The sequence below is a fragment of the Nycticebus coucang genome, chromosome 2 (genome assembly GCF_027406575.1).
Source record: "Nycticebus coucang isolate mNycCou1 chromosome 2, mNycCou1.pri, whole genome shotgun sequence".
Taxonomy (NCBI): domain Eukaryota; kingdom Metazoa; phylum Chordata; class Mammalia; order Primates; family Lorisidae; genus Nycticebus; species Nycticebus coucang.
In genome coordinates this window covers 96,337,292-96,481,470 of record NC_069781.1, presented here as the reverse complement: position 1 = coordinate 96,481,470, position 144,179 = coordinate 96,337,292, and the positions used below count along the sequence as shown (strand labels likewise).

Sequence of the window (144,179 nt, the reverse complement as noted above, 5' to 3'; positions counted from 1 at the left end):
CCAGTATTCCTCTCCCCCACCTTCCCCTCCTGGGAGGGTAAGGAGGGTGTGGAGTGTCCTTTCCGGAGAAAGGAATGTCCCTCCCATGGAGGGGTGGGGGGCTCAGGTTTCCAGCTCTTCCGCGTCCTCCCCGCGTCCCGGGTTTCTACTTCCTATCCCTATCCTGTTCTTTCACTACGGCCTCCACCACCATCTGAACCACCAACACCTCTCACTTGGAAAGCTGCAGTGGCCACTTCAGGGGTAGAAATAATATGTATCAGTAATTATGCATGTTCTGCCTACTCTTAGTCACCACGAAGGTGATGTGACAACACCTATCCCAAGGTCTGGGGCCTTCTAGGTGCTCAAAAAATGTCATCTCACTATAAAAAGGAAATAATACCACGGACTTGTTAAATTGTGGTATTAATAAATGAAATACAAATAAAAGAAAAAGTGGAAAAATGCAAACTAAAAAAGAAAGAAATGCAACAGCCTCCCAAATAATCTGTCCTCACACCTTCTGCTCTGCCTGTAATTCACTTCCTGCACATCAGCCAGAATCAGATTTCTCAAAACACAAACCTGGCTCATGTCTGCCTAACCCATATATTCAAGCAAGTGGATTAGCAGCAACACAGACACGCCCACCCTCGTATGAAGGAGGCAAGGAACAAGCTCCCTGTAGGACCCCTGAGGCTTCTTCCATAGTGGCCCTGTGTGCAGCCATTGGTTAGAGGATTCTTGTTGCATGGTACATAAAGTGAGCCAGATCCCACCCCTAGACCTTGAAGGCACCTGTGCCTCTGAGCCTTTCATGCAGGGGGTGATTGAAGAGCCTACAAGGCCAGAAAGCTGGGGGTTCACAAGCTCACCAATAAAGTTATATAAACTGATTTGTGCCTGTTTGCTAATAAATGATGGCTTAATACATGTCTATTGGGGGCAAAATTTGCTCTGAGCCCATGTAATATTTTCCCATCACTAAGCATCCACCCCCCAAAGACTCTAATTCCTATATGGGACCACATAAAAGGCCACATTTGCAACAGGAGGTGGGAGGAGAAAGATGTCTGCCAGAGGGCAGTGGAGGGTCTCCGAGAAAACCCAGCTCCTGCAAACCTATGGTTCTTTAGGAAATTTCTACCCAGAAAGAAGCATCCAAGTTGTTACATTTTTAAAGATTGTAAGTTTGCAACTCCAGTAGCAATCAATAGTATCTTACCTGCACTTCGGAACTTTTAAAATCTCTCCTGGGAGTGCAGCTTGCGGAGATGATGCCTTTTCTCCTCTGCCTGCCTCTCTGGTTCATTCATTCATCATATGCACTGTGAGTCCTTCATCCAAAGAACTGAGAATTAAACAGGCCAAATTTCTGCCCTTGGGGAGCTTCTGCAGGGTTAGTCCCAATTATATTACACTTTTAACTGAATTCTACTCCTGTGCAATTATGATTAGAGCAAAGGTTGGTCAATATCTACAGTGGGAAATATTGGTGAAATACCCGGACCACTTCAGACCCTTTTTACCACTTCTGTGCTCCCCACCTTCCCCCAGGGAAACCATTAATCAATGACTGCTGGATGTGGGTATATTAAAGCCTATCCCCCTTGTCTGAGGTTGCACCTTTCTGAGGTATAACTTGGACTTCAGCGCTCCCCGGAGGGAGCAGACTGATGCCACCACCAGCCAGACTTGACGTTGCTCCCTTACTTAGATTCCTCAACTCTCTTGGGTTCTCAGCCGCTCACTGGCCTTCCTGAGAACACTTCCTTAATACATCACTTGCATAGAAATTCTTATCTCTGTTCTGTTTCTAAGAGCCAACTTAAGACTGCATCACTTAGAAATCCATCCTTGCCTATAGCAAATGCATTCATTTCATCAACCCAGCAGCATTCCCGAGTGCCTACCCAGTGACATTAGCATTGTGCTGAGTGCGGGCAATGCCAATATGAATATGAGCTAGTCTCAGACGTGAAGACTTCCCCTGAAGTTTAGCGTAATGCAGGCTATGTTTAAAGAAGTGTTTTCGCAGGAGTGGTGACCAGCAGCGGCTGGGGCTGGGGGACCATAGGGGATGAGGGATTAACTCTGCCTAGAGCATCAGAGGAAACCTTCATACTTGTAATAGACATAGCACAAAGAAACGGATGCAGAACCCCTCCTTCCTCCAACCCTCAACCGCATATGCCTTTTATCCTCTCCCAGTGAAATACTTCAACGTGCTTATCTGTTGCCCTGCTTGCTCACTTAATTACCCCATCTCCCCCTCATCTTCACCTTCAAATCCCTGCTTCTAAACTAGACTTAGACCAGGTGTGATGGTGTGCATTTGTAGTCCCAGCTACTTGGAGGTCGAGGCAGGATGACTGCTTGAGCCCAGAAGCTTGAGGATGCAGGGAGCTATGGTGACACCACTGCACTCCAGCCTGGGTGACAGAGTGAGACCCTATCCCTGAAAATGCATATCAAAAAAAAAAAATTATAATAAGCTAGTCTCAAAGCACCCTGACAAGTTTTCAGGAAAGATATATTTCTTCCCAAAGGAGGAAAGCAGGAAGCCTTCATGTAGGAAGAAGCATGTTGGACCTTGAAGGTTGGACGGGGTTGGGTTTTTATGTAGACTCACAGGGAAAAGAAAGTTCCAGCAGGCAAAAGCCCGAGAAGTGGGAAAGAAAAGATGAGCAGAGTCAATGGCTTGGGGTCAGCTGGCCGTAGGACTGTGTTGTGAACAGGGAGGAAAGACTTGGAGCTGGAAGGTGGGCCAGAGTGCACGAGGCCTGGCATGCCAGCTCCATCAGTGGGCAGGACAAGGAAGGGACGCAGGAATGCATGTGGGAGAGATGTTTCGGGAAAAAGGCTCTAGGGTTAGAGGCTGTTTCCTTCTGAGAAGGGAAATAGGCTCAAAGATATCAAAGGGGGATTGAGGTGCCACCTCAGAGGCAGACCTGGGAGTGATCGGGCATACCAGGTGGCTCGCTGTGTGGCCTCGGGCTTGCTACCTCTGCACTGCACGGTTCAGCTTTTCCTCAGAACAATGGAAATCACAATACAAGTGAGCATCCCTAATCCAAAAACCCACAATTCTCCAAACTCTAAAACTTTTTGACATCCCAAGTGGAAAATTCCACACCTGACTTTGTATGACAGATAAATGGTCAAAACGCAGTCAAAACTTTCTTTAAGGTACAAAATTATTTAAAATACTGCATAAAGTGGCGGCGCCTGTGGCTCAAAGGAGTAGGGCACTGGCCCCATATGCCAGAGGTGGCGGGTTCAAACCCAGCCCCGGCCAAAAACTGCAAAAAAAAAAAAAAAAAAAAATACTGTATAAAGGGCAGTGCCTGTGGTTCAAGGAGTAGGGCGCCGGTCCCATATGCCGGAGGTGGCAGGTTCAAACCCAGCCCCGGCCAAAAAAAAACCCACAAAAATAAAATAAAATACTGTATAAAATTGCCTGCAGGCTATGTGTACAAGCAGTATATGGAACAAATAAATTTCTTCTTTTTTTTTTTTAATAAAGACAGAGTCTTACTTTGTCACCCTCGATAGAGTTCTGTGGCATCAGAACTCCCAGCAACCTCCAGTTCTTGGGCTTAGGTGATTCTCTTGCCTCAGCCTCCCAAGTAGCTGGAACTACAGGCACCCACCACAACGCCCAGCTATTTTTTTGTTGCAGTTTGGCAGGGGCCAGGTTTGACTCCCCACCTTCGGTATATGGGACCAGCGCCCTACTCACTGAGCCACAGGTGCTGCCCAAGAACAAATAAATTTCTTATTTACACTTGGGTCCCATTCCCAAGATATCTCATTATGTATATTCCAAATTTAAAAAAATAAAAAATAAAAATCTGGACCATTTCTGGTCCCAAGCATTTTGGATTACTTATACTCTACCTGTGGTGTATATTTTGATGATTAATTTTACAAGTCAACTTGCCTGAGCTACATTATTCTGGGTGTTTCTGTGAGGGTGTTTCTGGATGAGATTAACATTTAACTAGGTAGATTGAGCAAAGCAGATTGTTCTGTTTAATACAGGCGGGCCTCATCTGCGTCTGTCAGCCTTCCCAGCTTTCAAGCCTGCCAGCCTATTCAGCAGATTTGGATTTGCCAATCTCTATAATCACTTGAGTCCATGCCTTACAATAAATAAATATATATGTATTTATACAAATAAATATTTATATTCATACAAATGCACACACATATCTTATTGGCTCTGTTTCCCTGGAGAAACGTGACTAATACGTATGCCTCATGGTGATATATAAAGTAAGTAAAATTACACATGCAAAGCATTTAGTATATAATAAATACATGTATTAACCCAAGGAGTATAGATATGGGTAAATTTAGATTGTTCTTCATTTGGAAGAGTGGTCATCATTTGAAGTCCCCTAATCAGGCATCCACACTCCAAGGCTATTCGATCTGTAGTCATCAGAAGAATGGTAATCATAAATCCTCATTCCTCTAAAAGAAAAACAGTGTGCCAAGCTTATGGAAGGCAGAGACATGATTGCTTCATGTTCTGGGGCCTGCGAGAGCATTTCCCAAGAAGGCTGCCTAACCCTTCTCTGATGCCCCCCACATAGGGTCACCAATAATCCACTAGAAAATTGCAGGTAGGTTTTAGCCCTATAAGGTTAGGAGTTAACCTACAGAAATTGACACATTGTTTGGACTTGGTGACCTGATGGGAAAATCAAACCCCCAAACTGTGTCCTGGTTTCCCTGCACTGCAGCAAGTTAAAAGTCATATCTCTAACCTGGCGACCCCATGGAACAATAATTTCACAGACTACACAAATCCTTCTCCTTCAAATGCTCTCTGAGCCAGTGCTTTCCTCTCCCTGCTGGTTCCCTCATTAAAGAATTAAATCAAACCTTGACACCTGGTTACTATCTATTTGCAGGAAAATTATGTTGCTAACACTCCAGAGGGAGCCATGTCGAGAATTTCAAATGCTAGCATCTAAATCTGCACCGGGAGCTTCATGATCTCATGTAGAGATGTTGAAATAATGTGTTTATGGATGAAAGAACATTGCTCAAGAAATGTGACTGGGACGGGGTTTCTCAACCCTTTTTTGACATTATTGCCCCCCTTAAGGAAACTTTTTAGACTTTTCCCTCACCAATCATCCTCCTCCCTATGAAATTTTAATACAACAGATATAATGTAATATCTGTTTATACAGAGGGCCACAGACCATTGCCACAGCTAATACACCTTCACATCCCATTCAAAATCCCATGTGGTCTCCGTGGGGCAATATTGCCCCCAAGGTCAGGGCTGGTTAAGCTCCACCCTACCACCCATTTGACTTTTCGTCTCTTAAGGTCGTTGTGGGGTACGGGAGTGGGGGGTGATGGAGGCATAAGGATTATTCTTTCTCATTGTATTTCTCTGGCAGAATACAATCAGCCCTCCATATCCATGGGGAATTGGTTCCAGCATCCTTGCAGACACCAAATTCCAAGAATGTTCAAGTCCCTTATATAAAATGGCATTGTATTTGCATATAACCCACCCACATCCTGGCATATACGGTAAATCATTTCTAGATTCCTTATATTACCTAATACAATGTAAATACTATGTAAACAGTGGATATACTATATTGCTTTTTATTTGCATTATGTTTTACTATGGCATTGGTATTTTTATTAGATTTTTAAAATATTTTTAATCTCAGGTTGGTGGAACTTAGGATGCAGAATTCACAGATGCAGAGAGCTGACTACGACTGGACTCTAATAACAGCCACACTCACACCCTACCCCACCCTCACACGCCACTTATTCTGATTTAGAATTTTTTAATTTTTGGCCCTTTAAGTCAAAACGTTTTAAAACAAATTTAATTCCTTTTTAATAAAAAATATTGCTAACTATAAATTGTTCATTTCGATTTTTTTGTTTTTGTTTTTGTTTTTGAGGAAGAGTCTTACCTTAGCCCTGGGTAGAGTGCAGTAGTGTCATAGCTCTCAGCAACTTCAAACTCTTAGGTTTCAAGAGATCCCCTTGCTGCAGCCAATTCATTTCAGTTTAATGCTATGTGCCTTACAAATGTGAAGTACTGATAGAGGACGCCAATCTGAGCCTCCAGGTACCCAGCTTCTGTGCATATGCTCTCCTTTGACTCTCTCTGAACGCATCCATTTATCAGGAGCCCATTCCTAAGATAACTAACCCACTCCCACAACAATGGCTTAATCCATTCATAAGGGCAGAGGTCTCGTGGCCTAACTACCTCTTAAAGGCGTTACCTCTGAGTACTGTTACAATAGGATTAAGGCTCTAACACATGCAGTTTGGAGGACCCATTCAAATCACAGCACCCACAAATTTGATAACCTAAATAAAATGGACTAATTCCTTGAAAGACACAATTTGCCAAGAATCACACAAGAAAATATAGACTATCTGAATAAACCTTTATCTATTTATAATAAGTTAATAATTTATTAATAACCTTCCATTTATAATAAATTAATAATTTTTTAATAACCTTCCAATAATTAATAACCCTCCAAAACAAAAAACATAAGGCCCAGATGGGTCTACTGGTGAATTCTATTAAATATTATAATCTATTTTAGAAATTAAAAGGAAAAGGAATACTTCCTAACTCATTCATGAAGCCAACATTACTCAGTACCAAAACCAAAGATGTCACAAAGAAAATTTCAGAACAATATATCTCATGAACATAGGTGCAAAAATTCCAAACTGTAAAATTCAACTGTAAGTAAAAAGAATTATACACACAAACATGTGGGATCTATTCCAGGTGTACAAAACTGGTTCAAAGTTTGAAAATCTACTAATGTAGCTGGGTACAATGACACATGACAGGTGCAGTGGTGCTACTCGAGAGGCTCAGGCAAGAGGATTGTTCAAGCCTGAGAATCACAGCACTCTCCTCAAGGCAATAGAGACTATCTCAAAAAAAAAAAAAAAATCTACTAATGAAATCTATCACACCAATAGGCTAAACAAGAAAAACTTTATGACCATATCAATAGATGCAGAAAAAGCATTTGATAAAATACAATACCTATTCATAATAAAAAAAATCTCAGTAAACTCTCAGTAATAAAGGTGAACTATGTTAGCTTGACAAAGAATATCTACAAAAAACCTACATTTTTTTTTTCAGTAAACCATGCTGTAAACAGATGCGCTGTCACCAGGTATTGTTGCTCCATTTATAGAGCACACTCAGAGTAGATCTAGCATAATTCCTAAAGGTCCTAGGATTTTTGTTTTGTTTTATTTTGATTTTTTGACTTTTTTTTATTTTTTCAAATTAAAATGAGGGTACAATTTTTAGGTTACATTGTTCTCACTTCCAGGGTAAGGTTCCATTTGCAGAAGAGCCCCTCACCCAGGGAGTGTGTGATACACCCTCACAATGTGCACATTAGTTGAGATCACTAAGGTGACCTCATGCCCTCCCCCTTCCGGCATACGTACTTCCCCCTCACCTCTCCTGCCTCCCTCTAACTCCAAACTGGACTATATTAGTGTTTTATTGTTCTTATGAGCATGTAATTATTTATATATTGGTTTCATATTAGAATGGAGTACAGTGAATATTTATTTTTCCATTCTTGTGATACTTTACTAAGAAGAATGTATTTCAACTCCATCCAGATAAATGTAAAAGATATAAAGTCTCCATCTGTTTTAATGGCTGAATAATACTCCATGGTATACATATACCACAGTTTGTTGATCCATTCATGAGTTGATGGGTTCTTACGTTGCTTCCAAGACTTGGCAATTATGAACTGAGCCACAATAAACATTCTAGTGTAAATGTCTTTGTAGTAAAATGATTTTTGTTCTTCTGGGTAGATGGGAAGAATAATTACTAGATTACAGAACAATTACTAGATGGGTACCTGGTAATGGGATTGCAGGGTCAAGTGGAAGGTCTACTTTTAGATCTTTGAGCATTCTCCATACTTCTCTCCAAAAAGGCTATACTAGTGGAGCAATGTGAAGAAGAGGAGGCGAGAACAACCCCCAGACCCACCAAAGCTCGCGTGTCACTGCATCCCTGCGTACAGCGCCTATGTCCCGCCGCCGTTGCCACCATGCCCAAGAGAAAGGCTGAAGGGGATGCTAAGGAGATAAAGCCAAGGCAAAGGACAAACCACAGAGAAGATCCGCAAGGGTGTCTGCTAAACCTGCTCCTCCAAAGCCAGAGCCCAAGCCTAAAAAGGCCCCTGCGAAGAAGGGAGAGAAGGTACCCAAAGGGAAGAAGGGAAAAGCTGACGCTGGCAAGGAGGGGAATAACCCTGCAGAAAACGGAGATGCCAACACAGACCAGGCACAGAGTCTGGAGATGCCAAGTGAAGTGTGTGCATTTTTGATAACTGTGTACTTCTGGGGACTGTACAGTTTGAAATACTATTTTTTATCAAGTTTTATAAAAATGCAGAATTTTGTTTTACTTTTTTTTTTTTTTAAGCTATGTTGTTAGCACACAGAACACTTCATTGTTTTGGGGGGAAGGGGCATATGTCACTAATAGAATGTCTCCAAAGCTAGACTGATATGAGGGAAAATGTTTTTTCCCTCTAGTTTTGAGAGACTTCCTCTTGGCTCCCAAGAGGAGGGATTCCCTGATGTTGACACACAGCTACCTTGGCACAAATGCCTTGTGGTATGGAAACACTAATTTGTTTTTATGTCCTGTTCTCCCTCTGTCTTCATCATAGTCTTAACTCCCTTAAACCCAGTCACCTCTTGTGACCTGACCCCAAATAACTGGTTACCAGTATATCAAGGAATCTGGACTTTTTCAATAATACCACTGAGATGGCATCCCTCAAAAGAGCAGTGGTTCCATTTGTAGATTGTTGGATCTTCAGATAAATTCTGCCATTTTCATTTCATTTCCTGAAAGTTAGGGTCAGCTTGTGAAAAGTTGTTAAACAACATGCTAAATGTGAAATGTCAACCCTCACTCTAAACTTCCCTGTTCAGAGCATCAAATGAAGACTTCACTGGGTTTTATAGTGGCTTTCTGATTTTTAGTAGAACATTGAAGAAGGGAGTTTGAAAGTTGTTGTATACTGTTAACGATCGTCTGCCCATGTCCTGCCTGAAATACAATGATTGTTTATGAAAAGTATCTTTAATAAAGCTGGATACAGTTTGGCTTGGGGAAAAATAAAAAAAGGCTATACTAGTTTGTACCCACCTACAATGTACAAGTGGTCTCTTCTCTCCACATCCACACCAGCATCTGGTGTTTTGGGACTTTGTGATGTGAGCTAATCTTGCTGGGGTTAGGTAATATCTTAGAGTGGTTTTGATTTGCATTTCTCTCATGATTAAAATCGAGCTTTTTTTCATTTGTTTGTTGGTCATTCATCTGTTATCCTCAGAGAAGTTTCTGTTCAAATCTCTTGCCCACTGGGTGGCGCCTGTGACACAAAGTGGTAGGGCACTGGCCCCATATGCCAGAGGTGGCGGGTTCAACACCCAACCCTGGCCAAAAACTGCAAAAAAAAAACTCTCGCCCACTTATAGAGAGGGTTGTTTATATTTTTCTTATTGCAAAAAACCTACAATTAACATCATACTTAATGGAAAGAAACTTGAAGTTTTCCCACTAAGATTAAAAACAACAAAAGGATGTATGTCCCTTCTCATCGCTTCTTTTCAGCATTGTAATGGAAGGAAAGGAAATATACTATTTACATTGGCATTCCCCCAAAATGAAATACTTAGGTATGAATCTAACAAAATACGCACAAGGTCTATGTGAGGAAAACTACAAAACTGATGAAAGAAATCAAAGACCGAAGTAAATGTAAAGACACTTCATATTCATGGATGAGAAAACTCAGTATTGTCAAGATGGCGGTTCTTCCCAATTTGATTTATAGATTCAATGCATCCCAATTAAAATTGCAGCATTTTGTTTCCCTCAGCAAGTGAATACCATAAACTGATTCCATGGTGTGTATGGAGAGGCAAAAGACCCAGAATAGTCAACATAACATTAAAAACAAGAACAAGGTGGCGCCTGAGTCTCAGTGAGTAGGGCATTGGCCCCATATGCCGAGGGTGGCAGGTTCGAACCCAGCCCCAGCCAAACTGCAACAAAAAATAGCCAGGCATTGTGGCCGGTGCCTGTGGTCTCAGCTATTCGGGAGGCTGAGGCAAGAGAATCACCTAAGCCCAAGAGCTGGAGGTTGCTGTGAGCTGTGATGCCATGGCACTCTACCTAGGGCAACAAAGTGAGACTCTGTCTCTAAAAAAAAAATTAAAAATAAAAAAATAAAATAAGGCGGCGCCGTTCCGGAGCAAGATGGCAGCCGAGTAACAGCTTCCTTGCATCTGGGCACCGTGAGTCTGGGGAGATAGGACTCCAGGCATCTCTGGCTGGTGGGAACTGCCTATCATCACTCCTATGAGGATACAGGGAGTCAGCGAGAGACTTCTGGACCCCAAGAGGAGGACTAAAACAGTGGAAAACCGGCAAGTGGTCGCGTGTGTTCAATCCGTCTAAACCCGCCCACAACTGTAAGTTCAGTAGCAGCGAGACTGCAAACCAGAAAGGCCTTACCTGTGAACTGTTTTGATGTCCTTGGACTTGGCACTGAGTTGAACTGCCTTGGGGAAGGCCTGAGTGGGAGTGCTGAGAACTTTGCCGTTGTCTAGGACCCCAGTCTGAGCCGCTGAGCCAGACGGAGCTAATAGTGTTTGGCAGTGGGTCACAGGGATCCATTGTCAGTGATCTGCCCCAGCAAGCTCCGCCCTCAGGGTAGCAGAGCTAGAAACGGGTGGGAGCTGGTAACCCAGCAACCAAGTAGCCTAAGGGTGGGGTCTGAGCTGCCTTGCAGCCCTAACCCTCAGGGACAGAGTGAGACCGGTTTTGGCACACTGGGTGGCCACTTCAGCAGTGATTCCAGCGAGAAAGCTGGGAAAGCTTCTGCTCAGCAAGTTTACAAGTTCAAAGTGCCTTTTAAGTAGGCTGAAGAGAGATTCAGGGTGTCTACCTGCTGGGGTTTGAGAAATCAGCAGCCTCCAGTCGTATCAGAACTGTGACTAACATTTCATACCCCAGAAGACCACGTGTTGCCCAGACAATATTCAATAACATATACAAACTGCTTTGTTTTTCATTGTGTATTTTTTCCTTTTTTTTGTTTCGTTGTTTTTTTGGTTTGTTTATTTTGACGTTGCTGATGTTCTTTTGTTTTTTTAATTTCAATCTTTTCCATACAGATCCCTTTTTCTTTCTCAATTTTCCTAGTTTAATTATAATTTCCCATTGCTGCCTTTTTTAATAACTACAACTTCATTTTTGCTAGTGTTTCTACCGATATCATTTGGTTTTTCACCCAATTTTATCCCCGTAAAGTTTTCTGTTTGCTTGTTTCGGTTTGATTTATAGCATTTTTGTCTTTCCTCTATACTTGGTGGAGGTGGGGTACTGTGTCTGATCAGGTTAGCAAAGAGCTGCTGACCTCAAGGGAACCACGCAACTGGGCACCCCCAGAAGGTGGGTTTTTTTAAGGTTGTGTCAAAGTACCATACTGTACACCTATATTGCCCTGTCTCCCTCTTTCTGTGCCTCTCTTCTTTTTGTCAATATTCCTTATACCCACCCCCTCTCCTTTCTCTATCTTTCTTTTTTTCTTATCACTCGGTCCTCCTTTCTTTCATCCCCTTTTTTTGCTCTTCAACCTTCTCACCCTTCTGGTCCTGTAACCCTTAGTCCACAGGCACAAGAACTTAAAGAGCAAGAGGAAGTGAAAGGAAAATTAGGGCAAGGAAACAGATAAAAGAAATCACTCATGAGGAAGAATCAGCAGAAAACTCCAGGCAACATGAAGAACCAGTCTAGAACAACCCCACCAAGGGACCATGAGGCAGCTAATGCAGATGATTCCACCAGTATAGAAATTTTAGGAATGACAGAAAGGGAATTTAGAATACACATGTTGAAAACAATGAAAGAAATGATGGAAACAATGAAGGAAATTGCTAATAAAGTGGAAAATAACCAAAAGGAAATCCAAAAACATAATCAAATAAGAGATGAACGATATGAAGAATATAAAAAGGATATAGCAGACCTGAAGGAACTGAAACAGTCAATTAGGGAACTTAAAGATGCAATGGAAAGTATCAGCAACAGGTTAGACCATGCAGAAGCAAGAATTTCAGAGGTAGAAGACAAAGTTCTTGAGATAACTCAGACAGTAAAAGAGGCAGAAAAGAAGAGAGAGAAAGCAGAACGTTCACTGTCAGAATTATGGGACTTTATGAAGCGTTCCAACATACGAGTTACAGGAATTCCAGAAGGGGAAGAAGAATGCCCCAGAGGAATGGAAGCCATATTAGAGAATATTATAAAAGAAAATTTCCCAAATATCACCAAAGATTCTGACACACTGCTTTCAGAGCGATATCGGACCCCGGGTCGCCTCAACTCTAACCGAGCTTCTCCAAGACACATTGTGATGAACCTGTCCAAAGTCAAGACAAAAGAAAAGATTCTGCAAGCTGCCAGGAGTAAGCGTTGACCTACAGGGGCAAATCCATCAGAGTGACCGCAGACTTCTCTAATGAAACTTTCCAAGCAAGAAGACAATGGTCATCTACCTTTAATCTACTTAAACAGAACAATTTTCAGCCCAGAATTCTGTACCCTGCTAAGCTAACCTTCAAAATTGACGGAGAAATCAAATCATTGACGGATATACAAACATTGAGGAAATTTGCCACAACAAGACCAGCTCTACAGGAAATACTTCAACCTGTTCTGCACACTGACCACCACAATGGATCAGCAGCAAAGTAAGAACTCAGAAATCAAAGGACAGAGCCTAACCTCCACACTGATGCAAAAGATAAAACTAAGCAATGGACTCTCACCAAATAAGACGAATAGAATACTACCACACTTATCAATTATCTCAATAAATGTTAATGGCTTGAATTCCCCACTGAAGAGACATAGATTGGCTGACTGGATTCAAAAACACAAGCCATCCATTTGCTGTCTGCAAGAAACACACCTGGCTTCAAAAGACAAATTAAAGCTCCGAGTCAAGGGTTGGAAGACAATTTTTCAGGCAAATGGAATCCAGAAGAAAAGAGGAGTTGCATCTTATTTTCAGATACATGTGGATTTAAAGCAACTAAAGTCAAAAAAGACAAAGATGGTCACTTTATATTGGTCAAGGGAAAACTACAACAAGAAGACATTTCAATTCTAAATATTTATGCACCCAATTTAAATGCTCCCAGATTCTTGAAGCAGACCTTACTCAGTCTGAGCAATATGATATCTGGAAGACAATTTTTCAGGCAAATGGAATTCAGAAGAAAAGAGGAGTTGCAATCTTATTTTCAGATACATGTGGATTTAAAGCAACTAAAGTCAAAAAAGACAAAGATGGTCACTTTATATTGGTCAAGGGAAAACTACAACAAGAAGACATTTCAATTCTAAATATTTATGCACCCAATTTAAATGCTCCCAGATTCTTGAAGCAGACCTTACTCAGTCTGAGCAATATGATATCTGATAATACCATCATAACAGGGGACTTTAACACACCTCTTACAGAGCTGGACAGATCCTCTAAACAGAAATTAAACAAAGATGTAAGAGATTTAAATGAGACCCTAGAACAACTATGCTTGATAGACGCATATAGAACACTCCACCCCAAAGATAAAGAATATACATTCTTCTCATCACCCCATGGAACATTCTCCAAAATTGATCATATCCTGGGACACAAAACGAATATCAACAGAATCAAAAGAATTGAAATTTTACCTTGTATCTTTTCAGACCATAAGGCACTAAAGGTGGAACTCAACTCTAACAAAAATGCTCAACCCCACCCAAAGGCATGGAAATTAAACAATCTTCTGTTGAATAACAGATGGGTGCAGGAAGAAATAAAACAGGAAATAATTAACTTCCTTGAGCATAACAACAATGAAGACACAAGCTACCAAAACCTGTGGGATACTGCAAAAGCAGTTTTGAGAGGAAAATTCATCGCGTTAGATGCCTACATTCGAAAAACAGAAAGAGAGCACATCAACAATCTCACAAGAGATCTTATGGAATTGGAAAAAGAAGAACAATCTAAGCCTAAACTCAGTAGAAGAAAAGAAATATCCAAAATCAAATCAGAGATCAATGAAATTGAAAACAAAAGAATCATTCAGAAAATTAATGAAACAAGGAGTTGGTTTTTTGAAAAAATAAATAAAATAGATAAACCATTGGCCAGATTAACTAGAAATAGAAAAGTAAAATCTCTAATAACCTCAATCAGAAACGATAAAGGGGAAATAACAACTGATCCCACAGAGATTCAAGAGATCATCTCTGAATACTACGAGAAACTCTATGCCCAGAAATTTGACAATGTGAAGGAAATGGATCAATATTTGGAATCACACCCTCTCCCTAGACTTAGCCAGGAAGAAATAGACTTCCTGAACAGACCAATTTCAAGCACTGAGATCAAAGAAACAATAAAAAAGCTTCCAACTAAAAAATGCCCTGGTCCAGATGGCTTCACTCCAGAATTTTATCAAACCTTCAAGGAAGAGCTTATTCCTGTACTGCAGAAATTATTCCAAAAAACTGAGGAAGAAGAAATCTTCCCCAACACATTCTATGAAGCAAACATCACCCTGATACCAAAACCAGGAAAAGACCCAAACAAAAAGGAGAATTTCAGACCAATCTCACTCATGAATATAGATGGAAAAATTCTCAACAAAATCCTAGCCAATAGATTACAGCTTATCATCAAAAAAGTCATTCATCATGATCAAGTAGGCTTCATCCCAGGGATGCAAGGCTGGTTTAACATACGCAAGTCCATAAACGTTATCCACCATATTAACAGAGGCAAAAATAAAGATCACATGATCCTCTCAATAGATGCAGAAAAAGCATTTGATAAAATCCAGCATCGTTTTCTAATTAGAACACTGAAGAGTATAGGCATAGGTGGCACATTTCTAAAACTGATTGAAGCTATCTATGACAATCCCACAGCCAATATTTTACTGAATGGAGTAAAACTGAAAGCTATTCCTCTTAGAACTGGAACCAGACAAGGTTGTCCTCTGTCACCTTTACTATTCAACATAGTGCTGGAAGTTCTAGCCAATACAATTAGGCAAGACAAGGAAATAAAGGGAATCCAAATGGGAGCAGAGGAGGTCAAACTCTCCCTCTTTGCTGATGACATGATCTTATACTTAGAGAACCCCAAAGACTCAACCACAAGACTCCTAGAAGTCATCAAAAAATACAGTAATGTTTCAGGATATAAAATCAATGTCCACAAGTCAGTAGCCTTTGTATACACCAATAACAGTCAAGATGAGAAGCTAATTAAGGACACAACTCCCTTCACCATAGTTTCAAAGAAAATGAAATACCTAGGAATATACCTAATGAAGGAGGTGAAGGACCTCTATAAAGAAAACTATGAACTCCTCAGAAAGGAAATAGCAGAGGATATTAACAAATGGAAGAACATACCATGCTCATGGATGGGAAGGATCAACATTGTTAAAATGTCTATACTTCCCAAAGCAATCTACCTATTCAATGCCATTCCTATCAAAGTACCTACATCGTACTTTCAAGATTTGGAAAAGATGATTCTGCGTTTTGTATGGAACTGGAAAAAACCCTGTATAGATAAGGCAGTTCTTAGTAACAAAAATAAAGCTGGGGGCATCAGCATACCAGATTTTAGTCTGTACTACAAAGCCATAGTGCTCAAGACAGCATGGTACTGGCACAAAAACAGAGACATAGACACTTGGAATCGAATTGAACACCAAGAAATGAAACTAACATCTTACAACCACCTAATCTTTGATAAACCAAACAAGAACTTACCTTGGGGGAAAGACTCCTTATTCAATAAATGGTGTTGGGAGAACTGGATGTCTACATGTAAAAGACTGAAACTGGACCCACACCTTTCCCCACTCACAAAAATTGATTCAAGATGGATAAAGGACTTAAATTTAAGGCATGAAACAATAAAAATCCTCCAAGAAAGCATAGGAAAAACACTGGAAGATATTGGCCTGGGGGAAGACTTCATGAAGAAGACTGCCATGGCAATTGCAACAACAACAAAAATAAACAAATGGGACTTCATTAAACTGAAAAGCTTCTATACAGCTAAGGAGACAATAACCAAAGCAAAGAGACAACCTACACAATGGGAAAGGATATTTGCATATTTTCAATCAGACAAAAGCTTGATAACTAGGATCTATAGAGAACTCAAATTAATCCACATGAAAAAAGCCAACAATCCCTTATATCAATGGGCAAGAGACATGAATAGAACTTTCTCTAAAGACGACAGACGAATGGCTAACAAACACATGAAAAAATGTTCATCATCTCTATATATTAGAGAAATGCAAATCAAAACAACCCTGAGATATCATCTAACCCCAGTGAGAATGGCCCACATCACAAAATCTCAAAACTGCAGATGCTGGCGTGGATGTGGAGAGAAGGGAACACTTTTACACTGCTGGTGGGACTGCAAACTAGTACAACCTTTCTGGAAGGAAGTATGGAGAAACCTCAAAGCACTCAACCTAGACCTCCCATTCGATCCTGCAATCCCATTACTGGGCATCTACCCAGAAGGAAAAAAATCCTTTTATCATAAGGACACTTGTACTAGACTGTTTATTGCAGCTCAATTTACCATTGCCAAAATGTGGAAACAGCCTAAATGCCCACCAACCCAGGAATGGATTAACAAGCTGTGGTATATGTATACCATGGAATACTATTCAGCCATTAAAAAAAATGGAGACTTTACATCCTTCGTATTAACCTGGATGGAAGTGGAAGACATTATTCTTAGTAAAGCATCACAAGAATGGAGAAGCATGAATCCTATGTACTCAATTTTGATATGAGGACAATTAATGACAATTAAGGTTATGGGGGGGGAAGCAGAAAGAGGGATGGAGGGAGGAGGGTGGGGCCTTAGTGTGTGTCACACTTTATGGGAGCAAGACATGATTGCAATTGTTTACCTAACAATTGCAATCAGTGTAACTGGCTTATTGTACCCTCAATGAATCCCCAACAATAAAAAAAAAAAATAATAAGGCAGCGCCGGTGGCTCAATGAGTAGGGCATTGGCCCCATATGCCGAGGGTGTTGGGTTCAAACCTGGCCCCGGCCAAACTGCAACAACAACAAAAAATAAATAAATAAATAGCCAGGCATTGTGACAGGCACCTGTAGTCCCAGCTACTTGGGAGGCTGAGGCAAGAGACTTGCCTAAGCCCAGGAGTTGGAGATTACTGTGAGCTGTGACGCCATGGCACTCTACTGAGGGCGACAAATGAGACTCTGTCTCTTAAAATTATAATAATAATAATAAATAATAAAATAAAAACAAGAACAAAATCAGAGGACTGATATGATTTAACTTCAAGACTTACTATAAAATTTCAAGCTGTCTCCACTGCATTGGTTCCACAATAGAACTCACATTTGAAAAATAACATGAATTTTTGACTTATCCATGATTTCACAAAAATTGCTTTTAAAAAAGTTGAAAGATAATCTTGAGCCAAAATGTACATTTGAAAGAACAAGGATGTACTTTTACAATAAAAAAAAAGTGTCAAACTGAAATGTCAGAAATATCAGCTGTCAAAGTTAGTACCTAAAGAAATCAGACATTTCATACTTACTAACCTAATACAAAGCTCTAGTAATCAATAAATCAATGAAATATAATAAAAAGCCCAGAAACAGATTCAAATACATACAGCCAACTAATCTTTGACAAGGAGAAAAAGCTATATAATGTAGAAAAATAGTCTTCCCAGGAAGAGGTGCTAAAACAATGGTACATCCACATACAAAAAAGAAAATATCCAGAAGCAGATCTTACAACTTTCACAATAATTGGGGCGGCACCTGTGGCTCAAAGAGTAGGGTGCCAGCCCCATATACCAGGGGTGGCAGGTTCAAACCCAGCCCCAGCCAAAAACTACAAAAAAAAAAAAAAAAAAACTTGGCCTGGCGTGGTGGCTCATGCCTGTAGTCCCAGCACTGCAGGAGGCCGAGGCGGGTGGATTGTCTGAGCTCAGAAGTTCAAAACCCATATGAGCAGCAGTCAGCCAGAGTAAGACCCCGTCTCTACCAACAACATCAAAAACAGCCAGCACCGCAGGAGAAAGAAGAAAATCAACAAAAAAGGAGTATTTCAAAAAACAAAGAAGAATGATCAAGCACACTGAAATTAAAAATAAAAAATAAATAAATAAAACTTTCACAATAATTGACTTAAAACTGATCACAGAAAAAAAAAAAAAAAAACTGATCACAGAGTGGCACCTGTAGCTCAGTGGGTAAAGCGCTGGCCACAGAGGCTGGAGGGTTTAGACCCGGCCCAGGTCAGCTAAACAACAATAAAAGCTGCAACAAAAAAAATAACCAGGCATTGTGGTGGGTGCCTGGAGTCCCAGCTACTCAGGAGGCTGAGGCAAGAGGATCGCTTAAGCCCAAGAGTCTGAAGTTGCTGTGCGCTGTAACATCACAGCACTCTACAGCTTGAAACTGTCTCAAAAATAAATAAATAAATAATCACAGACCTATGTGTAAAGTGCAAAACTGTAAAACTCCTACAAGAAAACATAGGAGAAAGTCTATATGACCTTGGGGTTTGGCGATGAATTTTTTAGATGCAATACCAAAGGCACAATCCCTGAAAGAAAGAATTGATACTCTGGATGTCATTAAAATTAAAAATTTCTTTGCTGTGAAAAACACTGTCAAGAGAGTGAAAAGACAAGACACCGACTGGGAGAAAATATTTGCCAAAGACACATTTGATAAAGGACTATCCAAAATATATAATGAACTCTTAAAACTCAACAATGAGGAAACAAACAACTGATTTTAAAATGGGCCACATGGAGATGGATGGAGAAGAGCAGAGGGCAGGCTTGAGCCTCCGGGAAGGCTTAGTTGGCAGCTTCTTGCAGAGGTCAAGGTGCGAGAGTAAAATCTGAGGTGGTGGGATGAAAAAAGTAAAGGATATATACATGGGAGATGAAATGAAGAGGTAAACTGGACAAGTCTGGGGACTCAGAGTTCGCCTGAATTCCTGTCATTCCTTCACAGCCCACATCAGCTCTGACTGCAGGCCTCACCTGCTCTACCACAAAGCAGCCAGCTTCCCTACATGGTCCAGCGCCCAGGCTCTAGGACTGTTACAATAGTCTTACATTCCTCTGGTTTCCAAGATGAATCCATTCTCTACAGAGCAGCCAGAATATCATTAAGAAATGCAAATCGGGGCGGCGCCTGTGGCTCAGTGGGTAGGGCGCCGGCCCCATATACTGAGGGTGGCGGGTTCCAATCCAACCCCGGCCAAACAGCAACAAAAAAACAGCAGGCATTGTGGCAGGCGCCTGTAGTCCCAGCTACTTGGGAGGCTGAGGCAAGAGAATTGCCTAAGCCCAGGAGCTGGAGGTTGCTGTAAGCTGTGACACCACGGCACTCTACCAAGGGTGACAAAATGAAACCCTGTCTCAAAAAAAAGAAAAAATAAATGCAAATCATACCACATCTACTCCCTACTTTAAAATACTCTAGCATCTTCCCATCACAGTGGGCTTTCAGAGGAAATCAGAGTTCCCCTCCCTCTCGGTGCCCAGCCTTTCTGTGTTCCCCCAGCTAAACTCAGACCCATCAAAAAGTATCCAAAACTAGCTCTTTCCTAAGCCTAGATGTTTCTCCTGCCATCCCATCTCCCATCTCTCTCCCCTTACTCATCCTCCTCCCCACCTCTCTCCAACCCCCTCCTTATTTTCCAGCAAAGTGGTGGTGCAAGAAACAATTCCATGCTATTTCGAGAAGCTGAACACTCACATCAATTTCTGCCCTATTTGTATACCCTAAGAATTCTTATCTATGTACACCAAAGGCATATTCAAGAATGTTTTGTGCCCCCTTGTATGTGATATAAAGAACTGGAACAATTCAAATGTTCGTGAATAGAAAACTAAGTGAAGAATGGGATATGGATACAATGGAAAACAACAACAAAAAAAGTGAACAATAGCTATAAGCTTCAGTATGGATGAATTGAATCTTAGGAAATAATATTGAGGGGGAAAAATGAACATGTTTCAGAAGAATATACACAGTATGATTCCAGTTTAAGTTCAAAAACAAGCAAAACACGAGAGTATATTGGTACTTCCATATGTGTCAATCTATAGGAGATAACTTTCTAACAAATTTAGGACAGAGATTACCTTAGGAATAAGGCAAAGGTAACTTAAGTTTGTGTGTGATGCAAACCTCCCCCTCCCCCACCCTATCCTCACCCCACCCACCATCCCTGCCCCCTCCAGACTTCAGCTGATCCTACGTGATTAGAAAATCCCCCCAGATCAGGTTTTAGTAATGCCCAGCACAGCTTGACACTGGATTAACAAAGTCTATCATCTCTAGACGACATATCTGTTGCCGTGTCGGTGTTAGCAGCATTTTAATCTATAAATGAGGGTTTGGACGTCAACCCCAGGAGAATAGCAGCAAAGAACTCTGTTTTGAATCAGATGGAAAAGAACCCCGAGGTACCTCAGAAGAGTTTCCTTCTTCCCTTGCCACAGGACTTAGCTTCACAACCAATCGGAAATGGGAGTTTTTCTTGGCCAACTTTTGCTTTCCATTGATTTCTCTCAATTCTTATTAAAATGGCCTTTGTTGGGGGATATGAATAACCTGGGAAGTTCTAGGTGGGAGTGTTATGAATTCCAAGTACAATTCACTCTGTCACACAGTCATTGCACCCCTACTACCTGTAAGGGACTGTGCCAGGAGCGATGGAGAACATAAAGACAAATATGACCTTTGTCTTATTTTTCAATAAATTTATATTCCCAAGGAGGGAACAGACAGGTAAACAAATAACAGTCAAAGTCATAATACCACCAGGACCATAATACCACACAGGGGTTAGGAGCTTAGCCTGTAGTCATTCTGCATATGACCTAGTTTTTCTGAGCCTCACTTTTCTCATCTAGAAAATGGAATTAAAACCACACTTATCTCATATTTTAATAAGAGGAATAAATGAAACGCACGTGTAAAGAGTATGCTACAGCAGCGGCCCCCCACCTTTTTGGCACCAGGGATCAGTTTCATGGAGGACAATTTTTCCACAGACCAGCAAAGGGGGAGGGTGGTTTGGAGGATGATTCAAACCCATTACATTATCGCATTTATTGTGCACTTTATTTCTATTATATTACATTGTTATTATACAGCTCAACACAATGCAGAATCAGTGGGAGCCCTGAAAACAAGCCCTACTTGTTTTCCTGCAAGTAGACAGTCTCACCTGGGGGCATGGGAGACAGTGACAGAAGCTTTGCTCACATGCCCTCCGCTCACCTCCTGCTGTGGGGCCCAAGCTTCCAAGGCCATCCACGATGCCCGTCAGGACCGGGCATTGGGGTCTGCAGTGTTATAGGATCTTCATACTTAGTAAGGAAACCGTGGTAATCATTACAAAGTACTCTGGGAATACACTGAATTCGGTACATCTTGTACCTTCAAGAACAAACAGGTTTTACAAAATTGTAGAGGCATCAATTTAGACACAGTACAGAGGTGAGTTAAGGGAATTCCAAAGGGCTTGAAGGGTTTGCTGCCTTCCGTGATCACTCTGCAAAAGTCTTTTTGTAGACTGTAGAGGACCAGAGAAGACCAGGAAGGTCGTGGTTAGGAATCCAGCTGTGATTCCACAGAAGAGGGCTTAGCTCCCAGATCCAGCCAGAGAGCTCGGCACCCGGTCCATTCTGAGAGAAGGTGTTCATCCTCCTTTTGTAACATAATCTCTTCCCTTGAATACTTCATCCTATGTATTTGAAATCAGAGCAGCCTTCAGGACTCTCCCAGTCACCACGCCACCCTCAGGCATATGTGGTTAACCTGATTCTGATGAGAAGACCATTTACCATCTTCACCTTTTATTTCAATTAATACTAATCTCCTCCAGGCTGACATAATACATGAATCGCTGCCACCTTGTTCTTCCAGCCACGTGATTTCTGTTTTACTTTCTCTTTGAATGACAGATGTTAAGAAAATACAATAAAATTATGCCTTAACTATGCTGTCAGGATGTCGTTTTTCTACAATGTTTATCAAGCATACAGGGCTGCAAGAGAATGAACATGGAGGAAGGCCACATGGTCAAAGATTTAAAGATGCATAAAATTCTTTTTTTTTTTGTAGTTTTTGACCGGGGCTGGGTTTGAAACCCCCACCTCCAACATATGGGGCTGGCGCCCTACTCCTTTGAGCCACAGGCGCCGCCCTATAAAATTCATTTTTCATAAGAAACAGATGTACTGTTAATTAGGAGGAAACATTTTCTGAAAACGACAAGCTCTAACTTTAAACCTCCAAGAATGCCAAGTTTAAACCTGGGGCAACCTGGGCAAAAATATAGACAAATGAGGGTTGCTAGGGGAATATAAGCAGGCCAGACAGGGCCATTATTTAGAATTCATTAGGTTTGAAGGTGGCCTTGGAATGGTATCTACTGAGAAGAGATGGGTTCAGTTCATCTACCCTCAGGACAGCACCCAGAGAGATGCTTTTAAAACGTATATCCCATCACGTCCACCCCTGGGGACCTCACCAGTCCATCTTTGCCTTTTTCTTTTGAGACAGATCACACTATATTGCCTAGGCTGGACTCAAACTCCTGGGGTCAAGCAATCCTTCAGCCTCAGCTTCCTGAGTAGCTGGGACTACAGGTGCCATCACGCCTGGCTCCTCTTCCTTCTGTCCCCCTCACCCTGTTCTGGTTCTATAGTTCCTCTATCCTGAGCCAGCCAGTAGTTCTTCTGACACAACTTTGCACTCTAAGCCCAAGAGTTTGAGGTTGCTGTGAGCTGTGACACCATTGTACTCTACAGAGGGTGACATAGTGAGGCTCTGTCTTAAAAAAATGAAAAAGAGGGTGGCGCCTGTGGCTCAAGGAGTAGGGCGCTGGTCCCATATGCCGGAGGTGGTGGGTTCAAACCTAGCCCCGGCCAAAATAAAAAAAAAAAAAAAAAAAATGAAAAAGAAATATCATCACTGTGTATAATAAATCCCTAGAAGAGGTCCTCAAACCTTTTAAACAGGGAGTTCACTGTCCCTCAGACTGTTGGAGGGCCGGACCATAGTTTAAAAAAAAAAAAAAAAACTATGAACAAATTCCTATGCACACTGCACATATCTTATTTTGAAGTAAAAAAACAAAATGGGAACAAATACAATCATACCGCCTCATGTGGCCCACGGGCCTCAGTTTGAGGACCCGTGCCCTAGAGAGATTACCAACAACGCAGATCCTTGGTGCCTTCCCATAGACATTTCATTGTCTTCTTTTTTTAATGGGTTTATTATTTACTTAGACTAGGTCTCATTTTGTCATCTAGGCTGCAGGCAGTGGTACCATCATAGCTCACTGTAGCATCAAACTCCTATTTTCTCAGCCTCCTAAGTAGTGGGACTATAGGTGAGTGACACCTCGCCCAGCTAATTTTTTTTATTTATTTATTGTTTTTTTTTTTTTTGCAGTTTTTGGCTAGGGCTGAGTTTGAACCTGCCACCTCCAGCATATGGGGCCGGCGGCCTACTCCTTGAGCCACAGGCGCCACCCCATAATTTTTTAAATTTTTTTAGAGACAGGGTCTCGCTGATTTGCTCAGTCTGGTCTCGAAGTCCTGGTCTCAATTGAGCCTCTCCCTCAATCTTCCAAACTGCTAGGCAATTTTTTGTCTTGACTTTTGACTCCTCTCCTGATTCCTTTCCTAACTCCCTGCCTCTGCCTTCTCGGTCTCCCGAACTGCTCCACTTTTGCTCAACCTTCTAATGGCAGAATATCTCAGAGATCAGTCCTAGGAACCCTTGTTCTTCTTTATCTACATACTGGTAGTTCTCATTGTGCTCTACATGACCCATGAACTTTGATGAACAAAACTATTCTGTTTTTCTAATCTCTAACTGAAAGTTAGTATTTCTTTCATTCACTGTGATATCAGCATAAAGCACCTGGCATCACAGTACCTGTGGCTTTGTCACCTATAGAAATCAAACATTTTTATATTATAGTACAGTTATTCTAGATACCTAAAAATATCCTTTACCTCTTTATCACTTTGCAATTGTGGTAGTTATTAGGCATACCAGATCTGTTATTTAATGTATTAATACAGGACCGTATTATATTACTGTCTCACAATTTGTAAATACCTACTATTTTATTTATTTATTTATTTATTTTTATTACTTTTGTCATAGGACCTCACTGTATCACCCATGCTGGAGCTCACTGTAACCTCTAACTCCTGGGCTCATGTGACCATCCTGCCTTAGCCTCTGGGGTAGCTAAAACTACAAGGCCAAGGCCACCAAGCCTAGTTAATTTCCTACTTACATGTTAATGTAACTTTCTCTATAATCGTGTGCATTTTATGTTATATATTTAAAAGTATCATTCTGAGAAGGGGGCTGTAGGCTGCACCAGGCTGCTGAAGAGGTTCACAACATAAAAAAATTTAATCACCCTTGATTTGAATGACAATAATGTAAGGTAGCAGTGGACTTGATCAAGTCACAAAGTTGGATGTAGAGCAATAGCTAAAAGTTTATTTGGCGCCTCTGTGAGGCCAGCTGAGCCTTAATAGGCATCAGCCCTGAAGAACCAGAGTGCTTGTCTTTTAAAGGTTTTGGGTAGGTTAGGAGAGGAGAGTTATTTTGGTGTGCTAGCAACTATGGCCAGCTATGGTTCCTGCTGGCTTCCCACTGAGACTGTTCTGTTCGTTTGCATAGCTTCATAGCTTCTCCAGGATCCAGGAATGAGTTTCTCATTCCTCCTGGCCAGGTCCCAGAGCAGGGTGGTTTCAGCAGAGGTCACTGAACGGCCAAGATTGAGTGCCTTTTGCTCAAAATGCAGTGGCCTGCGCTTGCTCTGTTTTTGGAGTTCCTCCAACCAACCTATCAAATAAGTCCCAAATTTCTATCTTCTTTGCTTTTTTTTATTTCAGAATATTACAGGGGGTACAAATGTTTTGGTTACATAAATTGCTTTTGCACAGTTTGAGTCAAAAGTATAATTGTGCATATCACCCAAACAAATTTCCATCTTCATCTCTGACTTTGCTCTAGCTCCAGCCTCATAAATTCAGCTGCCTTTTTGACATTTTTGCTTGGGTGTCCTATAGCATCTAAGTATTAGCAACACAAAAACATCCCTGGGGCTCTCCCTTGAAAGTGAGTCTCTCGGAGGCTGAAGTAGGTGTATTATCTGAGCTCAAGAGTTCAAGACCAGCCTGAGCAAGAGTGAGACTCCCATCTCTACTGAAAATAGAAAAACTGAACCAAGATCACTGGAGCCCAGGAGTCTGAGGGTGCTGTGATCTATGCTGCCAGGGCACTCTACCCCTGGGTGACAAAGTAAACTCTGTTTCAAAAAAAAAAAAACAAAAAGTGAGTCTTAAATCAGCCTGCCATTGTTCAAGCCCCAACTCTAGGACCAACTTACTGTATTCAGTCAACAAGCTTCAGTAACACAAAAAATACCCATAACCCAGGTCTTCTTCAGAAAAGCCATTTTGATTCTTTTCATTGAAATAAGGGGTACAATAGGACTAAAACAGCTAAGATGCGCCTCTTCAGCAAATTTGCCAACCAGAAACTTCCTAACAGTTCATAAGATTAATCCTTTTTTTTTTCCTATAGCTAAGAACTCAGAAGTTCTTACTGCCTTTTAGGGTCTGCTCTAGCATGGCACGGGTAAGGGTAGAGTGGGCAGAGCGAGGGATGGAAATGAACATATGGATTTATCCACACCCAGGCAGTGGGACTCACGGGCGTTCCCACAGGGTATAAAGTATTCTTGCTGGGGAGCGGGCATCTGACCCTCCACCCGACAAGCCAAAGAGGAGGCACAGGAGAACGCAGAGATCATCTGTGGCTCCAACAGTGAGTACAGACAACAGTGGCAATCAAGCATGTGATGACTTGTATTCTGAAACAGCCCCGTAGCCTCATTTGCATGTTTATTGGTAAAGATCAGTCTGATTCATGATTAATTGTTGACAAGCAGCCTACTTAACAAGTGTTTTGGCAGTGCTTGGCTGCTCACACCTGTAACCCCAGCCCTTTGAGAGGTTAAGGAGGATCACTTGAGTCCAGGAGCTCCAGGAGCGCTAGACTAGTCTGAACAACATAGAAAGGCTCTGTCTCCACACAAAATTTAAAGATTAGCTGGACTTGATTATTTGCGCCTGTAATCCCAGCTACTCAGGAGGCTGAGGCAGGAGGGTCACTTGAGCCCATGAGTTCAAGGTTGCATTGAGCTATGATGGTGCCACTGCACTCTAGTCCGGGCAACAGAGCAAGACTCTGACACACACACACAAAAGTATTTCTTGAGGGGAAAGAAATGAACATTTATAGAGTGTGTTGGCATTTTAAACGTCTTGTCTCATTTAATCCTTATAATGAAATGTTGGAGCTCCTGGGATTATCCCTGAACCTTTCCTCCTGCTCACTCTACACGTCTAATTTCCTGTCCACTCATATTTCTATCTCCAGCTCAGCTTCTGAGGGCCACGTTAGAGCTAATTCAAACTTCATTCTCAACTCCTCTGCTTGGATGCTCTTGGATAACCTCAAATGTTTCCAGGACGCTCCATGCCCTGCCCAGCCCCCGCCACCCAAACTAATATGGAAGATCACTTACCCCAGTAAATGCAGCCAGGCTGTCTTCAAAGGCCCATCTCTGCATCTGTCCCTGTCTTTCCATGCTGCCTTTACTGCCGGCCTGGCCACTAAAATAGCTGGCCTGCACTGGCAGCACCCTTCCAACTGGCTTCTATTCTGGCCCCTTGGCTACATCCATTCTCTGCTCAACTTCCCAGTGTCTTCCTGAAGTTCTTAAACTAGAATGCAGACGCCTTCAGGGGACACCTCTAGCACTGTTGCTTTATTTTCTGCTGAGGGGCCCCATCTCAGCAGGCCTGCGGGGCAGACTCGCCTAGACTCGTTCAGCTACTTGGTTGCCACTTCCATGTTTATTTCTCTGATTTCATTCCTTTTTAGATTTTGTTTACTTTTTATGGCACACTTCACAAATTTGATTGTCATCCCTGTGCAAGGGCCATTCTAATCTTCCCCTCATTGTTCCAATTTTAGGATATATGCTAGCTGTGTTTGAGTGGATGGGTTGAGAGGAGAGCACTATGTTGGGATGGACTGTGGTTTAGATTCCAGAGTCCGGCTGCTCAGCTTGTGGCTTCACCACTTCCAGCTAAGAAACATGGCCGGTTACATGACACCCCTGGGCCTTTGTTTCTTTATCTGAAGGGGGGGGAGGTGGGACAAGTAAATGCCTCAGGGTTGTCCTGAAGATTAACTGAGGTAATGCTTGTGGTGAGCTTAGGGCAGATAATGATCTTCATGGAATGAATGAACACTCAAGGGAAGGCAGGGACCAGTGAGAGGCTGAGAGCACATTCTCCACCTGCGGGCTTCTTCCTCTCCTTATGATGTCTCTACAAACCCTGTGCCTTAGAGCCTTAGCAGAACTTCTTTTATCAGGACTATAAGATTTCTATGCAGTTATAAAGTCCCACTAATTGAAGAATTTATAGATATTATTCGTTATAAAAACAGTGACAGCTAACCCTACAACAATCACTCTTACTATGTGTTGAGTGCTGGACTAAATTCTTCTCTTTTAAACTCATTCTATCCTTAACAACAGAGGAGCAAAGAGGTTGGCCGAATCATTGCCCAAGTTCTCACAGTTAGTAAGTGGTGGAGCTGGGAATGGAAGCCAGGCAATCCACTCTTAACCACTACTACCTCAATTTAATCTGCATATTAAGGATATAAGAAGCAAGCAACCCTGTCCCCACCAGCCAAAAATGACAATGAACATCTGACCAACTTGCCTCGGTCATTTCTTTTTCTTTTTTTTGAGACAGAGTCTCACTATGTCACCCTGGGTAGAGTGCTGTGGTGTCACAGCTCACAGCAACCTCTTGGGCTTAAGCAATTCTCTTGCCTCAGCCTCCCAAGTAGCTGGAACTACAGGCACCCACCACAACGCCTGGCTATTTTGTTGTTGTTGTTGTCATTGTTGTTTAGCAGGCCTGGGCCAGTTTGGAATCTGCCAGCCCTGGTATATGTGGCCAGCGCCCTAACCACTGAGCTACGAGCGCCAAACCTTCAGTCATTTCTTCTTAAAGAATTAAAATAGGGCAGCACCTGTGGTTCAAAGAAGTAGGGCACCAGCCCCATATACTGGAGGTGGTGGGTTCAAATCTGCCCCTGGCCATAAATGGCCAAAAAAAAAAAAAGAATTAAAATAGTGCACACAGGTAAACAATCTTGGCCATTTGGCCACTGACCTAAAAGAGACAATCACTAGCACAAATTGAATTCATATTCTTCGGTCTGATTTATAACATGTTTTACTTTTTTTTTTTTTTTGAGACAGTCTCAAGCTGTTACCCTGGGTAGAGTACCATGGTGTCACAGCTCACAGCAACCTCAAACTCTTGGGCTTAAGCGATTCTCTTGCCTCAGCCTCCCAAGCAGCTGGAACTACAGGCGCCTGCCACAACGCCCAGCTATTTTTTGGTTGTAGTTGTCATTATTTGGCAGGCCCGGGCTGGATTCAAACCCGCCAGCTCCGGTGTATGTGGCTGATTTACATATGAAACATGTAACCAGCCACAGGATATCTACAGTATCATGGGTACTTACAGGTAAAACAGTCCCCTTTATTGCTACCTGACCGTTTACCCATGTTCTATTTCAGGGAAACGAGAGTGCCACCTCCCTTTCCCCCCTAAAAAAAATTCTGTGCTCATTTACTATGCTTAAAATCCCATTCCTTGAAGCACAGATTGAGATAAAGGTGCAGGCCTAAACAGGACGTAATGCTGAGGCAGGACTGTGGGCTTATAACCAAGGGGAACAGAAAAAGCCAGGGCTGCTTCTGCAAATGTGTATAGGACTTCCCCTCTCCACTCTCAAAGCTTCCCCACCTGCAGACTCCCCCACCCCAAGTGAGGGCAACTCCGTCCAGGAGCTCTGGGCAAAATTCTTGGCGTGATCTTTGGCTCTCTCTCACTCACATTCCTCATCCCACCTTCAGAGCAGAGACCTTCGTTTTGCTGACTTGTGACTTCCAGGTGCCTACAATAGTGCTCGGTTCCCAAAACCCTCAATACATATTTGTTTAGGAGCTGGAGACTTTGAAGGCAGGAACAGCGGGGTGGGTGGAGAAAGTCTTCAAGACAAATGGCCTTCAGTCTCCATGTCTTGCTCCAACGAGTTCTGGCTGTGTGGATCACCACAGGGTGGTTAACTTCTGAGCCCCAAGGGCTGTTTAGGGCCTGGACAGGGGAGATGCCCAGCCCTGATCTCTGACTGTGCCTCCCACTGAGCACGAGCATCCTTATTACTGGCAGCGCTACATAGGGCACGCCCCCATTTGTCACTAAGCAGTGTCCACTCTGACCCCTTTCCCACCCCACTGGAGGACTTGAGGTTCTAGCCTTAGTTGGTTCCTTTGTGATTGGCCATGCCCATTCAGAGTCAACAAAGAGAGTTTGGAAGGAGATTCCTTCTGACTTCCTGTAATTAACACAAGAAGAGGGAGTGTCAGGGGAAACCCCAACCTTGCTGTGCAGGTGACACATTGCTCGTACTTTCCACCTTCTCAACAGAGCTCTCAACAGCTGTGCCATTTCGTTGACTTGAAACAGCTTAGAATGGAGACAAATGAATATAGCCATTGTACAGGCTGTGGAGCTAACCCCTATAATTTCGCTTGTTATCAAGGTTATGGAATCAAGTTTAGAACAAATTCACATTCAGTAAACAATTAGAAATCAAAATCCAGGCATGATTTTTGAACAATTAAACTGATATTTATCAAACATCTCAAGTGCACCTGGCATCAATGAACAAAACAAAGATCCCTGCCTTTGGGGCTGAAAGTCTAGCCAGGGAGACATGTGTCCCAATAGGGCAGGTGTGTGCACTGTGTGCTCTTACAAGGAAATAAGGGCTATGGAATCTTCATTCGGGAAGAATTGTGGTACAAAAAATTAAAAGGGTAAAACATTCACTAAACAAATATTTGTTCAATAAATCGGGGAAGGAGGATCAAGGAGATCTGTTTCATTTTGATAAATTTAAGAAAATAGGGTCAGTGTGTTGCCTGCTGAGTGGGGGGGACCACATTTTATTTGCAAGCATTGTGTCCGGGCTGAATGATACCTTCCACCCAGGTGAGTGTCACCATTCTTCCCCATGTGCCGTACATTTGACTCCCTGCCCACTGCTCTCCCAGACTCACAATCAGGAAGCTTAAGGATGATCAGAGCCCTTAAGAGACATACTCAGGCCCTACGGTTGGTTAATGATGGGAGGAGAGCCTAGAACCTGGGTCTTGATGGCTCAATGACTGTCAAATTGTCCCAGAGGTTATCCTGGGGCATGCGGGGTACGGGGAGAGCTCTATAGATATAGATGGTTTTTATAACTACAGAATGCATTTATCCAGGAGGCACTAATAACAGAGCATTTACAATAGTAATAGCTAATTTACTGAGTGTTGTAAGTACCAGGCCCCATCCCAGCAATTGTACAAGTATTGTCATTAGAGCTTCACAGAACCTAAAAGCATCTGAGCGGTTGCATAGGATTCCAACCTAGAAATAGAGGAGTTAGGATCAGAAGAAAAGCAGGCTGATTTCAGAGCTCTTATGGAAAAGAAAGCAAGTAATATATATGTGTATAAAAACAGAAAAGGATAGTATGTATTTCACATGGCCTCACATCAGAAAGAAGCTCACAGCCTCTGGTGGCCACACAGTGAATCGCCCATTTGGATGATAACGTGTTTATTACACTCTTTCACCTGTCCCCTGGTGCCAGTCATCTGCCCGCCATGGCTTTGCTCTGTGCAATGTCCAGCACCCCACCAACAATTCAACCAATGGTGTCATTCCAATCGGTAACCCTGGCTCCAGGGATCCCAATGGCATGTTTCTCAAATTGTCATTTTTATATTTGCTGCTGGCATGGTTCTATAAAGCATACGGCTTTCTCTCATCGACTGAGGCTATTTGGTTACCCTGAAATGCAATTCCTCATGGAAAATATAAATGCTGGGTGGCGCCTGTGGCTCAGTGAGTAGGGCGCCGGCCCCATATACCGAGGGTGGCGGGTTCAAACCCAGCCCCGGCCAAACTGCAACAAAAAAAATAGCCGGGTGTTGTGGCGGGCGCCTGTAGTCCCAGCTACTCAGGAGGCTGAGGCAAGAGAATCATGTAAGCCCAAGAGCTGGACGTTGCTGTGAGCCGTGTGATGCCACGGCACTCTACCGAGGGCAGAAAAGTGAGACTCTGTCTCTACAAAAAAAAAATATATATATATATATAAATGCTTTTCCCCTTTTTAGGTTTTTTTTTTTCTGGATTTCACTTCCTTAAAAATCATAGACTCATGAATTTTTGTAGGTTTTATGTGTTTCGATCTATTATAAACATTGTTCTTTCCAAGATTACGCTTATTTCTTTGGCTACAAGCTCAGGCAAGTTTAAAAACTTCGTTTCTAGCACAGGAAAGTTCTGTACTCCAAAAGGTACCCTGTTGGGTTCCTTGTAGGGGATGGGATTTAGGGCCCTGGGCATTGAGAGCTCTTACCTACCTGCTCTCTCTGTGCAGCCTCCAGAGCGCACAAAACTGTGTCCTCAACTACAGGTGGGCTGGCAAGAGGATTGAATGGTCTAGGACAGCCCTGCTGAGGCAGCAAGGGACCAGGGGTTCAGTCCTGGAACCAGTCCAAGTTCAGGTGACAATGCCCTGAGGCCAGAACAGAGTCCAGAGGGTTTGGAAGATTTGCAAGCAAGGAAAAGGGAGAACAGAGAACGAGAGCAGAGAGCCAGGCATTCTGCCACTGCCACGTTTTGCACCCCAAGAGAACAATGACCCTAGTATTTTGGTATGCACAGCCGTCATGGGAGGAACCTGAGAAATAAGACTTTTTGTCTTTTCAGTAGTCACAACCTGTATTGAGTGAATTAATGGAAGTTACTGAGAATGACTGGTTTTGGTAAGTTTTGAGTCAGACTAAGCTTGATGGCTAAGAAAGCAAGTCACAGACTAAAGATAACAGAAAAACACATACACTGAGATTGTCTTTGTGGGTTGACATAGTAGTTGGTATTTGTGATTGTGATTGCGAGATAGCATATGGGCATGATCCTGTCCTGCTCATAAATTATTTCCAGTGCAGTAGATGGGATCAAATTAAGTATCAATATTTCCCAGGGTTCCCAAATAACACTTCGACTTTCAGATGCTCCACCACATGGTTAAAGAGCTAAGAAGCCACCACTTCAAGGTTCTGCCAATATATGAGGTGACCGGGTAGACGGAGGTGAATGAAGCTGAAAATATGTTAGTTCTAAATGTGGTTTGAAACATTCACTTTTAGACTTATAGAACATTTTAAGGACAACATATACTTGGAGTATATTCCTTAGTTCTTTTTTTTTTGGAGACAGAGTCTCACTTTCTGGCCCTCGGTAGAGTGTCATGGCCTCACACAGCTCACAGCAACCTCCAGCTCCTGGGCTTAAGCGATTCTGTTGCCTCTGCCTCCCAAGTAGCTGGCACCCGCCACAATGCCCATCTATTTTTTGGTTGCAGTTTGGCCAGGGCCGGGTTTGAACCCGCCACCCTCGGTATATGGGGCCGGCGCCTTACCGACTGAGCCACAGGCGCCGCCCTATTCCTTAGTTCTTTACATTTAATAATATAAATAATAATTACTAGTCACTAATCATTACTCAGCATTTTTACAATTCTGACCCATATGGCTTGACCTAATAATGACAAATCTTACCGTTATGCAAATACATGACGTAAGAAGAAACTCCTGTACTAAAAATCTTCATCCCCATCAATAGCAGAATTTTGTGCATTGTTTTTTTTATTTTGTTTTGTTTTTGTAGAGACAGAGTTTCACTTTATTGCCCTCGGTAGAGTGCCGTGGCGTCACACGGCTCACAGCAACCTCCAACTCCTGGGCTTAGGCGATTCTCCTGCCTCAGCCTCCCAAGTAGCTGGGACTACAGGCGCCCGCCACAACGCCCGGCTATTTTTTGGTTGCAGTTTGGCGGGGACTGGGTTTGAACCTGCTGCCCTCAGCATATGGGGCCGGCGCCCTACTCACTGAGCCACAGGCGCCACCCAATTTTGTGCATTGTTAAGTAAACCCATCACCACTCTGAACTGAAATAATGAAATGTTATGGAATCTGTACTTAACTATGTGGGGAAAATACGTGGGGAAATGTACAGTCTCAAACTCTACATTTCCCCACATATTAACCATTTCACTGTCCACATACAGAACTTATACAAATGTTGAATGCAAATATTTGCATATATGACTAATTCAGAAAACATCTGTTGTAACTTCTTGTTCTGAGATAATTTAAATTTATAGCAAAGTTCCGAGAGTAATACAAAAACTCTGATAACACCACCTTCACCATTAATACAGGACCTTATTTCTTTTATTTGCTCTGTCCCCTACTCATACACACTTCCATGGGGTTTCCCCGAACCGTTTTGGTGTAAATCATATCCCTTTATTTCTAAATACTCCAATGTGTTATTTCGTAAGGACATTCTCTTACAGAAACACAGTACGATTACAAAGATCAACAAATTTCATATCGATACATTACTATTACAAAAGTCAAATTTGGTCGATGGCCTCTTCACTGTCTTTTATAACAAACAAACATCCTTGGTCCAGAGGATGGACTGTGTTTGTCATATCTCTTTAGTGTCCTGTAATCTGGAAGGGTCTCTTTGCCTTTTTTGTCTTTCGTGACTTTAGTACTTATGAAGAACACAGCCAATTATTTTGTAAAATATTTCTTAATGGGGTCTCTTTAGATTCAGCCGTGCATTTGGGGCACAGATGACAAGGTGATGATTCATCTCAGGAGGTGCTGATGTCCCTTTGGCCCAACTTGGGTGATCCTTCAGTTAAAGTGGTGTCTTCCAGGTGTCCCCATTATGAAGTTTCTGTTATTCCTTTTTCTTCATTAATCTGTAACTCGTACGGAGACACTTTGAGTCTACGCAAATGTCCTTGCTAAATTTATTCAGCCACTCGTTTTAGCATTCATTCATAATTCTTGCCCTGGTGGCTACAAAATGTTACCCAAAAAATTTTGAGTCTTCTCTTTTCCAAAGATGGGAATTTTTTTTTCACAGCAGCAAACTAAATTACCCACCATCTCCTCGTAAACTATGTACTATTTTCTCATCCATGAAAAGAGACAAAAAGTGTTTCCCACACAGAATGATCAGCACTGTGGTGTCAGGAAATGAAGCCTAATGTGTTCAAACTTTGGTTTAGGTCTATGAATCTTCAAATTACACAAGATCAACTTCATCTGGGACACCAGAGGAAATGGCTGGGACTATTACAAACCATTGCCATAGATAATTAAGGAAAATTTATACACAGATCCAACCTAGTGTGAACTGTTTTCTATTCACTAAATATAGTCTTTTTCTTTGAACATTGCAGGCAAATACTAGAAGGTAAAAAATGTTAGAGTAAGCTAAGGTTAACTTATTATTGAAGAAAGAAAAATATTTGTATTTTTTCTTTTTTTTTTTTTTTTGGAAATATATATATATTGCAGTTTTTGGCCAGGGCTGGGTTTGAACCCGCCACCTCTGGCATATGGGGCCAGCACTCTACCCCTTTGAGCCACAGGCACTGCCCAGAAAAATATTTTTAAATAAATATTAGTATTGCCTAGATGTACAGTGTTTATATAAAGCCCACAATAGTGTCTGGCCTTCACATTCATTCATCACTCATTCACTGACTCCCCCAGAGCAACTTCCAATTCTATAAGTTGCAAGGTAAATGCCCGATACAGGTGTACCATTTTTATTTTTTATACCATATTGTACCTATTCTGTGCTTAGATACACAAATATTTACCATTGTGTTAAACTGCCTACAATATTCAGCAGTAACATGCTGTACAAGCCTGTAGCCTTGAAACAACAGGCTAAACCATCATATAGCCTGGGTTCACAGTAGGCTCTGCCATCTAGGTTTGTGTATGGACATTCTGTGATGTTAGCACAATGACGATTGTCTAACAACTCATTTCTCAGAATGTATCCCCATTGTTAACTGGCACGTGGCTGTGCTATTAAAAAAGAAGGCATTTATCTCTGGAAATCTTCCAAACTCAAGAATGGGCTTCCTGGAAGATTTTTGCTTATCTGTATTTTGTGCTGCCATTCACATAACCCACGTTAATGTTTACTCTGTGCTCTCTCAGTTAGTCTTATTCAACTACATATTGTGGTAACATATTTATCCTAATAGATTCTGACTGAGCCTAAGGGGTCAACACAGGGTTATCAAAAGGCTGGCCACGGACAGCTTTCCCCTGGAGCCTTGAGTACATGGATGCTGTCTTGGTCCATTTTCTGCTTCTGTAATTTATAAAGAATAGAAGTTTGACTCACAGTTCTGGAGGATGGAAAGTCCAAAAGCACGGTGCTAGAGGGGGCCGTCATGCTGTATCATGACATGATGGAAGAGCAAGGGAGCATATGAGAGAGAGAACTTAGAGCCAAACTCATCCTTTTTTTTTTTTTTTTTTTTGTAGAAACAGAGTCTCACTTTACTGCCCTCAGTAGAGTGCCGTGGCGTCACACGGCTCACAGCAACCTCCAGCTCTTGGGCTTATGTGATTCTCTTGCCTCAGCCTCCCGAGCAGCTGGGATTACAGGCACCCGACACAGCGCCCAGCTATTTTTTTGTTGTTGCAGTTTGGCCGGGGCTGGGTTTGAACCCATCACCCTCAGCATATGGGGCCGGCGCCCTACTCACTGAGCCACAGGCGCCACCCAACTCATCCTTTTTATCAGAAACTCATCCCTGGGATAACTAACTTACTCCCTTGATAATGGCATTGATCCTTTCATGATAGCAGAGACTGCATGACCTAATCAACTCTTAACGATTCCATACATTAATACTGTTAAGTTTCTAAAACACGGACTTTAGGGAACATAGCCAAACCATAGCAGATGTTTACTATATGGTGCTGGGCATTTAACATGTTGGCACTTCATTTTATCCTCAGGGCCCAACCCATAAGATAGATGCAAATATTAACCTCCTTTTATAGGTAACAACAGGTGATTACAGAGTTTACTGGTAAGTAACTAGGTACAACAGGCTAAACCATTATATAGCCTAGGCACATATAATAAATTTTTAAAAATTTTATTCTTTTTGGAAATACAGTCACCAAAAGGGTGACTTCATTATAGAACTATAAGACATAAGCCAAGAAAAATAATCTATTCCTATGTATTTAAGTTATGTTTTTTTTTACTTCCAAACCTAGCCTGTGGTCCCAGCTAATTTGTACATAGGTAAAGCCTGGATTGGAAGTTGATCTGAGTTTAGAGCCTACAATCTAATTGCTGTGTTAAACTCACCTAAATAAACCCTTAGATTGTTTTTTTTGTTTGTTTTTTTTTGTAGAGACAGAGTCTCACTTTATTGCCCTCGGTAGAGTGCCATGGCATCACACGGCTCACAGCAACCTCCAGCTCTTGGGCTTACATGATTCTCTTGCCTCAGCCTCCCGACCCTTAGATTGTTTTGTACTTAATCTATAGTTAATCTGTACTATATGAAATGTTCTTCAGGGAATATGTAGAAGAGGTAGGTAAAAATCATGTTATATAATACATCATGCTCTACGTAGGACAAGTATTATCTGCAATTATAAAAAATTTATTTTACTCTTTTTGGAAATACAGTCACCAAAAGAGTGACCTCACTCTAGAACTATAAGACATAAGGCAAGAAAAATAATCTATTCCCATGTATTTAAGTTTTTTAACAAATATGAAGGATTTGGGGTTTTGCTTTTCTTCACTGAGCTTGTTCAAAAACGGTCCATGGATTCTTAGTCTTTTTAAGCCACCTTCTAGGAAATAGAATAGGATATAGGAATCATTTGATGAAAAAGCCCAGTGGTTTGATTGCTACACCATGGTTTCAAATTTTAAAATTGACTTTGAGGAAGACTACAATGAAAATAGCTCAGAAGACATAGTTTCCTAGTTCTTAGCACCAGCTATTCCTCACAAATAATGACTCTGTATGACTAGAGAATGATTTAAAAAGTACTCTTGTAAAGTTGAAAAGGGCTTTGACCCCATTTTCTGATCACAATTTCCATTTCCAACTTGGGCAACATGAGCTGTATCTTTTACCAAGTTACAATCATGTTAAATGATGGCTCTGTAACTTAGACCAATGCTGGTGCTACAAGGAAGGAGTCTGAATTCATTCATTTTAAAAGTTCTTTAAACATGGACTTCAGATGAATACTATTTTAAGTTCAAACTTCTCTGGATGTGGCCATTGTTTTGGCATTTAGCATCATGGTTGAATATGCGATTTATGCTAATTAGGTATAATTTTGCCTTTTAGCTAGTATAGTTGAAAAGTGAGGGGGAGGTCACCGTACCTTTTAATCAACACTGTCCAGGGTTCTCACTTGCACAATGAAGTGCTTTCTAAATATTCTTATACTGTTTTCTTTCTATTGTGTGTAGCCAGGGGCAAGAAAACATTTTAAAAGTTTCCTACAAGGTATCTACAAGAATGTCAGGCATTTGAGTCAAGTTTCTGCAACTACAACTATAAATGGTAAAATGAAGATTGTTTATCTTTTCCTCCAGAAAGTCAGGATCATCTATAACCTTTAACTGGGTTGAGGCTTGAGTTCCTGGAGGTTATGCAATCAGATTGCAACAACTGGTTTCTTCTACCAATTTATCAATGAAAGTTTCCCATATATCTGCTTTCTCTTTATCTGGACCTCTGTCCCCCACTTACATTCAGCCTCTTTGCCTTTGGCAGCACAATGACTGCTAATTATGGCATATTGCAATTATGGAGAATATTAATGAAATTTCCCAAGCTTCATCAATCTAAAGCAATAAAGAGCTAACACATAAAGTTTAGGTGGGGCCAGGCACTATTCCATGTGTGTGTAAGCATGTTAACTCATTTTGTCATCTCAGCCATCTTTTTAAATGGGCACTAGTATCTCCATTTTATAGATAAAGAATTGGAGGCACAGCGAACCCACTTACTTAACCAAATTCACTTGGCTAGTAGGTCAGAGACCATTATATTTTCTAAAAACGATTAAGTAGTGAATATCTTAAGTCTTTGAGCCATTTGGCATTTGTCACTACTACTCAACGTGCCCTTATGGGCTGATACCAGACAGACAATGCAGACACGAATGGACATGTGTGTTCCAACAAACCTCTATTTATGGACACTGAAATATGAATTTTGTAATTTTCATGTGTCATAAAATATTCTTCCTTTTGATTTTTTTCAACCATTTAAACATCTAAAACCCATTCTTAGCTCTTGGGCCATATAAAAACAGGCAGCAAGCTAGACTTGGCTCTCAAGCTGTAGTGATGAAGAAGAGCCAGCATTTAAACCCAGATAGTAGGTTGCTGAAAGCCCTTACCCATTATATATACACTGTATGGTATATCATGATAATGAGAAGAGAATCATAGCTCAGAGCAGTCTGACCTGTGTGAGGTATGCAAAATTTGTCAGGTTCAGAGAGAACTGAGTAGGAGACTTCATACCCATGGGACACTCCCCAACCCAAGCCCAAGAACACTTGTTTGAAGTCACTTTGTTCCTGACTAGCTGCCTTATTTATCAAGTTAATGTTCCTTGGATTTGTAATACAAAGAACTTGTATGTATACCCAATCATCAGTTTATGTCATCTTAATGTAAACTGCTACTAATCAAGTATATTCAGACCAATTTGAATCTATGCTCTCCGCTAGCAATCCTCAAGCTTGGTCCAAATAAACTACTCGTATAGTTGGCCTCAGTTTCTTCTTTTAGGTTGACAACAATAAAAGTAAATTATAGGCTTGGCGCTCATAGCTCAGCAGTTAGGGCAACGGCCACATGCACTGGGTCTGGGGGGTTCAAACCCAGCCGGAGCCTACAAAACAAACAAATAAAACAAACAAAAAAAAGATAGCCAGGCATCATGGCGGGCACCTGTAGTCTCAGCTACAAGGGAGGCCGAAGAAAGAAAATCGCTTGAGCCCAAGAGTTTGAGGTTGCTGTGAGCTGTGATGCCACTGCACTCTACTGAGGGCGACATAGTGAGACTTTGTCTCAAAAAAAAAAGTACATTATATATTTTTTGCAGTCCATAATATTTCTTGATTATTAATATGAGGGTACAAATTTTTAGGTTACATTGTTTTCGATCCTAAGGTAAAAGTCAAGTTGTAGTTGAGTCCTTCACCCAGGGTACGTACTGAACACCCTCACATTGTGCACATTAGGTAAGATCCCACCAATTAATTACCCTCTCTCCTCCGGCCAATGGACTGCCTCCTACCTCCTCCTTTCTCCCTCCTCTTTGTTCCCTCTTGCTAGTATTGGTGTGAGGGTATAGTCATTTATATATTGGTTTCATATTAGTTGATTACATTGGTTACATTGGATTTTTTTCCCCTATCTAAAGATACTTTACTAAGAAGAATATGAAATTATATTCTGTATAGACAACTCAGTGTTGGGGAGCCTAACACAGCCACACACAAACTTTTTCCCCTCTTCCTCCTCCTCCTTCCCTTCTAAGACAAAGACACAAAGAATCTGACTAGCTCCACCCTCCAGAAATTGTGCCAAAGGACCCTAACTTTCCAGGCAAGCTCCACCCCACCCCATCCCCAGCACCATATAAAAGTGACCTTTAACTGCCCCGGGGGCGCAGACGTGGTCTTTGCACTATCTAGGTAGGTCACCTTCCCCTTTCAATAAATCTAGCCTAATCATCTTTTCTGTGGACTCCTTTCTGGGCGCCATCATTTAAATCTTACTCAGCAAAATACAAAGGAGAATATAACCACCACCCATAATAATCACAACCTACAAATAACCCCTGGGAATAGCTGGTATTTTCTTCCATTCTTTTGCCTACCGTTCTGCAGTATTTAAAATGTATTAGGGGGAAATCTCTATTTTTTAATTTTATTTCCTTATCGTTTATTTTTATTTGTTTGCTTTGTTGTTTTGTTGTTGAGACAGAGTCCCACCCTATGCCCCTGGGTGTCATATCTCACTGCAACCTCAGACTCGGGCTATGGGCAGCCCCCTGCCTCAGCCTCCCTAAGCCGCTGGGATTACAGGTGCTCACCGCAGGGCCTGGATGAATTTTTCCATTTTTTTTCATGAGTTGGGGTCTTACGCTCACTGGAACTCCTGAGTTCAAGCAATTCTCCCTCCTCAGCCTCCCACAGTGCTGGGATTACAGGCGTGAGCCACCGCACAGGGCAGAAAATCCCTATTTTGAAAGAATCATACAGCTAATGCTTTCATAAAGTAGAGAATCCTTCTAGTAAGTGAATGGTTGGTTACCTTTTCTTTTTTCTTTTTTTTTTGAGACAGTGCCTCAAGCTGTTGCCCTAGGTAGAGTACTAAGGCATCACAGCTCACAGCAACCTCCCACTCCTGGGCTCAAGCGAGTCTCCTGTCTCTGCCTCCCAAGTCGCTGGGACTACAGGCACCTGCCACAACACCCGGCTATTTTTTGATTGCAGCTGTCATTGTTGTTTGGCAGGCCCAGGCTGGATTTGAACCCACCAGCTCAGGTGTAAATGGCTGGCGCCCTAGCCACTTGAGCCACAGGCGCTGAGCCTGGTTACCTTTTCTTTATCTGTAACATACCTGCATTTCTGTGAGCTGGATTTCTGAAAGTAACTCAATCTGAAGCTGGGATGTAGTTAAAGGCTTTGGAGTGAGACAGACCTAAATTTGAATTCTCATTGTACCTTTATTAGCTAAGTTACTCTGAGCAAATTAACTTTCCTGTACTCAGTTTATCCAGATAAAATTTATGGTTGATCTGGAGATGAACCCGCCTGTACATGGCATAAATCTAGCCTAATCATCTTTTAATCATCAAGTGATCTTGGGATGGCAGCTAGTCCTTACATTCCCTGTCCCCATCACCACCACTATCCACAGGAAAATATACTACTCCCAGTAAGGACTACAGAAAAAGTGTCATTTTCCCTTCTGTGTACAAGACTTTTCTCCCCAGTAGTGCAAACGGAAAGCCAATAATGAGGATAAAGGAAAAGATTAATGAGGTGGGCGGACCTGAACTAGCCCGCCCTTCCAGCCTGCCTGCCCCACCCAAACAGGTGTCGGCCCAAGTCATTCAGGAGATGAGTTTCCAAACCAAAGAGGTGCCCAGGTCTGCAACAGCAGGTGGCATTCTGACATCACCTGAGGTTGTTCTTTTTCCCACACATAAGAACCTCCAGACCAGACTTCTGGAAGGCATTAGGAGCCAGCCAGAAGCAAAAGCAGCATGGAGCTGAACAGTATGGCACCCCCCACAGCCGAGGGCCACCGCAACGCTGGCTTCCAGGTGAGCAGACGTTTCCTCTTTGTTTAAGACCAAGGCAAAGGAAATAATGCTCTTTCTTCAGCCTTTTGGCATGCTTTCTTCCTAAAGCAGTGGGATTACTGGAACGCAGTAAGATTTTTAATAGCATACTTTAAGCTCTCCCCCCCCCCCCTTTCTGGAGTTCCTCTAGGTTGACAAACCTGAAAAGTCTCTTTTAACCAACATGTTCTGATCTCTACTTGTCTCATCCCTTAGAAATAAGCTGCCCTCTCCTGCTTTGCCCCCGGTGTAGTTCACGCAGGAGTATGGTATTCACCTTCAGGCACCTTTCCAAAAAACTGGGGAAGAAGAAAACAATGGGGGAATTCTGATCCTGGATAGAGTTAGTGCCTGAGGGTTTTTTTGTTTTTTTTTTTTAAGAGACAGAGTTTCACTTTGTCACCCTCAGTACAGTACCTTGGCATCACAGCTCACAACAACCTCCAGCTCTTGGGCTTAGGCGATTCTCTTTGCCTCAGCCTCCCAAGTAGCTGGGACTACAGGAGCCCACCACTGTGCCCGGCTATTTGTTGTTGTTGTTGCAGTTTGGCTGGGGCTGGGTTTGAACCAGCCACCCTCAGTATATGGGGCCAGCGCCCTACTCCCTGAGCCACAGGCGCCGCCTGAGGGTTTCTTTTTCTTAATCCAAGTCCCACAGCCCCTGTCAGATGGTGGCCCAGGTACCTCCCCAGAGCAATTGGATTAGACAAGCCGGTCCCACATCATCAACCAAAACTCACTGAGTGACTAGCACCACCCAACCACACCTACAGTGCTTTGGGCCCAGGGAGGAGATCTGTCAAAACACCAGGCTATGCTGAGTAGGTCTGGCGGGGATTTTTAGGGCTGTTTGTAGGTATGCTTCCTTTTCTGACCTGGCACTCAGGGTGGGAGCTCTGGAGACAATACAAAGCCTGCAAGAACAGGAGTCAACAATCCTCAGGCTTTATAGTGGCTAGATGCACTAAACCACACTGTTAGGTACTAGCAAAGAAAGGAAAGGGGACAGACAGTAAAAGGGCTTTGACGCCAGTCCCAATTCTTTCATATAAAAGTTCCTATACTTTCCCTGAGCCTCAGTTTGATTTTCTGTACAGTGGTCACAGTGATGCCCATCTTCATGGGTAGGCGTCAGGTTATCCCTTATAGGTTATAAGTATAGGAGAGGGAAAAAGTTCCTCCACTTTCTCAGGTTAAGTCCCTGGGGCCTGCAAATTAAACCGGCAAAAGAGATTAACAGGAGAAAAGATACAAATGTTATAAATATTTAAGTTTTCACATGAATGAGAGCTTCACAGAAAGGAAGTGAAAAAACCCAAAGAAGCAGTTGAGACAAGGGAGCTTGTACCCTGTTTCCCCGAAAATAAGACAGTGTCTTATTTTAAGGTGTGCTCCCAAAGATGCGCTAGGTCTTATTTTCAGGGGACGTCTTATCTTTCCTGTAAGTAGGTCTTATTTTCGGAGGATGTCTTATTTTCAGGGAAACAGGGTGTGTGTGTATATATATTATATATATACACACACATTATAATAAAGGGAGACAAATCGTGGAGAAGGGATTAGACACAAGAAAGGAGGTTTGTGCTCTTAAGCCAAATGAATTACGGGAAAGTGACTAGGAAATATATGGGGTAAACTAATGGAAGATAAGGGATATTTCACTCAGGTTTACTTATGCACACTTGTCTCAGTGTTTATAGGAGGATGGGGAATGGCAGAGGGCTCTTTCTCAGCTGCTTTCAGTTCTAAATATTCTTATGCCAAACTGGCATATTTAGGGAATAGCATATCCTAATCCCAATTAGAAGGGTTGAATAAAGAAAATAAAGCATAAAACGTGAGGCCGATTTTTGATTCAGAGGAATGAAAGGATGGAACAGGGTAGAGTCCGAGTGAGCACGGCGACAGGAACAGCGCGTCTGCAGTGGAGAAGGGTCCCTGTCCCAGCAACTGGCTACATACAGTGACCAGGACACAAAACAGTGGCTCGTTTTCAGTCCCTCACTCTCTATTAGAAAGATCATTCCTCCCCCTGTGGAAAGAAAAAAGAAAAGATTCCTCCTCATCCTGTACAATTTCTCATCACTGATTGAAATTTGAGTTCCTACATTCCAAACTCAAACCACTGAATATAATTTGTCTTTCAAGAGGATCAGAGGCTTCCAACCCCTACCAAGTTAACAAGTATGCGTCTAACCTTGTTTGACATTTAGCTCTTCTGCTATGTAGTCTTTAAGAAAAATTAATTAATTGTAAAATCCACGCTCGTTCACTTGCATTTTAAAATACACATTAACATTCCACCTAGGTTTACACCAAAGGCGGGATACTTTCTAATTCACATTGAGTTAGTCTGTGGTCTGGAAACCCATTTTTCCTCCTTCTAATGTAAGAGTGCACTTTGTTTGGTAGACCAATGCTCTAATTTTACTAGCAGAACTACTCCCACAGCCTGAAGAGTTGATGTGGGCTCCCCAAAGGCCTGTGCCAGCAGAACATGGTGTAGTGATTATACGTGTCTCTGGGTTACCTGCACAGACTCTCACCTGGGTTGCTTTTCAAAGAAGTGAGCACCCAATCCTTATTTTCATGGAGTTACTACTCCATTCAGAAAGGTTAAACAGGAGCTCAAAGTCAGTGATCTGGGTTAGGAGACAGAACTAGTGTCACACCCAGAAGATTTTATAGTTAGATAATATTTCACAAACAAGGGTAGATTTTATAACCAACAATGGAAATGAATTTTTTTTTTTTAGTGAATAAATAACTTATTTCTCAAGGCTAAAGGCGGAAATGATTTCATAGCAGTTGTCATTAAGACATTTGCTATTTCTAAAAGAAGTTTAGATTGACATTTGAAGTAGCTAGTGTATATGTGGAATACCTAAGATTTTTTTCTATTTTATTTTTAAAATATTTTTTAAACTTAGAACAGTCAACAAACTGGCTCTTGATTTTGTGCAAGATGTTCCCATAAAACCATGAAAAATAGCCTAGCATGATGGCTCAAGCCTGTAATCCCAGCACCCTGGGAGGCCAAGGTAGGTAGATTGCTTTGAGCTGAAGAGTTCAAGACCAGCCAAAGCAAGAGCGAGACCCCATCTCTACTAAAAATAGAAAAACTAGGGCGGCGCCTGTGGCTCAGTCAGTAAGGCGCCGGCCCCATATACCGAGGGTGGCAGGTTCAAACCCAGCCCCGGCCAAACTGCAACCAAAAAATAGCCGGGCGTTGAACTGGCGGGCGCCTGTAGTCCCAGCTACTTGGGAGGCTGAGGCAAGAGAATCGCTTAAGCCCAGGAGTTGGAGGTTGCTGTGAGCTGTGTGAGGCCATGGCACTCTACCGAGGGCCATAAAGTGAGACTCTGTCTCTACAAAAAAAAAAAAAATAGAAAAACTAGCTGAACATAGTGGCACAGGCCTATAGTCCCACTTCCTGTGAGGCTGAGGCAAGAAGATTGCCCAAGCCCAAGAGTTTGAGGTTGCTGTAAGCTATGATACCCAGGGCAACAGAGTAACACTCTGTCTCAAAAATGAAAAAATAAAAAAACATAAGTCATGAAAAATAAAAGCTGGAAAGCACCCCCAAAAGCCCAAAACCCCACATAGCACCTGCAGGTCTCAGGGGTTCTGAGCAGGGCATCTCAAGGCCACCAACACCAACAAGCAATGACTGGGTTCTTTCTTCCAATGCTTACTTTTCAGCAACAGTTTTTGGAGACATGCATTTACTCAGCATAATCAATAATTGCCCTCCTAGATGTGGCCACCACCAAGAAGAGATAACAATTCAAGAAGGAATAATGCAGTGTTTTCTGCCCTCGAGAAGCACAACAGGCAGAAACAAACAAGCAACTACAACATAATTGACATTTTAAAAAATGCTAGAATTTTGCTCCAAGTGCATTGTAAATGAATATGTATTTGGAGCTGAACCAACTGAGGAGTCTGTCACAGCATCACAAAGGCTGGGTGAACTTGGTGAGGGCTTAAAGGGTGAGCAGGGACCTCCCAGTAAAAGCAGGAGGGGGAGTCAGCAGAGCATTGCAAGCAAAGAGAATGGTCTGTACACAGGCCCAGAGTCTCAGAGTTAAGAGCATGTGGGTGGAGGTAGGGAGCCGAGGAAGGGGTCAGACTGGCGCCAAGTCACACGGTCTCTGTGTGCTAAAAAAGGGATGGCTCAAATTTACACCATCAAATTATAAGTTTTAAAGCTCACGCTGTTGAAACTTTATGAAACTGGGGAGAGATTTGTGTGTGGTTGAAGCACTAGTTAGGCAGTTAGTGTAATGATGTGAGCTAGGTGAGAGGCAGCAGAGACCTGGGAGCGCTGGGGTGGAAACGTTCATAGCCATGAGGAAGCCCCTCCACAGTGAAAATTCATGAGTAAAGAGGATGTAAGAGCTGCTCTGAAGATTTCAGTTCTCTCCTCTGTAAGATAGCATAATAATCGGACCTGTTAAGACAGTTAAATGAGCCAGTAATATGTGTAAAAAATGTATGCAATACAGATATGCTTAGGAAAACAGTGCCTGGCACACTGTATGGACATAATAACCGTAGCTTTCAGTGGGCAGGGTAAGGAGAGTGAGGAGTCAAGGTTTCTGGCTTGGGGTTGAACTTGAAAGAGATACCCCCTGGAGGCAAGAGAATCGCGTAAGCCCAGGAGTTAAGAGGTTGCTGTGAGCCGTGTAACGCCACGGCACTCTACCGGAGGGCGGTACAGTGAGACTCTGTCTGTACAAAAAAAAAAAAAGAAAGAGATACCCCCTTGTTAAGACGGGAAGTGCAGGAATAGCACAGAGTAAAGAACAGAAAGAGTTCCATCTGAGGCCTGCGGTTGAAATTAAGGAGACTCCAAACTTCTCAGTGGAGGTGGAATTGAAACAGGAAGCCCGGAGCACACACGTTCCAGGAGCTCTGACCAGGACACACAATTAACTGAGAAGGTAGGCCGAGGGACAGCTGGGAAGCACCAGCGTTCACGGACCCATGAAGTTAGGCGAGTCAGAGAATGAATCCGAGAGGGCCAAGGGAGAGGAAGAGCCGGGAACCAGGAGAAGGGAGGTCTGGGAAAGTCATGGGGAGAGCCACAAGGTCAACAGAAAAGTCTCCTATGGGGACGGTGGAGCCCACAGAGCGAGGCCACAGGTTCAATATAAGGAAAAATATTTAAGAACAAATATATAACTTACTATAAGCTGAACCTCCACTTAGGTCAAGAAACAGGGCACAGCCATCCCTGGGGAGCCCCAACCCCGCACACTGTGCCACCCTCCTCGCCCCCTGCCCCAGGGTGAGCCCAGCCAAGGGCCTCCACCCACCCAACTTCCGCTCCATTACTTACTTGCTTTTCTTTATACCTTAACCTCTAATTATGAGTCCCCAAGCACCACATGTGCCTGCTTTTCGACTTTATATAATGGAAACATACAAAATGTATTCTTTGCTTATTTTAAAACGTTTACATGGAATTCAGCAGGATGAACGTTTTTGGAGCTGGCTGCTTTTGCTCAGCTTTCTATTTCTAAGATTCAGCCCCAGTGCTGCATGTAACTACAGCTCATCCAATTTCATTGAAACACAGGACTCTGCCCTATAAATATTCCACAAATGATACATTTTACTACTCCTGGCGGACATTTGTGTTGTTAAATTTGAAGGGTTTTTTTGAGCTTCTACAAACAGTGTAGCTACGGACACTTTTTTTTTTTTTTTTGTAGAGACAGAGTCTCACTTTATCGCCCTCAGTTGAGTGCCGTGGCCTCACACAGCTCACAGCAAACTCCTGGGCTTACGCGATTCTCTTGCCTCAGCCTCCCGAGTAGCTGGGACTACAGGCGCCCGCCACAACGCCCGGCTATTTTTTGGTTGCAGTTTGCCTGGGGCCGGGTTTGAACCTGCCACCCTCGGTATATGGGGCCGGCGTCTTACCGACTGAGCCACAGGCGCCGCCCGACACTCTTATATATACTTTCCAGCATATGAACAAATGTACTCCAGGGCTGTACTTGGGAGTGGAATTGCCAGGTCATAGAATCAATGTATATTTTCAACTTTACTAGAAATGTCAAATTCGTTTCTTTTTTTTTTTTTTCAAATTAGTTTCTTAAATAAATTTACCAATTTATACTCCAGCAGAGTGTATTCCTATTTCTCCTCCAAATTGTCACCAATATTCAAATGGCTTTGAAATTTCAGCCATTCTGGAGGGTGTGTGGCAGTACATCCTTGAGGTCTGATTTAAATTTTCCCATGTTATTGTTCATTACATGCCAACTTTATGAACTACCTATTTCAGTCTCTTGCAGGATCAGATCTCTACTGAGCTTTGCCTTTTTCTTATTTATTTGAAAGAGTTCTTTATATGTAGTGGTTATGTGAAGTGTCAGTTATATGACTTGTAAATGTCTTCTACTTCTGAAGCTGTCTTTCACTCTTTAATGATATATTTGGAGCAAAAGTTAATCATGCTGTGGTCTCATTTAAAAAATAGGTGTTTCTGTTGTCTCTATCAGGTTTAAGAAGCATTTTCCTACCCGGCAAAATCACAAAGATTCCCTCCCATGTTTTCTACAAGTTTGATCTTCCTTTCACATTGAGGGTCGCCAGTTCCCCTGAAACTGAGTTTAGTGGGGTGTAAGGTGGGAGTCAAGTTTTTTGTTTTTCCACATGAACATCCAATTACTTCAATGTCACTTTTTTCAAGAAGATTGTCTTTTCCCCCGCTTGACCAATGTATTTGTCAACTGTCTGTATTTGTAGGAAGGCTTTTTGGAATAGTGCAACTGATTTTTCCAAATTGAAAGGGATGGGGAAGAATCTCTTTGAGTGAAAGATGGAAGCTGACAGCAAGAGAGGTGAAATAAAGCTCAGAATTCCTAAAGATGAAAATTTCAGGCATATTTCTGAAACAACACTTTTGTTAAAGGGTGCTGTTTGGAATCCCAAGCTCATATTCCCTCCTCCCGTGAATAAGCCCTGATAGATCTCACCCCAGGCAGCTCTGGAGGCCCCCAGCCTATGCCAGCTGAGGCCAGTAGGGTGGGACCCACTTAGGAACTCTTAGGACAGGTGTAGACTCAGGAAATGGGCCTTCACTCTTGCACAAACATGGGAAAGGCTGATTATTCAATGAATGGCCTGGTGAGCCAGCCAGGCAGGTTTGGAGAGTTGGGTAATGGAGGTCAAAATTTGGGAGGCCCAGAGTCATTAGGGACCAGAACTTGCTGAGACATTGGCACAGACTTCTCAACCAGATCCTTGGAATATTAAAGTTCTGAGGTTAGAAGTTAGTTTGCCTACTAATATAAAACGAGTAGATTACATGCCCACGCAAGAAAAAAAAAAAACACAATTAAGTTCAAGTAGGGGGGAGAGAGGAGAAAGGAGGGGGGTTTGTTTGCTCTCACCTCATGGGCACAATGTAGGAGGATTCGGCACACCTCCTGGCTATAGAGCTCAACTACAACTTGGACTTCTACCTAGCAAAAACAAACAATATAACCTAATCGTTTGTACCCAAATATTAATCTGAAATTATTATTATTATTTTTTTTTTTTGTAGAGACAGAGTTTCACTGTATTGCCCTCAGTAGAGTGCGGTGGTGTCACACAGCTCACAGCAACCTCCAACTCCTGGGCTTAGGCGATTCTCCTGCCTCAGCCTCCCAAGTAGCTGGGACTACAGGCGCCCGCCACAACGCCCGGCTATTTTTTTGTTGCAGTTTGGCCAGGGCTGGGTTTGAACCCGCCACCCTCGGTATATGGGGCCCGCGCCCTGCTCACTGAGTCACAGGCGCCACCCCTGAAATTATTTTTTAAAAGTAATTACACAAAGTAAAGAGGAAGAATATTGTTTCTCCCCAACACGCTGGTCTAGGTTGACATGAATCACACTCAAGTTATAGAATCATGTTTCAAAATAGCTCAGGACTAACTTGGCTGAAGCTGCCTAGGTGATTTTTTTTCTTTCCACGGTGAATTAAAAGAAAGAAAACATATGACAACAATTTTCTTTTGTGAAGGAGGTTAAAGAAAATACTTTCTACTCTTTCCTCAAAATTGCAAAATCACACCTACACTTATTCCTGGGGGAAAAAGAAAACAAGTCACTTCCAGGTCTTCTTAGAGAGAACGGATATAGGGAATTAGTATTTTCCTCATTCAAACATTTCTGAACGTTCATTAAAAGAATGAACCACTACACCTACAGTGCATCTTACAAGGGTACATGTGAAACTTACTAAATGTAGACTATAAATGTCTTAACACAATAACTAAGAAAATGCCAGGAAGGCTATGTTAACCAGTGTGATGAAAATGTGTCAAATGGTCTATAAAACCAGTGTATGGTGCCCCATGATCGCATTAATATACACAGCTATGATTTAATAAATAGTAATAATAATAATAATAATAAAAGAATGAGCCACTTGCTCATAGGTGGTTGAGACATTGGAAAGAAAACAGGAAATGATTGATAGTGTAGAAAAAATACACTGATCTAAGGCAGAACTGTCTAATAAATATATAGCACAAGACACGTGTAATTGGTTTTTTTTTTGAAACAGCCTCAAGCTGTTGCCCTGGGTAGAGTGCTTTGGCATCACAGCTCACAGCAACCTCCAACTCCTGGGCTCAAGCGATTCTCTTGCCTCTGCCTCCCAAGTAGCTGGGACTACAGGCACCTGCCACAGTGCCCAGCTGTTTTTTGGTTGCAGCCGTCATAGTTATTTGGCGGGCCTGGGCTGGATTCAAAGCCACCAGCTCAGGTGTATATGGCTGGCGCCTTAGCTACTTGGGCCACAGGCACCGGGCCAACACGTGTAATTTTTAAAGTTTCTATAAGTCTATTAAACATGTGAAATAAAACAGGTATAATTTGTATTTAGGTATATTTTATTGAAACTAATGTATTAATATTAATGATACTTTACTTTTATTTTACACCAAGTCTTTGAAATCCAGTGTGTACTTTCAGTTCACAGTACACATCAACTCTAATGCTAAATTTTTATCAGAAATACTTGATCTGTATTGAGGCTTCATAAAATGTATAGTTGAAAAAAGCAGACTAGGGCGGCGCCTGTGGCTCAAGGAGTAGGGCGCCGGTCCCATATGCCGGAATTGGCGGGTTCAAACCCAGCCCCGGCCAAAAATCACAAAAAAAAAAAAGAAAAAAGCAGACTTAATAACCAAGTTGTCCCAAACATACCTAAATGATTTCTAATAAATTAATGTAGTGTCACTTTTAAATTAAAATTAAATTAAGGTCCTCAGTCATACTAGTCATAGTTCAAGTACTCAGTAACTAGTCGTGGCTGGTGATTACTGCACACGATGGCTCAAGTAAAGTACAAGTTTTTGCTTGCAGAATTTACAAAAAAAATTCTGATTATCTGGTTTCTTCAAAGGATCTGACCACTAGGTTTATGCCACAAAATTTAAATTAAAGTAACCGAAAAACCTTAGTTTTATTTCTTTAAGATTGGTAGTAACATTCCCTTTTATTCCACTTTTTAGTTATTTGTCTTCTCTGACTTTCTTGGTCTATTTTTTCCCTTGGACTTTGCCTCATTGGGAAGTTGATGGTTACTAATTCAATTTCCTTAACTGTGATTAGTTTCGTTTCATTTTTCTATTTCTTGTTGAGTCAATTAAGAACCAACTTTGGGTTTCATTGTTCTATGGTTTTTCTAGTCTCTCTATTTCACTTACCTTCACCCTAATCTTTTGTTGTTGTTGTTGAGACATAATTTCACTTTGTCACCCTCAGTAGAGTGCCATGTTGTCAGCTCACAGCAACCTCAAACTCTTTGGGCTCAAGCAATCCTCTTGCTTCAGCCTCTCGAGTAGCTGGGATTACAGGCCCCTGCCTCAAGACCTGGCTATTTTTTAGAGATGGGTTCTCACTCTTGCTCATGCTGAACTCCAACTCCTGAGCTCAAGCTATCCACTGCCTCAGCCTCCCAGAGTGCTAGTATTACAGGCATGAGCCACGGTGCCTGGCCTCACTCTAATCTTTATTATTTCCTTCCTTCTGCTCATTTTAGGTTTAGGCGGATGTTCTTTTTTTAGTTTGTTACAGTAGAAGCTTAGGTTATTGCTTTGAGATATTCTTTGACAATACAATGATAGCTATAAATTTCCCTCTAAGCTCTGCTTTAGCTACATCCCATACATTTTGGTATGTTATGTTTTTATTTTGTTGTTGTTATTATTATTATTATTACTTGTCACCCTCACTTTATTGCCCTATGTTTTTATTTTTATTCTTACCATATTATTTCCTAATTTCCCTTATGATTTCTCCTTTAGTCAGTTGGTTTTTTAGAGTCTTTAATATTCACATGTTTTATAAATTTCCCTAAAATTTCCTTCTGTTATTCATTTCTAATTTTATTCCACTGTGGTAAGAGAAAATAGATTGCATGATTCTATTCTTTTTAAGTTTATTGAGATTTCTTTTGGCCTAACATATGGTATAACCTGGGCACTTGAGAAAAATGTATATGTATTTTATTTGGTATTGTTAATGTTGTGCTCTGTATAAATCTGTAAGGTCTAGCTGGTCTTCTTTTCTCCTGCACATTGGAAGAATAAGAGTTGTCTTGGGCCACACATTAAATTCACAAACACTAACAAAAGCTTATTAGTCAAAAAAAAGGTCTGTGCATACTTTTCATGATATCTGACACCACTGATAAGCAAAATGTCCTCAGAAAATCAGCATGTGGCCTGCAGGCTAGAGGTTGGAAACCCCTGGTTTATAGCATTATTCACTTTCTGTTTTCTTTTTTTTGGATTTTGGCCAGGGCTAGGTTTGAACCTGCCACCTCTGGCATATGGGACAGGCACCCTACTCCTTGAGCCACAGGCGTCACCCCACTTTCTGTTTTCTTATTGATCATCTCTCCAGTTCTAATGATTATTGGTGGTGGGGTATTGAAATAGCCAACTAATGTTGAATTGTCTATGAGGGCTGTCCAGAAAGCATCCAGCCTTATAATGTGAAAAATAGTATTAACAATGGCTGGATGCTTTCCAGTCCACCCTTGTACTATGTATTTCTCCCTTGAATTCTGTCAGTTGTTTGCTCTGTGAGTGTATTTTAGATCTCTTTTATTAAGTATGTATATGTCTACAAATGTTAGCTCTTTGATGAATTGACCCTTTTACCACTATAAAATGTCCTTCATCTTTAGTAACAATGTTCATCTTAGAACTATTTCATCTGATACTAGAGCCACTGTTTTGTTACTATTTTCTTTTTCATTTTTTATTGTTGGGGATTCATTGAGGGTGCAAGAAACTAGGTTACACTGATTGCATTTGTTAGGTAAAGTCCCTATTACAATTGTGTCTTGCCCCCCAAAAGTGTGTCACACACCAAGACTCCACCCCATCCCTCCTTCCCTCTCTCTGCTCTTCCTTTCCCCCCACCCCTCCCTCCTTCTTTCTCTCTCTGGTCTCCCCTTCCCCACACCCACCATGTCATTAGTTGTCATTAATTGTCCTTATATCAAAGTGGAATACATAGGATTCATGCTTTTCCATTCTTACGATGCTTTACTAAGAATAGTGTGTTCCACTTCCATCCAGGTTAATACAAAGGCTGTAAAGTCTCTATTTTTTTAATGGCTGAATAGTATGTTTTGTTACTATTTTCATGGCACATAGTTCCCATTCTTTTCTTTCAACCTATTGGGTTTTTACCTGTAAAGTTGTCTCTGGTAGACCATATATAATTAGATCATGTTTTATTTTCTGTTCTACCAATCTCTGCCTTTCAATGGAAATTGAAGGATTTAATCCATTTATAATTAATGTAATTAATGACAAGATGGGATTTGCATTTGTTATTTTGTATGTATACATATACACACTCATGTCTTTTTCCCTCTTCATTACTTGTTCTTTTGTTTCAAATGGATATTTTCTGGTGTAACAGTTTAATTCTTACCTTACCTTATTTTCCCCAACTGTTATCACCACTTCAGCAGCTACTTATGATAAACAATTTCCCCCAGGGAAATAGTTCTGAATAAGCTCTGAGTCAGATCAAATAAAAACAAGGGGAATTTTCTAAGGTCAAATAATTGCAATTGTCTGGGAATTGGACTTTGTGGGGAGCTCCACCACATTTTTCCCCCTCCATAGACTATAAGCTACTAACATTCATTGCAATTGCAGGGTTGTTAATACTATTTTTGAGGAGAAAGTACTAGAACTAGAGCAATTTAAGATTGACCTAAGATTATTCTAAGATTCAGTCATTTAACTTGAAAATCACTCTCTGGATCATTGCAAGCCCTTGGTTTTTTTCAGAGTACTAAGAAAGTAATTTTGACAGTTGTCAGTGTGGCCACACCTCAAGGCTAGAATGCACTGGAGTAGAGTAGTGGCTGAAGTTCTGAGGCTGAAAGCCATTACTGTTGCCTTTTATTAAAACTGGGTAAAGAGGGCAGCACCCGCAGCTCAGTGGGCAGGGTGCCAGCCCTATGTACCAAGGGTGGCGGGTTCAAACCTGGCCCCAGCCATACTGCAAACAAAAAATAGCGAGGTATTGTTTTCAGCTACTCAGGAGGCTGAGACAAGAGAATGGCCTAAGCCCAGGAGTTGAAGGTTGCTGTGAGCTGTGATGCCACAGCACTCTACCAAGGGCTACAAAGTGAGACTCCATCTCTTAAAAAAAAAAACCAAAAAACTGGGTAAAGAATTTAGGCATCTAAATGGTCACAGAACAAGGAAAGGAAAAGGAGATTGAATTTTAGAGTTTCTTCCATGAATGTACCAAGAGAGATACCCTCCTGATTTTAAGAGGCATCTTTTTTTGGGGGGGGAGGGGAGTGTCTCACTATGTTGCCCTGGGTAGAATGTCGTGGTGTCATAGCTCACAGCAACCTCTGGCTCTTGGGCTTAGGCGGTTCTCTTGACTCAGCCTCCTGAGTAGCTGGGACCACAGGTGCCTGCCACAATGCCCAGCTATTTTTTGGTTGCAGTTTGGCTGGGGCCAGGTTTGAACCCACCACCCTCGGTATGTGGGGCTGACACCTTACTCACTGAGTCATAGGCGCCGCCCTAAGAGGCATCTTTTAAGGCTCTGTGTTTCTGTTGAATAGAGAATAAGATCTGGTTTATTGCCCATGTTTAGGCCTAGAGAGATTGCCATTCGGATGTCATATCAGTAGTGATTAGAAAACCCCTGATTAGCCATGGGACCAGCAGCTTTAACTGACTCACAAGGCACTGTGTCCTGCAAGTACATCCCTGAACTTCAGAGGGAAAACTGCAGAGGTTTTCAGAAAAATGTTCTTACCACTTACTTCAATTAGAATAGAACCAAGACTGGTTTTCAGGCTATACTTTTTTTTTTTTTTGAGACAGAGCCTCAAGCTGTCGCCCTGGGTAGAGTGCTGTGGCATCATAGCTCACAGCAACCTCCAACTCCTGGGCTCAAGTGCTTCTCCTGCCTCCACCTCCCAAGTAGCTGGGACTATAGGTGCCCGCCACAACGCCTGGCTATTTTTTGGTTGCAGCCATCAGTGTTGTTTGGCAGGCCCAGACTGGATTCAAACCCACCAGCTCGGGTGTATGTGACTGGTGCCTTAGCCACTTGAGCCACAGGCACCGAGCCTATATTTTCATTTTTCACTACAGATAAAACCTCAGCTCCACAGTCCCTTACTTTAAAGTGAGGTTGGTATTCCCAGCTGAGCCAGCTCATCCAGGTACTATTGATGTTAAATGGAGAAGCTGGGTCCTGGATACTAGCTTAGCTGTCATATTTCAAAGTGGAAAAAAATCAAAGGTGAGAGAATCTGGACTAGAAAGGACTAATGTGGGCATGAACCCTGAGCCTCTGTTGTTCCACAGAAGTCTGGAACTCTCTGCAGATTGCAGATTTAGCAGACATAGAACCCCACGTCTCTATTCACAGATGTTTGGAAACTTGTCTTCGGTACATAGATACAGGCAGATAGGGCAGCACAATTTTCACTCAAAGCTACGATTTTGGATGGTTGGTAGCTTCTAATTTCACCCAACACATGGGCCAGGTGTTTGACCCAGAAGCCCTTTATAGCCTTGGCATAACCAATTCTCTTCTTCTCCTTTAAAAGGCTGTTCAAAAAAGAAAAAGAAGGATGCTGTGTATGTCTCACGTTATTTGGAAGTAAAGATAGGGATTTCTTTGGAAAGTCCTGAGAGTCACCTGCTTAAGGAGCTTCCTGCCGGTGTTCAGGAGCAAAGCAGATGATTGCCATGAATGGTTGAGTCAGGGAGCAGGGGAAATGTACCTGACATCCTTCTTAATTTTCCTTCCAACCTCCCGGCTCTGCAAATTTAAAACTTACTATTCATGGCATAAGAAGGTGGCCTCACCTAGTTTGGGGGTCAGGGAGTCACTCCATTTTCCAAATGTTCCAAATGAACATTTTATATGCTTTTATTCTTTCATTCAGTCACTCAAAAAAGTACATTGAGCAACTGCTATGGTAGGTTTGAAGGAAAATACTCAGTAGGGTACAAAGGACATAGCTCCCCAAGCTACCACGTCTAGCACTATTTCCACATATTATATTATGTGGAGAAATCATGGCCCCAGTAGAAGGCAAGAGGGCAGGAGCTGGGAGACTGAAAGATGGCAAAGAGGCAGACAGGAATAGAGCCCAGTTCTCCTGATTAACCTCAAGGGTCTTTGCTAATCACAAAATCTTGGTCCATAGAATCCAAAACCAATGTAGGTTTAAAACTAAATTTACATGCTCAGCAAGATAACTCACACCTGTAATCCGAGCACTCTGAGAGGCCAAGGTGGGAAGATTGCTTGAAGTCAGAAGTTTGAGACCAGCCTGAGCAAGAACAAGACCCCATCTCCACTAAAAATAGAAAAACTACCCAGGCATTGTGGTGGGCACCTGTAGTCCCAGCTCCTTGGAAGACTGAGGCAAGAGGGTTGCTTGAGCCCAAGAGTTTGAGTTGCTGTGACCTATGATGATGCCACAGCACTCTACCCAGGGAAACAGAGCCAGATTCTGTCTCCAAAAAGAAAAGATAAACCGGGTGGCGCCTGTGACTCAGTGAGTAGGGCGCCGGCCCCATATACCAAGGGTGGTGGGTTCAAACCCAGCCCCGGCCAAACTGCAACAAAAAAATAGCCGGGCGTTGTGGTGGGCACCTGTAGTCCCAGCTGCTCGGAAGGCTGAAGCAAGAGGATCGCGGAAGCCCAAGAGCTGGAGGTTGCTGTGAGTCCTGTGACGTCATGGCACTCTACCGAGGGCGGTAAAATGAGACTTTGTCTCTACAAAAAAAAAAAAAGAAAAGATAAGCCACCCAAATTTATAAACTCTGTGAGCTCAGGAACATTCCAGAATAAACTAGCCAGCTACATTATAAGGGGTTATGACTAAAGTAATTATATAGATTCTTCCATGAAATACAGTCATTAAGTATACCATTAATGTGAGTAGTGGTTCTCTTCACCACGGGAAAGTGCCCAAGACAGGCAAATCCACTTTCCTTGGACAATCCAGTTAGTTGTCTAACACCCTTATCTTGGGGAGATTAACAGATTTCCCACAGGCACAATCCAATCTATGAAGTTATACACCCACTCACAGAGGTGCCCTCCTTCGCTGTCAGTGTCTTTCCCTTTCAACTGTGTCGCTTTACAACTTTGCTAGTTTTATTATTATTTTTTATTTATTTTTTTTTTTTTGTAGAGACAGAGTCTCACTTTATCGCCCTCTGTAGAGTGCCGTGGCATCACACAGCTCAAGCAACCTCCAGCTCCTGGGCTTAGGTGATTCTCTTCCTCAGCCTCCCGAGCAGCTGGGACTACAGGTGCCTGCCACAACGCCCGGCTATTTTTTTATTACAGTTTGGTTGGGGCTGGGTTTGAACCCACCACCCTCAGTATAAGGGGCTGGCACCCTACCCACTGAGCCACAGGCACCGCCCAACTTTGCTAGTTTTAAAATATTTTTATGTTTCCAGTTCAGTTTACTGGACCCTGAGTCCTCATCTATCAGACTTCATTGGTTCAGAAACTATAAGCAGGAAGTTGGTTAGAGAATACAGGGCTAATTTGTGCAGCCAGAGAGGTTTCAAAGAAAAATTGCCTAATTGAGTGCTAGACCTATACAGGTAAAGCAAGTGGGTACAAAAGACTGGTTGCATAGACAAACATAGACAAAGGTCACCACAAAGATAACTTTGCTAGGAGCCAGCAAATGTTAGGCTTCCTGTTGGCTCCTACCATCACTTCCTCATTCCCCTGCAGGGCAGGAGGTCTACACTTCAGAGAAGAGGAAGAAAGAAGTAGGGGAGGAAGAATTTAGCAAGCACAGGACAGGGTAGGAGAGGTAGCCCGGAGTGCTCCAAGTACGAACTGTACTGGATGTGGCCCAGATCTTGGCTAGAGACAAATGTCCTCTTGTTAAGGAGGAAATGGGAGAAGGAGGAAGAAGTGATGAATTTCTGAGAAAAGGCAGATTAAGGGTGGGGAGGAGGAATGTCAGGGGAGGGTCACAGATAGGAAGGCTAAAAATCCCATACTGGACCATGAAAAGGATTAAACATAGGCTATTGAGGTCACAGATAGGAAGACTAAAATTCCCATACTGAATCATGAAAAGGATAAAACATAGGCTATTGTGAAAAGGATGAAACATAGGCTATTGGGCTTCAGAGTCAGCTTAGGCCTAATCTCTTTCTACCTGTGTCTTCATCAAAAAAATTAGGTATAGGCGGTGCCTGTGGCTCAGCTGGTAGGGCGCCGGCCCCATATGCCCAGGGTGGCGGGTTCAAACCTGGCCCCGGCCAAACTGCAATAACAAAAAAAATAGCCGGGCGTTGTGATGGGCGCCTATAGTCCTAGTTACTTGGGAGGCTGAGGCAAGAGATTCGCTTAAGCCCAGGAGTTGGAGGTTGCTGTGAGCTGTGTGACGCCATGGCACTCTACCAGGGTGATAAAGTGAGACTCTGTCTCTACCAAAAAAAAAAAATTAGGTATATGAGGTCAGACAAGTTTATGAAGTCTTCCTAGACAAAGTGCTGCATGCCTCATTGCTGAATATCACTGTGGTCACCAGATGCCCAAGGGAATTACACTGTAGTAATATTTACCATTGCAGTATTTAACACTCATTCTAGGTATTCAAACATACCTATCAGACCTCATCTGATGACAGTTCTGATGGCCATTCCAGAAAAAGAGCTCCAAAATTGCTTTGAACAGTAGACTAGGTGCTGGCATCAGGGCAGTGCTTCCCAAGAGGGGTATGTTGAAGGTGACTGCACTGATATTCAGCAATGAGTTATGCAACACTTTTTCTAGGATGAGTTCTTAAACTTAATTGTTTGACCTTGTACTAATACCCGACCCAATAAGGCTACAATGAACCTCCTTACATTGGTCACTTCCTTAAGTTGACCTAATTTTCATAGACCAGAAATACACCACATGTACGTATCAGTACAGTAGGCCTACTTCCTTATGTTGACCACCTCCGTATATTGACCAGTTTGTTATAGTCCCTTGTGTGATTAACTTACAGAAGTTCTAGTGTATTAGGAAATTAACATAAAGCACTGGTGTCTTGTAAATGCTCAAATATCAACTATTAATCAAATCATTTACTGGAGATGCTATTTATATTTTTCTTTTAGTTTATATTTTCATTTATTTTTGTAAAGATGGGGTCTCACTTTACTGACTGGGTTGGTCTTGAACTTCTGGCCTCAAGCAATCCTCCTACCCCTGCTCCCAGGGTACTGGGATTATAGATGTAAGCCACTGTGCCTGGCCCAAATCTGCCTTTTTTGATAGGAAATACTGGAATCTGTTGTTGTAAGACCTATGGAAGTTGCCAACACATAGCTTTGAATTGTCATCATGTGGGCAAAATGTAAAACCTCAATCCCTTAGGTCCCTGCTGGCTTGGGAGTGGTCAGTGCTCAACATCTTGTCTCTAGAAAGAATTTTCTAGATTCCTGTAATGAGCTAGGCACATGCCTGGAATCCTAGCACTCTAGGAGGCCAAGGCAAGTGGATTGCCTGACCTCAGGAGTTCAAGACCTGCATGGCAAGAGGGACTCCATCTCTACCAGAAATAGAAAAACCAGCCGGGCATTTTGGCAGTAGCCTGTAGTCCCACCTACTTGGGAGGCTGAGGCAAGAGGATCACTTGAGCCCAAGAGTTTGTATATATATATACACATATATACATGTATATATATACATAATATATACATATACACACCCATATGTATGTGTATATATATGTGTGTGTGTGTGTGTGTATATATATATATATATATATATATATACACGGTGACTTTGAAAGACCTCCTGAATCAAACCTTGCCCTGAAAACCGTTGCACTGTTGAGACTAAACTTGAGCTTTGGTGCCTGAAAGTTTCGAAACAGTAAATAGGAGAGTTTCATATTCTTCGATGTTTCCCTTAAAATGGGAACAAATTGATACATAAATGGAAAAAAATGTTTTCGTTACAAGAAGTAATGCACTAAATAATGCCTGTAATTTATATGTGCTGGTTAGAAAGGGGGTCAAAGAAGTAAGATAGTTGAAATTTACATAAGTATTGTTTCACTGTTTTAGAATTTTCAAACCACGTGAAACAGGAAGAAGGAAGCTTTTGCCCAGAATCCTAGGAAACTCTCCACTGTTAAGTTATAATCACTGCCTCCTGAATTACTGAGTCTTTATTCCATATTTTTATTATATTTTCATTTTATCTCCCAAGTTAATATTGTATTTAGATATCACATAGTTAGCCAAAAATTGAAATTTTTATCTCTGGTTAAAAAACTTTAGAAAGATGTATACAGTGTATCTAATATTGAAGTGAAAAAAAGATTTGATGTAAAAAAAAGAAAGCCCTTTATATTAACATTAAAATGCAGAAGAGATCTAATTTAAAAAAGAAATAAACTTTATATTAGTACTATATTAAACATAAATCCATTATGTTGTAAAAAAAAAAAAAAAGCAAGGAACTTTCTAAAGCCATTTTTCCAATATTCTGGGTCAGTCTGAGACATTTTCTATTTAGTCAAATGTACTTCTTGAGAAATGTTCCATAGTAAGTGCACAAGAAATATTTGTTGGAAAAATGAATGAGAATTCCTAGGACAGAGCCTGGAGCACATGTATGTGACTTTCCGAGTTGGGTAGAAAAGGCTGAAGTGCCACAGGGAAGAGAGAAGGTGCAGTGCAGGTGGCTAGAGGAAACTAGCAAAGTGTGATATTACAGAAGTCAGGATGGGAGCATTTTAAAGAAGTGGTACACTGTGCATCATAAAAACCAGGCCAGGTGCAGTATGGCTCACGCACGTAATCCCAGCACTTTGGAGGCCAAGACCAGAGGATCACATGGGTGCAGCTTGAGACCAGCCTGGGCAATACAGCAAAGACCTACAAAATAGCAAGTCTCTACAAAAATAACATAAATTCAAAGGAAAAATTGTTAATGAATTCAAGGACATAGAAACCCTTGACTTTGACAAAAATGATTTCCATGGAGTGGTAGGACAGAAAGCTAGATTGGAATGAGTCAAAGAGTGACTATATACATAAGACAAGAAACAGGAAGTGGTAAATACAGATATTTAATAGAAGGTTGGCTTTTAATGAAGGAGAAAGGATATTTATCTATGAATTCTTGGCTTCTGGGTTGATAAAGCTGAAAATAGTAGGGAATGAAGGGAGGAAGGGATTAAATGACCTTGTATGTGGGAAAGTACAGTGTGCTGTGGCTGCAGTCAGGAGTGAAGGCGTCGTCAGGTTATTACTCTCAGAACAACCTTCCCTATGGTGAGGACTTCTCAGATCTTCTACCAAATCTGTAGGAAGTTCTTATGGAAGTGTCTTCCCCCATTCAAACAAATCAGCATAAGCCAGAAAAAGGCCAAGAACAATAACAGGAAATTAAAACCAGGTTGAAATAATTACACATAAACAAACACAGATGACCAACACAATTATCAACACTCCAATAAGAGTGAAAGTTACAGCCCAGCAGCAGCAAGGGCAGGGATGTCATAGAGTAGACAAATCTATGGATGATTTATGAATTTAAGTAGCCCCTGGCTCTGAAAATCATGTATTTAAAAAAGAAATAAAAAAATAGACTTTGATGCATTTGGAGAAATTTAACTCAGACCTTTGGGTATTATCTTCAGATACAGACAATTTCAAAGATAAACAAAGCCAAACCCTGGTTACAGTGATGCAGACAGAGTTCATTCAGTAATGGACCATTGCAGTAGGGCAGGGTACCAGCATGAATGGAAGCAGCAAACTGGCCTCCCTGCCCTAACTTCTACCTCCTCCTTTCCTTCTCATTCTGTGGAGTTCCAGTGATCTTTTCTCTACATTGTCACAAGCTATAATATTTATCATTGGTTCTAGGATCCTAATCCCTGGAGTTTTTAGATTTTCATTCCTCAAATAGCTTAAAAGTATGCTATCACTCCTTTTATCCTCATTTCTCCATTTATCTTTCATATAGCTTCTTCCTCTAGCAGTTTCTTCAAGAGAGCACATGGAAACCATATTCTGTGAGTACTCATGTTTAAACTTGCTTAAAAATCTGATTATAGACCTTTCTTTAACTCTTCTCCTTTGGGAACAGCACTCTGCCCCTTTCCCCTTTCTATGATACTCCCATTTATAGGGGTTTCCTCTGCCCGCCTGGCACACACAAGTCACAAGAGGATAGGAAATATCAGCAGGGTTCTGGGGCCATTGACATGCTAGTGTTACTGCCACTCACAGCAACATGCAGAGGCCTGGATCCTTGTGCCCCATCCAAAGACCCCTCAGCACTAAGAGATGACAGGAATTATGCCAGGGAAGTGTGGCAGCAAGCCCCAGGCCAGCCATGGGGATCTCTTCCCACAATACTGCAGCTCCTTATTGGCCTCTAAACCCACAAACGCAGGCAAGAAAAATAGGAATATCTCAGGGGAATGGTCTAGCTAGTGCCCATTAACCCATGTCCAGTATTATACAAACTCAAGACTTGAGCTAAAAGTTTACACAAGCCTAGCGAGTCAAGTACAATAGTGAAGATCAAAGGCTTCCAGAATACTGTCTGAAAGTGTAATCATTCCCGGGCAAATCCCAGGCAATCAGAGAATAGTTTCATAGAGGGATGCCCTTAAAATATTTGACATCAGTAGCTTGCAAAATTAAAAGGGGGAAGCAGTTAGGTAATGACCCCAAACAATTTGGAGAGATCACATTCACCAAACAGATCTCTACTTTGACTAAGCAAATTCAAAATATAGAGCACAAAGTGACTTTAAATACCCCAGAACAAGCAAATGGGAAGAAAACTAAACCATCAAATTGATGTAGTCAATGAGCACTTGCCATGTGTGTCATTGGACTGAGCCACCTGACCCCACTAGGTAGGTACCACTTCCATTCCCATGTGATGTGGTACAAGCCCTCCCAATTCAACCTGGGTCTGAGCTCAGGTGTGATCATGGAGCCCAGGCTTGTAATCACAAATGCAACTTCAATTAATGCAAATAACTACCAGTATTCCCCACAAACAATGGTCCTGAGGTTTATGTTGATCTATTTATATTGCATTATGGAATTTTCAGTTACTTCTGAGGCAGTTGCTCTATTCTAGTCCCATTCCACATTCAGAGAAATGGATACAAAAAGGCTGGATCACTTGAAGAAGCTAGAAAAAAAATGGAAATTGCAGATGTATTTCTGACACCTTCACTTGGGTGTCTAAGTCTTAGAATATTAGAAATAAGAAACCTTCTTGCAGGAAAGAAAGCAGTCCCCTACCACTCGGTTTCCACTCTGTTATAGAGATGCTATAAAGCCCAGCAGCCTCTAAGAATATCTTTTCCATTCATTCAAAACCTCTATGCCTGGCCCGGGGCTATGCACAGGTATTTAGCAAAGAGGAGGGGACAGAGTATCCATCTTCTTAGAGTCCAGTGGATAAAATACAGTTTCACAGATTTCCATAGTCCCAAATCCAATTGATATCATAGTCTCATTTTTGTCCCAGGCACTGCGGGGCTGACATTCATGGCAATAGGGCATCACTGCTTCTTAGAATGTGTCATATTGACTGCTCCCAGGAGCATTGCTACAGGTCTATACAGATGTGGAAATTAACCAGATAGAGTACACAGATAGTAAAATAAAAAGGTAACTTTGCTCACTAATCTAAATCTGATCTGACAGTGTAAAATTCTTCCATTTGAGGTATGTTATCTACACAGATAGTAAAATAAAATAAGCAACTTTTCTCACTAATCTAAATCTGATCTGGCAGTGTAAAGCCTTGCGTTTGAGGTCTGTTACCAGACACTTCACATAATCTTCATAGTGATCCGCAGGGAGTCCTTGCTGACATTACCCTGACTACCAGGCAATCCTCATCTTTCATAAACCCACATGGCCTACTTCCGCCATGGTCAGGATGAACATCTCTTGGGTGCTTGAGGTTTCTGTCCTTTCCTCAGGCCTTGAACCCAGCTGTGGACCCTGGGCAGGCCCCTCACACATTAGGAGCAACCAGGCCAGAGCAGATGCTATGGCCAGTCTGCAGCAGAGAAACCACGGCCACGGGAACTGAGGGAGGGAGTCCGTGTGGAGCAATCAGAGCACAGAGGGAGGGAGAGGTCCAAGAATGTCAAACTGTTCATGTCTGCAAGTGCAAGAGCGCCCCACTCATGTTTTTAAAGAATAGAGACCACTTAAAACCAGTGCGCAGGGCAGGGAAGGGCAGTATTCTGGGTTGAAAAATGACAGCCTAAATGCAGTTTAAAAGCAGCCACAAGCACCTCTGGGACTTTGAGCATTTCTACGATTTCTACTGTTGTCTTTTATTATCTAGAGTTCAAATCAGGCTTTCTCCATTGAAAGGGAACCAAAGGTAGTTACATTGGCAGGTGAACTGTATGTCTTTCCATATGCGCAAGGCCCTGAAGGTCACATGATATGGGCTGGACATGGACAGTTCAGGTTGCCCGCCCACCCCCAGTCACTTCTGGCTATGGAACCCAAGCCAAGTGACTCATTTACCTTTGCCTCAGTTTCCTTATCTGTTAAAATGAGGATCACAGCACCTACTTCTCAGGCCTCTCTGAGGACCAAATGTGAAACTTTATTAGGATATAAGGGAATTTTTCCTAACTACTGTATCATTCAAAGCAAAATATAAGCTACAAGAGAGAAGTTAATTTCATCCAGGTAAAAGTCTGGGGTGATCGTGCTGCTCAAGGTTTCCAGGGACCCGAGTTGTCCCTGGCTCATCACTCTGGAATGTGGGCCTTGTGCTCCTGGCTGGAAAGGAGCTGTCCACATGCCAGACAGCAGGACAGAAGAAAGGACCAGGGGGACCAAGAGCTCCTGCCAGCTCCCTTGACCATTCCCCGAGCTGCCTCCCAGAGGACCCTTCCTACTGGCATTTCATTAGCAAGAACCTAATTACCCGGGAAGCTTGGAAATGTACCCTTTTTTCTAATGGCCATGTGTCAGCTAAAATTCTTTGGAAGGGGCATAACTACATGCAAATGAGGGAGAAGAGAGTAACTTTCATAATTTCCACTGTTCTTGAAGTTTTCATGGTTCAGAACAAAAGGAAGAAAATGGAAAGGCCTCTCTCCATTTGTGCTTCCCCATCACAGCCACTGGGGATCTGTGGACACTGGAGAAACAGAAAGTGCGAGATCAAAGAGACCAGCAGGAAATGAAACCCAGGCACTACACGCGCCTACACAGCCGGATGTGCCCTTCACGTGGGCTCGATGCAGGAGCGTCGCCCTTCAGCACACCTAAGAACTGAAGCCAGCTGGAGGGAGGGAAAGTGGCCTGTGCAAACTGCTTGGAAACACTGTCACAGCTCCCTCGGCCCTCTCCCTCACTTGGCAGGGACAGGGAAACCATGAGAACACAGTCATGATTGTGGGCTATTAGGATGCAAAGCTGACTAGTCACCTGAATTGCTAAATAGATGGAAAGCAACAATGGGCTAAGATGGCATTTTGAGTCCCCCCATCACAGTCCCATAACTGTAATTTGAAAAGAAGCCAAAAGCAGTAGTCTCAATAGTCATTTTCCAGATACTAATCAATGCCCACAATAGCCCCATTAATTCTATTAGCAATCCTCAAGTGGGTGACATAGTTCTTCCCTAAAGATATTAAAAGGCCAAGACATATACTTTGCCAGGGCCAAAACAATCTCATCTCACAGTGAAAAATACATGCCGAGGTGCTCTCGTCACTTTTTTCTTTTCCTGCAGACAACTCACTCTGTCGCCCAGGCTGGATGTGGCGACATCACTGCTCACAGCAACCTCAAATGCCTGGGATTAATCAATCCTCCTGCCTCCACTTTTGCTGCCACTTTATAAACAGCACTCACGTTATCTCCCAAAACACAACACACACACACACACACACACACACACACACACACACACACACACGCAGCCTTCTGCTTTCATTAACTTTAAAAAGGCAGGCTCTATCCTTGTGTCCGCACTAGGTTTCAGATCCTGCCACCAGGTGGCAGGAATAATCAGCATCTGAAGCTCCTAATGGTACCAGAAAATGTCAGGATTCTGTGAGGGATCATGAGAACCAAATTTAAAATGTGCTGTGTGCATGGGGGGTTAAGACTTGGGATGATGTGACCTGCTCGGTGTCACACATGTAATTCAGGGCCTAAGGACTAAGTCCTTCAGTCACCCATGTACTGTTACTCAACTAGCTCATGCTTGGTTTTGTTTTTAACCTGATATTAAGGAAAATTTTAGCACCAATCAAAGCAAGAGAATAAGGCCAGGCCAGGTGGCACGTGCCTATAATCCCTGTGATCCCAGTGCTTTGGAAGGCTGAGGAAGGACAATTGCTTGATGGCCACAGTGAGCTATGATGGCACCGCTACTCTCTAGCTTCAGCGACAAAGCAAGACCCTATCTCTAAAAGAATAAACCAAATTAAAGTAAAATGAGTCCTTAAGTATAGTAGAACCTCCAGAATTGACCACCTCCTTAAATTGACCTGATTTTCATAGACCAGACATGCACCACATGTACATATCAGTACAGTAGGCCTAGTTCCTTATGTTGACCACCTCTGTTTGTTGACTCCGTTTGAGTATTTTGGGTGGTCAACTTCTAGAGGTGCTACTGTGCTTATCAGCCAAATCCACAAATTAGCAACAGTTTGTCACCTTCTCATATAATACACGTGTATTTTCCTTCCACGCTCTGTTTTCTTTTTTTTTCTTTTCTTTTTTTTTTTGTAGAGACAGAGTCTCACTTTATGGCCCTCGGTAGAGTGCCGTGGCCTCACACAGCTCACGGCAACCTCCAACTCCTGGGCTTAAGCGATTCTCTTGCCTCAGCCTCCCAAGTAGCTGGGACTACAGGCGCCTGCCACAACGCCCGGCTATATTTTGGTTGCAGTTTGGCCGGGGCCGGGTTTGAACCCGTCACCCTCAGTATATGGGGCCGGCGCCCACGCTCTGTTTTCATACCAAGTACGAGAGGCACTACTGCTCTATACTGCTGTGCTAACGCAACATTAAAATCACCATGGTTCATTGACTCATATAATTGATATGCACAGGGAACTGCTGCTATGTGCAAGAACTGTGCTACAGTAAGATAGAAACAACTGTCACACCAAAGGGGAGAATGGTAGCAATACTTACATGCATGAATTACATGCATGCTGTCAGACATCATTCATGTTTATTCATTCTTGTTTTTCAATAAGTGGAAAATGCAATACAAGTTAGGACTGCGGGATTTTCCAGATTCTTAGGGCCAGTCAGAGACCTAAAGTCAAAATCAGTCATACATTTGGTCTTTATTCAAGGACCAGGTCAAAAGCCCTTAGGCCTGCAGGGGGCTTTTGCTGACACCATATTTCAGTTGACCTACCCAAGAGAAAAGCAAGTTGGGATGAGATGGGAGTAAGACACCACAAAAAAGATAAAAGACAAACAAGCTAAGTGTTCTTCACTTCTGCAGACAGCAACTGAGGGGTCGAAACAGCTCCCCAAGAGTAAACCTTATTCAGATCCTTAAAATAAGAGCAAAACAGCATCACAAAATAAGGTATTTTTCTTATGCTTGACTTTAGAGAGATTGCTTTATACTAAACAAAGCACATTTCTTTTTTTTTTTTTTTTGTAGAGACAGAGTCTCACTTTATGGCCCTTGGTGGAGTGCCGTGGCCTCACACAGCTCACAGCAACCTCCAACTCCTGGGCTTAAGCGATTCTCTTGCCTCAGCCTCCCGAGTAGCTGGGACTACAGGCGCCCGCCACAACGCCCGGCAACAAAGCACATTTCAACATCTCATAAATCCAACTTCTAAGAATAAAATTATCCAACCTATGATTTACAACATTTTTTTTCCTTCCCTTTCTTTTCCTTTCTTTCTTTCTTTTTTTTTTTTTTTTTTTTTTGAGACAGACACAGAGTCTCACTCACTCTCAATCCAGACTAGAGTGCTGTGGATTCCTAGCTCACAGCAACCTCAAACTCCTGGGCCTGAGGGATCCTCTTGCCACAACCTCCCAAGTAACTGGAACTACAAGTGCCCATCACAAATGCCCAAGTAGTTTTTCTATTTTTAGTAGAGGCAGCGTCTTGCTCTTGTTCAGGCTGGTCTCAAACTCCTGACCTCAAGCAATCCTCCTGCCTCAGCCTCCCAGAGTGCTAGGATATTATGTGTGAGCCACCACACCTGGCCCTTTATTTCATTTTTTAAATTTGAAAACCTGTGTGATGTGATAGAAAAGAGAGTGGAAACCTGCCTCCTAGTCCCAACTCAGCTTATTAAAGTGATCTGGCCTAGATGGGTGCAATTGTGTACCTCACCTCACTCTCTCCCTTGACCTGGACCACAGCCATCATTTCTTTTTTTTTTTTTTTTGGTTGCAGTTCCGCTTGAACCTGCCACCCTCGGTATATGGGGCTGGCGCCTTACCGACTGAGCCACAGGTGCCGCCCAGCCATCATTTCTATAAGAGCAAAACAAAGCAAAAATTCTCAGCTGTTTCTTGGATCAGATACCCCATCTGAACACCTAATCTTTACTTGTCTCATCCCTCAAAATTCCTCTAGGTATCAATCATTGAAGAACATTTGTTTTTTCGGTGCTGATGTTTTATTTTTGCAATCTATACTTTTTTCTCAGGATGAAGAAGACTTTTCTAAAAACCAGAACATGTCAGAAAACAACAACTCGATTAGGAGCAGAGCTGTGCAAAGTGGGGCTCATGTCAACACCAAACAGGTATGGCTGGACAGTGATTGTGTGACTCTAGTGCCATGGTAACTACTGTGCGACGGTCCCTGATAATGGTGAGGACAGAAAGTGTGGCACCCAGCCAGCACTCAGAGAATGAATTAAATGGTAATTAGCACGTGTACATCAGAGTCTTGGAGAAAACACATATGATGAAACAAAGAGATTTTGTTCTTACACTGCTATTCTCAGGACTCCTTGATGGGAATAGTACCAGGCTTTGACAATTACAGATTTTAAGCTCCATTCCAAGGCCAAAAAGCATTGGTATTTTTAAAAAGCATCTATTATAAATTTTAAGATAAATGAGGCAGATAGAGAAAGGCTCTAAGATGGTTATAAAATTGTATCCATCATGCCCTAGGGTTCAGGGTGTTACCTAAGTTTATACCAGTATAAGAAACTCTGTTTTATTTCCCTTATATATTGAATATTGGGTAGGATTTTAATTAAAGAGAGCTTTCTGATGCTAAAAATTGAATAAAAATAACCCATGTAGATCATCAACAAAAAAGAAAGTAATCCTGGGTTCCCTCTGTTATATCATTTTGGGGGGAGTTTTCTCATAACAAAAAAGAATAACTGTTTTTTTTTTGAGACAGAGTCTCACTATGTTGCCTTGGGTAGAGTGCTATGGCCTCACAGCTCACAGCAACCTCAAACTCTTGGGCTTAAGAGATTCTTTTGCCTCAGCCTCCCAAGTAGCTGGGACTACAGGCATCCGCCACAATGCCCAGCTATTTTTTTTGTTGTTGTTGCAGTTTGGCCAGGGTGGGATTTGAACCCGCCACCCTCAGTATTTGGGGCCAGCGCCCTACCCACTGAGCTACAGGTGCCGCCTATAAATTTTTAGGGTAGTGAAGCCCTGCACGATACCATAATGGAGGGACACGCATTGTCATACATCTGTCCAGACACATAGAATGCACAGCACCAAGAGTGGACTCAAAAGTAAACTATGGACTCTGGTGGCAAAGATGATGTGACAATGTAGGCTCCCCAATTGTAGCTCCCCAATGAGCTAGTCTGGTGTAGGACGTTGATGATGACCACAAGGCTGTCCTTCAACCTCGGGGGGAGAGAAAGCATGAGAAATCTGTGTACTTTCAGCTCACTTTTGCTATGAACCTAAACTGCTCTTTTTTTTAAAAGAAAGTATCTGTTAGTATTTTCACAAAAGAAAATATTTGTTAGGTATTTTATGGTGATAAACAGGAATGTGAAGACCGAGGAGTAGCTGCTGGATTTGACGGCAGTGGACCTGGTGTGGCCTTGACAGTGGCTTAGAGAAGGGAGCAGGACCTGAGAAGTGACCACAAAAGAGGAAAGGCTACTCTTTCCAGTGCTCTGGCTGTGAACAGAAGGAGAAGGGGCGGATGTGTGTGTCTCGATTGTGGGGGTTAAGGGAATTTTATTGCTTTTGAAAGATAAGAAAGGATTGAAAAATGAAAAAAGAAAACAATAGTAATGTTAGATTATCTCATAGCTAATAAGTAACATGGAGTACTTTCACTGTAAGGAAATATAGTTATAATTATTTAAATAAAAAAGTAGCAAACATTAACTGCAGGCAAAGCTAGGAGTGAGATAGAAATAAATGACCAGGCTGGTTTCTCTTCCAGTTATCCTCCTGCCTTCCTAGTTTCTAGTTTCTCAAAGGTAATCAGGTCTTAAGTATAATGTAGTTTGGCATCTAAGGACTATATAATTTTTCAGGATCCTTTCAGCTCAGAAACATGCTCAAATTTCTTTCTTTTTTTTTTTTTGTGAGACAGTCTCACTTTGTTGCTCTGGGGTTGAGTGCCATAGCCTCACAGCTCACAACAACCTCAAACTCTCCGGCTCAAGTGATTCTCTTGCCTTAGCCTCCCCAGTTGCTGAGACAACAGGTGCCTGCCGCAATGCCTGACTTTTTGTTTTTTTTAGAGCAGGCTGGTCTCGAACTCCTGAGCCAGGCAATCTACCCACCTCAGCCTCCCACAGTGGCTCACATTTTATTTCTATAGTTTTTTAAAAAAGAGAATCAAAGGCCACATTGGATATGACAGAAAACAAAAGCTGAGATTTGTCATTATACATCTTAGATCACACTCAGAACTGTTCCACATCTGTGTACTTCCTACCCAGCTTCCACTACCATTGATGCAGCAGCCAGACCTATTGTTTGAGACATCATTGCAGAGTGGAGACAGGTAGGAAATCCTCTGCCATCCAGGAACAGGCTGGATCATGGATATTTGAGACCTCAAACTGTACCTAGAAAAGTTGTCCATGTGGGCGGCGCCTGTGGCTCAAGGAGTAGGGCACCGGTCCCATATGCCGGAGGTGGCGGGTTCAAACCCAGCCCCGGCCAAAAAATAAAAAATAAAAAATAAAAAATAAAAACCCATATAAAAAAAAAAAAAAAAGAAAAGTTGTCCATGAAAAAATAGCCCAGGGATATATTTCACTCGATTAATGAGAGTAAGGGCTAGCTGAGAAATATTCTCCATTAGCCGAGCGGATAAGTATTTCCCTTTGGACCCTAGTACCAAGAGGATGTTTATCAGCTCTCAAAGGTGGCGAGCTGGTGTTCATATCCACAGACAGAGAATCTAGCTTTGGCCCCTGGAAACAAGGCTGGCAGAGTATTAAAGGAGATTTATGCAGCCTCTTGTATTAACTTCATTTAGCACTTGGCTGAAAACAGACCCAGGGTTGAATAATTAGAGACAGGAACAAAAAGCACAAATATGAACCTTGTCCCTCAAGAAAAGAAGAAACTACCAACTGCTCCTTTGGAAGGAAAGGCAGAATTAAATATGATCCTAGAATTTTTGTGATTATAAGAGAGGGAAAAGAATGTCTATGTGTTAGATAATAGGAGCCAACTTCTTGCACAACCATTTAAAAGGACTTATTGAAAATTCTTTGCCAGAGTTCTGAGCAAAGAAGACTGAGATCCATCATGCCTAGGCGTCTCATTATTCCATTTCTGCTCCCACGTTTGGTTTCTAGGGTGAAGAACATGTTGCCATTGAGCAGGATTCTCCAAGAAACAAAGATGATGTGGAGGATGACCAAGAGACGCATGAGAAAGGGTACAGTTTTTAAATCAAAGAGTTGGCATTTGGTGGGATCTCACCTAATGTGCACAATGCAAGGGTATATTTCAAAATAACTTAGAGTGAATTTCAAATGTCTTACCACAAAAAATAAGTAAGTGAGGTGATGGTTATGTTAATCAGTTTGATTTAAGCAGTCCACATTGTATATCAATAATAATAATAAAAGTAAACAAAAAAAAAACAGGGAAATAACCACACCTACCTCCTATTTGGTTTTGCCACTTTGTTTTATGCCAACTTTACTTTTTACATCTCTTATGATACATTAGAGATTGTCACCACCACCCATCCCCCTGTTCACTCTCCCCACACATGCCATTTGCCCCCAAAATTAAGGAGCTCTAGGATGATCCATATGGTCAGTTCAGACTGCCGATGTTTTAGGAACCCAATATCTAGATTTAAATCTACCCATGACAGTTTTCTAATTAAAGGTATAAATTATCAACTGATTGCTCCTGTCTTTACAAAAGTAGTTAATTCATCTTCTCAGTGTCATTCAAACCCAGTCTACTTTAAACTGCAACAACCTGTGGTTCTTACCTTATAGTATCCCAAAGGTATTCCAAGTTCTTACAACCCTAGAAGGGAGGAGAGACAAGATTAATTTTCTTTATTTGTGGACCAGGAAAATGAAGCTCAGAGGAGTGACTTGCTTAAATCAGCCAGAGGGGAACAGAGGCAGCTTAGAACATCCTAGCCTGGCTGCTGCTCTATCATAACACTACAGCATTTGTCCATTTTCTAGGTTCTTACTTAAATGTATTTATATATTTCTTTTGAAACAGAGTCTCACTATATCTCCCTGGGTAAAGTGCCGTGGCATCACAGTTCACAGCAACCACAAAGTTTTGGGCTTAAGTGATTCTCTTGCCTCAGCCTCCCAATAGCCTGGCTATTTTGGGGTTGTAGTTATCATTGTTGTTTGGCAGGCCCAGGCTGGATTCAAACCCACCAGCTCTGGTGTATGTGGCTGGCACCCTAGCCGCTGAGCTATAGGCACCAAGCCATCTTACTTAAATTAAATTCACATTCCCACATTTCTGAGGAACTGTGTTTTGCTGTATCAGAAGATACCTCCAGCATCAATCAGAATCAGGGTTAGGAGTTCCTTTCACATATATACCATGTTCAGAACCTGTGCTAAGTTAAATCTTTCACGACTTTGGGAAATTCTCTTGGGTGTTCAGGGTACTCAGGTGTCAGTAATATTAATGGGACTGAAACAACTACCAAGGAGGCTGGGAATTGTTCAGCCTCAATAACCAAATGACCAAAAGTGTCTATTTCCAGCCACTTTATGCAAAGTCAGATTTGCTGTAATGACACCCACTCTGTCATTCAAGAATCTGATAGAGTCAACTGACAGTGAATGGACAGATGTCACCCATAGATTAAATGTCACCCCCTACTGCTTTGCTGCTTTTTAAACTTTTTCTCTCTCTTTTTTTTTTTTTTTTTGCATTTTTTGGCTGGGGCTGGGTTTGGACCGGCCACCTCCAGCATATGGGCCCAGCGCCCTACTCCTTTGAGCCACAGGCGCTGTCCAGCTTTTTATTTTTTTTTTTTTGTTTTTTTTGTTTTATTTATTTTATTTTATTTTTTTATTAAATCATAGCTGTGTACATTAGTATGATCATGGGGCACCATACACTTGGTTCATAGACCGTTTGACACATTTTCATCATCCAAATGCCAGCTTTCCTGGCATTTTCTTAGTTATTTTGCTAAGACCTTTACATTCCACATTTACTAGGATTCACATATACCCTTGTAAGATGCACCGCAGGTGTAATCCCATTAATCCCCTTCCCTCCACCTACCTCCCCCCTCCCTCTCCTCCCTTTCCCCCTTCTCCCTATTCTTAGGTTGTAACTGGGTTATAGCTTTCATGTGAAGGTCCTACATTAGTTTCATAATAAGGGTGAGTACATTGGGTACTTTTTCTTCCATTCTTGAGACACTTTACTAAGAAGAATATGTTCCAGCTCCATCCATGTAAACATGAAAGAGGTAAAGTCTCCATCTTTTTTAGGGCTGCATAATATTCCATGGTGTCCATATACCACAATTTATTAATCCATTCATGGACCGATGGGCACTTGGGCTTTTTCCATGACTTAGCAATTATGAATAGGGCTGCAATAAATATTCTGATACAAATATCTTTGTTATGATGTGATTTTTGGTCTTCTGGGTATATGCCCAGTAGAGGGATTACAGGATTGAATGGCAGATCTATTTTTAGATCTCTAAGTGTTCTCCATATCTCTTTCCAAAAGGAATGTATTAATTTGTATTCCCACCAGCAGTGCAAAAGTGTTCCCTTTTCTCCACATCCACACCAACATCTCTGGTCTTGGGATTTTGTGATGTAGGCTAGTCTCACTGGAGTTAGATGATATCTCAAAGTAGTTGTGATTTGCATTTCTCTGATGATTAAAGATGATGAGCATTTTTTCATATGTCTGAAGGCCGTGCGCCTGTCTTCTTCAGAGAAGTTTCTCCTCAAATCCCTTGCCCAGCCTGCGATGGGATCCCTTGTTCTTTTCTTGCTTATATGTTTGAGTTCTCTGTGGATTCTGGTTATTAAACCTTTGTCGGAGACATAACCTGCAAATATCTTTTCCCATTCTGAGGGCTGTTTGCTTGCTTTACTTACTGTGTTCTTGGCTGTGCAGAAGCTTTTTAGTTTGATCAAGTCCCAGTAGTGTATTTTTGAAGCAGCTTCAATTGCCCGGGGGGTCCTTCTCATAAAAAACTCGCCCAGCCCAATTTCTTCAAGGGTTTTCCCTGCACTCTCTTCTAGTATTTTTATAGTTTCATGTCTTAGGTTTAAATCCTTAATCCAGTGAGAGTCTATCTTGGTTAATGGTGAGAGGTGTGGGTCCAGTTTCAGTCTTCTACAGGTTGCCAGCCAGTTCACCCAGCACCATTTGTTAAATAGGGAATCTTTTCCCCATTGAATGTTTTTCATTGGCTTGTCAAAGATTAAATAACGGTAATTAGCTGGATTCATCTCTTGGTTCTCTATTCTGTTCCAGACATCTACTTCTCTGTTTTTGTGCCAGTACCATGCTGTTTTGATCACTATCAATTTGTAGTATAGTCTGAGGTCTGGTAGCGTGATTCCTCCTGCTTTGTTTTTATTATTGAGCAATGTCTTGGCTATTCGAGGTTTTTTCTGATTCCATATAAAATGAAGTATTGTTTTTTCAAGATCTTTAAAGTATGACAGTGGAGCTTTAATGGGGATTGCGTTGAAATTATATATTGCTTTGGGTAGTATGGACATTTTAACAATGTTGATTCTTCCCAACCATGAGCATGGTATATTTTTCCATTTGTTAACATTCTCAGCTATCTCTTTTCTTAGAGTTTCATAGTTCTCTTTATATAGATCTTTCACGTCCTTTGTTAGATAAACTCCCAAGTATTTCATCTTCTTTGGCACTACTGTGAATGGGATAAGGCGATCAAGGGTATCCACATAGGGTCAGAAGAGATCAAACTTTTGCTCTTCGCAGATGATATGATTGTATATCTGGAAAATACTAGGGACTCTACTACAAAACTCTTAGAAGTGATCAAGGAATACAGCAGCGTCTCAGGTTACAAAATCAACATTCATAAATCAGTAGCCTTTATATATACCAACAATAGTCAAGTTGTCCAGCTTTTTAAACTTTTTAAAAACTGTATTTTCATCTGAGAATGATGCATCATTGGCTTTTTTTCAATTACACTATGAAAAACTTATTCGTCACTATTCTTTTATTTACTCAGTGTCTTCTAGAAAGCTGTTTCTGTCAGTAAACATATTCTCATATAACAATGAACATTTCACAAAATGATCCCTATCCTTCTTAGGGGCAACACACCTCAATACTTCTTTCTTTCTTTTTTTTTGAAGTTTTTGGCCAGGGCTGGGTTTGAACCTGCCACCTCTGGCATATGGGGTCGGTGCCCTACTCCTTTGAGCCACAGGTGCCACCCTACTTCTTTCTTTTCTAATGGTAGATACGTGTACCATTATATGTATGTGGACTTCCCAATGTAAAATACTTCACAGCTGTAAACTGTAAATACTTCACAGCTGTTCCCTATAAGCAATGTGCCCTCCCGTTTACCTATAAAATCAATAAATACCTTTTGAGCACCCTTAATACCTACTCCGGGTGCTGCTATGACTCACAGACATCCACTCTCCAGGATGGGGTAGTCAGTAATGGGTTTATTACCAAACACAAGCAAAGAAGACAGCAATAACAAAGTGCAGAGCACTGTGTCTGTCTGGAAAGATGCAAGAAAGCTTTCTAGAAGCAAAGGACCTGAGCTGTGCCCTGAAGCTTGAGAGGTGGCTGAGTCTTGGACATGCAGTCCAAGACAAGTTGGAAGGAAGTGAAGGTACTAACCGAGGGGAGAGCAGTCCCCAGGCTGGGGGGCAAGTCTGTTGAGGTCCTGGAGACTGAGAATCATCTATGTGGGGTGAGAAATGGTCATTTTAGAAATGCTATCCAGTGGCCTGGAAGTGGCAATGGTTAAATGTGCACGTAAATTCCTCCTACCCCACCTCAAGTGGGAGAAGGGGGAGGCCTCCAAGGAAAGAGGTACCTATGTGGAGATAGTCCTGGAGAAAGAGAGGATGAGCCACCATGGCTGTGGCCCTGTGGCCTCTTTGAACTCCATCTCCAGGGCTCACTTGGACACCCTCCTCCCTCGGAGACATGATGAGGCATATACATTACTCATGCACCACCCACTCACCCTGTATCAAAGCCCTGGACAGACCCAGATTCCACCAACTCCAGAACTTTCTGAGAAAGCTGTGACAACCCACGTGTTTGTTAATAGCCCTCAAATCCACAAAATCCTGCTTTGCATTCCACACACACACAGTGAAATCTGTCATTCTTGCACTAAAGAGAATGATGATCTAGGACAGGGAACCACCAACTTGCTCAAACTTTGGGGAACCAGGAGGCATGACAGAGTTCTTTGGCTTTTTATTTTTTAACAACAAACATTTAATAAGCATTGGCACTGTCTAATTAGAAACACACTCCTCCAGCTTTTGGTTAGTGACCCATTTCCCCTGCTCTGTCCCCAGCAGCATGTTCCCCGGTCTCTCTAATCCCTGGGGGCCTGGCACACTTGCTCAGTGAGGGTGGACCCAGGTCATGGCTGATTTCAGTCCAATATGGAAGGAGTTCTCATTTCTATGTTGTAAGACACATGCTCCCCAAATTTGTTTGCTTGCTTGTTTTACAAAGCCTAATCTAGCCTTACCAAGCCAGTTTATTTCATGGTCTTTGGTATTTACTTCTGATTGCCTTTTTGCTTTTATATTACAGGTGTTTGGAAAGGAAGTACGATATAGTTTGTGATTTTTGTAGGAAACACAAAACCATTCTTCGGTATATCATCTGGGGCATTTTGTTAGCAGGTAAATGTCAAAGGAGGTGGGGATACCACTGTCTCTTTTGGGGAGCCCTCAAATGAAAGAAAAGAAACCTTCTCTGGGACTTCACTGAGTCATGCAGAGAGGGAGAGAGGTAAATCAGGAAGCCCCTATGTCTTGGGTCTCAGCAGGAGAAACTTTCCCTGGCCTGTTTAGGAGGCCAGCAGCTAATTTTTTGAGTCACCTACTCTCGAGGGCTCATATGGCTTTTGTTACTGTTGAGTGCATTGGAAGGGTTACAGTGGTTAACACAGGCGATTTATGCTTTCTGTGAATGCAACCTGAGACATCTGGGGCTATCGAGCCTACTCCTCCAGCTCCATGTCTCTTGTTTTCACTCCCTCCAAAGCAGCAGTTCTCAACCTGTGGGTCACAACCCCTTTGGACTGTATTAAAGGTTCACAGCATTAGGAAGGTTGAGAACGACTGCTCCAAAGGAAAGAGCTCCTTGGTCCATTTTAAAGAACACCCTTGTCTATGAAATATAAGCACTTCCACCAAGTCCACAGACGTTCATCCCAGCTGCACCACCGAGGCCAGAGGTTTTGCCAGTGCAGCGCTCAAAAACCTGGAACAGGAAACAGGAGGGTTGGTAAACTTTCTCTTCACCCGCCCAGGGAGTACTTTAGTATTTTCAATATTGTAGGCATAAGGTCCAAACTACATAACTCTGCCATTATAGTAAAAAAACAGCCAGAAACAATCTGTAAACAGATGGACATGGCTGTGTTCCAACACCACTTTATTTGTAGAATACAAATACATAAATACAATTGTACTTGCCACCTACAAAAACATGTGGCAGGCCAGATTTAACCTGCAGACCGCATTTGCTGACCTTTAAGAATAGGAAACCTTATTCATATCCTCAAATCTGCTCTTCACAAGCAGCCACCTTAGTAGCCACCCTCACCCTTGTCCTTGAACATTCTATGGCACTTAGAGATGTGGTCTATTTCTGGTAAGTCTATCTTCCTACTCAAGCTTAGGTCGGATCAGAGGTGCAGATCAGGAGAATCAATCTTCCTGGCCAGTGGCTGCTACAACATGTGGCCTCTCTCTTTTAGTAGCTGCCCTGCTGAGTCTGAATGCCAGGGGTGGGCAAGAGGGTTAGAACCAAGTGAGTAGCCCTGGGATGAGGCATCAATATCCAAGATCTCAGAAGGTTCTATAAAGAGTACCTGGCACATTGTCTGCTTGTCTTCGTGGTGAGAATCTTAGGGACTTGTTTTGAAAAACATCAAAAGCCTCCATCAGAGAAGCCAGTAGCCATATCTGGAGCACACCTGCATCCACTGGCATCTCAATTAAACCTCCCCTTGCCTGAGCCCCTCCCAGCTGAAGGCTGGCATCTGCTGGTATTGATGTTCAACACCTGCGTTTGCTTCCCGGACAGGTTATCTGGCAATGGTGGTTGCAGCCTGCATGCTGAACTTTCAGAGAGCCCTTCCTCTTTTTGTGATCACTGTGGCTGCCATCTTCTTTGTTATCTGGGATCACCTGATGGCCAAATATGAACATCAAATTGATGAGCTCCTATCTCCTGGCAGGAGGCTTCTGGACGGCCACTGGTTCTGGCTGAAGTGGTAAATCCAATCAATTCTCTTATTGCAGTTGAGAAGGGGTGTTATTCTTTTCTAACATTGTTCCAAAAATTTGATCTGAAATTACTTTAGGGGATACTGAAGCTAGAAACAACCTGGTGAGTAATCTGTTATAGTGTCTTCATTTTCTAAATAGGAAATCAAGGCCTTGATGAGGTAATGACTCATTTGAGATGTGTTCAAAAGTCCCTACAAACTGCCTCAATTTCAGGTGTTATTAAATGATAAATGTGGTCCAAAGATTGTTAATCTAATAACCTTTCTTGTACTGTATCAGATAGACAGTTATGTGCCTCGGGGGCAAGAAGCAGTCAGGGAGACAGAATAGTGTGAGTGCAGTCATAGCAGGGAGGGCGTTAACTCTCCCTCTGACCTGACAGGAGAAGGGAATCATGATGGATCAGTAATGTCTGTCCTGGCACAAGATGGGGAATGGTGGCACAAATGCCATCTAATCTCAGTACCAAATTATAAAGAAATGGTTTATAAATAAAAAAACTGCTGAAGGTTCCTGACAACATGTCTGCAATGAACTTTCATTTTTTACAACTTTTGTCTTCTTATAGAAGTCATACGTAGTCCTTTAAAATTTATTTTCCAAACAGAGAACATAAAATATATTCAATCTTGAGTTTCATTTTTAAACTTATATTCCTGTGTAGTTGACCATGTACTGTACTTATAAAATCCTTGCTATTTTAAATGTTAAGATAAACATAAAAATTTATATCTATTTTTGATTAATTTAGGTGAACCACTATCTCATTTGTTGCATTTCTTTGTTGACTAATGAATCCAAATAATTTTCAATCAGGCTTTATTTTCTCCTATTTTCCTTCCATGGTTTTTACTTATTAAAAGCTTAGGGTTTTGACTGGATGTCATGGTATGTGCCTCTCATCCCAGCTACTAGGAAAGTTGAGGCAGGAGGATCACTTGAGCCCGGGAGTTTGAGGTTGCAGTGAGCTACGATGAAGCCACTGCACTCTAGCCAGAGAGTGAGACACTATTTCCAAAAAAAAAAGTGCCTCATACTTTGCATAAGAATGTCAAGCCTACAAATCTTTTTTTTTTTTTTTTTTGAGACAGAGTCTCACTTTGTCACCCTCAAACTCTTGGGCTTAAGCAATTCTCTTGTCTCAGCCTCCCAGGTAGCTAGGACTACAGGCACCGGCCACAACATCCGGCTATTTTTAAAGACTAGGTCTCGCTCTGGTTCAGGCTGGTCTTGAACCTGTGAGCTCAGGCAATCCACTCACCTCAGCCTCCCAGAGTGCTAGGATTTACAGGCGTGAGCCACTGCACGCAGCCTAAGCCTACAACTCTTCTGCATATTCTTAGTTAATTGTCCAATGGTCACAGACACGTTTTTGAGTATCAGGATGAGCTTTCCCATATAATAATGATAACTCTGAATTTGATCCACAAGGCTGGGCATGGTGGCTCACACCTGTAATCCTATCACTCTGGGAGGCCAAGGCAGGTGGATTGCCTGAGCTCAGGAGTTAAAGACCAGCCTGAGCAAAAGCAAGACTCCCATCTCTCCTAAAAATAGAAAAAACTGAGGTAAGAGGATAGCTTGAGCCCAAAAGTTTGAGGTTGCTGTGAGCTATGACACCATGGCACTCTACTCAGGGTAGCAACATGAGACTCTGACTCAAAGAAAAGAAAAAAGAAAGAAAAGAATTTGATCCACGAGTCCCTTCTTTCCTCTGAGCTTGGACCCACATTTCCCCTTTTCTGTTACCTGCTCCTCTCCCAGCTTCCATGCCAGAAGAGGGATCAGAACTGAGCCAGTTCTGACATAGGAAGATGGCCCCCTTGGGAGAAAGGGCCCGTGAATTGTTAAAGCCAACTCTTTCCCATAGGCCACCACACTCTGCAGTGACTGCTCAGGTCCTTCCCCTCGGCCTCTCTCTGTGGGACCTCCTCTTCCTCCTGATGGCCTTCCTAGGCAGGACCCAGGACCAGCTCTCTCCAGCAAGGCTCACATGGGCTCTATAGGAGACGTCACATAGCCTTGGCCCTAGAGACTGGGATTGTGTAATCCCAACACAGCTGCTTTTCTGGCTCTGCTATCCAAGCACTGAGTCAGCTTTGTCATGCCCACCAGACTCCTCAGGGGAGGAAGAATTCAGTTGAAAGTCTGAATCAGCTCTCTCAGGCTCTGCGGGAGGTTCCCCAACTATAGGGAACACATTTCAAGTTTTCCCCCCTAAAGGGAAGACGGTAACACTTCACCTCCCAAAACAAGTAGTGAGGAATCCCAGTAGCTCTATGAAAGAAACCACTGGAGTTTATCTCTAAACATCTTTTCTCCTCTCTGGCCCCTTTATATATCTTTGAACATGCAAAGGGCCCAAGAGGCTGGGCACAGTAGTTTATTCCTGTAATCCTAGCACTCTGGGAGGCCAAGCTCCTCCTTGAGCTCAGGAGTTGGTAGTAGCCCAAGCAAAAACGATACCTCATCTGTACTAAAAATAGAAAAATTATCTGGGTGTTGTGGTGGGTGCCTGTAGTCCCAGCTACATGGGAGCCTGAGGCAGGAGGATGGCTTGAACCCAGGAGTTTGAGGTTGCTGTGGGCTAGGCCAATGCCGTGGCACTTTAGTATGGGGCAATAGAGTAAGACTTTGTCAAAAAAAAGAAAGGAAGGAAAGAAGGGAGGGAGGGAAGAGAGAAAAACAAAGGGTCCAAGAGTTGTAGAGTGAGAGGGACACATCACTTAATTTTTTTGGCTATTTGCCATTATTGCCAGAACAAAAAGAGTCTGTTGCGATTTGCAAAAGTACGACTTCCTGGTACCAGGGCGTGTTACTCCTTTTCTTTTTTTTTTTTTTGTAGAGACAGGGTCTCACTTTATGACCCTCGGTAGAGTGCCGTGGCCTCACACAGCTCACAGCAACCTCCAACTCCTGGGCTTAAGCGATTCTCTTGCCTCAGCCTCCCGAGTAGCTGGGACTACAGGCGCCTGCCACAACGCCCAGCTATTTTTTGGTTGCAGTGTGGCCGGGGCCAGGTTTGAACCCATCACCCTCGGTATATGGGGCCGATGCCTTACTGACTGAGCCACAGGTGCCGCCCTGGCGTGTTACTCTTGTTCACATTTTTTGTTTGTTGGTTTAAGCCTAATTATATTTCTTACATTAGCACAAGTGATGTCAGTGTCTCCCTTCCTGATCTCTTAGGGTGATTTGGAGCTCCCTGATCCTAGCAATTATCTTCTGGCTGATCTTGGACACTGCCAAGATGGGCCAACAGCATCTAGTGTCCTTCGGGGGACTCGTCATGTACCTAGTCCTGCTATTTCTGTTTTCTAAGCACCCAACCAGAGTAAGTATGAAATTGATCTTTTGCATTTTTTCTATCTTTTTTCTCCCATGTAAGAATTACTCAAAATACTGCTTATGAAAGAATTTAACTATTATTCAGTATATAATATATATATTTGTGTGTATATATGTATGTATATTATATATATATATTTCTTACCTCGCTGTGATTATTTAAAGTGTCCTGAGTGCTCTTCTTCTTGAACTCTCATTGTACTATCTGTTACTGTTTCCTATTTCGTCCTCAGTAATTTTCTAGTTACACAACCAGGGAGACATTCTGTCCCTGTCAAGTCCAATATCTACCCAAGCACCATGCCTATGAACCACACATAAAGAGAAAATTCATCTATTTTCATCCAGATTTCCCTAGACTAGTACATAATCTAATATTCTGCCATCAGATCCTATAATTTATCACTGTTCCATCTACAGTTTGGGCTTTTTTACTCCAGAAATTGGTCCTTTTACAGTTTTCCCCCTCCCCATCCCAGAACCTGAGTCTCATCCTTTTCCTGTCAGCTGGTAAACCATGAACTGGGCAAGAATTCTGAGACTTTGAGGTGTTCATGTGTAACTCACAATGGCAAACTCAGGAAGACTTTACCAATTAAAAGACTGACCCACGGCTGGACTCTGTGGCTCCCACATGTAATCCTGTCACTTTAGGAGGCCGAGACAGGTGGATTGCTTGAGCTCAGGAGTTCCAGGCCACCCTGAACAAAAGTCAGACCCCGTCTCTAGTAAAAATAGAAAAACTAGTCAGGCATCATGGCAGACACCTGTAGTCCCAACTCCTCGGGAGGCTGAGGCAGGAAGATGGCTTAAACTTAGGTGTTTGATGTTGATATGAGTTAGGCAGAGGTACTCTAGCCTGTGCAACAGAGTGAGACTGGCTCAAAAAGAAAAAAAAAAAAAAGATTTGCTTCTCGATCTTTCTGTATAGGTTTACTGGAGACCTGTCTTCTGGGGAATTGGCTTACAGTTTCTTCTTGGACTCTTGATTTTAAGGACTAATCCTGGATTTATAGCTTTCGATTGGTTGGGCAAACAAGTTCAGGTAAGTTTGGTTCAAAAGAACACCTTGATTTTATATGGTGCGTTAACGTTTGGGTGTGAGCCTCCAAACATGTTGGAAATAGATTTACCTACTTTTAGTTGACCCAAATTTTAATCCTTTGGCATATGTTAGAAAAGTCATTTTATGTTGAATTGTTAGTCTGTCTAGTTTATTCAAATTACTACTGCCTCCCACCTAATCACCTACTATGTCACTCCCCTGTTCCTATTGCCTCCTTCACCATGCCTGGGGGTCTATACCTACAAGATGGTTCCAAAAACAGAAACAGACTTCCTCTGCACCCCATGGTAACCTGCACCTCCCATGTTCCCTCTATGGCTTGCTGGACCACATTTGGCTCATTCTTTCAGGGGTCCTCAAACTTTTTAAAGGCCAGTTTACTGTCCCTCAGACCGTTGGAGGGCTGGACTATAGTTTAAAAAAAAAAAAAACTATGAACTAATTCCTGTGCACACTGCACATATCTTATTTTGAAGTAAAAAAACAAAACAGGAACAAATACAATCACACCGCCGCATGTGGCCCGTGGGCCGTAGTTTGAGGACCCCTGTTTAGCTTCTTGGATTTAGACTGACTGTCAGAAATGCAGGTGTAATTTAAAAATATAATTCTATGGGGTGGCACCTGTGGCTCAAAGGAGTAGGGTGCCGGCTCCATATACCAGAGGTGGTGGGTTCAAACACAGCCCCAGCCAAAAACTGCAAAAAAAAAAAAAAAAAAAAATATATATATATATATATATGCCATTCACTGGAGGGGGCAAAGCAGAGAACATGAACTTTCCAAGTCTATCCAGCAAGTTTGCAGGGTTTCCATCCTCTGCAGGGCCTAGCGTTCCCGTGGACTTTATAACCATCTCTTAAGTGGCTGAAATGATCTCTCTTTTCTTTAACTCAGACTTTTCTGGAGTACAGTGATGCTGGTGCTTCCTTTGTCTTTGGAGAGAAATACAAAGACCACTTCTTTGCATTTAAGGTAAAGCTGAACCCCCTTTCTGTGTAGTCACTGCCTTTTCAGTAGCATCCCAGTCTTTGTAGATGTTCAGACGGAACTTAACTTACCAAAAGTGAAAACTTTTGGTATACAACTGCTTGTCAAAGGTATGCAACTGCTCTTTTTCATTTGCAGTGTTATCTGAAGTCAGTGGATTGTATACATTTTACTTTGTTACCATAGTGCCAAGGGAGATGTCCCCAGGAGATCACAAATATTTAAATATGGGGTACTTCGTAGCCTGTACTGAGATACTTATGACGGGCGTTGTGGCGGGCGCCTGTAGTCCCAGCTACTCGGGAGGCTGAGGCAAGAGAATCGCTTAAGCCCAGGAGTTAGAGGTTGCTGTGAGCCGTGTGAGGCCACGGCACTCTACCGAGGGCCATAAAGTGAGACTCTGTCTCTACAAAAAAAAAAAAAAAGAAAGAAATCATATGGGGTATTATCTAGGTGGTGTGGGGTGGTGTCTAGGACTTTAGACGAAAGAACATTATGCTTCTGGCAATGAATAGGTATGTTGCCACCAGTGGCTGACAGGTCCAGCATCAGTGACCACCCTGCACTGGGAGAACCTTCAGGCCCAGACACACCGAGACAGCTGGTCAACCACATCACCTTCTTTTCCTCCAAAGCCATCCTTAAACTAAACCATCTTCCCTTTAGCATGGCCTTTGCCTAGGCAGGCTAGGAAGCTGGGGCTTTCCTAACCAAAGGAAGGCACATTATTTTACCAGGGACGGGCCACCTGCACCCATAACTAGACACAGTGGGCCTTCCCACATGCCCCCCAAAGCTCACCCTCCTCTGGAAAGTCCCTACAAATACTTGTCAGTGAGTGAGAAAGATGCATTTGGTCTCTCTTCAGCTTTCTTTTTTGTGGTGAGTTGTTGCTCATATAAATTGTTTTTTCACTTACAGACTCCAAATTCACCTCCAAATTACCCTGGCTTCACTTAGGTCAACCTTTATGATTTTCTTTCTTTTTTTTTTTTATCACCCTCGGTAGAGTGCTGTGTTGTCACAGCTCACAGCAACCTCCAACTCCTGGGCTTAGGCGATTCTCTTGCCTCAGCCTCCCAAGTAGCTGGAACTATGGGCGTCTGCTAGAAAGCCAGGCAATTTTTTTTTGTTGCAGTTTGGCCTGGGCCGGGTTCGAACCCACCACCCTCAGTATATGGAGCCGGTGCCCTACCCACTGAGCTACAGGCACTGCCCTTCTTTTTTTTTTTTTTTTTTTTTTTTTAACAGAGTCTCACTCTATCACCAGGGTAGAGTGCCATGGCATGTCATCATAGCTCACAGAAGCCTCAAACTCTTGGGCTCAAGCAGTCCTCTTGGCCTCAGCCTCTGTGTAGCTGGGACTACAGATGCCCACCGTAATGCCCTGCAAGTTTTTCTGTTTTTACTAGAGATGGGGTCTTGCTCTTGCTCAGGCTGGTCTTGAACTCCTGACTCAAGCAATCCATCCACCTTGACCTCCCAGAGTATTGGGATTACAGGCATGAGCCACCGCCCTGGCCTTTTATGATGGATCATTTCATGAAACTGCTGATTTGATGCCTTACCTTTAAGATAACTAAGGCACCTCTGAAAGATCTAGTGTTTTTTGTATGAGATAGAAATATGCTTATGTCATAAATTGAATTCAGAATTGGAAAAAAATAAAATCATAAAGTAGAAGTAACTTGCCACTCAGACCAGATGGGTGTCTTCAGACACCCCTTCCCCTTCAGGGCAGTGGCCTCTGTTCTTTCCTGCCAATGCAGAATCCCTATGGTTACTTTACAGAGATGAGCCCCTTTAATTATTCCCTCTGGCCTTTAGGAAGGTGCTGGCTACCCATTATGGCCAGGAAAAGACTCACAATGAGTAAGCTCGAGTACTAGCACAGAATGTCTGTTAATACATTATTAACAAATCTTTCTAAATTAGATCCTGTACAGATTGTCCTCGGTCATTCTGTTCTTCTGGTGGCAGCTTGTCTCTGGCCATTTAGCTGGGGCACCGTGGTGGAGGGGCTGAAAAGGGACCCAGCCCACGGCTCTGTGGGGTGGGCCTATGCTGGGTAGAAACTATTTCCCATGGAAACACAAGCTACAGTGAAAGCACACAAGGGCATCAGGAAAATAGGATCTAGGAAAATACAACTTTCCCTGACACAGAACTAAACTAGTTTCCAAAACATAGTCACCTTTGGAGCACTTCAGAAATCTGTAGTTCAGATAATCATTACTTTAAAAGCTAAAAGAATGAAAATTGCTCCATAGGAGGCACCATGCTTTTTGTGCTTGCGATGGCCACCAAGAATAAAGATCTGAAATTGCTCACAGTTCATCTTGACCCAGGTCACTCTGCTAATTAGCCTGTATCTTTTTAATGTCAGGACAACAAGAATATTTTGCTGGTGGCCTTAAGTTTGTAGATCTAGTTAATACAGATCCCCCCACAAAATTTCATTTTCCTTTTCTGAGTAAGAAAAGTTCATCTTGGAAGGGAAAACAAAATGAAGTTTCCTATGCAATGTACTGAAGCTTATCAAGAACGAGTTAGAGGGAGACTGTAGATAGGGAAGCTGCCAAAGAAAGGTGCCTTATTCTTGAAGAATGTCCAGTATTTTAATGATGTTTCAGCAGGAGGAAAGGAGGCAGAGAGGAAACCTCATATAAAACCTGCTGATGTGGGTGGCGTCTGTGGCTCAAAGGGGTAGGGTGCAGGCCCCATATGCCAGAGGTGGTGGGTTCAAACCCGGCCCTGGCCAAAAATTGCAAAAAAAATACCCTGCTGATGCAAGTGGGCCCAGTATTAACCCCCCAGCTGCTGCTTCCCCATCAGGTCCTGCCCATCGTGGTTTTCTTCAGCACCGTGATGTCCATGTTGTACCACCTCGGATTGATGCAGTGGGTTATTAGAAAGGTACGGGCACTGGGAGGGACTGGTCATAGATGTAGACCTGATCATCTCAGGCACAAAGTCCTCAATGCCTTTCCCTTCCTACCATGACCTGTCACCACCACCCAAGTTATTAGATTCAGACCCCAAAATCCTAAATGCGTCCATAGAGCGAATTTTATCTTGGAGGGCTTTGATTTGTGCCCCAATAGATATCTTTATGAAACCATAGCAGTTACTTCTTTAGCCAAGGAACTGAGGTCAGATACCTGCCCAGGAAAAAACAGCATTGCTTCTTCATCTTAGTTCCATCTGCCTTAGTCCTGGCTTAACTTCAGGAGGTTACAGAAGTAGATGCTTCCAGTCCTAGACTTGCTAGAGAAATCAATGCAAGAAGGAGAAGCTGCTTTTTGCTCCTTCAGGCTGGCCCAGCCACTGTGAGTCCTGCACTCGTGCATTAGATCAGAAAATGAGATCTTTAAACTAGCTGGGATGCACAGGGCATAATCCTACCCCTCCTTCAATCCCTGTGAAATAAGTCAAAGTGTATAAACATAAAGGAGAAAAAGGAGAAAAAGAACCAAAATATAGGCAGTGTTTGAGTTACATCCAGCTGATGTATAACTCATTACAAATGGAAGCTATTATAGTAGGTCCCCAAGTTACAGACACCCACTGACATTCAACTCACACTTACAAATGAATTACACTTACAGGTAATAGGTAAATGTATCTGTTCCAACTCACATACAAATTCAACCTAAGATGTAACCTGGGAACTGCCTACACAGGTACCAGCAGAGATCAGAATTACAGCTAGAGCTTCAGTCCCCATAATGTTCTGATTGTTGGAATTGAATACTCAGAATTACTGCACTCATGTCTAAACAAAAAAAAAAAAAAGGAAAAGAGAAAGTAGCAGGAAGTCTTCCATCCTGAGATGGGTAGTGCCGCCATCTGTATAGTATTGAAAGTGCATACAATGGCCCAGATTTTCCAGACTGGTAGGAGGCTCAATTATCCTGCCTATGGGCTCTACCATCACAAGGCTACCAATAATTGTGGAAGGCCTCAACATTTGACCCCAGTTTAAAGATTTTTTATCCCTACCTTGAAAGTTTTGTGTGTATAAAAAGTTGTTCACTGACTTTGTCCTTTGTTTTTCTTTTAGGTTGGATGGGTAATGCTAGTTACTATGGGATCATCTCCTATTGAATCTGTAGTTGCTGCTGGCAATGTGTTTGTTGGACAAGTAAGTTGTGACATCAAAAAACAAAACAAAATATCTGCTGAAATGGATAGTTTCTTTCCAAACAAGCCAAAGAGAAAATATAATATTACATGGTTATTTCTTTTAAAGGAAGGTGGAGGGAGAGAGAGATCCCTTCCAAGAGTCTAGGTACACTATTGTGGAATGGGTTTCTTAAGAGTTTATGAAGGATAAGAAGGGTTGAGTCATTTTATTAAAGCATAGGGCTTCTCATACAGAGATTCTCAACAAATCTTTTCTGAGTTGGGGAATTATTGAGGTTTCTGGGCAGCTCTGCAGAGGCTAGTAGCTCTCTTCCACTTGACCAGATTTCGCTATCTTGAAGCTGCAAACATGTAACAGGCACCCACTGCTATAATGCCCATGGCTACAAAGGAGCCTGAAAAAGGCTTTCCACCAACAATGGGGCAGCGGTACGCACACTTGAGCTCATTTCCAACTTGTCAGAACTGGCCATCAGCCTGTCTTTGCTGAGCCTAAAGAAAAATGCTTTTATCTTTTTCCTTCCCATCAAAGATTAGATTTTAGGCCATGATTTTCACTTTCCTGAGCCATCACATGGATAAAAACTCTTTTGCCTGGAGTTCACTTCAGTAAAGAAATAGGATGCCAAGGAGCATCTCTCAACAGCAGCCTTGCTAACAGGGGAGGGTGGTGGATAAGAAAGAAATGGTAATAAGCTACTCATCACTTGGGGATATACAAGTGGAATGGAGTCTCACACCTAGGAAGCCAAGTGTGAATGCTTCCACCAACACTGCCCAGGGAAATGGGATATGAAGCCAAGAAATAAATAAAGTCATTTAGAAAAACATGTGGCCCTAAATCCCAGGCTTACAGCTGCTCAAGGCAAGCTGAGCCTTTGGTGAGTAAACCCGACTCCCCAGCTTAGAGCATAGTCTTAAGACTAGGGACCTGTACTTCTTTGGCAGCAGCTAAAATTATTATAATTATAGGCATAAGATCTCTCAGGAATAATTAGGGCACCATCATGAGTTGATTGCTCTTACCTGCAGGGTTAGAGGGCTCCTGTGCTGGGTTCCTACGTAGCCTATAAATCAAGGCTCAACACATTCAATCTTACAGAACAATTAGAAATAATGAGGAGAAAATTGTAAAATTGCACACAAGCTTCTGTGCTACTCAATTGGACACTTAATATGCTAAAAATATAGCTGTTTTTCATGGAGGCTGCCTATTCTCCTTCACAAGATGCAAGCCTTGACAGCTACCCTCTGTTCATTCCCGTCCACTCATCAGAGAAGGGTCTCTGAGTCTTAATTACAACTGGGCCTGTCCTGGGTCTTGCTGGTATTTTTTTCTAAACTTTTATCTCTATTTCCCTGAGGTATCAGGAAATATAGAGTTAGGGTCTATTAAGGTGACATTGTAAGATGAAAAGTCACAGAGGCTTATGAACCAGCAGTCCATAAGACTAGGCCACTATGCACAGTCCCTTGGCCAACCTAGAAAAGTGTACTAGGCCATCATAGAGTCCAACCCTAGGCGAGGTTACCTTATATGATTAGACTCAAAAATTCTGTAAAATTTACATATGCCCATATCTGCACCCTGACCTACAGTTCAAATGACACAAATATCAGTAGTATGAATTCCCAAACTTGAGCTTGTGTCAGAATCACCTGGACAGCTTATTCAATGAGAGACCATGGCCCCATCTGCAGCGTTTCTGATTTAGTCATAGGAGAATTTGCATTTCTAATAAGTTCCCAGGTGATGCTCATGGAGCTGGTCTGAGGTTGAGGTTCACTCTTAGAAACACCATCCCCTGAGAATCAAAACTAAAAAGGGTTTTGAGACAGCGTCTCTCTCTGTCATCCAGGCTGGGGCGCCGTAGCATTATCACAGCTCACCATGACCTCAAACTCCTGGGCTCAAGTGATCTTCCTACCTCAGCCTTGCAAAGTGCTGGGATCACAGACATGAGCCAGCACACTCAGCATGAGAATAAAATTTTGAGTAGGTTGGCATAAATTTTTAAAAGGAACACTTGATTTAGTCGACCTTCTCTGTCTGCAGACAGAGTCTCCTCTGCTGGTCCGACCTTACTTACCCTACGTCACCAGGTCTGAACTCCACGCCATCATGACGGCTGGCTTCGCTACAATTGCTGGAAGCGTCCTAGGTGCATACATTTCTTTTGGGGTAAGAATATTTTGGAATTAACTTATGGAAAATTCAACTTCCTCTCTTTTCTTCTTTCTAAACTTTGCTTTCTTTGGTAATGTTATTTTATTTATTTCTTTTTTTCTCCTTCTCCTTACTGGTAGAAGAGGAGGCCAAGAGAGTGTATTTTTTGCTGTTTGGTAAAAGTTGGTCACAGTTGCTCTGGCATTTGAATGCAGGGACCTCAAGAAGTTTGGGAGCTTCATATCCCTGCCACCTAAATGTGTGTTAGATTTACAGAATCAAAAATAGCAAAATGCAACCATATGTTGAAGTTAATTTTAGCTGAAAACTTTAAAAAATTAAAAACTACTACATTAATAAAGGTGATCTATACAAAGGGTCTGCAAACTATGGCCTATGGCCCAAATCCAGATTACCCCTGTCTTTATGGATAAAGTTTTATTGAAAACCAGCCACTCTTATTAATTTATCTATGACAGCTTTTGTGAGTTAAATAGTTTTGACCCACAAAGCCAAATATATTTACTCCCTGGCCCTTTACAGGAAAAGTTTTCTGACCCCTTGTCTAAAGCAGTGGTCCTGAAACCTAACTGCACATTAGAATCACCTGGGAACTTTTAAATTCTCTATCGCACGGGCCCATATTCCTGAGTAATTAAACCAGAATTTTTTTGTGTGGGAGGATGAGACACAGGCATTAATATTTTTTAAGATTTCTCATATTCTACTGTATAGCCACGACTGGCCTGTGGTGTAGGGCTGGTGAACATGCTGATAGCTGGTGTGTGTGCCCCTAGATATAGAGGTTACAGGCCACAGATACAAACCCAACGGAGAAGTATAATGACACAGCCAGCAATGTGTGAAGTGGGTGATCTTCATTCAGATCTTGGAGAGCCCATTAGTAGAAAGAGGAAAGAAGAAAGGGGCAGAGGATAGCTTAGGAACAGGCCGTTTGACAGGAGCCCCAAGGGTTTGCTGTGCCCTCACTGTACAGATACTGCCTTGGAATCTGCACGCGGTGGGATGGGAATGTAGAAGGAGGGGCTAATCCTGTAATTCTGAAAATACAGGGAAGAGAATTCGGAACCAATGTAAGGAGAGGGGTGGGAGGGGACAGAGTGGATTTACAATGAGGAAACGGAAATACAATAATTCACAGATTAAAGAAATTCTGGATCAATGAATATTGTATAAAGACACAAAGGATTTCAAGAGAACAAAAGAAGATGGAGAGAGGGGACTGTCCATTCCTGCTTGAGTCCTTTCCCTGTTCCCCACACTTTCTAGATACCTCATATCTAAATTGATGATGAAATAATCTGTGGGATTTAGGGACTGTTTAAACATTCAAAAGGACTACAGAAAGGTTGAGGAATCGTCTTCAAGAGTTTTTACTAAGGATCAGATTTTGGTTTTGTGTGTCTCACCAAGGATGTGGTCAGTTAACACGAAGGCATTCCTTATCCCTCTCTTTCTCAAGGTGACGCTGTGACTTAGCTCCTTAAGCTAGAGTTGCTCTTCTGAATCCCCAAAGAAACATTGCTGTCTGGTGTACAATCAACTTCTGTCCCTTCTCTTCCCTTGTAAAGCTCTTGGGCCATTTCTCTGACCACAACAGAAAAGCTAACCATAGGTTTGCCTTCATCTGAAATTGCAGGTTCCATCCTCCCACCTGTTAACGGCTTCCGTTATGTCAGCACCCGCATCACTGGCTGCTGCTAAACTCTTTTGGCCTGAGACAGAAAAACCTAAAGTAACCCTCAAGAATGCCATGAAAATGGAAAGTGGGTAAGTGGAACACATTAATTAATGACTACACAAGCTGAGATACGGGGTCCAAATACCAAGTAGAGCAAACATTTGATAACCAGAGAGCACAGTGAATTATGGTATTCATGTATTATTATGTAATGCATTAATTACGTATTATTAATGTAACTATTTAAACGTCACTTAAAAAAAAAAACTTCTTTCAACACTTGAGGAAAATCTTTCTAAATACCTAAATGTGGATACATTTCCTTAGCTGTTCATTGTAAAGATATTTCATTGTAATCATAGTTTAGAGTTCATTGCATCTTGGTTTAAGATCATTGCAAAGCCGTAAGATGACCATTTTTGGTAGTTTCTCCTATAATAAGAAAACTGTTTCTTTTTGTGTGTGAGAAAGAAATTTTCTTAGGGTAGAGAAAACTAAAGGATTTAGGATGTTCAAAAGTATTTCATTAAATAACATAATTCATCAACAAACGTGTCTGAAATTCACCCCCTACTTGTATGTAGATAGAATGATAACCATGACTGAAAAAGCAAATTGCCAAAGAATAAGTAGAGTATGGTTCCACTTACGAAGTTAGTAAATGTGAAACATACGTAATTAATTACTTGTTGACATTTAGGAAGATCATAAAGAAAGGGAATGATAAGCAGATTTTAGGGAGGTACCTCTGAGATGAGAGTGGAGGAAAGGGACTGGGAGGAGCACAAGGTGGGATCCACAGGTGACGGAGGCATTCCATTTCTTCTTGTTCTTAACTGAAGTGATGGATGTGCAGGCTTGCCTTGAATTGTTGATTTTCATACCATAAATATTTTATACATATTCCCTAATAGCTACTTTTAATAAAAAATCACTTTTAAACACGTAATATTTGTATTATTTCCCAATTTTTTTATTACACACACTGTAACATTAAAACTGTAATATAGCAGTTAAACCCCCACGTGCCCCTCGCCTATATTCAACATTTAGAAACCCCATAATAATTTCACAAGATTCAGGTCAATATTTTGAGCAAGGCATGATCCTGGAGTTTGTGTCTCATCCAAGTGAGCTCTGATTATGCCATTTCTGCAAAGACAATGTCCATCCCCTGACAACCCCTTGGTAATTCCGGAATCGCTATTTTTTTATAAAGTGACTCGAGGAATCTCCTAGAAGCTGCGACGCAGGGAGCATCCTCATCCATCCCTCTGGTGGCAAACATCGCTGTGAATCTGATTGCCTTCCTGGCCCTGTTGTCTTTTGTGAATTCTGCCCTGTCCTGGTTTGGAAACATGTTTGATTACCCACAGCTGAGTTTTGAGGTATGCTCCTGTTTCTGCACCTCTGTTTTCTTTCTCTCTATCTTTCTTTAAAAATTGTGAACAGCCTTCCCTGGCTACCTGCAGTGGACTCTCATACACTGTAGACGCTTCTCACTTCATCGCCCCTTTCTCTGCCTTGATCACCCTCCTTTTCCTAGCAGATAAAGTCATTCTCTCCTGACCCCTTCTCCAAGAATACAAATTATTTCAAATGACCCAATTCTAGCCTGGCAGATAAGGATGGGCAAGGGGAGATGAAGGGCTTCTGTGACTAAAGACAAGAGACGGGGACAATCTCGTCACTGAGAATGAGGCGGAAGAACTGGGAACACACCGCTGTTCTAACCAAGTATCTGCTCTCGGTTTCTCCAGCTGATTTGCTCCTACGTCTTCATGCCCTTCTCCTTCATGATGGGGGTGGACTGGCAGGATAGCTTCCTGGTTGCCAAACTCATAGGTTATAAGACATTCTTCAATGAATTTGTGGCCTATGAGCACCTCTCAAAATTGATCAATTTGAGGAAAGAGGCTGGACCCAAATTTGTGGATGGTGTGCAGCAATATATGTCGGTGAGTAAACACTTTGATTTCTCGGTGCACTTCATCACGTGCATGTATTCGTTGATTACATGTGCCTCTGTGTGTGCTGGGCACCGTGCCAGGCTCCTGAGATACGTCAAAACAAAACAAAAAATCTGTCATGTTGTAGAGCTTGTAATGTACACAGCACCTTGTAACTTTCAGTGAAATTGAATTTATCAGTGTGTGTGTGTATAGAAACACAGCTAATCCCTATCACTGTGATAACTTACTTTGGAGGACTAAGGGCACATCCCCAGAGTCACAGGAGCTTGGACAGGAGTCAGTCTACAAATAGTCATCGAGTGCCTCAAGGCCCTGCCTTCTTGGGGCTGATGGTCTCGTGATCATAAAGGAAGTCCCTTCCAGCTACGGTGTTCTGCGAGCTCTGAACTGCCTAAATGTGACATAGTCCCTGAACATCCCCTAAAGGTAGTAATACACTGTCACTACTCTCCAAGTGGGTGAGGGAGTGAAAAGGCTCAGAGTCTGTGGCCTGAGAACCTGGAGACAAGCAGGTCATATTTACATCAGGACCTCAGGTCAACAGCCACAGCGAGACGCTCCCATTCGCCTGGCCTTTGTGGGTTGAGGAACTCGGGTAAGGAGAGGCCATGTTTGCAGTTGACTCTGTAACATTTTTCCCCTGAAGAACAGAATGTGGAAAACTCTTAGGCAATAGTGAGCATTCCCAGCCACCACCATTACTCACTGAAACAACCTGTTTGGAATTAATGTCCCAGGCAGGTGTTTAGTTTTAAAAAGAAAGAGGAGAAACAGCACACTCGCCCGGAACTTGGCCGTTCCTTCCCGTCTCCCGAAGGAGACACGACCTGCAGATTTACTCCCACACAAACTCCCAGCCTCCTCCAGGGGAGGACTGACGTGTCATCGACAGTCAGGGGCATTTTGACCCACACATCTGATACAAATGGGGGCTCTGTAGATTTCCCTCCTCTCACAAATAGTCTACAAATAGTGACAGTCTTTCAATTAATCTCAAAGTGGAACTCGGCCAACTAGCCTCATTGTTTAGATGCCACCAAAACCAGTTTGTTTCCCTGCCAAAAGTAAACAATAGGCTAAATTAAGTGAAATGTTTTCTATCCCCAACTGCCAGTTGCCAGGAGAGAATAGTTTTGCTAATGAGCAAAACGAGCTCTCTATTCCGGCAATGCTCAGCGGTTTTGTGGGAATGTTAGTAAGGGGTAGAGACAGAACAGTAGAGCTGATTTGGGCTTGGGGCTGAGCCCAACCAAAGGCAGGCACAGAAAGGGCGTTTGGAAATAGGAGCTCAATGGCCTCTACCGTTGGTGAGTCATGATGGGAAAAACATTTTGTTTCTCTAAATTTCTGATTTCCAACTGTCAAAATGCAGATGAGTCCCAGAAAGTTCTGCTTACCAGCCTACAACTGGGGGATGGTGTCCCAACAGTGCCCCGGAAACAATGGCACACAATTGAAGCCTACCACGTGGGTGCACGAGGCAGAACCCCAGAGCTATGTGTTGAATTAGATCTATGCTAATTTCCACCTAAGAGGCAAAATTCTATGTAGCACCCATGTACCTAGAATGAGGCCTTTATCCCATCATTTTCTTTCTTTTCTTTTTTTTTCTTTATTGCTGGGCATTTATTGAGGGTACAAAGAACCAGGTTATAATGATTGCATTTGTCAGGTAAATCTTTTTTTCTTTTTTTTCTTGAGACAGAGCCTCAAGCTGTCACCCTGGGTAGAGTGCCATGGCATCACAGCTCACAGCAACCTCCAACTCCTGGGCTTAAGCAATTCTCTTGCCTCAGCCTCCCGAGTAGCTGGGACTACAGGCGCCCATCACAACCCCCCAGCTATTTTTTCATTGTAGTTCTCATTGTTTGGCAGGCCTGGGCAGGATCTGAACCCGCCAGCTCTGGTGTATGTGGCTGGCGCCATGAGCTACAGGCGCCACTCTTTTTTTTTTTTTTTTTGGAGACAGAGTCTCACTCTGTTACCCTGTCGTGGCATCATAGCTCACAGCAACCTCAAACTCCTGGGTTCCAGCAATCCTTCCCTCAGGCTCCTGAGTAGCTAGGACTATAGGTGCCCACAACAACACCTGGCTAGTTTTTCTACTTTTAGTAGAGATGAAATTTCCCTCTTGTTGCTCAGGCTGGTCTCAAACTCCTGAACTCAGGCGATCTACCCGCCTTGGACTCCTAAAGTGCTAGAATTATAGGCCTGAGCCACTGTGCCCAGTCCTCTTTCTGTTTTTGTTGTTGTTGTTCATTTGTTTGTGTTTGTTTTTCTTTTTGTTTTTCTGAGAAAGTGTCTCACTCTGTTGCCCAGGCTAGAGTGCTGTTGCATCAGCCTAGGTCATAATAACTTCAAACTCCCAGGCTCAAGCAATCCTCCTGCCTTAGCCTCCCAAGTAGCTGGGATTATATGTGCCTGCCACAATGCTAATTTTTCTATTTTTAGTAGAGATAGGGTCTCACCCTGGTTCAGGCTGGTCTCAAACTCCCAAGCTCAAACCATCTACCTGCCTCAGCCTCCCAGAGTGCTAGGATTATAGGCATGAGCCACTGTGCACGGCCTCATTTTCTCTTTCTTAAAGCTAATTCATTGCCTGTTTGTTCCTTCATTTCCATGTAACACATAATGTGGTATAGAATTCAAAAGATCCAAAAACAGCCTAGAGAGAAAAGTAAGTCAGCTTCCTTATTTCTCTGCCTCCCATTTCTTCCCCTTGTAGCATATTATGTGCCCTTTAATCTTGCCCTTTGCACATCTTGCAATCTTGCCTTTTTAATCTTGCCCTTTGCACTTAGTAATATGTCTCAGATACTTTTCCATAGCAGTGCTGTGACATAGCACTCTCTGATACATAGCACACAATTCATTCTAACCAGTCCCTTGCTGAAGGACACTGTTACCAATTTTTTACAATTAGAGATAGTGCTATAATGACCCCATCTGTACAGTTATGGCATCCTTGCTTGTATGCGCTTTCTGTAGGATGCAATATTAATATTTTCCTAGTATAGATTGTCTCTTTCCATTAGGTAATCCTGCACATTTGTGGGCAAAGGCAAAGTGGAGTCATCCCAGCCTCCTTTTCATTTTCTTATAAAATTAATTACAGCCACAGCTGTATGTTCCTTTCCGTATAGTTCCAGAAAGTGAAGAGAGGAATTTCTTTTTTTTTTTTTTTGAAGAGAGGAATTTCAAGTCCTTGGTGCCATCTCTTTCCTACAGTATCTTAATTAGCATGCCTGTTTTGAAGCCAGTTGAGCTAAATGAAAAGCACTAGAAAGTGGGGGGAGAGGACCACTTTTCCAGGAAGAGTGGCTTATTTTTTTCCTGCCTGCTATGTGTACACTGATTGAAAACATCAACAAAGGAGTTCTCAGAAAACATGAAAGAGAAGAGGGGCCTTAGAATCAACAAAAAACTTACCATGACCACTTGAGTCTTGAATGTGAGCTTTCAAAAGTCTCATTAGTGAAAGAAAGAAATGGTACTGATACTTTTGAGTGTAGCATTTGCTTGGTATGTTCTTTGAACCAAAAAGTAGGGTTTCAGGATATTGGAAAAGAAAATTATTGCTCCATTGTGTGGGTACCTTTGTTACCAAACCTGATAGCGTTCAGATCTAGGTCTATTTGTTTGCCACACAGAAAGCCAATTCTGAGACCACAGGAATTATCAAGGAAAAGATACATTTTTAACATAAATGGTATCATCCAGGGGAAAGCAGTCTCAAATCCATGTCCCTGACTAATGGAGGGGCTACATGCACTAAGGCAGGTTGTATTGAAATTAACAAGGGGCTACCTGCATTAAGGCACAGTAGTGAGAGACAGTTAAGTCTTGGTATCAAGAAGTCTGCATCAGTTGAGATTCCCTCCCTTCTGAGCAACAACTCAAAAGGTCAAGTTGTAGTTACAGGGTTCTGGTCACCGAGCCCTACTTGGCAGAGAATCTAAAACAGGAGAGGGACAGGATCATAAAAAACATGAAGGCGGTCACTGAAATGTATTCATAGAGCCAATGACACCTTTGCCAGATTGGGTGTGTCTGATTCAGTGAGCAACAGAGTCCCCCGAATCTTCCCAGCCTCCTACAGTCCCTCAAGTGAGAAAGGATTATCTGGCCTAGGCAGCCCGTCTTGAGCTAGAGGGCCATGAGCAGCTTTTACAAGTTCACCTCTGTCTTCTCACTGCCCTGGGAAAGGGCTGTGCATCCTCTCCCTTCCAGGGGGCATCCTGCCATTCCCCCAAATCCTGAGGTTTGAGACACAGACGAAGGCAGGTGTACCACCATGCAGACCGTAAGGAAGCCCCTCTGATATTCAAGAGTTTCCTTCTTGCTAACTTATCTTCAAATTACCTTTAAATTATATCCTTTTTACTGAGTTTTAATTTATCCAAAGCTGTCTGGAAAGTACCCAGCCATGTAATATGAGAAACAGTATTAATCATGGCTGGATACTTTGCAGACAGCTCTCATATACCAAGTGAAGGGCCCGTTTTTGGTGTCACCTGTGTAACCATGACTACAATCAAAATATAGAATGTTATCATCACATGTAAAAAATTTCTCACTGCCATTTGTAGTCAACCCCCTTTTCACCCCCAAAGACACAGTCCCAGGCAACAATAATCCTTCTTTCATTGTAAATACTTGTTCATTTTCCAGAATGTTATATAAATGAACTCAGCATTCTTGTTGTTGTATGTATTATTTCCCTTTTTATTCCAAAGCCATGCTCTATTTTATGGAGAGCCACAATTTATTCATCTATTTGCCTGTTGAAGGACATTTGGGTTGTTTTCAGCATGAGGCTATAACGAAAAAAGCTGTTACGTTCATGTAGAACGTTTTTGTGGGCATGTGTTTTTATTTCTTTTAGAAAAATTGCTGGGTTATACAGGCAATATGTGTTAACTTGATAAAAAATCTGCCGTACTGTTTGACAAACAGGCTTTCATTTTCCTGCCAGCAATGTATAAAAGGTCTATCTAATTCCTTTGCATCCTTGCCAACACTTACTGTTGCCAGTCTTTTTAAATTTTAGCCATTTCAGTGGATGCATAGTGATATCTCACTGTGCTTTTCATTTGCAGTTCCCTGGTGATTAATGATGCTGAATATCTTTTCATATGCTTATTGCACATTTGTGTATCTTTTCTGAAGGATCTAAATCTCTTTATTTTCCCTCGGATGTTTGTATTTTTATTATCAAGTTATATCAATTCATTATACACAGTAGAACTCCTGTAAGTTGACCACCCAAGAGACTCTAACAAACTGGTCGACATATAGACATGGTCAACATAAGGACCTAGGCCTACTGTACTGATATGTACATGTGGTACATGTTCAGTCTATGAAAGTTAGGTCAACTTAAGGAGGTGGTCAATGTGGAGAGCTGGTCAACTATGGAGGTTCTAATGTATTCTGAATAAGTCTTTTGTCAGATAAACGTAATGTGAATATTTTCTGGGACCAATTTGTATCTCCAGAAACTAGTACTGTGCCTGGCACATAATAGCAGGCAGTTGAGTCATATGAAATATTAAAAGCTATCATTGAGCAGGAAATCACATTTGTAGAAGCCAAGGCTACCTGTCCCAAACCCTTTGTAGAATCTCAAATCCACCTATCTCCTTTCTGCACCCCCTCAGAATTCACAGGAAGATGATAAAAGGAGATGAAAAAGCAATGGGTATTTGACACCATGTACTGTGCATTTATTTGTCAATATTGATTCTGTAGTCAAAAGGGAGCCTGGTTGGATGTATTAAGCTGGGTCAGATGGTATACACATATGTGTTTATGCTTGCTTACAGATTCGGTCTGAGATAATCACCACATATGCTCTCTGTGGTTTTGCCAATATTGGTTCCCTAGGAATAGTGATCGGCGGACTTAGTAAGTGAAAAGAATATTCTTCAACAACAGATGTGACATAACCATATTGTGACATAAACATACTTTGGATCTCCATCTTGCTTTGTAATGTTAGTCATGCCAGGGAAAAAAGGCTCTGCAATAGTAGTAAATCTCTGGGGTCTATTTTTTTTTTTTTTTTTTTTTTTTGCAGTTTTTGGCTGGGGCTGGGTTTGAACCCACCACCTCCAGCATATGGGGCTGGCACCTTACTCCACTGAGCCACAGGTGCCACCCTCTGGGGTCTATTTTTTATCTCTGTTCTACAATGTGGCTTTCCTTGTACACTCAAGCTAACCTCAAGAAGAATTTTCTCAAATGTACAACCACTTTTTCCTACTCAAAGCTAGCACACAGGCTTCGTTTGTATACCAGTGGCAGTAGATTGATGGTCACCTCAAGAAGGATTCAGAGTGCCAATGGAAGTTCAGTGGGAAAGTGCTATGATTCATAGTGCCGTCTGCCGTGGGCATAGAAGTAGATAATGGCAGCGAGTTGCAGACCATCTTATTAGCTGATCCCTCCTTGCAACCCATTTTCCTTGTGATGGCCTCAATACACTTGTGAGCCCTTGGCTGAAACTTAGCTCTTGAATCTTGCTAAGTTAAAAAACAATAAATAAGGAAGGAGAAGGATATGGAAGCTCAGCTGACCTGAAACTACAGCACTAAACCAATTTTCAGAGACTGGGAATTTGGATTTCTAATCACTAGCCTCAATGTCAACCTCACTTATCTCCTTCCATGCTTCCCAGCATCCTTAGCTCCTTCCAGAAAGCGTGACATCGCCTCAGGGGCAGTGAGAGCTCTGATCGCGGGGAGTGCCGCCTGCTTCATGACAGCCTGCATTGCAGGTACTGTGCCCTGTCTCTAATGTCCTGGATGTCACAGGTGGCATCTTGTGGGGGAGAGGGCAGGTGTCAGCATCCGTGGCCTGCATATGCAGCACATGCTGCTATATAAAGCTGACAGCCAGAGCTGTGGATAAACATGCTGAAAATTAAACTCAGGCAGTGTGCTGGAGAAGCTAAGAATAAAATGAGAGTTCGGTGATATCCTCAATTTCTAAAATAAGTGGCACTCTGTCCCACGTCTAGGTATACTCTCCAGCACTCCCATGGACATCAACTGCCATCATATTTTAGAGATTCCCTTCAATTCCAGTTTACCTAGAAACACAACCAACGTGATGTCTTGTTGCCAAACTCTATTGAGCAGGTATTGTATTCTTGATTATAACTTATTTATATTCCACTATTAATAATCTAATCAGATTTAAGGACCCCATCCACTTTTTTAAAATAACTTTGACTCTTGCTTTATTTATTTATTTATTTATTTAGACAGAGTCTCACTTAGTTGCCCTCAGTTGAGTACCAGGAATTATAGCTCACAGCAACCTCAAACTTTTGGATTCAGGCAATGCTCTTGCCTCAGCATCCCAAGTAGCTGAGACTATAGGTGCCCGTCTGCCACAACACCCAAGTACTTTTTATAGACAGGGTCTCACTCTTGTTCAAGCTGGTCTCAAACTCCTGAGCTCAGGCAATCCACCCACTTTGGCCTCCCAAAGTACTAGGATTATAGGCACGAGCCACCATGCCCAGCCCTCTTGCTATATTTAAAAATAAAAAATTTTGCAGCAATTCTAACCACAATCAAGATAACAGAATTCAGGACTATCTGCCCACAAAGCCCATGCCCTTACCTGCTCCCCTGCACTGCCATTCAAGGGGGTTGAGGCTGTTCTGATGACATGGAGATGGGCTATGGTGGATCAGAGGCCACCAGTGACCCATGTCAGCCACTCCCACCCTGTAAAGTTTCTATTTGCAGAATTGGTATCCCCATTTCAGATGTCCACTGTAATGGTTAAGAGTGTTTCATAAGGATTGTCCTATGCTGTCTTTATTTGCTCAGAGGAAATCAAAAACGTTTTTAAAACTAATTTCCTACTGCCTCTATGCTTAACTCACCCTAACCAGAATGTAAGGAAGCAAATCAGTTTCCTGTGCTGTGCTATTTTTAATGTTTTATCTTCTGTTCACCTACTATTTCTGATATCTAAGGCTCAACTAATTGTTTCTTTCTACTTTCTATCAGCACTATTGTCAAGAGTCCTGGTGAGGTCATCCCAGGAGGAAACCACAGCCTGTATTCTTTGAAGGGTTGCTGCAAATTGCTGAATCCATCAACATTTAACTGCAGTTGGATCCCTCCTACATTTTGAGTTCAGCCACTTCTCCAGTGGGAATCTGAGTACACATGCTGGATTTTCTGTTTTGGAAAGGGAAAAAAAAAAAAAAAAAAAACTGTTGCTTACAGATTGATACTTCCATCATGGATCCACTTTAATTGCAAGGAAAGAAGAAAAGCCAGAGTGAACCCTTCAGAACTCCAACATCTTCATCCTACTTCCTTGTTCCTCTCCTGCCCGTCCCTTCCCTACTGAGAATACTATGATGTCCCAAAGTGAGGTCAATTCCTGTCCCAAAGATGTTTTACAACCTTAGATTTTCAAGTCATTTCACTAGAACACAGGTTTAAATGGTGGCTCCCAACCACTGGGCTATCTCACACACACCCACTTGGTATGCTAAATGATCTCTATATAGTCCAGGGTAATTCATTTTAAACACATCTCTGGGGAAGTCACTTAGCATACACCCTTGCATACTTGAAATATCCTGAACATGAATATCACATGAAGAAAAACTAATCATCCACCACCTACTGATTGGCTGCCCTTGGAAAGTCCTGAAGAAATCAAGAGTCCTTCAGGAGAATACACAGAACATACCAAAAGCAGGATTTAAATAAATCCCTTCCACTTAGAGAGTTCTGTCAGTCAGCTTAAGCTAAATTATGCTGTACTAACAAGCGACCCCAAAACCTCAATTGTTTATAACTTTATTTTTCACTAATGTTACATGTTTATAATGGTCAATTTTTTTTTTTTTTTTTGTAGAGACAGAGTCTCACTTTATGGCCCTCGGTAGAGTGCCGTGGCCTCACACGGCTCACAGCAACCTCCAACTTCTGGGCTCAAACGATTCTCTTGCCTCAGCCTCCCGAGTAGCTGGGACTACAGGCGCCCGCCACAACGCCCGGCTATTTTTTGGTTGCAGTTTGGCCGGGGCCGGGTTTGAACCCGCCACCCTCGGTATATGGGGCCGGCGCCTTACCGACTGAGCCACAGGCGCCGCCCTATAATGGTCAATTTTGATGGTTATCTGTGTTGTCGTCATTTCCAGTACCCAGACTAAAGAAGCAGCCCCTATGTGTGGCATGTTTGTCTTAAAAGGGTGGGAAAAGAAAAGTGGGGACAACATGATGTTTCTTAAAACTTCCTCTAGGAAATGACACTGTTCACTTCCACGGCATTTCATTAGCCAAATCAAGTCCAAGTTAAGCATGATGTCAGTTACCACAGATGAATTATCCAGTCATAGGGAGGGATACTGAATATATTGCAGAAATAATATGACATGTCCCAAGGGTGCATGATATCCACGTCTCCCTTCAAGGAGTTAACCTGTGGAAATCCAGTAATATGTTCCTGGTGACAAGACTGGATAATAGCTATAGTCAAAAAGTCACATAAGGAGCAGTTAAGGAAGAAAAAATAAGTCCTGGTTGAGATCTGAGAACCATTGGTAGTTCCTTTGACCAAAATGGCATCAACATCAAACTTGATTAATGGGTATCCATGTCGATGAAGAACTCCCAGAGACAGTGGTAGAACCTTCAATTAAATGCTCATCACCATTGCTTTCAATGGCATTAAGATCACACTGGAGAGACATCAATGACTCAGTCAAAAGGTGAGTCGCAAGAGACCCTGAATGTGAAAAAAGTTTTGGCATACCTTAAGTAATTTGTTTACATTTTCTCTTCTGTCTATGGACAAGACTAGTTAAAAAAAAAAAAATCCTTGTGTAAATAGTTGCCTTTTGTTTTTGATGGTGGTGAAGGAGGGGGCTAAATGCCAAAGGACTCTTTATCTCTGAAATACAATATACTGTTTCTAATTATTAATCATTTGTATTAATTTTTCTTGAAATTCAATGTGACCTTTCAGTGTACTGAATAAAGTCTATTTTAGGAACACACATAGTAGAACCTCTATAAGTTGACCACCTGAGGGACTGTAACAAACTGCTCAACATACAGAGGTAGACAACATAAGAAACTAGGCCTGCTGCACTGATGTGTACACACGTGCATGTCCAGTCTATGAAAATTAGGTCAACGTAAGGGGGTGGTCAATGTAGGGAGGTGGTCAGCCTTGGAGGTTCTACTGTGTTTGTGTGTATCTCTGCTTTGGTGTCAGGCTTCATAATACCTGATGGCACACAGGCTGTTGTTCATAGTTGGTTCTCCTTTATATGTGCTATGGCTAGTATTTTCTCTCTAATCCTCTTTAACTCTTTGCATTTTTCTACTCCATGTTATTCCCAAGAATCTCCTTTTTTTTTTTTTTTTTTTTGCAGTTTTTGGCCGGGGCTGGGTTTGAACCCACCACCTCCTGTATATGGGGCCAGTGCCCTACTCCTTTGAGCCACAGGCACCGCTCACCCTCCAAAAATCTCTTTTTAAGAAAATATCTTTGCTGCTTCTAGTTTGCCTCTCTGCCCAACTAATTTTTAAATTCTGTCTTCTGTTATTACTATTACTAAATATTTGTAGCTCTTCTCTGAGCTTTTCTTTACTTCAAGAAAAACTTAATAATTGCTGCCCTCTTTATTAAGATTTCCTTTTCAAATTATGAAGAGCAACATCTATTTGTAATAAAAATGAAGATTGCATATGTATATGCATAAATAGCTTTAAAAAATGTAATACATAGCTAAATATCTCTCTCCCCACCTGTTTACCCTAAGTTTCTTTGTAGTACCATACCCCTCAGATTATCATTGTGAATTGACTTGCATACTTTTCTTCTTGCTAACATGAAGACATATAATTATGCAAGCAATGTGTCGTTGGGGTACAAATAGAATGAATCTATTTACGTATTATCTTCAACTTCATCATTTTCAGTTGACAGCATACCTTGGATATTCCTCCAAGTCATCATGTGTAGTTTCTAGCTCTGTCTTTCTCTTCTATTTATTGCGTGTGTGCATGTACAATTCTACATAACTGAAATAACAGATATGCTGAGAAAGGGAAGGAAATTAGACCTTTTATTTTCTTCTTACTTGCTTTCCTCTTCTGCTTCTCTGCTCCTCACCACACACAGGTAACTCAGGTTAAATGACCAGATATGTAATCTTCTGTACTTTTTTTCAGTTTCAGGCCGTTATCATATTTTACAAACATACATCTGTTCTATGCATTGTACTTCTCTTCTATCATAATCTTTGTGAATATTTTCAATTCCACTGGCAACACTTTTAATTCTTTTCAAAGGATTCAAAATAGCCCATGGCATGTTATATAATGCATTAATCAAATCGTTCCTCTATGGGCAGGCATTCATTTTGTTTACAGGTTTTGAGTTGGGTTTTTTTTATTTGTTTTTTTACTTTGAATGATGTGTGCATATTTACTTTATATACTTGTGCCTTTATTTTCTATAGCAATGCTGTCTGATAGAGACATATGCAAGTCACATGGCCTAAGACTTTTTAGTAGACACATTAAAAAAGCAGGTAAAATTAATTTTAAAAATATATGTAGCCCAATATATTGAAGATAATATTATTATTTCAGTGAAATATTTTACATTCTTATCAGGCTACGTCAGAATCTGGTGTGCACATCTCAATTGAGACATTAAATTTTTATTGGCAATACTTGATCTGTATTTAGATTTCATAAAATTTTAAATTGAAAGTAAATTCACATAACCTGGTTGTTCTAAACATGCTTAAAAGTTTTCTGATAATTGAAATGAGCATCAGTTTTCAAATTTAAATTCAAATGTTACTTATTTGGTTCCTTCATATTTCAAGTATTAGTAGCTATGAAAGTAGACACAGCAGTTCTCTCGGAGGATTTCCTAGGTGAACTTTTGCTATCAATGTATAATGCCATATGGCTTTTTGGAGAAATGTCCTCTCTTAATTTTCACCTGCTTTGGTATGATCCTTGATTTTTTTTTTTCCTGAGACCGAGTCTTACTTTGTCACCCTAGGTAGAGTGCCATGGCATCATAGCTCACAGCAATCCCAGTCTCTTGGGCTCAAGAAATCCTTTTGCCTCAGCCTCCCAAGTAGCTGGGACTACAGGCATACACCACAATGCCTGGCTATTTTTAGAGACCAGGTCTCACTCTTGCTCAGGCTAGTCTCAGAACTCCTCGTGAGCTCAAGCAGTCCACCCACCTTGGCCTCCCAAAGTGCTAGGATTACAGGCGTGAGCTACCAACCCATTTCTAATGTATTTTATTCATCCACCTCTATGTATATGTATGATGTTTCTTTTTAAATGCTGCATGCTGAGGGAGGAGACAAGATGGCTGACTGAAGCCAGCTTTCCACAGAGGCTCCCGTCCAGTAGGAGAGTTATAGGACAAAAATTCAGCAAGTAACCTGGTGGATTTGAGCTGCACTAAGAGAGAAGGTTGAAGAACGCACATCAACCCCACTGAGGCGAGTTGCGACCACAAGGATACAAACAAAAGGTACAAAATCCATCACCAAGAGGACGGGAGTCCCCCCCCATGAGAACGGCTCAGAGTGCCCACAAACAACCGGGCAGAGTTCAAAGGTCCTCCCACTGCACTCCACTCCACGGGAGAGACCCTCTAAAAACTGGACCTACCACCCCTACTAGGGTGCCATGGCGTCCTCCTGCCAGGCATAAAACTGTATAAACTGTATATAGTCTCTACCTGGAATTCTGAGCTCCCAGCGCTCCCCTTCACTCACACTGAGGTCTGGAGGTCAGTCCCGGTCAGCGGAGAGGGGACCACACTGGAGTGGCAGTTCCCTGAGGCACAGTGCGACAGCTGTCTTTTGGTGACAATACGGCCAGGCATAAAACTGTGTAAAGCTGTGTGTGTTCTCTGCCTGCAACCCCAGGCTCCCAACGCTCCCCACGCTCCCCTTTGCTATCGCTCCAAGGTCTGGAGGCCTGTCCCCCAGGGGTCCAGACTCTTGGGCAATTGCTCGAGGGGTGTAGACAGTGCTGGGCTGCAGCCGGTCGGTGCAGACTCTGGGGTGCGGGAGCGGAGAGAGGACGGTTGGCTGGAAGGGAGCTACACCGGAGCAGCAGTTGCCTGAGCCATAACACAGCAGCCCTCTTTTGCTAGCAACGCAGCTCACTACCAAATATTCTGAAGCCACACCCCCTGTCTCCCTGGGCAACCAGAGACTGAGTATAGGATTTGCCTGAGGCAACTTCAACTTGCAAACCGGGGAAACTCCCAGGGTGGGGCTGACCCAGAGGTCCGCTTTACTAAACCTAAGACTCACCTGGCCCTCAGGGGATCATCAGCCTATAGACAATACAAGAGCAAAGACAAGCTGATTTGGAACTCAATTCAGCTTCTCTTCTGCAGGGGAACCTCAGAGTTGTTCTGTTCTGTTCTGTTCTGTCAGTAACATTAATCAGGGGCAAGACTGGACCTGAGTGAAAACTCCCCAACCTTCATCAAGTGCCCGAGGTTGTCAGGCCTCTCCTCCTCCTGCTAGAGAGAGGCAGAGCGCAGCGGCCTGGTAGACTTCCTTGTGATTCAGGCAGGTGCAAACTCCTGGAGTACTGATTCACTACAGGCAACTGGGTCAGCCAACTGCAGGGCTATCAGGGACTGGGTGTGACAGTGGTGCAAGGTGGGGAAGGAGGCAGCAACCTTCCCAGACTGATCTATGGGCTGGGTGGCTCCTCCTAACTCCACGCAGCACTGGAGCAAGCCACACCAGAGTAGTCACCAGACCCCTGTGATCCAGTTCCCAGAGACCTCTTAAACTCTCTCACCTGAGACAGGTGCAGACTGAGACAATTGATTTGGACTTTTTGAACTGAACCAATCGCCTGAGGACAAATCAGGTGGTGCGCTGGGTGCACGGTGGTAGGAAGGTTTGATTTTTCTTTTCCAATTGTTTGCCGGCGGGGGCTGGGTAACTTAATTGCTGATATTTCTCCACAGCTGAGACTTCAATCCAGAGTATCTGTTTCACTAGGGTGGAACAGAAACCAGCTGAAAACAAGACAGAACCACTTAGCCCCACCACACCAGACAGGGCCCCAGTTTCTCAGGCCACAACACTGTACAGGCCCTCAACAAAGCCCCAGGGGAAAAAAATCAAAGGGAGTAAAACAACCATGGGGCGGAGTCAGCGGAAAAACTCTGGTAACATGAATAACCAGAATAGATCAACCCTCCCAAGGAAAGATATGACAGATGTAATTGAAGATCCCATTCATAAACAACTGGCTGACATGTCAGAAATTGAATTCAGAATTTGGATTGCAGACAAGATTAACAAAGTGGAATTAGGAATCCAAGGAGAAATTCGAAAGTTGTCTCAAGAATTTAACGAATTTAAAGACAAAATCACCAAAGACTTAGACACACTGAAGCAAGAAATTGCAGCCCTCAAAGATATGAAAAATACAGTAGAATCCCTCAGCAAAAGAATGGAGCAAGCAGAAGAAAGGATTTCTGACATTGACGATAAAGCCTTTGAACGCTCCCAAACTCTCAAAGAGGAAGAGAAATGGAGAGCAAAAATGGATCATTCTCTCTGAGAGCTCTGGGATAATTCGAAGAAGGCGAATATCCGAATCACTGGGGTTCCAGAAACAGATGAAGCGGACTCGCTGGGCACAGAGGCCCTTCTGCATGAAATTATGAAAGAGAATTTTCCAGACATGCCTAGAGATTCTGAAATTCAGATAGCGGACAGCTTCAGAACCCCATTGTGACTCAACCCCAATAAGACATCCCCCAGGCATATCATAATTAACTTCACTAAAGTGAATATGAAAGAGAAAATCCTCAAAGCTGCCAGGAGAAAGAAAACCATTACCTTCAAAGGGAAGAATATTAGAATGACTGCAGATCTCTCTGCTGAAACTTTTCAAGCCAGAAGAGGGTGGTCACCGACTTTTAATCTCCTAAAGCAAAATAACTTTCAACCCCGGATCTTGTATCCAGCTAAACTGAGTTTCATTTATGATGGAGAAATTAAATACTTTAATGACATTCATATGTTGAAGAAATTTGCCATAACCAAACCAGCTCTTCAGGATATTCTCAGACCTGTCCTCCATAATGACCAACCCAATCCTATACCACAAAAGTAAACTCACTCAGAAACTTCGGATCAAACTCCAATTTCCACACTGGCAAAAAGATTTAAAAATGCCCACTGGACTTTTGAAAAACTCGATACCCAATGTCGGGGCTGATCCGGACATGCCCCAGGATGAGAGCCAACATTGGCGATGAGAGGAAGTCACTCTGAACCTAACTAATAAACAACTTTGAGGAAGTCCTCCTGATTGGCCTGTGTAGGTGCATGCTGCGCTCGTGCTGTATGCCTGCTCCCGCTTTGGACTGTAACATGTGCATTTCCCGAACACGTGTACTCTACTCTGATTGGCTTAGGAAAGGTATATAAGGCTGCACAACGGTTCCGTGCAGGGAGGTTCCTAGTTCCCATTCCCGTTCCTGTTCTGTCCTTTGAGCTTGCTGCATAAAAGTTACCTTTGACTCTTCGTTGGTGTCCTCGTCTCTGCTGGTCGGCGGCGCTGCGACTCCGACAACTGGTGCCGAAACCCGGGAACCTCACACGCCTTGGCAGTACAGCAGCTCGGTAAGTCAAGTGCCTGCGACCAAAGCAGGGGGACCGCGATCAAAGCGGGGGCCCGCGACAAGAGCGGGGGAAATCAGCGCTGGGACCGCGATCAAAGCGGGGGCCCGCGACAAGAGCAGGGGAAATCAGCGCTGGGACCGCGATCAAAGCGGGGGCCTGCGACAAGAGCGGGGAAATCAGGCTGGGACCGCGATCAAAGCGGGGGCCCACGACAAGAGTGGGGAAATCAGCGCTGGGTGACCACGATCGTCGTGGTGGGATAATACTGTCTCCTTAATGTGTATGCTTGTGTGAGTGACTTTGTGTGTTTTGTGTTTGTCCCTGTTGTCTCTGTCCGCCTTTGCCGCCCCATTGCCACTTGGAAGATTCAAGGGGAGTGTGCACAGAGACCCTTTGGGCCTTTTAAGTGATAGTGTGGTGGCAGAAAACCATGGGTAACGAAGCTTGCTGCTTAAGGCTGCAAGCCCCTTTGCAAGCCTTATTAAAACGTAACGGGACTCCACTGAAGGATAAAACAGCAAAGGTATTTGTACAAACTGTGGGTGATGCTTCCCCCTGGTTCTTGGAGCGAGGCCAATTGATCTCGGGGGACTGGGAACGCCTTGGTCAAGACCTTAGGCGTCAGGAAGCATTCGAGCCCCTACCTACCGGGACCATGGCTATCTGGACCCTGGTAAGAGGGTGCCTTGCCAGTCCCCTGACCGGATGCCAGGAAGCTCTGGCCGAGGGGGAGAAAGCTTTGGAAAGTATTCAGGAGGAACTGACGCGCTCTTCCCAGGCCCGTACCCCGGACCTCCCGCGGGAGACAGAGGCCGAGGACAGTTCAGGGCACGAGAGAGAAAAGGATGAGGCTGCCCGACCGCCAAAGCGGAGGTCTAAGAATAGGAGGGCACTGCCACAGAGCTTTTTGGGTTCCTCCTCTGAAGAGAATGGCCCTGATGAGGAACTCTTTCATCAGATGCAAAGGCTAGTTATGGGGGAGGGCTGCTGCCCCACTGCCCCCCCTCCTTACAATCCCGCCTTCTTCGCCCCTTACGGGCCTTGGTCACACCCAGATACCTTCGGCCCTTGTCGAGGCCAGAGCCACCACAGACCCAGGTGGGATCACCCCCCCACGCGGCACCGCCGCTCACCCAGCTCATCCTCGCAGTCTGACTCCCCTGAGAGAGGACCCAGAAGGGAACAGAAGCGGCGTTCCCGCGCCTGGTTCCCGGAGCCTCTTGCCTTCCCTGTGTTTGAGGATGCCCAGCAGCAGAGGTATCATCAACCCCTAGACTTCAAACTAGTTAAGCAATTAAAGGAGGCAGTGTCCACGTATGGGGTTCAAGCTGCTTTCACTGTGGCCATAGTTGAGTCTCTTGGGCAGAACCTAACACCCCTCGACTGGACTAATGTAGCCCGGGCCTGCCTCACTGGGGGGCAGTACTTACTTTTCAAGTCAGCCTGGCAAGAATACAGCCAGGACGTAGCCCGTGCCAACCACGCTGCGGGAAACCCATGGGGATTGGACATGCTCATGGGGCTTGGCAATTATGAGGGACAGAACAATCAAACGGGGTACCCTGCCCCAGTTTACATGCAAATAGCAGCCAGTGCCATAAAGGCCTGGAAGACCCTTCAGGGCGCAGGTGACCTGCAGGGTCAACTTACTAAGGTTATTCAAGGACCCAATGAGCCTTACGCAGACTTTGTGGCCCGTCTTATGCAGACAGCTGCTCGTGTGTTCGGCTCAGCAGACCAGGCCATGCCCCTCTTAAAACCCCTTGCATATGAACAAGCAAATAAATGGTGTAGGGAGGCAATTAGACCTTGGAAATCAAAGGGTCTTGATGCATGGATACAAGTCTGCAGAGACATAAATGAAAGCACTGTCCAGGGCCAGGTTATGGCTGCCGCCATCATTAGCGGCATGCGCCAAGCCCAAGGGAAAGGCCATTCCTCCGGACAGCATCTATGTTACCATTGCAACCAGGCAGGTCATTTTAAGAGGGACTGCCCCCAACGAGAAGGGCGACTATCTGGTAACCCATCCCAACCCAGAGGCCCTACGCAGCTATGCCCTCGATGCCGCAAAGGCAGGCACTGGGCCTCTGAGTGCAGATCCATACGAGACATAGATGGAAACCCCATTACCCCTCACCAGCCAAAAAACGGGCCGCGGGGCCCACTACCCCGGGGCCCGCAAACGTACGGGGTAGTCCAACAACTCCCTCGCCTCATCCCCACCACGCAGTCGGAGACACCCCCTCGGCCTCTGTCCCAGCCAGAAGGGCCACCCCTGGCTCGGCAGGACTGGACGTCTGTGCCTCCGCCAGACTTGTACTAACCCCTGAAATGGGCGTTCAGCCCCTCGAGTCGGACTTCCAAGGACCCCTCCCTCTTAATACAGTGGGTTTGCTGTTGGGACGCAGCTCCACTGCCCTCTCGGGCCTTGTAGTCCACCCTGGGGTCATAGACTCAGACTACACGGGTGTTGTAAAAATCCTTGTATCTTCCCCCCGGGGAATAGTAGCTATCTCCCCTGGGGACAGAATAGCCCAAATACTTGTTCTCCCCAGCTGCCACAAGGCTTACCCCAGTGCCGGCACGGCCCGAGGACAGAAAGGATTTGGCTCCTCTGGACAGCCATTTGTAGGAGCTACCTTTGAACTTGCTGACAGGCCTCAGTGGACTTTAAAAGTAAATGGCAAGGAGTTTTTAGGCCTATTAGACACAGGGGCCGACAAGAGTATAATAAGACAATCAGATTGGCCCCCCAAATGGCCGTTGCAGCAGAGCAGCCTTACCCTCCGAGGTTTAGGACTTGCCACGTCTCCAGACATTAGTGCGGCCTCCCTTTCCTGGACTGACTCAGAAGGCCACTCAGGAATTTTCCAACCATATGTTCTAAATATCCTCATCAGCCTATGGGGAAGAGATATCTTACAACAGATGTCCTTCAAACTCACATCAGACAAGCGAGACCGCCCAAAAACTCATGACAAAGGCAGGCTATTCCGGAACGGGCGGGATAGGAAAGAACCAGGAAGGAAAGTCACAGCCCATCCATGTTGAGCATTGTCCTGAAAGGGGGATAGGAGGACCGGGACTGGGTTTTTCCTAGGGGCCACTGAGAACACTCAAAGGGGGAAGCAACTGTCCCAAAAACTCCCCCTTCAAATTACATGGAAAACAGACAAACCTGTGCGGGTAGCTCAGTGGCCCCTCTCTAAAGAAAAGCTCGCTGCCGCCCACATCCTAGTGCAGGAACAAATTGCCGCAGAACATCTTAAACCATCCACCTCACCCTGGAATACCCCTATCTTTGTAATCAAAAAGAAATCAGGGAAATGGAGACTACTCCATGACCTGCGTGCTGTCAATAATCAGATGCAGCTAATGGGCCAAGTCCAGCTTGGACTCCCCATCCTTTCTGCCTTACCAAAGAATTGGCCTTCCCTAGTGATAGACATAAAGGATTGTTTCTTTTCTATCCCTTTGCACCCCCAGGACACTCGACGTTTTGCCTTTACCTTGCCGGCCATCAATCACTCCCAGCCTGACGGCAGGTTTGAGTGGCAGGTACTGCCACAGGGTATGGCAAACAGCCCCACCATGTGCCAATTGTACGTGGCCCAGGCCCTGACACCTGTCCGAGCACTGTTCCCTGAAGCAGAAATCTACCATTATATGGATGATGTCTTAGTCTGTGCTCCTCAACAAGAGCAATTGATAGAGATCTTGCCTTGCCTTACCCAACATCTGGCTGCAGCCAACTTAACCATTGCCCCTGAAAAGATCCAACTCTCAAACTGCCAGGAATTCCTGGGCATCAAACTCAACCTTACCATCATTACCCCCCTAAAATTAACCCTCCGCACAGATCACCTTTCCACCCTTAATGATTTTCAGAAACTACTAGGCGATATCAACTGGATCCGCCCTTATCTAAGGCTAACCAATCAAGAACTTCAACCACTGTACCAAATACTTACTGGAGACCCGGACCTTACGTCCCCCAGAGCCCTCACTCCTGAGGCTCGACAAGCTCTCCAGTTGGTACAAGATCGAATGGCCTCAGCCCAAGTCCATCGTATAAACCTTAATGCCCCATTGTACTTGTGCATATTCCCAGACCCCCGAGCACCCTCTGCAGCATTCTGGCAGGAGGGCCCAATAATCTGGATTTACCTATCACAGTCCCCAAACAAAGTTTTACCTTGGTATCCCGAGGCTATAGCCCAATTGATCCTTAAAAGCATCAAATTGGGCCTCCAAACGTTTGCAAAACAACCTAACTATATCTGTACCCCTTACCAACCTGCCCAGTTAGAGTACCTCTCTTCTACAAATGATACTTGGGCTATCGTAATCACCACTACCACAGCTCACTTCGATAATCATTACCCCCATCATCCATTAATCCGGTTCTGCCTCAACAACCCCCTTATTTTCCCCAGAATCACAAAACCCACCCCCATCCCCAAAGCCATGGTCATCTTCACAGATGGCTCCAGAACAGGCCAAGCCTCAATTATTACCCCTCAGCAGCAAATTGTACACCAGTTTCCAACCAACTCCGCCCAAGAGACAGAATTACTGGCTGTACTACAAGTTTTCCATATGTTCCCTCACACCCCCTTTAACCTCCTGTCTGACAGTGCGTACGTTGTCCAGGCAGTTCAAGTAATTGAGAATGTTGGTATCATCTCTACCCGGTCAACGGTCCAAAAGGCCTTAAGCAACCTGCAACAACTCATCTGGCAGAGACAGCAGCCATTCTTCATAGGCCACATCCGAGCCCATTCTGGTCTCCCTGGCCCGCTGGCTCAAGGCAATGCTGCCGCGGATGCCCTTACTCACCAAGAAATAACCGCCCTTGTATTGGACCCCCTAAAACAAGCCCAATGTTTCCATAGTCTGTTTCATGTCAATTCTAATACCCTTCGCCACCGATACCAAATTACCAGGGAGCAAGCCCGGGAAATTGTCAAACAGTGTTCAACCTGTATTACCCACCACCCAGCCCCATGTCTGGGAGTTAACCCCCGAGGCCTCCTCCCAAACCATATCTGGCAAATGGATGTGACCCATGTCCCCGAATTTGGAACCCAAAAATTTGTACATGTCTCTATTGACACGTATTCTGGAATCATCTTCGCCTCCGCCCATACTGGCGAAAAGGCAAAAGATGTAATCAGCCATTGCCTGCAAGCCTTTGCTGCCTGGGGAACTCCTAAACAAATCAAAACAGATAATGGCCCTGCATACTGCTCCGCTCAGTTTCAACAATTTGCATCCACCTTTTCCATCTCCCTAATTCATGGAATTCCCTACAACCCTCAAGGGCAAGGCATCATAGAACGAGCCCATTTAACTCTAAAAACTCAATTAATTAAACAACAAGGGGGAGCTGTCTCCTCACATCGCTCCCCGAAGGACAAACTAAATACCATTCTTTTCATTTTAAATTTTTTAACTTTGGACTCCAAGGGCCAGGCGGCCGCGGACCGCCACTGCCTCAGCCGTCAGACCGGCTCCCCAGTGCAAGTTCGCTGGAAGGATGTTCTCACCGGGCAGTGGCGTGGCCCAGACCCGGTTCTCACCTGGAACCGAGGTGCGGTTTGTGTTTTTCCACAGGACCAACCAACCCCGGTGTGGGTCCCGGACCGTCTCGTCCGCCCGGTGAATCCACCTCGTGAGGATGCCACACCCATGGAAAACCGTGAGCCCCCTCCTCATCCTCTCCCTGATGACTCTCCTCTGCCCCACCAGCCAGCGGCGTCTGTTATGGACACTGGTGAGGGCCTGGCCGTACCCAATGCCGCTCAGTAATACCTCCTTACTTTTTCCCCCTTTTCTTTACGACCAGCACCACTACCGGGCTCCCCACTGTCCCTATGGGCACAGCTCATGCCGCTTTTACCTCCAGGGAGTCCCAGCTCCATGGTAGTTTATGCTTTACAACTGTTCCTAACACGACAGTCGGCAATATGCCCAACCCCTGTATCCGCTTGGCAAATAAAACTTTAGGCTTATTTCAGCAAAATGGATCTAGAGTTGTGACAGCTTCCCTGTCAACACCTCACTTTCTACCTAAGGCAGAATGGAATTACACTGCTTCTATACCCCGTCGGCACCCCCGATGCTCCTCCGAGTCCCGCTGGCCCCCTGAGTGGACCGGGTGCCAAGGTGCGCTCACCCCACGCTGGGTTTCAAACAGGTTTTGTGTTTTCACCCTCCTTCTTTACATATTCAAATGATACCTTCGGAGGTTATAATTATACATATCAAAACCAAAAGAGAAAATCCCTTTTGCACCTACCCCTGTATGTGTCCACCCACCCTTTATGTTCATCCTGTTTAATCTATCCAATATGCAAAATAACACATGTGCTCTTTCCCAATGTTGGTATGCCTCACAAAGTGACACCGCCATAGTGGCCCGGGTCCCCACATTCCTGCCTATGCCAGCACAGGTGCCGGAGGAACATCTACCTGTTGTGCTGGCACGTAGTAAATGGGACTTTGGAATCACGGCTGCAGTGATAGCTGCGGTGACAGCATCAGAAGCAGCAGCAGCGGCCGCCGCTGCAGCTTTGGCCACTTCAATCTCCACAGCCACCAAGTTGAACGAACTAGCCGAAAACACAGCCACTGCCCTCTATACACAGGATGTCATCAACGCCCATTAAGGGATTGCTACAGGTTGCTAACTTGACAAAACACTGGGCAGGCCTAATATGCCTAGCAGTACTCCTAGGCTTGGGAGGGCTCCTAAAGTGCTTCCTTAAGGCGCACAAAGAGCGGCAGCGCCGACTTACTGTCTTGACACAAGCCATGCTGGCTCTGGAAGCTGGTGACTCTCCCCACATTTGGCTCAACATGCTAGACCGGTAGTCAATGACGGGTAAGCATTCCTGGCTGTCGGCACCAACCTAAGACAGACCCCAGGCCATGCTGCCTAGGAGGTCAATGACGGGTAAGGGCACGACAGGCTAGGAGCAACCTAAGACAGGCACGGTCTCTGGTTTTTCTGTATTTATACAGAAAGGGGGAGATGTCGGGGCTGATCCGGACATGCCCCAGGATGAGAGCCAACATTGGCGATGAGAGGAAGTCACTCTGAACCTAACTGGTAAACAACTTTGAGGAAGTCCTCCTGATTGGCCTGTGTAGGTGCATGCTGCGCTCGTGCTGTATGCCTGCTCCCGCTTTGGACTGTAACATGTGCATTTCCCGAACACGTGTACTCTACTCTGATTGGCTTAGGAAAGGTATATAAGGCTGCACAACGGTTCCGTGCAGGGAGGTTCCTAGTTCCCATTCCCGTTCCTGTTCTGTCCTTTGAGCTTGCTGCATAAAAGTTACCTTTGACTCTTCGTTGGTGTCCTCGTCTCTGCTGGTCGGCGGCGCAGCGACTCCGACACCCAAAACTTCACCAGACTTATCAATATTCTCCATTAATGTGAACGGCTTAAACTGTCCTCTAAAGAGGCATAGGTTAGCTGACAAAAACTCAGGCCAGATATTTGTAGCATTCAAGAGTCACATCTTAACTTAAAAGACAAATACAGACTCAGGGTGAAAGGATGGTCATCCATATTTCAGGTAAATGGTAATCAGAAAAAAAGCAGGTGTTGCAATTTTATTTGCAGCTACAATAGGCTATAAACCAACAAAAGTAAGGAAGGACAAGAATGGTCACTTCATATTTGTTAAGGGTAATACTCACTATGATGAGATCTCAATTATTAATATCTATGCACCCAACCAGAATGCACCTCAATTTATAAGAGAAACTCTAACAGACATGAGCAACTTGATTTCCTCCAGCTCCATAATAGTCGGAGATTTCAACACTCGTTTGGCAGTGTTGGATCGATCCTCCAACAAGAAGCTGAGCAAAGAAATCTTAGATTTAAACCTAACCATCCAACATTTGGATTTAGCAGACATCTACAGAACATTTCATCCCAACAAAATTGAATACACATACTTCTCATCAGCCCATGGAACTTACTCCAAAATCGATCACATCTTATGTCACAAGTCTAACCTCAGTAAATTTAAAGGAATAGAAATTATTCCATGCATCTTCTCGGACCACCATGGAATAAAACTTGAGCTAAGTAACAACAGGAATCTGCATACTCATACAAAAACATGAAGTTAAATAACCTTATGCTGAATCATAACTGGGTCAGAGATGAGATTAAGAAAGAAATCGCCAATTTTTTGGAACAAAACGACAATGAAGACACGAACTATCAGAACCTCTGGGACACCACAAAGGCAGTTCTAAGAGGGAAATTTATAGCACTGCAAGCCTTCCTCAAGAGAACAGAAAGAGAGGAAGTTAACAACTTAATGGGACATCTCAAGCAACTGGAAAAGGAAGAACATTCCACCCCAAACCCAGTAGAAGAAAAGAAATAACCAAAATTAGAGCAGAATTAAATGAAATTGAAAACAAAAGAATAATAGAACAGATCAATAAATCAAAAAGCTGGTTTTTCAAAAAGGTCAATAAAATAGATAAACCTTTGGCCAACCTAATCAGGAAAAAAAGAGTAAAATCTCTAATCTCATCAATCAGAAACAACAAAGACAAAATAACAACAGACTCCTCAGAAATCAAAAAAATCCTTAATGAATATTACAAGAAACTGTATTCTCAGAAATATGAAAATCTAAAGGAAATTGACCGATACTTGGAAGCATGTCACCTTCCAAAACTTAGCCAGAATCAGGTGGAAATGTTGAACAGGCCCATATCAAGTTCGGAAATAGCATCAACCATACAAAACCTCCCTAAAAAGAAAAGCCCGGGACCAGATGGTTTCACGTCATAATTCTACCAAACTTTTAAAGAGGAATTAGTACCTATATTACTCAACCTGTTCCAAAAGGTAGAAAAATAAGGAAGACTACCTAACACGTTCTATGAAGCAAACATCACCCTGATCCCCAAACCAGGAAAAGACCCAACAAGAAAAGAAAATTATAGACCAATATCACTAATGAATATAGATGCAAAAATATTCAACAAGATCCTTACAAACAGAATCCAGCAACACATCAAACAAATTATACATCATGACCAAGTTGGTTTTATCCCAGGGTCTCAAGGCTGGTTCAGTATACGTAAATCTATAAATGTAATCCAGCACATAAACAAATTAAAAAACAAAGACCATATGATTCTCTCAATCGATGCAGAAAAAGCTTTTGATAATATCCAGCATTGCTTCATGATCAGAACACTTAAGAAAATCGGTATAGAAGGAACATTTCTTAAACTGATAGAGACCATCTACAGCAAATCCACAGCCAATATCATATTAAATGGAGTTAAATTGGAATCATTTCCACTCAGATCAGGAACCAGACAAGGCTGCCTATTGTCTCCATTGCTCTTTAACATTGTAATGGAAGTTTTAGCCACCGCAATTAGGGAAGAAAAGGCGATCAAGTGTATCCATATAGGGTCAGAAGAGATCAAACTTTCTCTCTTCGCAGATGATATGATAGTATATCTGGAAAACACTAGGGACTCTACTACAAAACTCTTAGAAGTGATCAAGGAATACAGCAGCATCTCAGGTTACAAAATCAACATTCATAAATCGGTAGCCTTTATATATACCAACAATAGTCAAGTTGAAAAAACAGTTAAGGACTCTATCCCATTCACAGTAGTGCCAAAGAAGATGAAATATTTGGGAATTTATCTAACAAAGGACGTGAAAGATCTCTATAAAGAGAACTATGAAACTCTAAGAAAAGAAATAGCTGAAAATATTAACGAATGAAAAAAACATACCATGCTCATGGCTGGGAAGAATCAACATTGTTAAAATGTTCATACTACCCAAAGCAATATATAATTTCAATGCAATCCCTATTAAAGCTCCACTGTCATACTTTAAAGATCTTGAAAAAACAATACTTCATTTTATATGGAATCAGAAAAAACCTCGAATAGCCAAGACATTACTCAGAAATAAAAACACAGCAGGAGGAATTACACTACCAGACCTCAGACTATACTACAAATCGATAGTGACCAAAACAGCATGGTCTTGGCACAAAAACAGAGAAGTAGATGTCTGGAACAGAATAGAGAACCAAGAGATGAATCCAGCTACTTACCATTATTTAATCTTTGACAAGCCAATTAAAAACATTCAGTAGCGAAAAGATTCCCTATTTAACAAATGGTGCTGGGTGAACTGGCTGGCAACCTGTAGAAGACTGAAACTGGACCCACACCTTTCACCATTAACTAAGATAGACTCTCACTGGATCAAAGATTTAAACTTAAGACATGAAACTATAAAAATACTAGAGGAGAGTGCAGGGAAAACCCTTGAGGAAATCGGTCTGGGCGAGTATTTTATGAGGAGGACCCCCCTGGCAATTGAAGCAGCTTCAAAAATACACTACTGGGACTTAATCAAACTAAAAAGCTTCTGCACAGCCAAGAATACAGTAAGTAAAGCAAGCAAACAGCCCTCAGAATGGGAGAAGATATTTGCAGGTTATGTCTCCGACAAAGGTTTAATAACCAGAATCCACAGAGAACTCAAACGCATTAGCAAGAATAGAACAAGGGATCCCATCGCAGGCTGGGCAAGGGATTTGAAGAGAAACTTCTCTGAAGAAGACAGGCGCACGGCCTTCAGACAGATGAAAAAATGCTCATCATCTTTAATCATCAGAGAAATGCAAATCAAAACTACTTTGAGATACCATCTAACTCCAGTGAGACTAGCCTATATCACAAAATCCCAAGACCAGAGATGTTGGCATGGATATGGAGAAAAGGGAACACTTTTGCACTGCTGGTGGGAATGCAAATTAATACATTCCTTTTGGAAAGAGATATGCAGAACACTTAGAGATCTAAAAATAGATCTGCCATTCAATCCTGTAATCCCTCTACTGGGCATATACCCAGAAGACCAAAAATCACATCATAACAAAGATATTTGTACCAGAATGTTTATTGCAGCCCAATTCATAATTGCTAAGTCATGGAAGAAGCCCAAGTGCCCATCGATCCACGAATGGATTAATAAATGTGGTATATGTACACCATGGAATATTATGCAGTCTTAAAGAAAGATGGAGACTTTACCTCTTTCATGTTTACATGGATGGAGCTGGAACATAGTCTTCTTAGTAAAGTATCTCAAGAATGGAAGAAAAAGTACCCAATGTACTCAGCCCTACTATGAAACTAATTTAGGGTTTTCACTTGAAAGCTATAACCCAGTTGCAACCTAAGAATAGAGGGAAGGGGGAAAGGGAGGGAAGGGAAGGGGGAAGTGGGTAGAGGGAAGGGGATTGGTGGGATTACACCAGCAGTGCATCTTACAAGGGTATATGTGAAACTTGGTAAACAGTCTGTGAAGCTAGTGAATGATGCCCCATGATTATATCAATGTACACAGCTGTGATTTAATAAAAAAAAAATAAAATAAAATAAATAGTGATCAAAAAAATAAAAACAAACAAAAAAACCAATTTTATTTTAATTATATGTATGGATTATTTAAAATAAAATTTAGCTCTTAAAAATAAATAAATAAATAAATAAATGCTGCATGCTGCATTGGTACCAGGCTGATTTCTTATGGATATTGTCAGTCCTCCACTGAAAAAGGGACATTATTCCTGAGCTGTATAATAAACGATAGTAAAGCTAAAAACCAGTGAATGGGCTGGTGAGCCCTTTGAGTTTGTTTCCTCCAGAAGCCTTATCATCAATACCCAATAATGTTGTGAGTGACTTTTGGCTGGCTGGCTGTTCCCTCCTTGCAATGAAACTACTTAGTGGAAGTTTTTGATGAATGGTTATGTTTTCACTCCTGTTTCGCAGACAAGAACCTGGTGGTCTGCTTGTTCCCCACAGTTTATCCTCTACCCACCCACCCATGTTGGCAAAGTCGTGGTGTCTGTTTCTTGTGCTTTGTCAGTTATTGCCGGAGGCCCCTCAGTGCTGGCAGCGTGTCGCGCCCAGTCTGTGCACCCTGACCTTTGTTTCAAGCCAGGACTGTGACATCTGCTTCAGAGAACCTTGCACTCTGTCTCACTCACCTGTGAAATTTGAAGTCCCCGTCCTTCTGTGTCTGCCTTCACACTTGTGCAGTTCTCACTAATCTGAGAACATAATATCATGGTTCCGGATAGGAGTGTTTCCCAATCTCAGTGAAGGTGGGAGTTTGTCTCACTGCTACTTTTTTCTATATTGTTATTTGGTTTGCAAAAAGTTGGGGAAGAGCAGAAATAGTACCTCTTCACCATCCAGAAATTATGGTTATAAACAAAGTCTTTGACCTTGGAGAAGCCTTAGGGTCTCAGCCAAGAATAAACTAGAGTGATAGTATATGGAAAATTATCTTTAATTTTTTTCTCCATTGGTAAAGTCACTAAATCCAAGCAGTTAAGCCTACCTGAAAAAGTCTTTGTAACTATGCAGGTTACTAGCATGCATTCATTTGCACGTTCCCATATAATTGCTTTTGTATTTCTGTGGTTTAATTAGACTGGTAGGGCACTGTAAAGGGCTTAGGACACACTTGCCCGATGAGGCTGATATCCAATTACAGAACGATTCCGAAAATCATGCATGTTCATAAAGAAGGTATTAGAGGCCAACAAGGACACAGTATGCCAGGAAGGATTAAACCAGCCTGACTGTACTGGAGTGGGAGAAGGTGAGGTGATCATTCACATTGTAATCAGGCAGGAGCCCAGGACTAGACGAAGAGCTGGGTCTGCACAGGTGCACCATATGGGGCTAAGAACCATACAGTCCTGAGAAAGGCTACTTTTTATAGCCTGTTACTTAATTTTGTTTTCAGCTAAAGCAGGAACAAAAGTATACACTAACCCATTCTTTTTCTGACTCTAAGGACAACACCATAGACCTATAGTAACAATTACATTTTCCTTTGTTTTACAAAGGCAACATGACTGCCAGTGAATATAGAGAGTACTTTCAACTCTGGTTGTTGGTGGGCTGCTTTGCCCCCACCAATTTTCATTTTAGAAAACTCTAGAAATCAAACAATGAATCTACATCAAGTTAGCCCTTCTTAATTGTGCACTTTGCAAAATGGAAGAACAGTGGGTGGTATTAGGGATGCAGCCCGTAGTCATGGAACAGAGTAAAGTACTCAAATGACAACCTGGGGATTGAATCCTGGCAACTGGCAACCAACCAATTTGCCATGAGAAACCAGGATTAGGGGGAAAATGATGTCTTACAAACATGTAGGATCAGGGCCTACATTTTCCAACTACTGGGCATACATCTAGTGATATTTGTAAAATAAGGCTGGAAGAATGTGGGGTCATTCCGATAGATAATGCTTCCTTTCCTCCCCCTCTTGGTCGTGGAGAGCCATCAAACCCATGGATTACTGTGGCTAAGAGTTGGGCAGTATTTCTTGGTCTAAACTAAATAATCCTTTCAACTGCAGGGTGCCTATCTTACTCCATAATTGTCCATATCTCTATCTGACACTAGACTACTGGTTCCCATGTATCTCCAATACCTGCTCTCTGGCATCCAATAGATATTTTAGTAAATATTTGTTTATTCAATGAATGAGTAAATGAATGAAGACTGCAAAATGGCTAATCAGCACATAACCAAGAACAGTTAGTTGGATCACTGATTTTATATCAAAAATGCATCTTCATCTTAAAAACTGCAAATATTAGTAATGTGCAAGTGTTTAACTGAGAAATTGAAAATCTTCCTCCCACCTTCATCTCATTTCCCACAGTCAGCTACAGTTTTATATATATATATTTATAGTGTATGTATAGTATATATTAATGTAATATATAATTGTATAATATATTAATTATATAGTAATATAATTATGTAACATATAGTATATATTAATATAATATATAATTACATAATATATTAATATAGTTAATTTTTCTATATAAATACTAAACAATATATTGTTATAACTACCAAAATGGAATGAGTCTTCTTTACAGCCCAATGCTAGAATCACTTTCATCTTTTCACTTTCCTCTTGTCAAAATCAGGCAAATGATTTTGCTTGTCTTATAACATTAACCATGTTGTATAATGATCAGCAAACCAAATCAGGAAACCGGCCTTCTTGATCACCCACAATGCAAGCCTGCAATTTAGCAGTGTTGACCACACCATGGCTGAATGGAATTAATAAATGTATCCCACTGCTCAACATAAATAGGTGTATTTTGAGTAGCTGGATTCTTTCTGTAGATATAAACAATTGTTCTGTTATCATACCTGGAAAAGCTCTTATAGGAAATGGAGAACAAGTTCTGGCAGGTGTGGAAGTGATTCAGCAGCCAAGAGTCCAGCTCTGAAACTGAGCTGCCAGGGTTCAAATCTTGGCACCACCAGTCACTACCTCCTTTACCTTGGAAATGTATATAACTGCTCAGTGCCTCAGTTTCCCCATCTGTTAAATGCAAATAAACATATCTCCTTCACATTTTTGTGAGAAATAAGTTAATTTATGTAAAGCACTTAAAAGAATGCTTCACATAGAAAGGCTATAAATACATTCATTTTCTTCATTGATGTGTAGTTTATATATAGTACGTAAATGCACAGATTCTAGGTGAACAGTATGATGAGTCTTGACAAATGTCCCAGCCACTCACGTGTACCTTATTTTCATGGTCTCAGAAAGTTCCCTGGCATTCTCAAATCTCACCCCAACCCGCCAGGCAAGCCTGACTGATTTTCTTCCCCCCATAGATTAATTCAGCTAAATGGTTCAGATAGAACTTCATGTAAGTGGAACTTTACAACTCATGTTCTTTTGTCCCCTGCTGTTGTCATTTGGCATAAGCATGTAAGTTTTGTCCAGTGGGTCATTCTGTCTTTCTTGCTGAGTGGTATTCCCTGGTATAAATAACCACAGTTCACGTATCCATCCCACTCTTGACACACACGGAGCTTGCTTTCCGTTTTTGCAGAGTATTTGTTTCTGAAAAACTGGTATTTGCCACACGTTCTTTAGGTGTTTAGAATATTTGAAGCTCTGTAAATATAAATTGGGGTGTGAAGGATGTGAAATTTACACGTTCTTGGCTTGGGGCCACAGTCTGGAAGACCCGGGAGGACTGAGCCCCAGGGAGAATTACAGGGCAGCAGAGCGCCCGGCACTCCCGGCTGAATAGAGTGCTGATCAGCAGCCCTTTACTGCATTTTGAGAAAAATCACTTGGCTTTTCTAAGTCTCCGATGAAAATAAGAGTTACATTAGCATTTGACCTCATATGGCCATAGTACAGGAACATGAAAAAACAAGAAATATAAAAAAATATTAAAAAAGTTTGAAAGTATTGTAGGAAAGGCTGGTGCGCATGCGCAGTGACCTCTGCTCGCTCCAAAACCCATTTTGCCTTGAGCAGCTGGAGAATTACAGAAGTGACTGTCGGCTGAAAATTTTGTTACTCCGTTGCTATAATAAATATAATCCCATTTATGGGAAAGGTTGGCCTGTTCTTGAAAGATCTTGTGCAAAACAAAGACTCTAATTCTCATTAGAAGTCCCCCCATCAAAACACAACCTGTAGCCACTTCCAGCTGTTGAGAATTATTTTGCTGTCTTTGTCTAAACATCATCGTCAATCTCTGGACACGGAAAAAACAGGTTATCCAGAAAGTGAGGGTTTCCACGGCTACTTAATCCGAACAGAACCAAACAGAAAGAGACAACAGGATGCTCTTGGGGACTCAGGCGAGGTCCTCTGTCACAGTCTGGCTTGGCTATTGTTTCCATAGCAACCAATTCTGGCGTCCTCAAACAAGCAAGCGTGGAGAAAACAAGCAACCGTGCAGGCGGCTGCAGTTGGATACTCAGCCTTCCTTCCCTCCTTCCTTTCCTTTCTTCTTTCCTTTCCTTTTTCCTTTCGTTTCCTTTCCTTTCCTTTCCTTTCCCAAAGCTACTGAAGTATTCAGAAATAATCGAATCTAAATTCCCTTTCAAATAGGCAAGGGATTTGCTCTTTTTTGGTCTTCTAGAGTACATGAGGATGAAATTAATTTCTTAATTTTTTTCTCCTCCCTCTTCTAGTAATACCAGGAATGTGCTTAAGGGGAATTTTATTCAAGTTATAGGTTTTTACAAGTGTCTGTGCTCAAGTATATAGCAGGGATACTGTCCAGACGCCAGTAGCAAAGAAATACGCAGAGATAGGGATAATGTCCCCAGCAACTGGCTGAGAGTCTTTGAGGGCCTGGGAGGATAGAGATTCAGGTTCTGGAAATGGCTCCTCCAATACCCTGTGTTGTCCCACTAAAAATGGATTGAGAGAAGCACCCGGGAAGGCATTTTTGTCTCTACCCCATTCTATAATAGCTTTTATAAGATGCTTCATTGCAAATGTAATCACATTTGTCATAGAAAATATTCATAATATTAAGAAGAAAATAAAAACTTTACTCATGTCTATTACAAAAATATAACAAGTGCTAATAATCTATGACATAAACATTTAGTGTGTGTGTAGCACTTTTTAAATGAGATCATTGCTGTAATTTATCTTGAGGCAAGATTTTCCCCCTTTCCCTCTTAATATTTCATGAACACTTTTCCATGAGAAATGTTCTTATACGTCATCATTTTAAAATTGCTGCAGAGTATTTCATTATATGATGTACCATAATTTAACTTAGCACCTATGGTTTGCCATGATTGTTTTCCATTTTTCATGATTATTAACAAATGTGCAATAAATGTTTTAGTCAAATCTTTCTACAAATTCATGATTTGTTTCTTATAAAGACATACAAAAAATTCAGAGGCACATGGAGACTTGTCTCCCAACAGTATGCTTCCTGTCTTATGCTAAGGCCTCGGGACAAAGCCCAGTGATTAATCACAGAATAGAAATATATTTCCAGTACAAGGTGTCTATCTCCAATAATTAAAAGCCCACATTCTGCTGGCAATGAATAGGGTAGTTAATGTTGTGCATGATATAATTTTATCTCTCAATTAAAATAAGATTAAAAGAAGATAGCTGAAACATGACAGCAAGCATGGCCTTGTGTGGGATTTCATGTACAAACCACTGGCATCCACTTTGCAAAATGTTTTGGTAACTGACACACCAGTTTATCTTCATCTGACTGAAGATGAATTTTCTAGTTCTGCTGTTGGAACCAAAACCAATTTATTTCTTTAGTAGACTTTTATACTACTGACTGAGATTCATAGGGTATGAATAAAACAAAAGCAAGTTTGCATGCCATTGCCCAACCATCCTTAGATTCAGTCCAGGACAAAAAGAGGGGCAGCCCTAGTCCACAGAGAATGGAAAGTTATGGTCTCCACCAGTACAGTTGGATACAGGGCTGATGGCAGGAGGGAGGTAAGCCCTATGTAGGTCCCTGAGGAACTGGGTCTGTTTAACCAGCCAGGGAATGGCAAGCAATTTCACCAACAAAAGCAATGTCCAGAATTATATGTTCTATCACCTCAGCTTACCCAGGAAAGCAACTATAGATTCTCCTTTGTGGGGAGGAGGGTCAACTCCCTGTACTCATGATACACAAATGGCAGCCTTCTATACACACTGTTCTGTACCTTGATTTTTTTTTTGCTTAATACGTCCTGGGGTTCTTTCTAAATCACTAATAAAGACTTTCTTAATTCTTCTGTACATATTATGTGCCTTTCCTATAACTTATTTAGTAATTTCTATTTAAGTTGTAAAAAAACAAACAAACGGAAGTAATAGTGAATAGCTTCCACATAAGTCCACATGGGTGACTATACTTAGGAGAAATTACTAGAAATATAATTGCTGAAATTTAGGGCATGTCCATATGTAACTTAGAGAGGTATTGATAAATTGCCTTCCATGGAGGTTTGATTGATTAGTTTTCCCACCAGTCATACACCATTGCATTACTTTATTAAACTTTTGGAGTTTTGCAAAATGCAAAAGAAATGGTATCTCGATTCTGTTTTAGTTTACATTTCTTTCATTTAATGAGGCAGAGCACCTTTCAATATGTTTAAGAATCATTTGCATTTCTTCTTCTAAGAACAATCTATTCCTGTCCTTTATCTTTTTGTTTTATTGGTTAGGTTGGTATTTTCCTCAGACTTTATAGGCGTTTTTTTTTTTTTTTTTTATTGAGGATTTGTGATTTGACAAATATTTACCCTTGGCTCAGCACCCACAGCTCAGTTGTTAGGGTGCTGGCCACATACACCAGAGCTGGGGGGTTCAAATGCAGCCTGAGCCTGCTAAACAACAATGACAACTACAACAAAAAAATAGCTGGGTGTTGTGGCAGGCGCCTGTAGTCCCAGCTACTTGGGAAGCTGAGGCTTAAGCCCAAGAGTTGGCGGTTGCTGTGAGCTGTGACTCCACAGCACTCTACCAAGGGTGACATAATGACTCTGTCTCAAAACTAAAAAAAAATGAAGTTAGGTCTACAATGGATGCATCTGCACTGAACACATACAGACTTTTTTTTCTTGTCATTATTTCCTAAACAATACAGTATAACAACAATTTATATAGCATTTAGGTTGAATTAGGCATTGTAAGTCATCCAGAAATGGTTTCTGGTAAGATATGCATAGACTGTATGGAAATACTATGCCATTTTATATCAGGGACTTGAGCATCTACGGGTTTTAGTGTCCAAGGAAGACTTGGAACCCATCCCCCACAGACATGTATATGTCCCCCCCATTGATTTGAGATGCCCCTTCTTTTCCATTAATCTGTCTACCTGCTCCAATGAACATAAATTATTTAATTATTAAAATGGAGGTTATAATCTCCATGTCAGAGAATTAGCCTTAAGAATTAAATGAATGTAGAATGTTTGGCCTGTTGTACCCATTGCCACCTGTAAAAAAAAAAAAACTCGGACCCCACTTCAGGTATAAATCAAATAGTTATTTATTACACCTGTGCAGGGGGCCACTGCCCAAAAGGGCAGGTGGCCTTGAAATGAGAAGCAGGTTGATTTTTATACCATTTTTGTACTGTTGGCAGGCAAGCAAGCAAACACAGAAGCAAAATGTGGCGGTTAGCTCAGGGCAGGGTTACAGTGTGGTAGTTGGCTCAGGAGGTTACATCAGTTGGCATGGGATCAAACTTAGGAGACTCAGGAGCTTGGGAAACTCTGCTTGAGTAAGTTTTCACTATTGTTTTACTGTGGCTAGGAGTTTTGAGAACTCAGGGAACTTCCTTATTCTATTCTGAAACCTGTTCCTGGATTTTGCTGGGGGAGGGGGGTTTGAGACGTGCGGGGACTCAGGCTGAGACAGTTAGGGGCCTTTAGGAGTCTTTTTGCTGGGTATTATAGTTCCAAACAAGAATTCAATAAATTTCAGTAACGATGATGAAGAGCAGGAATATTTTGGCCACTTCACTCTTGTACAAAGAAATACAGGTAAGAGAGGGTTCACAGATAAGAACTGTTCAAAGATCAGCCTTTCTAACACATTCTAAACTAAAGGCTTATTATCAATGATCTTAATAACAGGTATGGGATAATTTTTTTGAGTTTTTCACTATCTTAGTTTGAAAGGGAGTTTCTTAGGGCTGCTAACCCCTGAACTGGCCTGCCAATCCCCTGAAACTGGCCTGCCAAAACAAATTGTCAGATAAGACCAAATATGAATGGTGGTTTAGCACTTGTCTCTGGGATTCTGTTTCCTTATCAATAAAAGAGAGATGGGCCTGGCATGGTGATGCTGGCTGTAGTCCCAGGTACTTGGAAGACTGAAGCAGGAGTTTGAGGTTGCAGTGCACCATAATGATGCCACTGTATTCTAGCCCGGGGGGTGGGGGGTGGGGGTGTGGAATAAATATATCTCCTTCTCATTGTGGCAAAAAAGAGAAAGTAATATAAGAAAAGTGCCTATCACTATGTTTGTCACACAGTGTATGTTCAATAAATGTACATTTTGAAAAAAGTGTCACTGTCATGTTCTGTGTTGTAATCATTATAGCTGATGGCTTTGAGGGTAATAAAACATCAGAAAATAAAGGGAGGGTAATAAGTACAGACAGAGAGAGAGAAAGAAAGAGAAGAAGGAGGGAGGGAGGACAAGGAAAGAAAGAAAGTAATTATAATATTAAAATAAAAAATACTTTAAAAAATAAGATATATTGATGGAGGGACAACAATACACATCAAAAATAAGGGATAAAGCAGGTAAAATAAAATATTAACAGAATCTAAATTTATACTATAGAACTTTCAAGTTTGCTATATCTTTGAAATTTTTTTACAGTAAAATGTCAGGTAAAATGAAAGGCTGCCATCCTCTCTCCCTCTAGTCCTAATTTCACTGTAACCCCCCAAACACTCAAATGCAAAGACTGATTTTCCTTGAATCTTGATATTTCACATAAAGTAAAGAACTTGTAGTTCATCTCCTGGTCTATTTTTCAAGCTGTCTCTATGAATGTGACTCACTCCCATCTCCTAAGATTCATACTTCTTATTCCCTGCTGGTCCAACTGACAGCTCCAATTGACACACACCTGTCACCAATATCACTACTGTCCCAGAGTCTCCCCTGCCACCCTGTTCCTCTCATGCTCCCAACTCCCAGAAACAGCTTCGCACCTAAGAAACAGCAGAGAGGAAGAAGTCAGTGTCGAGCATGGAAAGCCTGTTTCCAGGGCATTAGGAAAGCCAAAGTCAAAGGCAGCTTTCTCCTGTTGCTATGACACAGGTGACTCTGCAGAGTTGCTAGGCTGGAAACTGACAGACAGGGATCAGTACGCACCAGTTGCCATAGTGATGAGAGAACTGAGACTGTTTTCTCCATGCCCATTGGTGCCTGGCATATCAGGTGACCACAGCTGCCAGAGAATGCTAAGAGCCCCTCATCAAATCATTAACCTTTAAGTTCACATTCAGTTGTGTGCAATGTTCCGAGGGCCCAACTTTATGAAAGAGATTGGGAGCGAGGACAAATGCACACCTGACCTTTTAGCAACCTACTTAACAAAGTATTTAAAACAAACCCTGTCTTTTTTTAATGACTTGTTCATACTCTTTTTCAAAGGTAAGTTTAATGAACTCGGTTTTGCAATATTGTTCAACTTTGGGCAATCAGCATCTGTTAGTCTAAAAATTGGTCAAAATGCTGTCCCTGAACCATCTGTACAATCAGAATCACTGAGCCTGGAGCCCAGATGTCTACAGTATTCACTATTATGCAGTAAAGGTCATTTCCAGGCAAAGTGAAGTTTGAAAAATACTGCTCTAATGTAACTATCTAACTTTTAAATCTCAGGGCAAAACAACAATTCTACCAACAGTACCCAAACTTTTCGCTCTTCCAGATTCTCACAGCACCCCAAGAGTCCCATCCTTGAGAGGTGTTTGTCTGCCAAACAAATCCCATGTATCAAATAACAATAATTTTCCTCCTTTTATCATAGATTTGTATAACTGCCAACCTGATAGGATAAGAGAAGCCATGTTAGAATACGTTGATAAAAATTCACTTCAAACCAGCAAAAGCTTAGCTTCCTTTGCAGAAGCAGCTCAGGTGAATGTATGTTGCTCATTAGATTTGGAGAAAAAGACAATAGCTCAAGCTCATCAGTACTGCCTTTTTAGACACCAAGTGATCTGGGCATCCTAAGTTGGGATCTACAGAAACTATCAAAGAATTCCATTGGACCTAAGCACCTGTTCTGAGCTTCTGATTACTTATGTTAAACAGAAGCAATCATAGGATCCATCCTCCTTCTAAGGAGTTTAAATCTTTGTATTCATTTACTTATAACCACCCTTTAAAGTAATTTACCAAGATCCATAAAATAAATGAATTACAAATAGATGTAATACAGCCTGCTGCTCATCTCCTAGAAGCCTATCTCCCCTTCCTCTACAGTCTTGAGATTCCTCATTTTCAGCTAAAATACATGGTTTCCCACATTTCTGGCTGTTCTTGTAGCTAGTTGTAGGCAGGCAACTAAGGTCTGGTCAATGAGATATAAATGTTAATTGTACATCTAACTTCAAGAGAATATCCTTAAAAGGGAAAATTAGTTATGTCCCTCTTCTCTCATATTCTCTTTCCTTGTGGCTGGATGCAGACGTGATGGCTAGAACCAGAGCAGCTATCTTTATAGCATGAGTTGGAAGTTGTGTGTTGAGAAAGGAAAAGCTGGTTTCCTAATAATCACAAAGCTGCCATTTACCACCTACTCAGAATTTTTCCCAAGATAAAAAGAAGTTTCTTTCTTATTTAAGCCACTAGTATTTTGGGTTTTCTATTCCTTATAGCCAAACTTAATACTCACTGCTAAAGCAAGTGAGAGAAAAAAGAAGATAGAAACATACAATAGAGCAAGAAACAACTCAAAAATAAGTATCATAACAACCACATATGTTTGCTATTAATGAATTGCAAACTTAGACTTAAGCTTTCTAGTTGAGATGGTCATAAAACTTTTAAGGACACAGTTCTTGGCATCACAGGTTTATTTCTTTAATTTCTAAGAAACCCAAATGTTCCTGAAGTCAAGAACAAATTTAGCCTCAGTCTTTATAAAGAGTACATCTGCCATGTAATGTAATCAACAACTGAAACAGCTTCCTTCCAGTAGAAATAATCTGTGTCATGATGTTAACGTAGGTCAAGAGCATCACAGTGTAGATAGTTTGAAATTACGTGACGCTGAATGCTTTATTCCCCCATTCCTCACAAAAGCTAGCTAGGTAGTGACCTGGGTGAGAAGGTAGTTTAAAAAGCCAGTTGTACAATCAGCGCACATCCATGTTATCCACCACCAGCACCAGCACCACCAAGGAGAAAGGGGTAGAATGGCTATGTCCTCCCTTCCATGTACCTCATTCAACCTTTCCTTTTATCACTTTTCTCCTTCTGTATACTTGATGTTAAATTTAAATTTTATAAGGTACATAAAATTTATTAAAGTGTGCGTTTTTGTGTGTGTACAGGAGGGGAGAAATTCTGTGTGTGATGTTCCACTTCTGGTCTCTGCCTATCTCTGAATATACAATATAGGTAGGTAATGACAAAATTTAGATACACAAGGCAAAAGAATCAAAAATGCAAATATTTAACTTACAGGTCATCCATCCCAACTGTGAATACAAGTGTCAGCAATTTATATCTCATAAAGGCAACTGAAATGAGATATAAATAGATATAAATTTTAACACAGAGGCAGCAAGGCTGGCATCCCTAAAGCCGCAGGGATAAATTTTCACAATGTCTGTCTATTGAGAGGCCAGCTGATGAACCCCACACCTGCTCCATTGACGCTACAGCAGTTCAAGCAGGATCGTGCTTTGCAAAGGCTTCCTACTGGGTTTCTCTCCGGATTTAGCCTTTAGGAGGGATGATTTTTGGGTGTGCTGTATGGAAAATGAGTGGTAAGTATGCACTCACTAAGGCAGACAATTATATGCTTTGCATCCAAATAGTTCCTTTATCGTTGATGACCAGTTTCTTTTGTCTTGTTTTGGTTTGAGGTTTGGGTTTTTTTTTCCTTATTTATTTTGTTGTTGTTATGGCTAGGTTTTGTTAGGGTATTCTTTCCTATAACTCAACATTGGCTTTGAGAAAAGGATACACCCATTTTTGTTTGTTTGGTTTTTACCCTGAGCATTACTTATTTTTATGAAGCAAATACCGTGCTTCACATTGGTAAATTAGAGGGATGTGTGGCTATCTGCAGGATATCCAGTCACTCCAGGTAACTCTAGTCCCACCCACACAAAAAACAAATGAAGTTCTCTTTAGCCTTCAGAGCAGATCCTGGGCACCTTTCCCCCAATCCACATTAACTGCTTGATAGTTACAGGCTAGGTAGTTACAGGCTAAAATCTCAGCACTTGATCACCCTGGTCTACTTGTTATCTCCCTAACTGTTTTAAGCCATCTTTGCATTTACATAGTAAATTCACATTCAAGTTCTTTTGCCCACAAATGGACTCTCTAATTAGGATCGGAGTCATTTAAAACTATACAGCAAGTGGAAAAATGAAAGGATCAGAGAACATCGTTAATTGCAACTGCAAATAACCTTTCTTTTTTTTTTTTTTGTAGAGACAGAGTCTCACTGTACCGCCCTCGGGTAGAGTGCGGTGGCGTCACACGGCTCACAGCAACCTCTAACTCTTGGGCTTACGCGATTCTCTTGCCTCAGCCTCCCGAGTAGCTGGGACTACAGGCGACCGCCACAACACCCGGCTATTTGCAAATAACCTTTCAATCAATTCTGGATATTACCCTCCAAAAAGTCACTCTTCTCTTTCATTTATGAAACAGAAAGTTTTTGCCTGCCATTAGCAATAATCTCAACAACATGTATAATAATAGGAATAATGGCAATTTTAAAAGTCAACCAACATCTGGGTAGATATTTTTTATTATGAACTGCTTTCATTTACACTATTATCTCCTTTGATCTTACACCTGCCTGTATGTGCAATAAAGGAGATGTTTTTATTTCATTTCAAAGACACAGGGCAGAGGAGTTAAGAGTAAGTTAAGTTACTTAGGTTTGAGTCTCAGTTCTACTGTTTATCTCCTGAGTGACTTTCGAAAAGTTACTTAATGTCTCTGAACTTCAATAAATCTACAAAAAGAGAATAAAAGTAATATTTACCGCAGACGATGCCATGAAATGCAGTAACAGATGTGGTAACATTGGTAAGTTGTTCTATTAGTCCATGACAGAGGGGTTCAGTGATCTTCCTGGGGATGAGCAGTTTTGTTTACAGAACTAGGAAGGACCTGGCCTCTCAGCCAGATGTTGGGTTTACCTGAAGCAAGAACCCATTGAGGAGCAGAACCAAGACCAGCATTTCCAAAACTTAACCTTTGTCCATTAATTTCTGCCCATCAGCTGTGTGCACATTATTAAATAATTAAAAGGAATGTGGACTCTCTTTTGGGGCTGGTGTGCAATGCAAACATTTTATAGTCAATAAAACAATCTATAAATAATGAAAAGAACCTATAGAATTGTGCTTGCAATTACAAACCTGGAAATGCCTGTCACATAGTACTTTTGCTGCAAGGGCTCAGCTGGAAGCCGCCTGTGCGCTTACGGACAGTGCACAATGCTGAAGTCACAGCTGGCCACAAGGTGGCAGGATGTCACCAGGACACTCAAGCTCAAACTTCTCTCTGAAGTAATAATCTTTTTTGGACCAGGCCAGGGTGCTGGCTTATGTTCAACCCCCACAAGGCTGAAATATTCCAATCAATATCAGCTGGAAACCTAAATTAATTTCAAAAATTCTGTGACTGTCATTCTTCTGCCTACTGGCTCAGCTCTTAGTCAAGGCAGTAACACGGGCATTTCATCAATCTTTACATTCAAAAAGAAACTTCAAAGTGACCATGAAAGTATTCCAACATAAGTTACCACCTCTATTTGCCTGAATCTCAATTTTCAAAAGTATAAATGAATTAAAAACTTCAAGTGTCAGGAACAACCCTCCAGAATCCCTGGAACTCTCCTATTTTAATATTTTCTTATAAAGATAAAATTTTCTCAAAAGTCAAGTATAAATTATTTCTATATAACTCAACTACCACAACCATTTTAAAATTTGTATTTTCCTACTAACCTACCTATTTCTCAGTTCTCTTTCCTCTCTCTCCCTCTATACAAATGTGAATATCTAAGGAAAATAGAACAATTTAATTAACAACCTAACCATATAAAAGGTTTTATACAAACTCATTTTCAAATCAGATGGTAACTGGGAGATTATCTATTTTAATCCCCTCATTTTCCCAACAAAGAAACAAAGTGTTTCCAGAGGTAATTAAATTTGCCTGAGATGACACAGCATGTTAATTCAGAACTAAAACTTAAACTTTTGTCATCTCTCAAGGTAGTTTAGGCTAATTTTGATCTTTCATTTAATGAGCCAAGAAAGTGATGATTTTCCTTTACCCTAGAGAACAGGAAGCCACAAAGAAGGACAGAAACTACCAGTCCAGTACTGCACTGTGTGATTCCAGCAATTCAGCGTGGCTGGGTACTAGAAACAGTGATTAGGACAAAAGCTATCTGAAAGGCCTCGTGCCTAGCCCAACAGTAAAGCCAGGAAAAATAAAAGTCCTAACAGTTCACAGCCACTCAACTAGCTGAGGTGTGAGAGTGAATAAAATTCAGGCAGAAGGAACCAAATGCCTCTCCAGGGATTCTGGAGACCCGAGCTCTCTCTCACAAGGTTTATACAACTATAAAGTAACAGGTTTGATTGTAAAAGAAGCACAACCAGAGCTTACGCATCTGAGCCAGCCTCGTGTCCCTGGGGAGCCACTCCACCGTGAACTCATTTGGGAACTGCCTTCAGTGCTTCAGCAAGCTCTCTGAGTTTCTGCAACGTGCACAAATCTCAGTCACAGGCCTGAGGAGTTGCGTCTGGAAAACTTCCAGAGTCAACTCTTGGGGAAAAGGCTGAGTGTTGAAAGTAGATACTCATAGCTTAGGACAAACTGAGTTACTTGTAGTCACGGAGTTCATTTTCCTTTGTGGCTTCAATTTTGAACCATGTGTTTCATCTAGTGAAAAAGATTCATCCTCATGGAGTCAGTCAGGAAAAAACCTTAAGGTATGAACTGTTTGTTACTGACTTCAAAGTAAAGGCCTCATCACTCTAGTTCTTTTTTTTTGTTTTTAGAGACAGAGTTTTACTTTGTCACCCTAGGTAGAATGGTGTGGCGCTACAGCTCACAGCAACCTCCAGCTCTTGGGCTTAGGTGATTCTCTTGCCTCAGCCTCCCGAGTAGCTGGGACTACAGGCACCTGCCACAACTCCTGGCTATTTTTTTTTGTTGTTGTTGCAGTTTGCCGGGGCCGGGTTCAAAACCACCACCCTCGATATAGGGGGCCGGCACCCTACTCACTGAGCCACCGGCGCCGCCTGATCACTCTAGTTCTTAATCACTTCACATCTACTGGTAGGTCACTCTTCCCTCTCCTAACTCATTACATCTAAGCTCCTCTAAACGAAAGGCCATTCGAAAGGGATTTAATCATCTGAAATTGTTTGCCATTCTACCATCCCTGACATACCAAAAATCACATGGTTCAACCTAATACAGTTAACATCTTAATATCTTAGGACAATGGCAAAAACAGAAAGAGTTCAATAGTGTTAAGTAATGTTACTATGCTGAGGTGGCTGGGACAGACAATACTGAAGGTTAATGTGGAATTGTCAGAGTATGCAATGCTGAACAACCTCAGAAGAGGTAAACTTCAGTTTTTCTCCCTGAGACACAGATCTACTTTTTATACATTTAGGGGTGCTTTTCACCATCAATTTAAACTGCACATCTTGAGGGTATAAAACAGTCTGCCAAGCACACCAACAAATACCCTTTCACAAACAGGTCTATTCTGTGAGAAAAAAAAAAAAATCAGTCTTAGGCTAAGTGATGATAATAACGTGATTACCTACATATTGAAAGCAGTTTTGCTGATTTTGTGCCTCTAGGTTCTGGGACTCAGCCAGACAGGCCAGATGATCTGATTTGTGCCTAAGTGATTTATTTCATCAAGGAACCAGAGTGTACCGGCCTTGCCACCTCCCTCCTGCAGGGCAGGTGCGACCCAGCAGATCACAGCTAAAGTTACTGTGTAACAAGCCATCTTTCCCCTCTGATTCTTTTTTTTGAGATAAAGCCTCAAGCTGTCCCCTGGGTAGAGTGCTATGGCATCACAGCTCACAGCAACCTCCAACTCCTGGGCTCAAGCGAGTCTCCTGTCTCCGCCTCCCAAGTAGCTGGGACTACAGGCGCCTGCCACAACACCTGGCTATTCTTTGGTTGTAGCCATCATTGTTGTTTGGCGGGCTGGGGCTGGATTCAAACCTGCCAGCTTAGGTGTAGGTGGCTGGCGCCTTAGCCGCTTGAGCCACAGGCGCCAAGCTCCCCTCTGATTCTTGTCATTATTTTTGGGGTTTTTTCCTTATCCTACATTTACCATCAAACCATTTGGTAAAAACCCCCAGCAGTCAGGAGGCCCCGTCCCCCTCATTCCATACCTGGGTTGTGTCATTTCAATATTCCACAGGCCTCATCCAGTGAGAGTGAATAAAATTCAGGCAGAAGGAACCAAATGCCTGGGAGAAAGGTCTCGTTGGTTAGAGCATAGAACTTTCTAGTTTTTATTTCAGTGTATAAATAGCATTTAATGTTTGGGTGGGTCTAGGAAAACGGTGTGCCATCTTTTTGCCTGTTACATGATTCTCCTCTCCACTAGGAAAATCTGCCACTGATAAAACCTGAACCTCAAGGGATTTAGCAGGTGATCAGTAGAACGATCAAGACCAGAACTCAGCAATGGCCTGAGTGCCCCTTTCCAGCCTCTTCCTGGCTCCTTTTCAACGACCATCATCAATGGGCGGTCACTGTGTATGTTTAGTTATATTGAGATAAGTCTTAAATTGTTCAGCTGTGCCTCAAAATGAAAAAAGTAGGACTGCATGGACATAGGATGGTGGCCTCCACCGGGGGCTTCTTGATAAGTTGTAGGCGTAGCAGGGAGGTGCTGGCACAGCCTTTGTGCTGGCCCAGGAGCAGCCGGGCTGACCCGCTTTAAGGGCCCTTTTTATTATTGCTGCCTGGACAGGAATTTCTTGTAGTTTTTGTTGTTGTTGAGACAGAGTCTCACTTTGCTGCCCTGGGTAGAGTGTTCTGCCATCATAGCTCACAACCTCAAATGGTTGAGCTCAAGTGATCCTCTTGTCTCAGCCTCCTCAGATAGCTGGGTCTATAGGCACCTGCCACGAAGGCAGGCTAAATTTTCTATTTTTAGCAGAGACAGGTCTGGCTGTTGCTCAAGCTGGTTTGAAACTTCTAAGCTCAGGCAATTCACCTGCCTCAGTGTCCCAGAGTGCTAGAATTACAGTCATGAGCCACCATGCCTGGCTTCTTGTGTTTTTGGGTTTTGTTTTGTTTTTCAAATAATATTTTGTGATCACAAAAGCAGTACCTTTTTAAGATTAAAAAATTAGAAAAAATTGATAAGAAAAAGATTAAAACATCCTATCCTTATTGCCCACAGTTAAGACCTATGTGTAAATCCTTCTACGTTTTTATTCTGCACATATATATGTATTTTATGTATACACATATAATACATATATTTATATTTCCATGTCAATAAAATTTCTTCTTAATACCTTTAAAATTCCTCCCTGTTGTTCCCCAAGTATCTATTATGGAGAGTTTAGCTAAACCAGCTTCCAATCCAGAACCACACGTTGTATGTGGTCGTAACATTTCTTAAATCTCTTTCCATCTAGAACACTCATCCCCTAGGGCACATGACTGAGCCCGTGGAGATAGCAGGCCAGTTGTCCAGTTGAAGGTGCATCGCTGCTGGAGTTACTTGCATCATTGCTTCCTAAGTTCTCAGTTATTAAAGTTGTCCTTCCATCCCCCATGTACCCTGTACACTGGGAATTAGAGCCAAGAGATTCGATTCATACATTTCTTGGCTAGAACCTGTCACGTGCTTTGTATTGTTCCTCATCAGTAGATACTTCCTGCACTTCCTGCTCACCCTCAGAGGCACTACCATCACCCACAGGATCTGGGGGACGATGGCCTGATCTATCCAACAAGGAAGTAACCTTTGAGCTGTTGCTTTGGCAAATTACTTTCTAGTCGCTAAACCTTTGTAGCCAGTATCCTGACCAAAACCATACAGTAAGTAAATAGCACAGAACAGATTCAACAAGTTTGAGACGGAACCCAGGGAAGAGGAAGAGGGGGAGAGTGAAGCTGAGACTTTTGCTTAATGTTTATAGCTGGAAGGAGAAGTAAGTGCCACAGCATTTCTGGTGCCCTCCACTTCCCAAACTAACTGATAGACATTAATGGATCTTGGTGTAAACCCGAAAGCCCCAAGGACTAGGTGAAATTAAGCAACTGGTAAAGTCAGCAGTGGGTGTTGTCATTTTTTTCCCTGAAAAGCTCTTCACAGGAGATCATCCAAGACTCTGATTTCTCTTTTAACACTCATTAGTCAAGGTGACAATGCCAGACTCACATACGCAATTTCTTCAAGCATAAGAACTGATTTTAATCCTCCTCTGTAGAGTCTGATCTAAGTAGCTGCTTGAGTTACAACCCTTCAGACTTGAGTATAGTAGCAGCAACTGAGCCATAGCAAGGCCCCTCCTCCTGTAATCTCTCTCTCCATCCTGGGGGACAATGGCCTTGTGATAAGGTGCAGGTGAGGTTGATTGTAGAGCTATGGCTGCTGAGTATCACCACTAGATAGGGCACCCCAGATGGGCCCTTGCAGGTGCAAGTCCCAACAAGCACCCACTGCCACCGTGACCTAGTGGTCTTATTAGCCACTCACAATACATGTTGTGCTGTTTGCTTTTTCGAGACAAAAGGGGCACAGTATTTCAGGCAGCAGGAAGAACCTGAATCTCACATTGCTAAAAGTACGACTAGACAGCTCTGGAGGAAGATGTTTGTCCCTGTGCCTCTGAGCAAGACATTCATACAATAAATCAGAGCCAAGGTGGCTCTGAGACTGCTGAGTGGCCCAATTTCCAGAATAATAACAAAGATGTGCAGTTAACCCGGATAAGGCAAATTGGCCCAGGACATGAGGGGGGAGGAAAATAAATACACTCAGACTTTGGCCAAATGGAAACTCACTCACTTCTGTCTAAATAATCCGGCAGGTAAATTTTCTCCAAACAGACATAAAGTTGAAAATTAAAAGGAAAAAGAAGAACACAGAATTTAGAAAAATGAGCCCTCTGGGCTGTTCTACCTGCTGCTTCAACTCCGGGAAGGCTCTGGCAGACTGCTTTTACTGCAAGAAGGTGCCACGGTCCTCATTAGCTGACTCCAGTCACAAGGCTGAAAGGAACCTTGAGCCATTTTCTCTGCAGCTCAACTCCTATAATTCTCCGTCCTTCTAAATGTTAGCAGCAGCCCAGGTATACCATCATTTTGAAGCGTTCATCTCTTTTAGCCTTTTTAACACCCCGGACCAACACACTACTTTTCTTTGGAAAAGGCTTTTATGTAAAGGGTAAAGTGATTTTTGTTTTATTTCCTTTCTCCCTATATAGCTAGGAATAATGCTCTTTTTAAAAATTTCTATATGCCTTTTATGCTTAGTTAAAATCACATGGAAAAATCAGTAGGGAAGAATATAGCATTTCCTCAGTTCTCTATTGGCCATACACAGAAATCCATTTCCCATTTCCTATTAAATTTTTTTAAACATTTAAAAGTATTCACTTGGACACTGTACAGTATTTTTTGCATCTCAACTGAACTTTTTCACTCTGAGGTCTATATCCTGGCTGATTTTCCTTAATTCCTTTACTCACTTAAAATAAATTTGTTAATTAATAAGGGAACTCCCAGGTCTGTTCTATAAACCAGTGACCTTTGAATTTCCTAACATGGGTCTCCTCTGAAGCTGGAACCAACTCTCAGCAACACGTAGGTTGATGGACACACACAAATTAAACTGTCTGCCCTTTTAAAAGTAAAAGTCTTTTGTTCCTGACTTAGAAAGATGCCCTGTAGCTGGGCGTTGTGGCGGGCGCCTGTAGTCCCAGCTACTTGGGAGGCTGAGGCAAGAGAATCGCTTAAGCCCAGGAGTTGGAGGTTGCTGTGAGCTGTGTGATGCCATGGCACTCTACCGAGGGCCATAAAGTGAGACTCTGTCTCTACAAAAAAAAAGAAAGATGCCCTGCATTTGATGATAGGCTTCCTACAATCCACAACTAATATTCCCCTCCGCTTGCGTTTTCCAGCTCTGAAGTTGATACAAATGTCCTCTTTGGTATCTTAAAATAACATTTCTCTGGCTTCTCCATCCTCCCTATCTGGATCCTTAGCTTATGGGATCTAACTCCAACTCGGCTGAGCTTGCTTTGTAAATCTCTATGAGTTCTCAAAGATCAGACTTCTCATGAATTTTATTTAAAACAGATTTTTCCAGCCTCACCTCCCACAGACGCAGTGAGTCTTCGTAGGCTCCATGAATCTGCATTTTCAATAAGCTCCTGTCCCACCTTGCGTAAATGGTCCTTGGAATGCACTTCAACAAACACTCCTCCAAAATGTGTTACTCTCCACAGCTTTTGATTCAAGCCATGTTCATTCATTTATCCAACAAATAGTGGCTATGCGCCAGCTATATGCAGGATGCCACTCAATGAGACAGATAAATGTCCCATGGCTCCAACCCTCAAGAAGCTTAGAGCCTAGCAGGAAAAATGAGACCTGAACATAAGTAGCTAATCAAAGAAAGTAAGATGTGTCATGAAAGGGAGACAGATAAAATATTAGAGGGACTCAGAGGAGGAGGCACAATTTCAAGGAGAGACAAGGTGTGCATTAAACCCAAAAGTGCCAAGAATTCGGGCACATGGATGTAGGAAAGAGGAGGGATTCTAAGTGCAGCGGTCATGTGAGCAAGGGCTGGAATAAGGAAGGATGAGGCTGTGTGCTGAGGAGTGAGTCACATAACAGGCCTGTACCCCACTAAGGGTACAAGCGGGGCAAGGAAGTAAAGGGGCTCGTAGGCGAGAGTTGTCTCTAGATTCTGGAGAGCTTTGAATGCCAAGCCAGGGAGTATGGTCACAGTGAGAGCTTAGGGTACACGGGGAAAAGAGGCCCACTGTGAGCAGAGTTGCAGGGAGCAACATGGTGGCCACCAGCATCGCCGAGGGATCTGGGAAGACAATCGGCTGAGCTCTTCTCTGTAAGGATCCCTCAACCCTGAAGTCCAGCCAGGAGCCTCATCCATTATTGCTCAGAATAAGACATCCAGTGTGAGCTCACACCTTACATGTAGCAACCCATTAACGATGGAAAAGGGCTAGCACTTTATCTGTGGGTGTTACCATCTCAGAGCCTGTAAGTGCTGCTTGAGATGGAAGGATGGGAACAAACACCGGGGTGAGGACACACAGCACTCTCACACTTGTCCCCTCTGGAGAACACTGCTGCCTCTCCACACGTGCCTGCGCACACATGCACATGTACTCAGCTGACTGGCTAAAAATAAGGACATGGTGGTAGGAAGACTTGACTTTCCCTGCTTGAAATTTCCAGTTTAATGATGATGTTTTATTTACCATCTGCCCGCCATATCCTGGATTCTGTATCCACAGGGTCAACCAACCATGGCTCAGAAATATTCAGACAAATAAAAATGAAAAAATAATAATACAACAATTAAAAATAATACAAATAAAAATATAGCATAGTAACACTTTCCCTAGCATTAACATTGTATTAGGTATTTTAAGTAATCTAGAGATGATTTAAAGTCTACAGGAGGATGTGCATAAGTTATATGCACCATTTTATATCAGGGACCTGAGCGTCTTCTCATTTTTGTGTCCTGGGATGAGGGGAGGGTCTGAAAACCAATTCCCCAGGGACACTGAAGGACAATTGTGTGTACAGCATTGCATATAGTTCTTTGCAGACTTGCAAGAGCTTTGCAACTTCCCCAATTATCTGCCCAGGAAAAAGGTAGACTATAAATACAAAATGCATCATTCTTTTGGTAGTCGTAATATCTCCACCCTCCAGCATTCAGCCACCACCTTCTTCAGAAGATAGCCATTCCCCCACTTAGGGGCTGACTGTCCATCTGCATATCAAAGACTCCTGTGAAATCCATAATTAGGGGACTAATGCCTTTGCATGCACTTCAGAACCAGATAGCATCGATTACATGAGCAAATGTCACCGATAAATTCAGCTGCCACCCTATTTTTCACCTGAATCTAATCAGAAATACAAAACAACATGCCCCAGAGATAAATGAATTAGAACCAAAAGCAAGGACCCAGGAGAAGCAAGT

General features: G+C 42.4%; 1 protein-coding gene and 1 non-coding gene across 2 annotated transcripts; one reads left to right on the top strand and one right to left on the bottom strand.

The window, feature by feature from the left end:
* Positions 1-27,200: 27,200 nt before the first annotated feature.
* On the bottom strand, positions 27,201-27,303 carry LOC128580109 (U6 spliceosomal RNA). The gene has a single exon (XR_008378456.1). It is a non-coding gene; the product is annotated as a U6 spliceosomal RNA (small nuclear RNA).
* A 14,271-nt stretch (positions 27,304-41,574) lies between these two features.
* SLC28A3 (solute carrier family 28 member 3) lies at positions 41,575-103,462 on the top strand. Its single transcript, XM_053558877.1, has 18 exons — positions 41,575-41,692; positions 68,935-69,033; positions 72,043-72,125; positions 77,507-77,598; positions 79,010-79,199; positions 82,405-82,549; positions 83,495-83,608; positions 84,527-84,604; positions 87,455-87,535; positions 88,683-88,763; positions 90,822-90,947; positions 92,593-92,723; positions 93,854-94,022; positions 94,395-94,592; positions 100,433-100,514; positions 101,287-101,385; positions 101,629-101,749; positions 102,635-103,462. Exons 1-18 carry the CDS (start codon positions 41,633-41,635, stop codon positions 102,759-102,761), a joined length of 2,076 nt encoding a protein of 691 aa, XP_053414852.1. The 5' UTR covers positions 41,575-41,632; the 3' UTR covers positions 102,762-103,462.
* The last annotated feature ends 40,717 nt before the right edge of the window (positions 103,463-144,179 follow it).

Bases quoted from the DNA above. Each gene is read 5' to 3' on its own strand.
- SLC28A3 (XM_053558877.1), top strand. From the start codon at position 41,633: ATGGAGCTGAACAGTATGGCACCCCCCACAGCCGAGGGCCACCGCAAC. The intron at 79,200-82,404 runs GTAAATCCAATC...CTGATCTCTTAG, and splicing joins CACTGGTTCTGGCTGAAGTG to GGTGATTTGGAGCTCCCTGA. The intron at 94,023-94,394 runs GTATGCTCCTGT...CGGTTTCTCCAG, and splicing joins ACCCACAGCTGAGTTTTGAG to CTGATTTGCTCCTACGTCTT.